Below are 136,373 nucleotides of genomic sequence, written 5' to 3'. Positions count from 1 at the left end.
CTCCCAGAATGCTAGAACTCCGGGGCTTAAACAATCCTTCCACCTCAGACTCCCAAAGTGGTGGGATTATAGGTATGAGCCACGGTGCCCAGCCCTGCAGGGGGTTCTGGCTGGTGGGTTAAAGCAAGCAGGGGCTAGGAGCAGTGACTCACGCTCTTGAGCCCACGAGTTCCGGACTAGCCTGGGCAACAGACTCCATCTCTAGATTAAAAAAATATATAAATAAAAGCAGACATGAGTTTCAGGAGACACACTGGGACAGAGAGGTGGGCACTGTGGCACACATGCAGCATCTGTGCAGAGGCAGGGGGTGGGCAGTGGGGAGAGGCAAACAGTTTGCGTCTGTCTCGTAGGCAGGTGGTTACCAGGAGGTAGTTATAGAAGGGAGATAGGCAGACAGCTATTGGATGGATCACCATGAGGCACGGGGAGGAGCTGGAGCGCTTGAAACTGGCAAGGGTGGCCGGGCGCAGTGGCTCACACCTGTGATCCCAGCACTTTGGGAAGCCTAGGTGGGCAGATCACGAGGTCAGGAGTTCAAGATCAAACTAGCCAGCATGGTGAAACCCTATCTCTATTAAAAAATACAAAAATTAGCTGGGCGTGGTGGCTCGTGCCTGTAATCCCAGCTACTTGGGAGGCTGTGGTACGAGAATTGCTTGAACTGGGACCCGGGAGGAAGAGGTTACGGTGAGCCCAGATCGCTCCACCACTCTCCAGCTCTCCAGCCTGGGCTACAGAGCGAGACTCCATCTCAAAAAAAAAAAAAAAAAAAAAAAGAAAAAAAGAAACTGGCAAGGGTAACTAGACCCCAGTCCGTAACAGACTGCTTCCATTATGAGAAAGCTCAAGTTGTATTCAAGATAGTTGCCGAGGAAACATAAAATTATAAGAACTCACTACACTGTGATCTCGAAGGCTGAAATCTTTTCATTCTGCAGTTCTGACATCGGCGACCACACTTCCCTGGCCACAGGCAGGGTCCCCATCCCTCCTCTCTGCTTGACCGTGTTGGGAAAGGCCCCGTTGTACTCACTGAACTGCAAAGAAGTGTTCCTTGATGCTTGTCCCTCAGAAGCTGTGAGCCCCTCCAGGGCAGAAAACATTTACTTCATTTCCATCTTCCTAGTGCCCTCAGCAAGAGCTTTTGATGGCATGAAGCTGAAGCTGTCTTTGCCTGTGTCCTTATTCTTTTACAAAATGAGGGACAGCAAGATTATCTTTCCCTTGGTTGCTTCCTTTACTGGGCCAGAGACACAAAACTCCCTCCATCACTGGGAACCCAACCTGTGAGCTGGCAGGGACAGCTCTTCTCACGCGGAGGGTGGGGGTGGGAGCCACCACTCGTTCCTTTAAAAAATGACTGGACTTGCTGGCACAGTGGCTCACATCTGTAATCGTAGCACTTTGGGAGGCTGAGGCAGGCGGATCACCTGAGTTCAGGAGTTCTAGACCAGCCTGGCCAACATCGTGAAACCCCATCTCTACTAAAAACACAAAAATTATCCAGGGGTGGTGGCGCATGCCTGTAATCTCAGCTGCTTGGGAGGCTGAGGCAGGAGAATTGATGGAACCCAGGAGGCAGGGGTTGCAGTGAGCTGAGATAGTGCCATTGCACTCCAGCCTGGGCGGCAAGAGTGAGACTCCATTTCAAAAAAAAAAAAAAAAAAAAAAAAAATAGGACTGGGCATGAACAAAATGGTGATAGAAAAGATATAAATCTCCCAAACTTGGTGCAATTGGGGCAAACTTGAGAAGCGCAGTGGATGCCGAAATCAGTGATTCTGGCTTCAGCAGGACATACCCTGGGAGCTTCGGTTGCCCTGTAGAGCATTCGACTGGGAAGGAAAAGAACAAAATGGAAGTCGGCATGTGGAAGGCCAGGAGCACATCATTACCTAAAATATGAGGAGTAATGAGGCTTTTGGTGATCTTCCCAGCTCCACGGCTTGCACCACTTCCTAGTGCACGAGGCTGTGCTGTTTCACCGGTGTGCTCCGGATGCCCAGAGAACACTTCCCGGGCATGCACCTTGCACTGCCGTTTCGTTCTCACAGCCACACGGGGGGTCATTAACAGCTATCACCTGCTTTACAGTAGCACAGAGAAGTAAAATAACGTGACCAAGGTACTAGACTGGATTCCAGCACAGCCTGGCTCCAGAGTCTGTGCTCTTTACCAGCACACCACACCGCCTCTGTCTTGACGCATTTGCAAAACACCTCATGCATGAGAGCAGATGACTGCCTGAACCTGTGTGCTTTAGGAAGGAAACCACATCTGCTCATATTTTTAGATGAATTCTTCCTGACACAAAGCAAGAATAGGTGCATCCTGGTGGAAGGACTTCACCGCCTTCTCACTTTGACAGCTGCGTACCCAGCATAGTTGTGCACTAGATATGGCTGATTCTAAACGCTTGGATAGATGGGGAATTCATCCCTTTGTTAAAATACAGATCATCGTGCCTATAATCCTAGCACTTTGAGAGGCCGAGGTGGGAGACTTGTCTGAGATCAGGAGTTCGAGACCAGCCTGGGCAACAAGGTGAAATCCTGTCTCTAGTAAAATATAAAAAATCAGCCAGGTGTGGTGGCACGTGCCTATAATCCCAGCTATCAGGAAGGCTGAGGCACAAGAATCACTTGAACCTGAGAGGCGGAGGATGCAGTGAGCTGAGATCGTGCCACTGTACTCCAGCCTGGGCAGCAGAGTAGGACTCTGTCTCAAAAAAATAAAAATTAAAATTAAAAAACACAGATCATAAGACTGATGGCATTAACTCTATGTGGCAATAAGACGCCAAATTATAAACCAGACTTACAGCCATGCCAGGAAGGATTAAGTCACACACTCCTAGGCTTTATGCAAACCTACCCCTTAAGTCCAGGGAACCTGAGATGCTGCAGAAAGAGACTGACAAACCTAGTTTCTTAGCAACATTTAATAGGAACTTATAAATTGTCTGTGCCTTGGGCAGCATCAAGACAAGACGGTGAATCCTGGCACCATTACCCTGCAAACTCAGGGCTTAGTGACTGTAGGGTAGGGGCGGTTTGGAAGGGATGTGCAGGGTAGCTAAAGTAGGACAACATGGTCATTTGACCCAAGGGCAGGATTTACAGCAAGTACCTGCTCTTACACAGGGAACGAAGGATAAACCTGAAATCTTATAGGCCTTCCTAAAACAGGTTGATCAAAAACTAACACGGCAGGCTGGGCCCAATGGCTCATGCCTGTAATCCCAGCACTTTGGGAGACTGAGTCAGGCGGATTACCTGAGGTCAGGAGTTCAAGACCAACCTGGCTAACATGGCGTAACTCTGTCTCTATTAAAAATACAAAAAATTATCTGGGCATGGTGGCAGGCACCTGTAATTCCAGCTACTTGGGAGGTTGGGGCAGAAGAATCTCTTGAACCTGGGAGGCAGAGGTTGCAGTGAGCCAAGACTGCATCACTGCACTCCAGCCTGGCCAAAAAGAATAAAACTCCATCTCAAAAAAAAAAAAAAAAAAAAAAAAGGACCAGCTTGGCTAACATGGTAAAACCCTGTCTACTAAAAATGTAAAACTTAGCCAGGTGTGGTGGTGTGTGCCTGGAAACCCAGCTACTCAGGAGGCTGAGGCAGGAGACTTGCTTGAACCTGGGAGATGGAGGTTGCAGCGAGCTGAGATCGAGACACTGCCCTCCAGCCTGGGTAGCAGACTGAGACTCTGTCTCAAAAAAAAAAAAAAAAAAACTAACATGGCAGATTAGCAACCAAGATGGAGTTGCTTTTGCATCCACACTCCACCCTGCAATCCAGCTCTTATAATCTCAGGGCCCTCCTCTTCCATGATGGTCCCTGAGCCTTTAGGAAGGACACATGATACAGTATCGCTTTAGCAGCAATGAGCTGGTGATGGAAAGCAGATTGAGCCCAGTGGAATTGAACCCAAATGAGGCAAATTCACAGGCTCTGTTGAATCATCTCTAGTCTCTGAAATACCACTCAAAAGTAAAACAACAAGAGATATACAACATTAATCATTTATAGCAGAAATAGAGTGCACACAAGAATTACAATCAAAAGAGAATTTTAATGCCAAAACAACACCTCCAAATAATAATTCGTCCTATTAGGGAGCCAGCTAAAAGCATCATGAAGAAAATTAAAGCCCAGATCTTCTTTAGAGACTTGTTACAGCCAGGAAATAATAATTCAGGATTCGTTCAAATTGTATTCAAATAATAAAAGCTCAAAAACAACGATCAGGACTAGAATCTAACTTTTTCTCTCTCCAGTTTCTCCATTTCTACCAAGTATAAGTAATAGCAGAACCAATTTGCTTGCAAGAAAAATCTTAGTCTTATTATATTTGGCCTGGTTAGCTACATAAATTGTGGCAAGAATAGATATCAGATATGTAAGATTTTTTTTTTTTTTTTTTTTGAGACGGAGTTTCGCTCTTGTTACCCAGGCTGGAGTGCAATGGCGCGATCTCGGCTCACCGCAACCTCCGCCTCCTGGGTTCAGGCAATTCTCCTGCCTCAGCCTCCTGCGTAGCTGGGATTACAGGCATGTGCCACCATGCCCAGCTAAATTTTTTTGTATTTTTAGTAGAGACGGGGTTTCACTATGTTGACTGGGATGGTCTCGATCTCTTTTTTTTTTTTTTTTTTTTTTTATTTGAGGAGGAGTTTCGCTCTTGTTACCCAGGCTGGAGTGCAATGGCGCGATCTCGGCTCACCGCAACCTCCGCCTCCTGGGCTCAGGCAATTCTCCTGCCTCAGCCTCCTAAGTAGCTGGGATTACAGGCACGTGCCACCATGCCCAGCTAATTTTTTGTATTTTTAGTAGAGACGGGGTTTCACCATGTTGACCAGGATGGTCTCGATCTTTCGACCTCGTGATCCACCCGCCTCGGCCTCCCAAAGTGCTGGGATTACAGGCTTGAGCCGCCGCGCCCGGCCTAGATATGTAAGATTTTTAAGTTGTTTTTGCTGAAACTTTTTTCTTTCCTTTTTTTTTTTTTTTTTTTGAGATGGAGTCTCAACTCTGTCGCCCAGACTGGAGTGCAGTGACGAGATCTCAGCTCACTGCAACCTCCACTTCCTGGGTTCCAGTGATTCTCCCATCTTAGCCTCCCAAGTAGCTGGAATTACAGCCAGGCGCCACCACACCCGGCTAATTTTTGGTATTTTTAGTAGAGACGGGGTTTCACCATGTTGGCCAGGCTGGTCTTGAACTTCTGACTTCGGGTGATCTGCCCACCTCAGCCTCCCAAAGTGTTGGGATTACAGGCATAAGCCTCTACACCTGACTTGCTGGAACTTTTATAAGGAATTTCAGATTTGGCTTTTTTTCTTTCTCTCTTATTTATTTTTTGAGACAGGGTCTTGCTCCATCACCCACGCCAGAATGTGGTGGTACAGTCTTGGCTCACTGCAACCTTGATGTCCTGGGCTCAAGCAATCCTCCAGCCTCAGCCTCCAAAGTAGATAGTACTGCAGGCATGTGCCAGCATGCCTGGCTGATTTCTTAAATTTTTATAGAGGTAGGGTCTTGCTATGTTGCCTAGTCTGTAACCTCAAGGCCAGAAGCACAGCCTTCAGACTATGCTTGCAATACCTGTACAGATTCCTCTCTTCTCAAGGTCCCAGAATATCTTGAGGTTTCTGGGCGTGTTAGAAAGTGACATTATTTATCACAGGTCAGGAACCTTGTAAGGGAACCATTTAGACAAGGTACCAGGCCAGTCATTCCACAGGGCTTTTGATCAGCTCTATAAAGTCAACTTCAGGCCAAGACCATCCTGACCAACATGGCGAAACCCCATCTCTACTATAAATACAATAATTAGCTGGGCATGGTGGCATGCACCTGTAATCCCAGCTACTCAGGAGGCTGAGGCAGGAAAATCACTTGAACCAAGGAGGTGGAGGTTGCAGTGAGCCGAGATTGTGCCACTGCGCTCCAGGCTGGGCGACAGAGCGAGACTCTGTCAAAAAAAAAAAAAAAAAAAAAAAAAAGTCAACTTCAATTCCTCAAAACAGTCTGATCATATCTGAAAATAAGTCATTCCAGTCAAAGCCTTGGAAAAATAATCAGTGTCTCCAACTGGGTCCTTTTGCAAAAAGAAACAGATTCTTACTGAACTTATGCAAATAGCCATATTGCCATAAAATAAGAATACTCATGAATAGTTTCCAAGTTTTGGAGAATTCAAGTAAAGAGAAAGGCAAATTTTGCTCACAAAAATATCCGTTACTCAATCATTGTAAGCTATAAATAGCTCAAAGGGAAAAAAATATTTTCTTGAATCTTCTTGAACCAGAGTAAAGCCTTCCAAACAGGTCTATTCACCTTGGAACTGCCGTCCACAACCAAGCAGCTGCTCGTCAGTCAGGTGAGAGCTGTTTATTGGGCACTGTAGAATCCAGCAGCTCCTCACACAGTTCCAGAGCCAGTTCTAGGGGAAGAAGAGGCTTGCACTCCCCAGGTAGCAGAATCCTATATAAACCATTTCAATGTTTTGGCTTTTTTTTTTTTTTTTTCCAAGATGGAGCCTCTCTCCGTCACCCAGGCTGGAGTGCAGTGGTGTGATCTTGGCTCACTGCAACCCCCACCTCCCAAGTTCAAGCTTCTCCTGCCTCAGCCTCCCGAGTAGCTGGGATTACAGGCACACACCACCACAACTAACTAATTTTTGTATTTTTAGTAGAGACAGGGTTTCACTATTTTGGCTAGGCTGGTCTCAAACTCTCGACCTCAGGTAATCCACCCACCTTGGCCTTCCAAAGTACTGGGATTACAGGCATGAGCCACCGCGCCTGGCCCCATTCAGTGTTATGATGGAACTCTTCTGGGCACTGCTACCCTGTTACCATAAGGGTGAATTCCATTCACTTCCCATAGCAAGGCAATAAATGCCTCTTCAATGGAATTCTCTATTCCAAAGTCCCAGTTGTCATTGTGGGGAGACGCTCACGTGCCTTTGCTGTAAACTGCAGTAAATCCTCCACAAACAGCTGCATAGAGAGGGTTCCTTCAACCTTTATTCCAGCTGCTACTCCACATCCTGTGGGCTTGGGCAGTCTTACTGGTTCTCATTTAGCAGTTCCCATCAATATGGCTTGAAGAGTGGATTTACATGCCTTCTGTTTTGCAGGAATAAGTAGGGGTAACATTCCCCAGTCAGATCCAATGTTCATTCCCATAAAACATTTAGGCAAAGGAGACACAACTACTTTATGTGAAGACTGTTTAAACATTTCAACTTTCTTAATCCCATCTACCTCTATATTTTAGTTTTAGGAATTTTATTTTCCACCCTCTGACCATTTTACTCTCTCATGAGAAAGACTTTGAGTTCCCAGCAGGGGCTGAGCCCAGGGACTACGGCCCTTTAATATATATATATATATATTTTTTTTTTTTTTTGAAACGAAGTCTTGCTCTGTTGCCCAGGCACATTAAACATACACAAAATTCTTCTTCCAGTCTTACGATGCATTTGACAAGATCTCTAGTATCTACTAAAGCTAACCCATGAAATAGTAGATGAGCACAATAAAGGCTGTCCAGATCTTTATCTGAAAGAGGCTGGAAAAAAAAGACCAGAGTATTTTGTGAAAATCTAAAGAGAGAATAAACATTTCACTCCCTAGCTACCACATACCAGGCCTATACCAGGGGATTGACCAAAATTGGTGGGTCTTATGATCTCCAATTTACAGAGGGAAAACTGAAGCTCAGCAGGTTACATGGTAGGGAAGGGCTGGAGCCAGGGGTTAAACCTATGTATCTGTTAGAAGATACACTTAAGACTAATTAAATTTAACAGAGTTTAATTGAGCAAAGAACAATGCACGAATCAGGCAGCTCCTTGAACCAGCATAGGCTCAGAGAAACCACGGGGCTGCCACATGGTTGGATAATAATCACAGACGGAAAAAGGCAAGTGACATATGGAAAATGGAAATGAGATAAAGAAATAGCCAGATTGGTTAAGGTGTGGCATTTGCCTTATTTGAACATGGTGTGAACAGTTGACCACTTGTGATTGGTGAAAATTCTGTGATTGGTGTAAGAGGAGGTTATAGTCTATTTACACATCCAGTTAGGTCACTAGATCAGGAGAAACCTATGTAAGGAGGCAGTTTTAGGCTAAACTCAATTTAACAATTATCATGGCTGGGTGAGGAGACTGATGCCTCTAATTTCAGTACTTTCAGAGGCCAAGGCACGGGGAGCACCTGAGGTCAGGAGTTTGAGACCAGCCTGGTCAACATGGTGAAACCTCGTCTCTGCTAAAAATACAAAAATTAGCCGGGCATGGTGGTGGTAGCCTGTAACCCCAGCTACTTACGAGGCTGAGGCCCAAGAACTGCTTGAGCCCAGGAGGCGGAGGTTACAGTGAGCTGAAATGGTGCCACTGCATTCCAGTTTGGGAGATAGAGCTAAACTCAGTCTCAAGAAAACAAAACAAAGAAAACCGATGATCTCCTTTTGGCCAACTCTCAATTTTGAGAGATTGAGCAAAACTTTAGGCATTGACATCACTCTGTCACCATCATGAATGGACTTTTTTGGTCTAAAATCCCACTGGGAAACAGAGCAGAGGGTTTTGTAAGGTGGGAGTAAGGAAACAGAACAGTAAGGAAAAACCTGGTTATTTCAGGTTCCTTTTTTGGGAAGGGTTGGAGCAGAAGGGAGTTTCTTGTTATGCTGAAATTTCTTGTTTTCAGGAGGAAAACACTGGTCTATTTTGAGGTCTCTCTGCTTTCTTTAAAGTTTCAGTTTGATTATGTAGCATGTAGCATGGGTGACTCCATTTTGGTTTGGTCTATTGGGGGTCTAGTTCAGGAGCTCAGGCCAGAAAAACAACCTCCCATAACTTTATTTAACATCTCTTTATTATTGAAAAAGGAAATAAGAAAAAAAAAAGAAATAAGAAAAAACCATCTTTTTGTAATACAGCATTCTGTCCACCAACGCTTGGTACATGACTATAGGTTTCTGACTTAAAAAATGATTAACAAGGTGCACTTACCTACCCTGAATCTGGGCCCCTGCAGCCTCTCTTGTACTACTGTGGCCACCTAAGCTGCCCTGAGGTGTCCCAGTGAGGTGGCTCACATCTGTAATCCCAGCACTTTGGGAAGCTGAAGTGGGAGGATCGCTTGAGCCAGGAGTTTAAGATCAGCTTGAGCAACATAGTGAAACCTCATCTCTACAAAAAATAAAAATACAAAAATTAGCTGGGGGTGGTCCCAGCTACTTGGGAGGCTGAGGTGGGAGGATCAATAGAGCCTGGGAGGTGGAGGCTACAATGAGCTGTAATAGTGCCACTGCACTCCAGCCTGGGCAATAGAGTCGGATTCTGTCTCACAAAAGAAAAAAAATAAATAAAAGTGAATAAGAAAGTAAAGAAAACCCAAATACAAATGCTGCAAGAAGAGAGATAGAGGCGTGGAAAGACAAAGGAGGAATAGTTAGTAGAAGTTTCGCTGTAGCCTGGACCCAAGGTGCTGGATTCACTGGACAGTCAACCATGGATATTTACTCTGTGCCAGGTGTGATGCCAGGCGCTGGGAATACAAAGATGACTCAGCCATGGGTCCTGTCTTCGAATGAGCTCTCGGTTTAGTGGGGGGAGGCTTGCATGTAAACAGATAAATTATAGTGCAGGGTAATTAGAACCATAATAAAGTAATGTAGGAAGCACACAGAAGCCAATGAAAGGAATGATAAATTGTATTTGAAGAGGAGGAGCTGGGAGGAAAGAGCTGAGGCCTTCCTGTGAGAAGGCTGGGTGGTGGTGCAGGGTGGTGGTGGTACCCTCTGAATAACCTGGCGGCTGCCAGGTGGGTAGAAGGAGGAGAGCATTTTAGGCAGCTGGACTCTGCATGAGCAGAGTTGAAGATCAGCCACTGCAGGGCTGGTGTGTGGGGCACAGAGGTAGCGGGCAGGGGAGTGCAGGACTCCCCTTGGCAACCTGGTGAAGTCACTTCTGCCCACTGCACTTCGGTTGATTCATTAGAGCAGCTAGGATTGAACAGAAAAGCAGTGCTCAAGTTCGTTTTTGCAGTCAGACCTTTCATCCAAATGAAAACATGTGTAACACGCACCAAGGCCAAAGTGTAACTAGGAAGTAGAGAAGGTTTTTTTCTCATCAGAAAACAGATCTCCCACTGTTTGGAAATATATTTTGAAACATTATTATTATTATTTTTTGAGATGCAGTTTCACTCTTGTCATCCAGGCTGGAGAGCCATGGTGCAATCTTGGCACATTACAACTTCTGCCTCCTGGATTCAAGTGATTCTCCTGCCTCAGACTCTTGAGTAGCTGGGATTACACCTGTGTGGAATGCACCACCACATCTGGCTAATTTTTGCATTTTTAGTAGAGACAGGATTTTACCATGTTGGCCAGGCTGGTCTTGAACTCTTAACCTCAGGTGATCTGCCTGCCTTGGCCTCCCAAAGTGCTGGGATTATAGGCATGAGCCACCACACCTGGCCTTTTTTATTATTTTATTTTTTAATACAGACAGGGACAGGGGTCTCACTATGCTGCCCAAGCTGGACTTGAACTGTTGTCCTCAAGCAATCCTCCTGTGAGCCACTGTGCCCAGGCTTGAAATATTTTCTCTCTCTCTCTTTTTTTTTTTTCTGTGAGACAGGGTCTTACCTGTCGCCCAGGCTGGAGTGCAGTGGCATGACTGTAACTCTCTGCAGCCTCAAATTCATGGGCTCAAACAATCTTTCCACCTCAGTCCTCCAGGTATCTGAGACTACGGGTGTGCACCACTATGCCCAGATAATTTTTTTTTTTTTTTTTGAGATGGAGTCTCGCTCTGTTGCCCAGGCTGGAGTGCAGTGGTGCAATCTCTGCTCACTGCAACCTCTGACTTCTGGGTTCAAGCGATTCTCCTGCCTCAGCCTCCCAAGTAGCTGCAGCAGATTACAGGTGTCCATCACCACGCCCAGCTAATTTTTGTATTTTTAGTAGACATGGGATTTCATCATGTTGGCCAGGCTGGTCACAAAATCCTGACCTCAATGATCTGCCTGCCTTGGACTCCCAAAGTGCTGGGATTACAGGCATGAACCATAGGTGGTCGAAACCTTCCGGATGAAGGTGAAGAGGCAGATCTTACCATAGGTCTGAAACTGCATCAAAACTTTGAAAAGAGGGCAAAGCGGTTTCACCAATGAGACAGGGAGGAGCATTCAGGGCAATCCTAGAAGGGAGGGCAGAGGGTCACACCACACCTACCATGGCCCCCCATCTCCACTCTTACCCTGCCCAAGTCCCTCCTCCACTTCATCAAAATCAGGAGAGAGCAATCCTTCTAAAATGCAAATATGAGCATGTACCCCTCTGTTTGAAACCCTTCCATGACTCCCCTCACTGTGAGGAAGGAAGCCAAACTCCTGACCACACTTCCCAGGCCCTGCGCCCTCTGCCCACTGGTTGTTGCCCAGGCTTCACGGGTCGGCTTCCCTCACTTCCCTCCAGCCACCTTCCTCTCTTCATCATTTCCAAATTCATCACACTCACACTTCCAACACAAGGCTTTGAAAGGTGTTGTTGCCTCTGCCTGGACCGCTCTTCATCCATAGCTCTCTCCATCACTTTAGTCTGGCCTCTTCCCAAACAATACCTGAGCAGACACCTTTCAGCTAAAAAAACAGCTTCCGCTGGGCATGGTGGCTCACACCTGTAATCCTAGCACTTTGGGAGTCAGAGGCGGGCTGATCACCTGAGGTCTGGAGTTCCAGACCATCCTGACCAACATGGAGAAACCCTGTCTCTACTAAAAATATAAAAATTAGCTGGGTGTGGTGGTGAATGCCTGTAATCTCAGCTACTAAGGAGTCTGAGGTAGGAGAATAGCTTGAACCCAGGAGGTGGAGGTTGTGGTGAGCCAAGATCGCGTCATTGCACTCCAGCCTGGGCAACGAGAGCGAAACTCTGCCTCAAAAGAAAGAAAAAGAAAAAAAGCTGCTTCCCCCTTTCTCTTAGAGCTCTCACTCTGTTCTACTTATTTTGTGCTGCTGACTGCTTGCTGACATACTGTGCAGTAACTTATTTATTCATTTGCCTGACTGCCCCCACTGAAGTGAAAGCTATGTTGGGGCTCAGAAAATGATACCTCAAAACACAGCACTTTGACATTTTGAGCTAAAGCAGCAGCCTCAAGGTCTCTCTGACCTTCCCTGCTCTGCTTCTGTCTCTTAACCCTCTGTCTCTCCCAAAGCACAGAGTGAGGCTTTCTCTGATATTCCCTCATGTACCTTAAGACTGGACCTGCCCAAGAGAACGTCATTGCCTTCTACTTCCCCCCGCCGCACGGAAACCTCGTTATCTATGGCAGAAAGTAAGACTGAAGAATGCGGCTGGGCGCAGTGGCTCACGCCTATAATCTCAGCACTTTGGGAGGCTGAGGCGGGTGGATCACCTGAGGTCAGCAGTTCAAGACCAGCCTGGCCAACATGGTGAAATCCTGTCTTAAAAAAACAAAACAAAACAAACAAACAAAAAAAAAAACGGAAGAATGCCACCAAACGTAAACAGACTTCTTCACAAGACTGTCTGTCTCTTGGGCTCATTCAAATTCCAAATAGAATAATTTACAAGTTAATTCCTGTATCTCGGGTTCATTCATTTCTTTTTTTTTTTTTTTTTTTTTTTTTTTTTTTTTTTTTTGAGACGGAGTTTCGCTCTTGTTACCCAGGCTGGAGTGCAATGGCGCGATCTCGGCTCACCGCAACCTCCGCCTCCTGGGTTCAGGCAATTCTCCTGCCTCAGCCTCCTGAGTAGCTGGGATTACAGGTACGCGCCACCACGCCCAGCTAATTTTTTGTATTTTTAGTAGAGACGGGGTTTCACCATGTTGACCACGATGGTCTCGATCTCTGGACCTCGTGATCCACCTGCCTTGGTCTCCCAAAGTGCTGGGATTACAGGCATGAGCCACCGCGCCCAGTCATTTCTTTTTTTTCTTTAATTTTTTTATTTTTTTGAGACAGAGGCTTGCCATGTCACCCAGGCTGGAGTGCAGTGGTGGGATCTCAGCTCACTGAAACCTCTACCTCCTGGGTTCAAGCAATTTTCCGGCCTCAGTCTTCCCAGTAGATGGGATTACAGGTGTGTACCACCATGCCCAGCTAATTTTGTATTTTGTATATTTTTTTGGAGACAGAGTCTATCTCTGCCGCCCAGGCTGAAGTACAGTGGCACAATCTTGGCTCACTTCAACCTCTGCCTCCCGGGTTCAAGCGATTCTCCTGCCTCAGCCTCCCCAGTAGCTGAGACTACAGGCACACATTGCCATGTCTGGCTAATTTTTGTATATTAATAGAGACGGGGTTTCACCATGTTGCCCAGGCTAGTCTTGAACTCCTGAGCTTAGACAATCCGCTCACCTCAGCTTCCCAAAGTGCTGGGATTACAGGCATGAGCCACACTACACCTGGCTAATTTTGTACTTTTTTAGTAGAAATGGGATTTCACATGTCGGTCAGGCTTGATCTCAAGTGATCCACCCGCCTCAGCCTCCCAAAGTGCTGGGATTACAGGTGTGAGCCACCACAGCCGGCCCCATTCATTTCCCCACAAAATCACATACCACCTCTCAACATCGCTACACTCCCATTTCCCCTCCCTGTGAAGGAGGAGGCTACGTAAGCGTCTGGACCGCATTGGGTTATTAGGTCATTGTTCTTCTGTGGTTCCCTCATGCTTGCACATGTGACATAAATTTTGTACACCTTTTTCTTCTATTAATTTGTCAACTGTCCGTTCCTTTTCGGGGAGCCCTTATAGGGCTAGAGAGCAGAGAAGAAGCTTTCCCTTGGCGCTACAGCTCCTTGAGGTCGGCTGCTGACTCTTCTCCTTGCTGTCTCTCCAGCATCTAGAATGGTGCCTCCAACGTAGAGATGTTTGATAAACGTGTTCAGCCAGGCGCAGTGGCTCACGCCTGTAACCCCAGCACTTTGGGAGGCTGAGGGTGGATCACGAGGTCAAGAGTTTCAGACCAGCCTAGCCAACATGGTGAAACCCCATCTCTACTAAAATACAAAAATTAGTCAGGCATGATGGTGAGCACCTATAATCCCAGTTACTTGGGAGGCTGAGGCAGGAGAATCTCCTGAACCCGAGAGGTGGAGGTTGCAGTGAGCTAGAAAGGGTAACAGAGCAAGACTCTGTCATCTTGAGAAAAAGAAAATTAAAAAGACAAAAACAGGCCTGGCGCGGTGGCTCAAGCCTGTAATCCCAGCACTTTGGGGGGCCAAGGCAGGTGGATCACGAGGTCAAGAGATCGAGACCATCCTGGTCAACATGGTGAAACCCCATCTCTACTAAAAATACAAAAAATTAGCTGGGCATGGTGGCGCGTGCCTGTAATCCCAGCTACTCGGGAGGCTGAGGCAGGAGAATTGCCTGAACCCAGGGGGTGGAGGTTGTGGTGAGCCAAGATCATGCCTTGCGCCATTGCACTCCAGCCGGGGTAACAAGAGCAAAACTCCGTCTCACCAAAAAAAAAAAAAAAAAAAAAAAGACAAAAACAAACAAACAAAAAACATGTGTTGGAAGGGCTTTGGACATTCATGCATGCAGGCCGGGGAATGGAATGAGGTTTAAGGCAACTTCATCTGGAGTTTAAGGGGCAGGTAGGCCCTCAGCTGGTACAGAGGATAAATGTAAAGTAGCTCAAACAGGGTCTGATGAGGCAGAAGCAGAGATGGGGCCTGGTGTCTCACTGCCTTCACGTTCGTCCTTCTGCTGCAGTCCCCACATCAGAGTGCACCCTAGAGATGCCGGCATTAGTGATAGGGTAACTTTCCTTGTTTCTGGGATGGGTAGAAATGGGCCTTGAGATTCCTCCCACCACAGGAAGGCGACTCTTGCACTCTGGAGACTGAGGACTTGCTGTAGTGGAACAAGGAGCAGTCTCTGGCAATGGAGACGCTGGATCTCCGTACAGGTAGGGTAGGTGCAATGGGATGGAGCTTTGGCAAGTGTGGGCCCTTCTGTCCTGAGGGTCCTAAATGTGTCATGTCTGGAAACATGAGGGCGTCCTTCCAAGGTGCTCACCTCGACCTCTCTGAGCTTCCATCTTTGACTTCTTGTGTTTGGTCACAGACTAGGGGTGGTCTGTCCCGAAACAGAAGACAGACAAGGATTACGGAGGAGAGAGGAAAGAGCAAGAGAGAGATCTTGGGGGAGATGTAAGGACAGGGAAAGAAGAGGCAGAAGGAAAATGGCATAGAGAGAAGGAATACAAAAAAAAACTCAGGCCAGGAACGGTGGCTCACACTGTAATTCCTGCACTTTGGGAGACCAAGGTAGATGGATCATCTGAGGTCAGGAGTTCAAGACCAGCCTGGCCAAAATGGTGAACCCCATCGCTACTAAAAATACAAAAATTAGCTGGTCATGGTGATGGGCAACTGTAATCCCAGTTACTCAGGAGGCTGAGGCAGGAGGATCGCTTGAACCCCGGAGGCAGAGGTTTCAATGAGCTGAGATTGCGCCACTGCACTCCAGCCTAGGCAACAGAGCGAGACTCCATTTAAAAAAAAAAGAAAAGGCTTGGCACAGCAGCTTACACCTGTTATTCTGGCAATTTGGGAAGCCACGGTGGGCAGATCATGAGGCCAGGAGATCGAGACCATCCTGGCCAACATCATGAAACCCCATGCTTGCTAAAATACAAAAAATTAGCCGGGTGTGGTGGCGTTCACCTGTAGTTCCAGCTACTCAGGAAGGTGAGGCAGGGGAATTGCTTAAACCCAGGAGGCAGAGGTTGCAGTGAGCCCAGATCATGCCACTGCATTCCAGCCTGATGACAGAGCAAGACTCTGTCCAAAAAAAAAAAAAAAAAAAAAAATCCTCAGAGCAGGGAAAGATCAAGACATAAAGGGAAGGAGAGTCATCGGGAAAGAGAGAGGGTGACAGACACAAAACAAAATGGCTGGAATGAGGTGAAAGTTATAACAGCAGGATGTGCTGACCTCAACCTTGGAGTGAAAGAGAGGGGAAGGGAGGAGTGAACATGACATCTTTGGCTGCTGTTCTGTTTCTCCCTAGAACTTACCACCCTGGGGCCCCGCCGTTTCCGGATACTCAGGGCAGGACTGCCTTTGCTATCTGGTATGGGTTCTCGGGCCCAGATGGTGAGCCTGTGAGGGGTGAGGTGCTCTGAAGGCCTGACTAGTCATTCATAACTGAGAGTACTTATTCCAGCCCCTTCTGGGCCTCCATCGTTCCCCTTCTTGGACCTGCTGATTCAGAGAGGTCAGAGGGCCAGTCCAAGAGGGGTCAGGAACTAGGTCCCAGGAGTCGGTCTTAGGGGTTTTAGGCTGAGAGGAATCAGCCTGGAATCCCTAGTGAAAATCCTGAAAGTGAAGGGCCTACAGAGAAAAACAGATCTATGACATCACCCCTGAGGAGGTTACAGACCTAAGAAAGCAGCAATGGCCCTGGTGGCCTACAGCCCCAGAAGATTCAGCCATGGCGCCAGGGAGACTGGAGTCCCCAAAGCCCAGAATTACCCCCAGAGGAGCACCTGTAGACCTCCAGTTCCTCAGCTTCCCATTTCCCATCGGACTGACGCTGTTTCTGGGAGGCGAATCAGTACGTCTTCACTGTGCACCTGCAGCTCAAGTCATCCTTCTCAGAAAGAAACGGTTTGGGAAGCGTCTGCCGTATTGAGGATAGATGGGTGGATGGAAAAAAAGCAATGACAGCAAAATATTAACCGTGGTAGAATGTACGTGGTAGTTATATGAGTGCTCACTATACAATTCTTTTTTTTATTATTTTGTTTTTGAGAGCTCCCACACTGTTGTGGGAGGGGAATCTGGAGGGGATACCCCTACAATTCTTTTTATTTTATTTTATTTTTTTTCATTTTTTGAGACATGATCTTTCCATCATGGCTCACTGCAACTTCGACCTCATGGGCTAAATTGATCCCCCTGACTCAGCCTCCTGAGTAGCTGGGGTTACAGGCACATTAGCCACCATGCCTGGCTATTTTTTTTTTTTTTTCATATTTTTAGTAGAGACAGAGTTTCACCATGTTGGCCAGGATGGTCTCGAACTCCTGACTTCAGGTGATCCACCCAACTCAGTATCCCAAAATGGATTACAGTCTTAAGTCACCATGCCTGGCCACTCTACAATTTTTTAAAAACTTTTATATGTGTTTGGACTTTTCATGATATTAGAAAATGTAAAGAAAAAAGTGTCTGGCGAATAGTCGGCACTCCTAAGTATAAGGCTTGGGGAGTATCTTCCTTTCTTGGAGAATTCACATTTTGAATGCCTGGGAAGGGCTCTGTTTGTCCTGACAGATGGCAGATTTCGGGTGAGAGCACCACCAAGTCCAGAGGTGATAAGCTACTTTGCCCACCTGGAGCTGCTGGCCCTTCGATTGGCAACCTCAAGTTTACTATGCTCCTGATAGATGGCACTTGGCCCAGAGTGGACTCCACCCTAATACCTGTCACCCAGGCTGGAGTGCAGTGGTGCAGTCTTGGCTCACTGCAGCCTCAACATCTTGGGCTCAGGCAATCCTTCTGCCTCTCCCTCCTGAGTAGTTGAAGCTACAGGTGCTTGCCACCATGCCCAGCTAATTTTTGTTTTTGTTTTTTGTTTTGATAGAGATGAGGTCTCGATATCTTGCCCAGGCTGAGCTAGAACTCCTGGCCTCAAGCGATCTGCCTCTGCCTCCCAAAGTATTGTAATGACAGGTGTGGGCCACCGTGCCCAGCCAGGATTTCAGAAGAATCTTACCCTACTATGTAGTGTCTATTGACTATGGGGGAGAGGCAGGATAAGGTGTTCCGGACCCTGCCTGACACCTGATCCGAAGAGGTTGCTCGTGTTTGCTCAGGAGGTGAGGTTCACACGATAAAGGGCAGGGGGAGGGCTTGGACCTGGTATAAAACATCTGGAAGTTTCCAGGGGGCTTTGCATCTGAGACTGCCAGGTAAGGGGTGACAGAGATGCCTGAATCTGAGTTGGGGGGGAATTCAAATCTGAGCTGGAGAAGAGGATGTGTGGACGGAGTAGCAGGGAAGACTTGAGTTAATTGGGCTCCTGGATGTGCACTAATCTTAGGTGCAAAGCTGTCTAGGTCTCTGCTGAAGGACTGGGGACACCTGGGATGTTCAGGGGAATGGAAACGGCTGTGTGTTAGTGGAGAAAAGAATGGTGACACATAGACCAGGCACCTGGGGTCTAATATTCTGAGCTGATCCCAACTCCTTCTGCAACTTCCCTGTCTGTCCCAGCTCCACCAGCACAGCTTGGATATCGGTGCTGGCACAGCCCCTTCTGTTACCAACTTTGCTCCCCAGGTGACACAGAGACACCTCTAAAATGCTTCTTTCCTTGCAACAGGTGGATGCTAGGGATTTAAACCATGCTCCAGGTGCCTCATAAGCCAGGCCAATCCACCACAGATGGTGAGGCTTTGCTCAGACTCTGGGCTCTGTAAACTCAGCCATCTCCGTGCTTGGGAGGCGTCCTCTGCTCTCTCCTTAGAAAACTCCTTTCCTGGCTATGGCCATACAAACCCAAATGTGCCTGAGCTGGGCTGATTTCAGAAAATGTTTCTGCTTTGTGCCAAGATGGAGTAAGATTTAATCCAGATAGTTAGGGTTCACCCTCAGGCTTGAGGGAATAGAGGAGGGCTTGGCTACAGCCAGACCAGGAAGAGCTGGAGGGGTCAGGGACATAGAAGGTAGAATCGGGGAGCAAAAGGACTACAGGCGATGGACAGACGTTTCTAAGCTCAAGACTGGGTCTGCTAGGTCTGAGTTGAAGGATGAAACCTTGGTCTGAGCTGCAGGTCAGGAGTGCCTGGGTCAATGAAGTCCACAAAGAAAAAGGTGAATGTTCACTGGCTCTTTCCTTTCCACTGCAGCCCCAAAATGTTGACGTTGACAGTTGCTCTCCTAGCTCTTCTCTGTGCCTCAGCCTCTGCCAATGCCAGTAAGTGAGATACCAGGAGCCTGGTAATGGGGACGTGGGAAGGCAGCCTTGAGCACTGCTGTTGGCCAAGGCTTTTGGAGGCTGGCTTGGGGTGGGGGAGCTGGGATGTGGGAGGAACAGGGGTGGTGCAGAGAAACTGAACTCCTGGAAGATTTCTCCCTCTAACTCCTGCTTGCCCCTCCAGTTCAGGCCAGGTCTTCCTCCTACAGCGGAGAGTATGGAGGGGGTGGTGGAGAGCGATTCTCTCATTCTGGCAACCAGTTGGACGGCCCCATCACCGCCTTTCGGGTCCGAGTCAGCAGATACTACATCATAGGGTAAGATTCTTTGAGATCCTGGCTCGGTGCAGTGGCTCACACCTGTCATTACAATGCTTTGGGAGGCAGAGGCAGATCGCTTGAGGCCAGGAGTTCTAGCTCAGCCTGGGCAAGATAGCGAGACCCCATCTCTACCAAAGAAAAACAAAAACAAAAACAAAAATTAGCCAGGCATGGTGGCAAGCACCTGTAGCCTCAACTATTCAGGAAGGAGAGGTGGGAGGATCACCTGAGCCCAGGATGCTGAGGCTGCAGTGAGCCAAGATTGCACCACTGCACTCCAGCCTGGGTGACAGAGTCTCTTAGTTGGCAAAATGAGTTGAAGTTCCCTGTAGGATCTTGCAGGGCTCACTCAGGCTTCACAGTCTGTAGGACGAGCAGATCTGTCATTCCTGTCATCACCATTCTCCTTCCCTCCTCCCTTCTCCCCCAGTCTCCAGGTGCGTTATGGGAAGGTGTGGAGCGACTATGTGGGTGGCTCCTCAGGAGATCTGGAGGAAATCTTTCTGCACCCTGGGGAATCTGTGATCCAGGTTTCTGGGAAGTATAAGCGCTACCTGAGGAAGCTGGTCTTTGTGACAGACAAGGGCCGCTATCTGCCTTTTGGGAAAGACACTGGCACAAGTTTCAATGCCGTCCCCTTGCATCCCAACACCGTGCTCCGATTCATCAGTGGCCGGTCTGGTAGCGTCATCGATGCCATTGGCCTGCACTGGGATGTCTACCCCAGTACCTGCAGCAGCTGCTGAGCCCCCTCCCCTTGGCAGGGGCACTGTGATAAGGAGTAAGAACTCACTTATCACTAACCCCCATCCAAATGGCTCAATAAAAAATATGGCTAAGGTTGGTGTGTGTGTGGGCGTCTGCAGCTAGGATCTGCCTCCTGACTCAGCCAGGGACGTGCAAATCTCACTTCTGGCTGGCTTTGGACATCAGTCTGGGAAGAGTGGGAAGATGAGGGAGAGGTGTGTAGGAATCCTGGGCTTTGTGCTATGATTTATCAAGAGGAGATGGGATTCTGGCTTGCATCAACACTCTTCAAGGACAGCTCCTCAGAATGTTAATCCAAACAGGAGTCCTGGATCTCCTGGGTTTTCTCCATGTTGGTCAGGCTGGTCTCAAACTCTCGACCTAGAGGAAGGCCTAGTTGTGGCTTATAAACCCCAGATGTCCCACCCTCCAGCTCTCTTCACCCCTGATCCTCCCCTTGAGAAAGTGCTGAACTCACATGCTATGTGTGGGTAGCCGGGACCATTCCCCTTTGTTCTTTCCCAAAACTCACCTAACTCCTGAAACTTAACTGATGTCTGTGCCCGCCAGGCCCAGTTCCTCCCCCCCGTCTACCCATGAGCCCTAGTGTCCTGCTAAGCCCTCTCAGATCTGGGATTCCTCCTTCCTCAGGAAGCCACCACCTTTTCCACAGTGGAAATCCTGCCCATATCACGCTCTTAGGTTTTAACCATCAGAAGGTTACAGTGGACTGGGGCAGGCTGACACCGGGCTGAACTCATTAAGGAGTGAATGGGAGTTGAGAAAACACAGGCAGCAAGAATCCAATCTTTCAAGAAGTTTGGTCTGGGCTGCCAGAAAATAGGCAAGTCAGTTATGGGGGGCAATGTAAGGCAAAAGGGTTTTGTGTCTTTTTAAAATCCCAGACAGGAGAGTCATGAGCATGTTCACACGATAAAGAGGAACAAAGAAAAAGAGGCTGAAGATTCTGGAAAGAGATCACTGATAAGGTCTCAAAAGAGATGGATGAGGATGATTTATGTAGTTGGGGCAAGAAATTTTAAGAAGGGAAGAAAATTAAAATAAGTGAAGGTATACGTTAGTTTTGTGAAAGTTATCAGCATCTGGCCGGGCGCAGTGGCTCATACCTGTAATCCCAGCACTTTGGGAGATCGAGGCAGGAGTTGGAGACCAGCCTCCCAAACCCCGCCTCTACTAAAAATACAAAAATTAGCCAGGTGTGGTGGCAGGCACCTGCAATCCCAGCTATTTTCAAGGCTGAGGTACAAGAATCGCTCGAACGCTGGAGGCAGAGATGAGTTGAGATAGCACCACTGCACTCCAGCCTGGATGACAGAGCAAGACTCCATCTCAAAAAATTAAGAATTTCTTAAAGAATGTTATCAGCATCATAATGGAGTCACATATGTCATCTTCGAACAAAATGGAACCAAACTGACACCTAAATTAAGTGTCACACCTGATAACACCTAGGAGGACTGGGTGGAGAATCAGCAGACAATGGCAGGGAGTAGCAGTTTGCTGACCAAGGTCAGGTAAAAGGATCACCCATCAGGCAGGTTCACACACTAGCTGAGGATGCTGGTCTTTGTGACAGACAAGAGCTGCTACCTGCCTCTTGGGAAACACAGGCACCAGTTTTATTGTTATTTTTATTTGAAACAGAGTCTTTCGCTGTCCCCGAGGCTGGAGTGCAATGGTGTGATTTCAGCTCACCTCAATCTCTGCCTCCTGGGTTCAAGTGATTCTCCTGCCTTAGCCTCCCGAACAGCTGGAATTACATGCATGCACCACCACGCCTGGCTAATTTTGTATTTTTAGTAGAGATTAGGCTTCTCCATGTTGGTCAGGCTGGTCTTGAACTCCTGACCTCAGGTGATCTGCCCGCCTTGGCCTCCCAAAGTGCTGGGATTACAGGCGTAAACCACCACGCCTGGCCGGCACGAGTTTTAGTGCCATTCTCTTGCACCCCAATACTGTGCTTTAACTCATCAGTTACAGTGCTGGATCCCTCACCACTGCCAGTACGGTGCTGGCAATACGTCTGCTCCAATGACTGCAGCAGCTGCAGCGCCCCAGCCTCCTCTCTGGCAGGGGCACTGTGGTGGGGAATGAAGACTTCTCTATCATTAACCTCCACGCAGTTGGCTCAAGAAAAGGATATGATGGCTGGGCAAGGGGGCTCACGCCTGTAATCCCAGCACTTTGGCGCTCAAGTTGGGAGGGTCACTTGAGCCTGGGAGTTCCAGGCCAGCCTGGGCAACACAGCAATGTTTCTAGACAAAATGAGGAGTTGAAGTTTCCTGTAAGATCTTCTAGGGCTCACCCAACCTTCATGTGCAGTGGGACCGGCAAGAAATCTGTTATTCCTGTCACCAGTTTGAAGGTCTCAGTGTGTCATTTCTGAAAAGTTTAGGTCTCACCTGAGAAGCTGGTTTTTCTGAGGGTCAAGGGCCACTGCCTCCTTTTGGGAAAGACACAGAGGCATGAATGTCAATGCTGGTGCCTCCCAACATGGCATCACGCTCTGATTCATCCGTGATTCCCTAATCAATGCCATTGGCTTGTGCTAGGACTATCTATCCCAGCCTATCCAGTGACTTCAGCAGCTGCAGAGCTCCAGCCTCTTCTTTGACAGGGGCACTGTGGTGAGGAGGAAGGATTTCCTTATCACAAATCTCCATCCAATTGGTTCAATAGACAGATATGGTGGCCCAGTGCTGTGGCTCACGCCTGTAATCCCAATACTTCCAGAGGCCAAGGCAGGAGGATCACTTGAACCTTGGAGTTTGAGGTTGCCATGAGCTATGATCGTACTCATACCCTCCAGCTGAGTGACACAGTGAAATTTTGCCTCTAATAAGAAAAAAAAATTGCCATTTTACAAGTGTACACTTTCATGGTAGTATATTCACTGTGTTGTACAACCATCACCACTACCTCATTCCAGAACATTTCCACCACTCCCAAAAGAAAGCAGTTATATCTGTTCTCTATAGTGCCAATTCCTCAGCCCCTCACCATCCCCTGGCAACCACTGCTCAGGTGTAGTTTCTGTGTCTGTGGGTTTGTTATTGTAACTTGAAAGTTCATTAATGTTACTTTAATTTTGTTTCATTTTGAATACAGTAAATATGGATAAAAATTCCATATATACAGAGAGCATCTTTAGAGGCCTCATTTTTATTTATTTTATTTTTTGAGATGGAGTCATACACTGTTGCCCATACTGGAGTGCAGTGGCTGTGATCTCGGCTCACTGCAACCCCCATCTCCCGGGTTCAAGCAATTCTCCTGCCTCAGCCTCCAGAGTAGCTGGGATTACAGGCGCCCATCATCGCGCCGGGCTAAAGTTTTTGTATTTTTAGTAGAGACGGGGTTTCACCATGCTGGCCAGGCTGGTCTCCAACGCCTGATCCACCCACCTTGGCCTCCTGAAGTGCTGGGATTACAGGCGTGAGCCACCGCACCGGCCGAGAGGCCTCATTTTTTAAGACTGTAACGGGATCCTCCCAAGACTAAACGTTTGAGAAACACTGATCTAAGATTTGTGTTTTGTTTTGTTGTTCAATCAGGTGGAACATAATAATGTCTAAACAGGGCCCTACCTACCTGGAACTCAAAGATGGAATGATCTTCCCTGGCCAAGCTTCCAGAAGGGACAGGGAGCTACTTAACAGACGGCAGGAGCGGTAAGGACTGAGAACCGGAACCGTGAGTGACGCAACTGCCCAGACGTGTCGGCCCCTTGGCTGGGGCTGCAGTCCCACGATCCACACAACGACCCTGGCTCCGCAGGCAAACCAAGCACCCAAGGAGGCAGAAACTGCTGAGTGAAGGGAAAGGGAGCCCAGTGCCGGGCGGCGCTCAGCAGCTCCCCCAGCGGCCATAGTCGCCGACGTCTCCGCGTTGGGTTCAGTCGCCAACGGCTGCGCGGTCCAGGCGCGCTCCTGCATCCTGATCGGGGTAACCTTTCCTTGGGGACCCGGAGCCCAGCGCTGGGGGGCGGGGATGGTTGCTAACGCAGCTCTCTGCAGGGCAGATCCACCAGCACCGGCACGCAAACTACGGGCTGCAGCAGTCTAACGGAAACTCAAAGTCGCTCCCAGGTTGCCATTCTCGGTAAGATTTCTGAATAAAACTAATTTTTTTTTTTTTCTTTTTTGAGACGGAGTTTTGCTCTTGTTACCCAGGCTGGAGTGCAATGGCGCGATCTCGGCTCGCCGCAACCTCCGCTTCCTGGGTTCAGGCAATTCTCCTGCCTCAGCCTCACGAGTAGCTGGGATTACAGGCACGCGCCACCATGCCCAGCTAATTTTTGTATTTTTAGTAGAGAAGGGGTTTCACCATGTTGACCAGGATGGTCTCGATCTCTTGACCTCGTGATCCACCCGCCTCGGCCTCCCAAAGTGCTGGGATTACAGGCGTGAGCCACCGCGCCTGGCCAAACCTAATTCTTTAAAAGCCTGAGTTAGCCAGGCGTGGTGGTTCACGCTTGTAATCCCAGCACTTTGGGAGGCTGAGGTGGGCGGATCACCTGAGGCAGCTCAAGACTAGCCTGATCAACGTGGTGAAACCCCATCTCTACTAGTAATACAAAAATTAGCGGAGCATGGTAGCACCCGCCTGTAATCCCAGCTACTCGGGAGGCTGAGGTAGGAGAATCGCTTGAACCTGGTAGGCGGAGGTTGTGGTGACCTGAAGGTTGTGGTGAGCCGAGATCATGCTACTGCACTCCAGCCTGGGACGGACGAGTGAAACTCCCGTCACACACACACACACACACACACACACACACACACACACAAAGCCTGAGTTTTTCTTTAGTTGACAGTTTTACTTTTTCGTCTTCCGCAGAGCCAGCCTCATCATTCCAGTGAAGACATCAATTAATGCAGGCACAGCAGCTACAAACGCTGAGCTCAGTTCCTGCAGGGAAGGACCTTCTACAGAGAGCTACCTGGGGAAGGTGAAGCTGGACCCCTGGCTGAGTCTGGTCCTCTATCATCCAGCCCCCATTCTCTTCTCCATCACTGCTGCTGTGTCCCAGATTTAATCTTCATATACTTGAAGGACAGAATCATCAGCCTCACCCACTAATTATTTTTTATGGCACACACTCTCTGTTCTGCTTTTGCCCAGGCAGGAGTACAGTAGTAGCGTGATCTCTGCTGACCACAACCTAGCCTCCTGGGCTCAAGTGATTCTCCCATCTCAACCTCCCAAGTAGCTGGGAGTACAGGCATGCACCACCACACTTGGCTAATTTTAAAATGTTTTGTAGAGAAGGGGTCTCACTAGGTTGCCCAGGCTGCTCTTGGACTCCTAGGCCCAAGCCATCCTCCCACCTTAGCCTTCCAAAGTGCTGGGATTACCCAAATGAGCCACCACATCCAGCTTCCTTCTTTTAAAGCATAGTTTGGAAGTTAATTTAAAAAAAAAAAAATCGTTCCTTTCTCTATCACCCAAGCTGGAGTGCACAGGCATGATCTTGGCGCACTGCAACCTCCACTTCCCAGGTTCAAGCAATTCTCCTGCCTTAGCCTCCCAAGCAGCTGGGACTATAGGCATGTGCCACCATGCCTGGATAATTTATTTTTTTTTTTTTTGAGATAGGGTCTCTCTCTGTCCCCCAGGCTGGAGTGCAGTGGTGCGATCTCAACTCACTGCAACCTCTGCCTCCTGGGTTCAAGCAATTCTCCTGCCTCAGCCTCCTGAATAGCACCCAGCTAATTTTTGTATTTTTAGTAGAGATAGGGCTTCACCACATTGGCCAGGCTGGTCTCGATCCCCTGACCTCAGGTGATCCATGCACCTTGGCCTCCCAAAGTGCTGCGATTACAGGTATGAACCACCTTGTCCAGCCCTTGGGCTGGAGTGCAGTGGTGCAATCTCAGCTCACTACAACCTCTGTCTCCCAGGTTCAAGACATTCTTCTGCCTCAGCCATCTGAGTAGCTGGGATTACAGGTGCCCACCACAGCACCTGGCTAGTTTTTTGTATTTTTATTAGACTCGGGGTTTCGCCATCTTGGTCAGGCTGGTCTCGAACTCTTGTGCTAAGGCTGTCCGCCGGTCTCAGCCTCCCAAAGTGCTGGGAATACAGGCGAGAGCCACCATGCCAGCAAACGCTGTCTCCTGTCTAGGAATCAATATAAATCATCTGGCACTTAATTATTTTTTATTTTCTTTTGAGACAGAGTCTCACTCAGTTGCCCAGGCTGGCATGCAGCAGTGCTATCTAGGCTCACTGCAACCTCCACCTCCCGGGTTCAAGCCATTCTCTTGCCTCAGCCTCTTGAGTAGCTGGGATTACAGGTGCACACCACCATGCCCAGCTAATTTCCATGTTTTTACTAGAGACAGGGTTTCAACATGTTGACCAGGTTGGTCTCAAACTCTGACCTTAGATGATGTACCCACCTCTGCCTCCCAAAGTACTGGGATTATAGACGTAAACCAGCACACCCAGCCCTAATTTTTGTATTTTTAGTGGAGATGGGTTTTCCCCAGGTTGGCCAGGCTGGTCTTGAACTCCTGACTTCAAGTGATCTGCCTGCCTCAGCCTCCCAAAGTGCTGGGATTACAGGCATGAGTCACCACGCTTGGCCAAACCACCCTAATTTCTACCAGCCAGATGCAGATCCTTAAAACAACCCTAGGAGGTATTTCAACCATTATTCCCTTTTAATATCTGAGGAAATGGAGGCACAAAGAGGTTAAATCTCTGTCCCTGGTGGCGTGGCACCAAGGCCCTGTACCTAAATGATTTATTCAAACATAGAAGCCCTATCTCTTTGATCTATGGTCTTTCCACTATTTCTGGCAGGTTTCTTATCAAATACTGGAGTTGGCAACAAATATGAAAACTTGAACAGCCTTTTTTGACAGGCAAGGAAGACCAAACTGCCAATTGTCAATGTCGGAGGTTCTCAAAGTATGGTCCAGGGACTTCTGGGAGTCCCTGATACACTTTTGGTGGGTCTGCAAGTTCAAAACTATTTTCATAATAAAACTTAGATACCTTTTGACTTCTCTTGCATTCTTTCTCAATTATAGTGGAGTTTTCAAAATACTATATTGTGACATCACAACAGCATGAATGCAGAAGAAGATATGAGAATCTAGTTTTTTGTTTGTTTGCCTTTGAGACAAAGTCTCCGTCACCCAGGCTGGAGTGCACTGGCACCATCACGGCTCACTGCAGCCTGTACCTCCTGGGCTTAAGCAGTCCTCCTTGCTCAGCCTCCCAAATAGCTGGGACTATGAGGTGTGTGCCACCATGCCTGGCTAATTCTTTTTTTTAAGAGATGGAGGTCTAGGCCGGGTGTGGTGGCTCACACCTAAAATCTCAGCACTTTGGGAGGCTGAGGCTGGCAGATCACCTGAGGTTGGGAGGTTGAGACCAGCCTGGCCAACATAGAGAAACCCCATCTCTACTAAAAATACAAAAATTAGCCCCGCGTGGTGGCATGTGCCTGTACCCAGGAGGTGGAGGTTGAGGTAAGCTGAGATCACACTATTGCACTCCGGTCTGGGCAACAAGAGTGAAACTCCATCTCAGAAAGAGAGAGAGAGAGAGAGAGAGAGAGAGAAAGAGAGAGAAAGATCTCACTGTGTTGCTCAGGTTGGTCTCAGATTCCTGGGCTCAAGCAATCCTCCCAGCTCAGCCTCCCAAAATATTGGGATTACAGGCGTGAGCCACTGCACCCAGCTGTTATATTTTCTCTTAAACTAGACATTAGATTTGTAAAAATGTAAAATTGTGCCACTTTTTTCACTAACTTTTTGTTTCGGAAAATAGTTTTAAATGTTACTTACATGAAATTGGTTTGTTACCGTAATTTTTGGCAGTTTTTAAATTGAGATATAATTTACATAACATAAAATGTACCATTTTAGGTGGGGCATGATGGTTGATGCATATAATCCCAGCACTTTGAAACGCTGGTGCAGGAAGATTACTTGAGGCCAGGCATGGTGGTGTGTGCCTGTAATCCCAGCTACTTGGGAGGCTAAGGCAGGAGAATCACTTGAACCCTGAAGGCAGAGGTTTCAGTGAACCGAGATGGTGCCATTGCACTCTAGGCTGGGAGACGGAAGTGAAACTGTCTCAAAAACAAACAAAAAAAGCAAAAACCCTCATATACACAAAACATCTTTGGAGAACTCATTTTTAAAGACTGCAGTGGGATCCCAAGTGAAACATTTCCGAAACAGAGTCCCACTCTGTCGCCAGGCTGGAGTGCAATCTTAGCTCACTGCAACCTTCACCTCCCAGGTTCAAGCGATTCTGCTGCCTCAGCCTCCGGAGTAGCTGGGATTACAGGTGCCTGGGATTACAGGACTGAGCCACTGCGCCCGGCCTGTGTTTCGCTTTGTTGTTCAGTAGAGTGGAACACAATGTCTAAACAAGGGCCCTACCTATTGGGGCTCAAAGGTGGAATGATCGTCCCCGGCCAACCTTCCAGAAGGGACAGGAGCTACTCAACGGACCGCTGTACCCTTAAGTACTGGGAACTGGAACCGTGGGTGAGGGGGATTGAGTCACAGACCAAGTGTTTTCCATACTTCCCCGACGCGCTGAGTGCCAAGTTATAAAGGCAGGATCCAAGCTGCTCTCCAGGGCTGACATATACGAGAGGGGACCTACAGTGGCCTGGGGCCCAGCAGGCAGCAAGCGCAACGTGACAGCCCACAACCCAGCCCCTGTGGCCCAGATCTACGGAACCGCCCAGACGTGACAGCCCCTTAGCTGGGGCTGCAGTCCCACGATCCACACAACGACCCTGGCTCTGCAGACAAGCCAAGCACCCACGGTGGCAAGAAACTGCAGAAAGTGAAGGGAAAGGGAGTCCAGTGCCGGGCGGCGCTCAGCAGCTCCCCCAACGGCCACCGTCGCCAACGTCTCCGCGTCGGGGTTTGTACCGCAACGCGCGTCCAGCAGTCAACGGCTGCGCGGCCCACGCGCGCGCATGCGTCCTGACCAGGGTAACCTTTCGTTGGGGACCTAGAGGCCGGCGCTGGGGGGGCGGGACAATGGCGAGCCACAGGCAGGAGCTTCCGGCGGTGCGTAGCCATGATTGGTGGAGCCTGGAGAGGGGGCGGGGCACCGGGAAATTCGAACGGGAGAAGCGGGCCCAAGAAGGGCGTGGAATGGCCACAGGGGTCTCGACGCTTCAGAGGCGACGCGAGATGGCGGCAACGACGGCGACCTCAGGTACTTGAGGCCGGCTTGGGCAAGGCGGGCACCGACGTCTGGACCTTAGTGGTAGTCATGCGTCGGAGTGTGGTCTAGGTTCCGCGGGTTGTCGCGGAGAGGCCGCCATGGCGTGGGGGCGGGGAGAGGGAGACGGTGGAGTGCGGGGTCTCGAGCCGGTCGGCCCACCCTGCTCCTGCCTTCTCCTTGTTTCCTGCTCTCTCCTCGGGTCAGTAGACGCGGGTCTCCAGCCCAAGCTCTTGGCTTGAACCCCACGGACTTTTCCTTTGTGAGCTTTGGTTTCTTAGTCTGAAATGGGGGTCATGGCCTCATCCCTGAAGATTACCTGAAGCAAGAGAAGAGTGGCGGACGCTCTAACCACGAGAACGAGAAGAAGGGGGCTGGACGCGTGTTTTGGGAAGGGTTCTGTATGGGACATGGTGTTTGGATGCAGGGAGTTCCCTGAGAGACGCCGGAGGGCGGGCTGAGGGTAGACCAACTGCAGCTGGGTTTGAGTTGACAGCGTAAGATGCTCTGCGATCACAGGAAAGGGAGGTAAGGGACTCAAGTTTCCTTTCACTCTAGCGTGGAAGTGAATGCTATTTAAAGGCTGTTAGGACACCCAAAATCTCGTAATGTGAGTATTTGTTTACATGCGCCTCTAACCCGGGAGACTGAGTCCTGGTCAGTGATGATGGTGGGCGCCATAGTAATTTATTGGAGCCCTTGTTAGCCTCGTGAGGAAACAGACATTTAGGAGAATGCCTTACACCTATTAAAGCCCGTGCTGTGTACGAGGCACAGCTGTAGGCATTTTATGGTGATGAACCATTTACTGTCCGCACAATACTATACAGTATAAGGTTGTTACTATTATTGTCTTTGTTTTACACATGAGGAAACTAATGTTAAATAGTTTGTTTAGAGTTAACACAACTAGTAATATTGGGGCCTGAATTCGCTCTCAAGGAGTCTAAGTCTAGAGCCTCTGCTCTTAACCATTATGCCCAAGTACATGCCATCCCTGCTGGCTGAGCACACTCTCCCCTTACCGTTTCAAGATTCATTGTGTCTGGTGCATGGTAGATAAGAAAATGCCTGAATGAATAAATGTCCCTTCCTAGAGGAACTTACAATCTATTTCAATAGAGTGTCACATAACCAGATATAATACGAAACAATGAGAGGTGTATAAACAATGTGAGGAATCTGAAGTAAACCCTTGGGTATTCTGAGAGGGCTTCATTAAGGGAGTGATACTTGAGATAGGTTTCAAAGGTTGGGTAGGAGTTTGCCAGGCCTTGACTAACAAGACAAGAACAGCAAGTGTTTTCTTATTTATGGTGTAAAAGAGACCAAAGATGCTCTCTGAGCTCAATTTCCTCATCAATAAAAGGGAGAAGAGTGAATGAATTTTAGGAATTGTGGGAGGGAAAATTAGAAATAAGTGCTAGCCTGGTCCAACAAGGTTGCTTTTCTCATGAAAGGGCTAGACTCTTGTGCCATAAACAGTTGTTTACCTGTGGCCCTCCTCTCTTTCCTCCTCCCCTGGACTGTGAGCTCTGGGGCAGAAAAGGCAGAGAACTATTTTCATGATGGAACTGAACAAGCCAGTGATTAGTAGTTTATTCAGCAAATCTTAATTTGTTCAGCAAATAAAGATTTGCTGAGGGCCTACTCTGGGCCAGTATTGGGGATAGAAAGGTGAGCGGGATAGATGATTGTTCTCAGTGTTGGCAGTCAAGTGGAGAAAGTGACAAACACACAATAGTGGGGTATGACAAGTGCTTATGGAGGAGCTAACAAGAGCTGTGGGTGCACCTGATAAAGCCTTAGTGTCTACCAGGGGAGAGTTTTGGTTTTGTTTTTTTAAGAGGAATGAAGATGTGTTTACCTCAGTCATTCCAGGGTGGGGTGGGGAGCAATGCAGATATTCTAGGGAGAGAGATAAATGTGGACAAAACCCAAAGGTGCCAGAGAACTTGGTGTTTTGTAGGAACTGAAGGAAATTCATCATGACTGGTAACTTAGACGGCAAGTAAGGAAATGGAGGGAGTCACTATTGGGCAGGGAGACACGTTGCTACCACCAGCAAGGACGGCTGTAAAGAATGACCTTGGGCAGAGGTAGTGCAGTGGGAATGAAGAGAATTAGACTTGTTGAAGAGAGATTTAAAGAGGCAGGCTTGACGGATGTTAATGATGAACCAATGTGGGAGGTAAGAGACTTTGGAGTTAAAGACTCCCCCTTGGGCCGGGCGCACTGGCTCACGCCTATAATCCCAGCACTTTGGGAGGCCGAGGCGGGTGGATCACGAGGTCAAGAGATCGAGACCATCCTGGTCAACAAGGTGAAGCCCCGTCTCTACTAAAAATACAAAAATTAGCTGGGCATGGTGGCACGCGCCTGTAGTCCTAGCTACTCGGGAGGCTGAGGTAAGAGAATTGCTTGAACTCAGGAGGCGGAGGCGGAGGTTGCGGTGAGCCGAGATCGTGCCATTGCACTCCAGCCTGGGTAACAAGAGCGAAACTATCTAAAAAAAAAAAAAAAAAAAAAGACCCCCTTTTGGGGTTGGTGCCATTCATTTATATCAGAGATAAAATGATGGGGAGGTTACAGAGAGATGGGGAAGTAGGGTTCAGTTTAGGACAAGCAGAGTTTAAGAGGAGCCGCTAGGCCAGTTGCTGCGAACGTAGGTCTATAGTTGAGAGCTCTTGTACAGAGCTTGAATAGGACTCATCAGCTGTAAGTTGATACTGAAGCCAAGAGGGGGGGTGACCTTCCCATGAAATGAGTCTGAGTGGTCTCAGCTGGGGACAACTTTGTCCCTCACAGGACATTTGGATGTGTCTGGAGACATTTTTTGTAGTTACAACTTGAGGGTGAGGGTGGAGAATGCCACTGGCGCGTGTGCTAACAGTCTAAATGCACAGGACAGCCCCCTAACAGGAATTAGCCAGCCCCAAATGTCAGTAGTGCTGAAGCTGAGAAACGTTGGTCTAGAGAAAGGATAGACAAAGCCTAGGAAAAGCCCTGAGGACTGGCAGAACTGAGGAGTGAACAGAGCTAGAACAGTAAGACAACCAGGAAAGTACGGGGCGTGGAAATGAAGGGAAAAGGGTGCTTCCCAAGAGCACCACATACTTCTGGGAGGTCCAACAGGATTGAGGCTGAGTGTGCCTACTGGATGTAGCAGTAGGGAGATCATGGGTGACCCTGCCAAATAGTGAAGGCAGAAGCAAGTTGCAGGATTGAGGAGTAGGGAGCAAGAGAAAGGGTATAATAACAACAACAGCTAAGGACTGAGCACTTGCTGCCAGGCACTGTGCTAAACATTGTGAATCCTCACATTCTTAATGGAGGTAGGCACTGTAATTAAAGAGAAATGGAGGCTTGCAGTGGTTAAATAAGCTTCCTAAAGTCACACAGGCTAGTCGGTAGAGTTTGGCTCTGACTCCAGGTCCCCTGGGGATGCAAAGATGAAGGGGCTAAGGAGGATTCTGAGGGCCTCTGGGGCACTTTGAAGTTAGATCTTCTTTTGAAGCTGTCACTCACTAGCTGATGACCCTAGGCAAGTCAGGTTTCCTCATCTGGAAAATGGGAGATGGACATTAAAAAGCACTTTCTACCCTGGGCATGGTGGCTCATGCCTGTAATCCCAGCACCTTAGGAGGCCGAGGCAGGCAGATATCTGAGGACAGGAGTTCAAGGCCAGCCTGGCTAACATGGTGAAACCCTGTTTCTACTAAAAATACAAAAAATTAGCTGCGCATGGTAGCGGGCACCTCTAATCCCAGCTGCTTGGGAGGCTGAGGCAGGAGAAAAACTTGAACCCGGGAGGTGGAGATTGCAGTGAGCCGAGATCACGCCGTTGCACTCCAGCCTGGGCAACAAGAACAGAAACTCCATCTCAAAAAAAAAGGTACTTACTGGCCTTTTACCAATGTTCTATGCACTTTTACATGAATCACCTTAATTACTCTCCTAACAACCTAACAAGGAGCTATTTTTATTTATTCCCATTTTGTAGGTAAGGAAATTGAGGCCCTGGGGTGGAAAATGATTTCCGTAGGTTACTTAGCTGTAAGTGGCAGAGCTGGGATTTGAACTCAGGCTAATTTACCTTGAATAATGAACCTACCTACTATGTGCTAGTCACTGTGCTGCCACTTATTTTAATTTTTTTTTTTTTTTTTTGAGACAAAGTCTTGCTCTGTCACCCAGGCTGGAGTGCAATGGCGCGATCTCAGCTCACTGCAACCTCCATCTCCCGCATTCAAACAATTCTCTTGCCTCAGCCTCCCAACTAGCTGGGATTGCGGGCACATGCCACCACACCTGACTTATTTTTGTATTTTTAGTAGAGGCGGGATTTCACCATGTTGGCCAGGCTGATCTTGAACTCCTGACCTCAGGTGATCTGCCCACCTTGGCCTCCCAAAGTGCTAGGGTTAGAGGCGTGAACCACTGTGCCCAGCCAAATTTTCAAAAAGACCCCTCTAAGGCCCACTCCCAACCTTATTTTACAGACAAGGAAACCAAGATCCAAGGTCACAAGCTAATAAATGTCAGAGCTGGAATTAAAGTCCAGTTCTGTCTCACCAGAATTTACACTGTAGCTCAGCACTGACTTCCTTCCCCTTAGACTGATCAACTGTGCTTCTGCATCAGCCATCTTTCTGTGTTCTCCCAGAACATTCTGTGAAAGCAGGCAGAGGAGGGTCCTGCACACATTTTTGACAAGTCAGTGCACCTCAATTTTCTGTCTGCACATGTGCATCTGCAAGTTTTTACCTGCTTGCTCCTTTCAGGAACAGGTGAGAAGTAGATGTGCAAGCGCTTGACAACCATAATGAGAGGAATGGTATTGGTAGCCCCATTTATCAGATGAAGGAATGGAGGTTCAATTTTTGAAACAGGCCATCTGCTTATGGGCATGCCTTACTTAGATGTAAGATTCTTTCTAGGGGTCATCTGTCTGCCTTTTGTCTTGCTGTTTCTGTGTTGGTTATGTATGCCAGCCAGTCTTTTGCCTTCTTTGAGGCCTATGGCTCTCAGCAACCAGCTGCTACCACCAGCAAGGAAGAGAGAGAGCTGCCAGGAGCTTTCCCAGTTGTTACATAATAGGGAAGCAATACGGCATCCTACTAAAAGCAGATTTTTAGAGGGGAAGAGATCTAGGTTTGAATTCCACTGTTAGCTACAGTATGTTATCCTCCAACGTAAAATAGAGTAATACTCTCCTTAGATTTTTTCAGCTCATTTAATCCTCACAAAAATAGAGGCCTTTTCTAAGTTTTATCTTCATTGTGTTTTCTGATGATAAAAATAATTCAGTTGCCAATTCTTAAAAAAAGACTTGATTTAAAAAAAAAATTTAATTTAATCATCTGAAGGAAATTCAGGGGTAAGTTTACATGAGAGAAGAACTGTATGTCAGTGGTTGTTTTTTTGGTTTTTTTTTTTTTGTATTTTTTTAAAGATGGGGTTTCACCATGATGGCCAGGCTGGTCATGAACTCCTGACCTCAGGTGATCCACCCACCTCGGCCTCCCTAAGTGCTAGGATTACAGGCATGAGCCACCACACCCGACTCTGTCAGTGGTTTTTACAGAACCCACATAATTCCCCATCAAGAGAAGGTCATCATTAACAGTTTGCGGGGCAGTGGCGGGGGGCAGTGTCTGTGGTTATACATACATCTCAGTACATATTAGAAACCCCAGTTAAGAAATAGAGGCACGGGCTGGCTGTGGTGTTTCATGCCTGTAATCCCAGGACTTTCGGAGGCAGAGGTGGGCAGATCACTTGAGGTCAGGAATTCGAGACCAGCCTGGCCAACATAGTGAAACCTGTTTCTACTAAAAATACAAAAACTAGCCAGGCATGGTGATGGGCGCCTATAATCCCAGCTCTACTTGGGAGTCAGAGGTGGGAGGATTGCTTGAACCCGGGAGGCGGAGGTTGCAGTGAGCTAAGATCACGCCACTGCACTCCAGCCTGGGGTGACAGAGCAAGACTCTGCTCCCACTCCCACCCCCCCAAAAAAAGGGCACAGAGAAATCTAGCAGTTCACTGTTTAGGTTTCGGTCAGATGTCAACCCTTTTAATCCTTAGAACAACCCTGTGAGGTGCTGGTCTACTTCAGCCTTGGCAATTCAAAACATGTCCTGGCCCAGGCATGGTGGCTTCTGCCTGTAATCTCCGCACTTTGGGAAGCTGACGGGGGAGGACTGCTGGAGCCCAGGAGTTGAAGACAAGCCTGGGACTCACTCTATTTTTTAATTTTTTAAAAAGTGCCCAGTATCACCTGGGAGCTTGTTAGAAATGCAAAACCTCGGGCATCACCCCAGGGAGACTGAGACCAAATTCGCATTTTCATAAGATCCTTCAGATTATTTGTATATACATTACAGTCTGAGAAGGCTGCTGTCCACCCCACTGGACCTGCTTGTAGAGCAGGGAAAGCACTGAGGCCAAGCTTAGGGGTGTCCATAACATGACCAGGGCAGAAAGAGCTTCTTTAACATGAGCTGTGGTCCCCAGCCCTCCCAGAAAAGTTGGTCCCTGCTGCTTCTGCTACCACTGTACTTCATGCCTAAAAGTGATCTTCTCTCCTCCAGGAGCTGGTCGCTGTCGGCTAAGCAAGATAGGAGCTAGTCGTCGCCCACCTCCAGCTCGCGTAAGGGTGGCTGTGCGACTGCGGCCATTTGTGGATAGAACAGCTGGAACAAGCGATCCCCCCTGTGTGCGGGGCATAGACAGCTGCTCTCTAGAGATTGCTAACTGGAGGAACCACCAGGAGACTCTCAAATACCAGTAAGGCCACTCCTCTTCCCTCATGCCATCACCTCCTTCTAGGCCTGCTCCCGTTATCACTTCCCCAGAGAGTTTCTCTGACCTGCCTCCCCAGGATCCTTGCTCCCTCCTTGGCACCGCTTTGTTCCCTGAGCCTTCACTGTTCACTTAGGAAATGTTCACAGGTACTCCCCGTGATGGGCCTCCTCTAGGATACTGTAGGGAAAGAGGAGAGGCTGAATCAGACATAGTTACTGTGCACAGAGAGGGTGGAGCAGCGAGGGTGAGCAGGTGAGCCCCAAGTAGAGGCTAGAGGACATATGGGGAGAGTTGGGGAAACACAGACCAGCCAGCCAACCTACCCAAGCTGCAGCTGGGTAGTGTCAGAGAAGATCGCCCAGATTTGGGGACAGAACTCAGAAGGGCAGTTACTTTATAATCCCACTGGGGATTTAAAATTCAAATTATTTGGCCTGTTTTTCTAGGCCAGTGGTGGCATACCATGGCCTGCAGGTCAAATCTGATCAGGAATAAGATTTTTTTTTATAGTACATAACGTTTTATCGTTTATTTACATATTGTCTCTAGCTGCTTTCTGACTACAGTGGCAGAGTTGAGTAGTTGTAAAAGGAACACATGGCCCACAAAGCCTAAAATACGTACAATCTGCCTTTTTACAGAAGTTTGCTAGTTCCCATACTAGGCCCTTCACAATCTGGCTTCAGTTTCTTTCCAGCTTCATTCCCTCAACATATACTACACTCCCTGCTGTGGCTTAAGCTGCAGCTTCTCCACCAGAATGCATGAATACAGGAGTGGTATATGGAGTCTAGTCCAGTTGTAAGCAGCATCCTTTATTTTCCTCATTATGGTGTAAAATACATGTGACCATGTGAAAAAGATTGGGAAGTCTTGCTTTTGTACTATTCCTGATTCTTAGAATTTCTTTCTTTCTCTTTGGTCGAAGTCTTCCTTCCTTGAGCGGAATCAGTTACTCCTTCGAGAGTGTGTTCTCATTTTCTTTTCCTAAATCACAGCAAAGTGTGTATATCTGTGTATCCTACCAGACTGTAAAACTCCAAGAACAGAAATATGGGCTCTATCTCTTTATTCCTAACACCAATAGAGAGATGAGGATGGAGCAGGTGTTAGGTGGATGCTTTTTAAGGTCTTTGTACATGGAAGGGGACAGAGATACTCTCTTAAATCCAAGGTCTGGATGACAGTAGAATTCCTTGCTCACCCCCATCCCACTCCACCCCTTACACACACACACACACACACGCTAATTTCTTTCTTTCTTTCTGCAGGTTTGATGCCTTCTATGGGGAGAGGAGTACTCAGCAGGACATCTATACAGGTTCAGTGCAGCCCATCCTAAGGCACTTGCTAGAAGGGCAGAATGCCAGTGTGCTTGCCTATGGACCCACAGGAGCTGGTGAGGGAGCCAGAGAAGGAATAACTACGGGTCAGAAAGGGTTGGGAAAACGGGGAGGAAAACCTCACAGCTTTCTCTTCTCTTTCCCCAGGAAAGACACACACAATGCTGGGCAGCCCAGAGCAACCTGGGGTGATCCCACGGGCTCTCATGGACCTCCTGCAGCTCACAAGGGAGGAGGGCACCGAGGGCCGGCCATGGGCCCTCTCTGTCACTATGTCCTACTTAGAGATCTACCAGGAGAAGGTGAGGCCCCACACTGGTTGGGAGAGGAGCAACAAAGGGTCAAAGAAAGACCCGGTTCTAGAATGCAAAGCTCTACTCTAGCAGGGAGGTAAGGTGGAGACCTAGACCTAGAAAGACAGAGGCTGGGGTAGCAGAAGGTACCACTCCGAGAATAGAGCAGAGAAAGGAAACTGATTCCTAGGAAGCAGCAGCCTCTGTATGGAGAATTGCTCTTCCCCCTCACTGCTTACACAGGTATTAGACCTCCTGGACCCTGCATCAGGAGACCTGGTGATACGAGAAGACTGCCGGGGGAACATCCTGATTCCGGGCCTCACGCAGAAGCCCATCACTAGCTTTGCTGATTTTGAGCGGCACTTCCTGCCAGCCAGTCGAAACCGGACTGTAGGTGCCACCCGGCTCAACCAGCGCTCCTCCCGCAGTCATGCTGTGCTCCTGGTCAAGGTAAAGCCGCAAACTGGGGTGAGGACCTGGGAAGGTCCAGGAGCCTGAGCTAATAAGCACGAGACTTTTGTTCTTACCCCCAGGTGGACCAGCGGGAACGTTTGGCCCCATTTCGCCAGCGAGAGGGAAAACTCTACCTGATTGACTTGGCTGGGTCAGAGGATAACCGTCGCACAGGCAACAGGGGCCTTCGGCTAAAAGAGAGCGGAGCCATCAACACCTCCCTGTTTGTCCTGGGCAAGGTGGTGGATGCGCTGAATCAGGGCCTTCCTCGTGTACCTTACCGAGATAGCAAGCTCACTCGCCTACTGCAGGTCAGGCCCACCTGTCTCGGGGAAGAAGGGACTGCAGAAGGAGGTTCTCAGGTCTGCTGGTGGGTGGGGAGTAGCAGTCAAGGCACAGGAAGGCTAGGTTTCTGACCAACCCACTGCCTGGTCCCACCCTCAGGACTCTCTGGGTGGCTCAGCTCACAGCATCCTTATTGCCAACATTGCCCCTGAGAGACGCTTCTACCTAGACACAGTCTCCGCGCTCAACTTCGCTGCCAGGTCTAAGGAGGTGATCAACCGGCCTTTTACCAATGAAAGCCTGCAGTCTCCCGGTGAGGACTAGGCGAGGCAGGAGTGGAAAGGCTGGGTCTGGAAATTAGGGAGTTTGTTGAAGCCACCAAGCATCAGCACAGAGGATGACCACCCCCATCCCTCTCTCCACCCCATCCTCCAATCATCTAGTCTTGGCACCTGTGAAGCTGTCTCAGAAAGAATTGCTTGGTCCACCAGAGGCAAAGAGAGCCCGAGGCCCTGAGGAAGAGGAGATTGGGAGCCCTGAGCCCATGGCAGCTCCAGCCTCTGCCTCACAGAAACTCAGGTGAGCAGTGGGGCCTTGGGTGAATTCTCTTCCTGATGTGTGGCTTAGCAGCAGAGCTGCAATGGGTTTAGCCTGTCAGATCCTTCAGTAGAGATAGCTGTGGTCTTGTTCCTCTCCCATTAAAATCACCCTAGGCCAAGCATGGTGGCTCATGCCTGTAATCCCAGCACTTTGGGAGGCCAAGGCAGGTGGATCACCTGAGGTCAGGAGTTTGAGAACAGCCTGGTCAACACGGCGAAACCCCATCTCTACCAAAAAAAAATACAAAAATACAAAAATTAGCCAGGTGTGGTGGCATGCACCTGTAATTCCAGCTACACAGGAGGCTGAGGCAGGAGAACCTTTTGAACCTGGGAAGCGGAGGTTGCAGTGAACTGAGATTGTGGCCACTGCACTCCAGCCTGGGTGACAAAGCAAGAGTCTGTCTCAAATAAATTCACCCCAAATTCTACTCCATTGAATCATTAAAGTGCTCCTCAGTGCTGCTGCCTTGGGGACCTAAGGAGGCCTCCTCCTGGGGATCCTTTCAATTTTCCAACCTCTTTAGCCCTCAGCAAAACTTCTCACTTTGGGACAGCTGTTTCAAGGATGAGCATTTTTGCTTCTGGTTCAAGGAGTGATCTGGATCAGATCTTTCAGGTCCAGAGGATGAAAGCAAAGCAAAGGAGACTTGGAAGAGCTGTCCCTCTGAGACCACCTGGTCTGTGTCAGGCACAGCTTGGGGAGCCAGCTGCTGTCCTAACTGCTTCTGCCCTCAATCCAGACAGAACCTCTTAACTAAGTCCTTTGTATATGTGGCCTCCTTCCCTAACTCCAATTGCCCCACCTCATGGCCCAGTGTATACTAATCCTCAGATCATCTCAGTTCAGGGGTGTTGCTTTCTGTGTCTGGCCACTTAGCCCCTGTGCTGTCCCTTCCACCACCCAGGAGCCAGTAGCAGTTTTAATTTGGCTCTGTGTTCCTACCCTTAGCCCAAATAAAGCCCGTGAACTACTGAACAGAGGTGACTTGAGGAGGCCAAGCGTTAGTGCCTACTCTGTCCCAGGGGTCTTCTGTAGTTAAGGAAGATGCCACACAGGAAGATGCTTGTGCACTCATGACCCCATCTCTCAGTCTTGTCCTTCCTAAACCATCTGTCAACAGTTCCCTCTCCTGTGTGCACAGACCCAGAAATGTACACAAGTAAGCTCTCTGTCAGATGGGCACTCTGAGAAAGCGGAAGCGCAGAGATGGGCACATCAAACCCAGCAGACCCAGAGCTTGGGGGGCTCACAGGAGAGGAAGTCAGAGGGGAACATCAGTATGTGAGGCCAGGTGGAAAATGCAGAATCGGGTCAGAGTAGCTGCTACTGCTGTGAGCCAAGAAAGAAGAGATGGCTTCTAGCGTTTGCCCACATACGTTCTGGTCCTGTTTTTCCATGGCACTGGTACGGAAAGCATGGGAGCATCCCTGTCCTCCAGGAGCCAGTTCACAGTGTAGGGAGGAAGATGCACTGTCAAGCTGGGTGTCATGGAAAGGTGGCATCAAACTGACCTGGAAAGCTCATTGATAGAGATGTGAGGAGGTGTGGGGCAAGATTCCAGGCAAAAGAAATGAGTGTTAGACATTGCTGCCTGGGCACGGTGGCTCACACCTGTAATCCCAGCACTTTGGGAGGCCAAGGCAGGTGGATCACTTGAGCCAGTTCAAGACCAGCCTGAGCAATACAGACCCCATCTCTACAGAAAAATTTAAAAATTAGCTGGGCATGGTGGCTTGCACCTTTGGACCCAGCTACTCAAGAGGCTGAGGCAGGGAGATTGCTTAAGCCACGGGAGATCGAGGCTATAGTGAGCTATGATCTCAACACTGCATTCCATCCTGGGTGACAGAGCAAGACCCTGTCTCAGAAAAAAAAAAAAAAATGCTAAGATTTACCATGCGGGCTGGGCGGTGGCTCATACCTGTAATCCCAGCACTTTGGGAGGCCAAGGCAGGCGGAAAAAAAAAAAAGACTATGCAGCCCGGCATGGTGACTCATGCCTGTAATCCCAGCACTTTAGGAAGCTGAGGCAGGTGGATCACCTGAGGTCAGGAGTTAGAGGCCAACCTAACCAACATGGCAAAACCCCGTCTCTACTAAAAATACAAAAATTAGCCGGGCATGGTGGCGGGTGCCTGTAATCCTAGCTACTTGGGAGGCTGAGACATGAGAATAGCTTGAACCCGGGAGGCAGAAGTTACAGTGAGCTGAGATCTCACCATTACACTCCAGCCTGGGTGACAGTGTGAGACTCCATCTCAAAAAAAAAAAAAAAAAAAAAAAAAAGACTCGCCGTGCTCAGAGTCTGACTGACTCTGAGGTCTTCAGTGGCTTTCAAAGCCCTGCTGAAGATGGCATTCTCTGTAATGTTTTCCCCAACTACTACAAATGGACAGGCACTGCCCTGTCACCTTATCATGGTCTCTTGATTTCCTCAGTAGACAAGTGCTTCCAGGGCAGGGTAGTGTCTTAGATCTCTACTACCTGGCACTCGAATGTGTGCCTGATTTCCTGAAATCCCTGAGAAGTCACTTCACCTGATGAAGACATTGCACCTAGAGAAACTGGATACCTAGCAAGTTAACATTAGGTTCTGGAACTACAGGATATACCAAGTTAAGGTGTGGTGAGGGGAGTCCTGCTGCTGTAGAAGGTGATGAGGGAGGAGGTAGGTGAAGAGCAACTTCTTTGTCTGCTCAGCCCCCTACAGAAGCTAAGCAGCATGGACCCGGCCATGCTGGAGCGCCTCCTGAGCTTGGACCGTCTGCTGGCCTCCCAAGGGAGCCTGGGGGCCCCTCTGTTGAGCACCCCAAAGCGAGAGCGGATGGTGCTTATGAAGACAGTGGAAGAGAGGGACTTGGAGATTGAGGTAGGTGTTGGAGGGAGGTGGGCGCTGGGATTCCTATTGGCCTTGAGAAGCAATCCTTGTATCTTCAGACAGGGAAGGACACTCAGGCTGGACTGGGAGAATCCAGCTTTCTCCCAACACTGGAATTTCTCCAGCTTCTGCTTGAATGTCCTTAAAGTGGCTGAACTTTAGACAAACAATTGAGATCAGATGTGAGGGGGTGAGAAGAAAAAGTTCAAAGTAAAAGCAACAAATGTTAAACATTACATTTCCTAAAACCCAGCTCAATTAATTGAGGACTCTCTGCTTGAAGAGCCATTCCCTTCAATATTTGCAAGAGGCTTGTTCCACCTCTGAGTAGCCCCCTGATCACAGAAAGCCCTTAATTATAGTAGGCTTCACCTGTTTCCTGGTAACTTCTCCCATTGGTCCTAGCTCTGCCCCCTGGGGCTTCAGGGCCTTGCATATACACCCTGGTAACCAACTGCCCTTCAGGCTGCCCTGGAGTTGGGTCTGGGTTATCACATCTCCCTGATCCTTTCCAACAGAGGCTTAAGATGAAGCAAAAAGAACTGGAGGCCAAGGTGTTGGCCCAAAAGGCTGAAGACTCAAAGGAAAAGGAGAACCATTATCCCACAATGCTCCGGCCCCTTTCGCATCGCACAGTCACTGTGGCAAAGCCCCTGAAAAGGGCTGTGGTGATGCCCCTACAGCTAAGTAAGTTTGACTCCAGGGGCTGGGGGTGCCAAGGCAGCTGAGATCCCATAAGGAAGGTGTTAGGAGCAGCTGTCTCCATGTCATTCATGTTCTCCCACCATATGCCAGTCCCAGGGAGGGCTGAGGAAGCTCTGAGGCAGCACTGGGGGTACTCTGCCCTCAGGTGTTTAGTATAGTGGGATGGACAGACAAGTATATCGGATTGATGACAATGCAAGACTGACTGAGATACTTCAAATACAGGTATAAAAAAGGTCATGTGGAGACATAGCAGGTTAACTCACAGTGGAGAATCAGAAGTGGAAGAACTGAGGGGCTACCAGGGAGGATGAAAGGTAGCCTCTGCCCTGACTCCAATTATCAATTCCTGCTTTCAGTTCAGGCGCAAGCAGCGTCCCCAAATGTCGAGATCCATATCCTGAAGAATAAAGGCCGGAAGAGAAAGGTGAAAGTAGCTGGGGGCTTAGGCTGCACCTAGACCCCAGAAGTAAGGGGGAGTGGGCTCTAGGGGTAAGAGCATTGACCTTGGGGTTAACCCACTGGGCGATGGCCAACAGCTATTTGCAGGCCTTAACTTGTTTACCCCTGGAATGTGGCGATGGATGGCTCCTTGCACGGCATTTAGGGTGAAAGGCAGTGATGTGGATGTACCTAGTGGGTGTTCCCTTCCTGATAGCTACTGTCACTAGGTCCACTGTGCAGCCTGACTTCTGCCGTCTACAAGCTTAAGAAGGAAAACTTAGGGAACTATGACCTAAACACTCAAGAATGAAACCACACACATGCATGCGCACTGGCATGCCCAGAATTGAACACTACAACTACTGAAAAACTGAGGTGGTTGAGGGAGGTATCACTTATTCATATTTCTCCCATGTACTTCTGAAATCAGCTTATTTCCTTTTTAGAAATGAGAGACCAGATTTAATGGCTTATTTTGTGCTTTACATTCATTAACTCACTTGATCATCACAATAACTCCATGAGAAAGGTGCTAGTATTACCGCTGGATACTAAGTAGTACCTCTCTTTCACTAGTAACATAATGAAAACCCAGAGTGACCTGAGGGCAGGATTTTGGACACACTTGAGAGGAAGAGGCTGGAGCGCGGGACGTAGCTGGTTCTGGGCTAGTCTTGGCAGAGGAGCCCAAAGCACTTGGCTGCCGTGCATGTCACTCACCTCCCTTTGCCTCCCAGCTGGAGTCCCTGGATGCCTCAGAGCCTGAGGAGAAGGCAGAGGACTGCTGGGAGTTACAGATCAGCCCGGAGCTTTTGGCTCATGGGCGCAAAAAAATACTGGATCTGCTGAATGAAGGCTCAGCACGGGACCTCCGCAGTCTTCAGCGCATTGGCCCGAAGAAGGCCCAGCTCATCGTGGGCTGGCGGGAGCTCCACGGCCCCTTCAGCCAGGTAGCAGGCCCCTGAGGACTGGGAGAGGGTGGGAGATGGGGGAGACCAGGCACCCCCGAGACACCATCTCCTACCGATCCTGTCCCGCCAGGTGGAGGACCTAGAACGCGTGGAGGGCATAACAGGGAAACTGATGGAGTCCTTCCTGAAGGTGAGGTCACAGCCCTGCCCCTGCTTTGCCTGTCCTGCACCCCGCGCCCTTCTAACATCGCTGTCCCCGCCCTCCCTCCTGTGTTGCAGGCGAACATCCTGGGTCTTGCCGCCTGCCAGCGCTGTGACCCGTCTTGACCGCCGTTTCCTCACTCCGCCTCTTTAAATCCTTGTATAACCCCGTGTTGTGTAAATACAGTTTTTGCTCCGGTGCTTCCGCCTGATTTTTGGGGGTGCGGGGGCGGGACCGGGGTGTGACCGCCCCGGGATGGGCCGCGAGTGCGGCCGACAGCTCCGCTGGGCGCCATTTTCGGGGAGCCACTCAGCGCAGGATTGTAAATAAACGTCTGAAGCGGGGCGAGGAGGACGGTGGCCGGCAGGATGCAAAAAGCGAAAGTCGAAGCTTGAGCGCAACCGTTAGGCGGGCGCGCGCTCAGGGATTAGCCCCGCCCCGTCCGTGCCCCCGACGCGCGCTCCCCCATTCTCCCGCTTAGCAACGACGACAGCCTTGTGCGCGTGCGCGCGAAATAACGGCCGCTGGCGGAGGGAGGGGGGTGGAATCGTTGGAGGGGGAAGAGGAGAGAAGCCGCCGGTCTCCCGCGCGCCCACCACCTGCGCCATCGTCAGCCAATCAGCAGCCGTCTCAGGGGTCTCGCGCTCGGGGCGACTCGGGCTGCTGGGTGGCTCCCCTGTCCCTCCTCCCGCCAGAGTCCTCTCGCGCCTCCCCCTCCCGCTGGCCCCGCGCGCGCTCGCGCTCGCGCTCGCGCCCGCTCCAGCCTCTTGTGTGTCCTCGCGCCCCCCGCCCGCCCTCCCCGCGCGCAGTGTGCTCCGCTCCCCCCACCCTCCTCCTCCCCCCGCCCGCCCCGCGCGCCTCCTCCCCGGGTTCCCCCTCCCCCACCGCCGCCTCCTCCTCCTCCCGCCCCAGGGTGAGCGCGAGCCACCTCCCTCCCTCCCTTCGCCATGGATCCCAGCAACTGGAGCAGCTTCATCTTCCAGGTAACAACCCCCTCCCCCCGCCCCCACCCCCCTGCCCACACCCCCTCCTGCCCGCCCTCCCTCCCGTCCCACCCCCCCTCCGCGCGCCCGGTGCGCGCGCAGCTGTCCCCCTCCCTCCCTCGCGCCCTCCCCCGCCCTCCCCGAGGCGCCGGCTGGGCGCGCGCGCGGCGGGGGCCGAGGCTGCTCCCTCGCTCCCCCCACCCCGCCCCGCCAGGCTCCAACCGCCGCCGCCGCCGCCGCCGCCGCCCGGGCCCCCGCCCCCGGCCCCGGCCCCGGCCCCGCGGGGCCTCCCGCCCCCACCCAGGGGGCGTCGCCGCCGCCGTCGCCGCGGCGCTCCGCGGCCCGCAAGGCGCCCTCCTTCCCTCCCGCCGGCCGGGGTGCGCGGGCGGCGGGGCGGCCCGCGGGCCATGCGTTCGGCGCGGCCCAGGCCGGCCGGCCGGGGGCGGCGCCCCGAGCCTGGGCCCCGCGCGGCCCGCGCCCCCGGCCCCCGCTGAGCCCCGGGGGCCCCGCTGCGGCCGAGGCCATGTTCCCGGTGTTCCCTTGCACGCTGCTGGCCCCCCCCTTCCCCGTGCTGGGCCTGGACTCCCGGGGGGTGGGCGGCCTCATGAACTCCTTCCCGCCACCTCAGGGTCACGCCCAGAACCCCCTGCAGGTCGGGGCTGAGCTCCAGTCCCGCTTCTTTGCCTCCCAGGGCTGCGCCCAGAGTCCATTCCAGGTGAGTAGGGCCCGCCGCGGCGGCCAGGGCCGGGGGGGCGCCCGCCCGCACCCGCGGCCCACTCGGCGCCTTGTTTCCGCAGGCCGCGCCGGCGCCCCCGCCCACGCCCCAGGCCCCGGCGGCCGAGCCCCTCCAGGTGGACTTGCTCCCCGTGCTCGCCGCTGCCCAGGAGTCCGCCGCGGCCGCTGCGGCCGCCGCCGCCGCTGCTGCCGCCGTCGCTGCCGCGCCCCCGGCTCCGGCCGCCGCCTCCACGGTGGACACAGCGGCCCTGAAGCAGCCCCCGGCGCCCCCTCCGCCACCCCCACCCGTGTCGGCGCCTGCGGCCGAGGCCGCGCCCCCCGCCTCCGCCGCCACCATCGCCGCGGCGGCAGCCACCGCCGTCGTAGCCCCAACCTCGACGGTCGCCGTGGCCCCAGTCGCGTCTGCCTTGGAGAAGAAGACAAAGAGCAAGGGGCCCTACATCTGCGCTCTGTGCGCCAAGGAGTTCAAGAACGGCTACAACCTCCGGAGGCACGAAGCCATCCACACGGGAGCCAAGGCCGGCCGGGTCCCCTCGGGTGCTATGAAGATGCCCACCATGGTGCCCCTGAGCCTCCTGAGCGTGCCCCAGCTGAGCGGAGCCGGCGGGGGAGGGGGAGAAGCGGGGGCCGGCGGCGGCGCGGCCGCAGTGGCCGCCGGTGGCGTGGTGACCACGACCGCCTCGGGGAAGCGCATCCGGAAGAACCACGCCTGCGAGATGTGCGGCAAGGCCTTCCGCGACGTCTACCACCTGAACCGACACAAGCTGTCGCACTCGGACGAGAAGCCCTACCAGTGCCCGGTGTGCCAACAGCGCTTCAAGCGCAAGGACCGCATGAGTTACCACGTGCGCTCACATGACGGCGCTGTACACAAGCCCTACAACTGCTCCCACTGTGGCAAGAGCTTCTCCCGGTGTGCACGGGGCCTTGGCCGCCCACTAGGCCGTGGGGCGGGAGGGACGCGACAGAGGTGGCCTGGCCGTGGCTGGCGGGGAGGGAGGTGGCTGCTGAGGCTGGGGAAGGGGAGCCCCTCCCAGGGCGGAGGGAGGAAGCCTCTCCGGGTTACCAGGGAGCAGGGGGTGGTCCTTTGCCAAGGAGGTGGGCCTTGGGGTTGACGGAAGCTTCTCGTGGGAGGAGGCGGTGGAGGCGGCGGAGGCGGCCTCGGCTGCCGGGCTGGAGGGGAGGGATTTCCTGCCGAAGTGGCGCTGTGACGGCCCGGGCTCCGGGAGGAGGCGCAGGGATCCTCGGAAAGGCCTGCGGTGCAGTTTGGCGGATTTGGAGCTCACCGCTTCTGCCCTAACCCCAACCCCAACGTGTCCCCAGGCCGGATCACCTCAACAGTCACGTCAGACAAGTGCACTCAACAGAACGGCCCTTCAAATGTGAGGTAGGACGCCCGCCGCCTCCAGTCCTGCTTTTCATGATTTTGACCCTCATGGTAGCTGTCTGAGTTCAGCCTCTCAGACCCCCTTTTTCTCTCTCTTCTTTTTGCCTTTTCACTCCATTTTCTCATTCCTCCTTCAAGGCCTCGTCATCTCACTCTCGTTTCCTACAGATCAAAGATCCCCAAGGCTCTGATTCCTTTAACCTCTTGCTCCCCCCTCCCCAGCCCCCGAAACTTTAACTCTCCTGTGACACCCCCCACGCCCCTCCCCCCTCCCCAGAAATGTGAGGCAGCTTTCGCCACGAAGGATCGGCTGCGGGCGCACACAGTACGACACGAGGAGAAGGTGCCATGTCACGTGTGTGGCAAGATGCTGAGCTCGGCTTATATTTCGGACCACATGAAGGTGCACAGCCAGGGCCCTCACCATGTCTGTGAGCTCTGCAACAAAGGTACATGCTGAGGGCTGCCGGGAGGGCCAGGGGCAGAGGGTGGGCGCCTGGCCAGACGCCCTGCCACTGATACAGATTAAGGGTGCTGTAGTCAAGAGCTCGTGGCGTCTAGAGTTCTCCAAGAGGTCAAGGGAGCAGCAGAGGGGGGGCACCTGAATGAGCGTCGTTAGGCTCTGAGAAGTCCTGGCTGGAGGAGATGATCTACCGGAGGGGTTGAACCTCCTGGGCGTGTGTAGGGAGAACGGGAGTGGAACTTGGCTGCTCTGGGTAAGGAGTAGTCAGGGAAGCCAGCTCCAGGGGTTACAAGGCAAGGTTTCTGCCAGGCAGCCACAAGGTCTTGTCTCCAGCTCCTGGGGCAGGTGGAATACACGGGCTTGGCTTTACCAGCACACATCCTGCCCGGGTAGCAGAGAAAGCTGTCTTCAGTCAGACTCACTGGCTACCTGGGGGAGGGGGGAAGGGGCACTGGAGGGAAAGGGACACAGCCGTCTCTGCTGAGGGTCAACCTTGTAAGTGGCTAGGAGTCAGTGTCCTGTCATCTTGGGAGAGGTCTCTCGGCCATAAAGAGTGAGCTCTGTAGGTAACCAGGCTGAGAAGCAGGCACCGAGCAAGCCAGGCCCCAGGCTCAGGGAGGGGCTGTACCCACCAGCCCTAGCAGAGCAGTTGGCCCCAGGCTACCAAGGATGCTGTGGGAGGAGGACAGGGCCATCTGAGGAGGGCGTCCCCCGCCTAGGAGATCAGCCCCGTCTCTGGGGTCTCCGTCTCTGGGCTGACCCCCGCCCCATCCCAATCCACCCCCTAATAGGCTTCACCACGGCAGCATACCTGCGCATCCACGCGGTGAAGGACCACGGGCTCCAGGCCCCGCGGGCTGACCGCATCCTGTGCAAGCTGTGCAGCGTGCACTGCAAGACCCCTGCCCAGCTGGCCGGCCACATGCAGACCCATCTGGGGGGGGCCGCCCCCCCTGTCCCAGGAGACGCCCCCCAGCCACAGCCCACCTGCTGAGGGGGACCCCGCACCCACCAGGCAAGGCGTGGGGCATGGCTAGGGGGCGGGATGGGGGGTGTGGGGGACAAGGGGGCTCAAAGGGCCCAATAGGGGATCTCAGGAAGGCAAGGGATGCCCATGTGCCACTCAGGCTAGGGAGACTTCCAGGCACAGGGAATACCCTTGAGAACTCTGGGTGAGGAGGCAGGCTGAGGCCTCTGGGGACCAGATAGGAAGTGAGCAACGGCTGTGTCCCAGGGGAAGCAGGCTGGGAACCCAGGTCTGGGGTGAGGGCAAGCCTCTTGCCATTCAGATTGCGCTGTGATCCGTGGTGTTTCTCCTGCAGGTACAGGTGAGGTTTGTCCAATGGCGGCGGCAGCGGCAGCAGCAGCGGCGGCAGCAGCTGCGGCAGCAGCAGTAGCAGCTCCTCCCACAGCTGTGGGCTCCCTCTCGGGGGCAGAGGGGGTGCCTGTGAGCTCTCAGCCACTTCCCTCCCAGCCCTGGTGAGCTCCAAGTTGGTTGCGGGGGAGAGGGGAGAATGGAGCAGAGTCCCTTGGTGCAGGCTCCTCTCCCCGCTCTTTTCCCACCAACTCCTCACTACTTCCCCACCAACCGAGGAGCCTCCGGAAGGAAAGGAGGAAGAAATGTTTTAGGAGAATTCGCTAGGTTTTAACGATTTGTTTCTCCTGCTCCTCTCTTCTATCAGACCTGACCCCACACAAACCTGTCCTCTCAGTTGTGTTGAAGTCCCCTGGACAGTGGGCAGGGGTGGCAGAGGACAGGAGCAGCCACTGCCCGTACCCCCTCTCCTCTCTGTAAGCCCGTGCCCTGTCCTCCCAGGGACTTGTGAGCCTCTTCCCTCAATGGTTCTCTTCCTCTCCTTCCAATCCTCTCCCCCTGCTGTCTGCTGCCCCGCCCTGGGGAGTTGGTGCTTTCTTTTCCTTTTTCTTTTTTTTCTTCCATGGGGAGGGAGGAGAGGAAGGAGGGAGATCAGAGCTTCTGTCCCAGAGAGGGAAAGCGGTGAGGTTTGAGGAGGGGCAGAAGCAGGGCCCGCAAAGGTTGTACCTTCATAAGGTGGTAGGGAGTTTGGGGTCAGGCCCTGAACATTGTCCTACTTGAGAATCTGTCAAAAAAAGTTCAGGGGAGCAGAAGGAGGAGCCAGGAGGGCCAGAGGCAGAGGAGAGATGGAGTTTTAGGGGCCAGGGTGAGCGAGGGGTCCAGGGCCTAGAGGTGCTTCCTGGGGGTGGGGGAATGCAGCCAGTGTCCCCCTCCCCTCTTCCACCCCAGCTCCAGCCCTGGTCTTGTCTTTTCATCCCTCTTCCCCACGACAGAAGAAGCTGTGGCCCTGGCCATGTCATCGTGTTCCTGTGTCCCCTGCATGTACCCCACCCTCCGCCCCCTTCTTTTGCGCGGACCCCATTACAATAAATTTTAAATAAAATCCTGTTTCTGGTTCTGGATTGATTGAATTGCCCTCACCAAGCAACTGCCCCCACCCCCAAGGGTTTCTCCCCGGTCTGGTGTCAGTCCAGCCTTGCTCTGTCCTGTGCGGCTGTGGGGTTCTGGGTCCGCCTTCCCCAGGGGGAGCCCTAGTGGCGGCAGCACACATTTAGGGTGGGGCCAAGGCTCCCAAGGCTGTGGATCGCAAGTTCCAGGTCTCTGGGGAATTCCCAATCGGGACAAACCCAGAATAGCCCCTGCAGGTTTGAAGAGGCCCCGTTAGAAACCCAAACAGCTGCAAGACTGGAATGCCGCCCTCTGTCCACACCCGTGGCCACTACTCAGCCCCCAGCCGCATCCCTCCTTGCTCCCGTCACAGCCCTGAGGCAACGGTGGGTGATGGGGCTGCGGAAAGGCTGAGGAGTCCCAAGCTCTGTGGCTGTTGCCAGGTTCAGAATGAATGCTGCACCTGTCCCTCATCCTGGGCGTGGGCCACCCCGTGTTTACACGGGCTCCTCTGCCCTGCCCCCTCCTCCAGGCCGGCCCTGCAGCCTCTGCCCTGCCCCTTGGAATTCCCTTTCCTGTCCCCGCTTCGTCCTTTCCAGGGCCCCTTTTTTGAGCCTTCCAGCGCCCGTTGCTGCTGCTGCTTTCTGCAGGCTCCGTTCTCTCGAAACCCCACCCTGCGCGGCTTCTGCAGCCTCCCCGCGTCTTGCCCCATCTTCCTTGTCCTCCTCGTAGGGGCACCTCCACCCGGTCCTGCCTGCCTCACTGGTCCCGTATCCTCGCAGAACCCTCTCCGTTTTCCCCCAAACCCCCGACTCTTCCAGGAATCCCGGTGACCGTTGACGGGAGGGGCCGGGGACTTAGGAAGGAGGCCGCCCCGCCTGGAGGCGCGCGTGGGAAGGGGCAGGGAGGGGGCGCGAGTGGTCCCCGGGCCGGTTGCCTGGGTAACGCGTGGCTCCTTTGGGCTGGCGGGAGGGGCCGGAGGCTCGCGAGGGGCGGGGGCGGCGCGCGGCGGCGGCGGCGGAGGAGCGCAGGGGAGGGGACCGGAGAGGAGGGGATGAGCACAAGGGAGGGGAGAGGAGGGAGACCCGCCGCCTCCCTCCCTCCCTCCCTCACTGACTTGCTCCCTCCCGGGCTGCGGCTGCTGTAAAAGCCAGCAGCGGCAGCGGGAGTTGTCCGGAGGCCGGCGTCGAGGTGAGACCCGGGCAGACTGAGGCTGCGGGTAGGAGTGGACCGACCGACGGCCGACGCCGGGCGGGCTGCACGGGAATGCGGGTGTCTAGAGGGCTGGTGGTGGTGCTGGGCGGGCTGAACCATCGGGAGAAGGCGCCAACCCACCGAAGGCGAGGGAAGCCCCGGGAGAGGGGCTGACAGGGGACCGGAGGAGATAACCAAGTCAGGCTCCCTCGGGGAGATCCTGGGAGGGGCGGGGGCGTCCTCGCCCTAAACGCGCAGCTAGAAAACCCGCACCGCCTGGGCGCCCCGGGAGGAGGGGAGGATGCAGAGGGAGTGGAATGCGAATGTCGAGTTCTCTGCCCAGTCTGCCTGTCGGAGTGTTGGGTGTTTGCACAGCTCGTTGATTTTGGGGTGCTGGGGCATCGGCTGGGATCTGAGAGTGTGGATCTTGTCGGATGGACCCAGGGAGAGACCATGGAGAAGGTCCTGTTTACAAAAGGGTTAATCTTCCCCAGGGCTCTCCAAGCGGAAGACTTAGAGTAGGAGCACTCCACCCCCAGGGATGTCCCACCCTAAGGCAAAGGAAACCCCAACTTTTCTTACTTTCCCTAGAGGCATTGCAAGCCTGGCCCTGAGACAGGAATGTGGCCCCATTGGGCTTGCAGTGCTGAGCGCCCTCCTCCCTCCTCACCCGAAGCCTGTCTTCTCCTCTTCCAGGGTTCTCGGCTGTCTCTGCTAGTCCATCCTCCCTGTAGGGGTTCTCTCCCCTCTCCCATTTCAAGATGGCAACCACTAGCTCTGAGGTCTCGGAAATGAAGGGGGTTGAGGAGAGTCCCCAGGTTCCAGGCGAAGGGCCTAGCCGTTCTGAAGCTGAAACTGGCCCTCCCCAGGTCCTAGCAGGGGTCTCAGACCAGCCAGAGGCCTCGAAGCCAGGCCCAGACACCACTGCAGCCCCTGTGGACTCAGGGCCCAAGGCTGGGCTGGCTCCAGAAACCACAGAGATCCCAGCTGGGGCCTCAGAAACAGCCCAGGGCGCAGACCTCAGCTTCAGCCCAGGAGGGGAATCAAAGGCCAACTGCAGCCCGAAAGAGCCATGTCAAGAAACAGTGTCCAAACCAGAAGTGAGCAAAGAGACCACTGAAGACCAGGGGTCCAGGCTTGAGTCTGCAGCCCCACCTGAGCCAGCCCCAGAGCCTGCTCCCCAGCCAGACCCCCAGCCAGATTCCCAGCCCACCCCCAAGCCAGACCTTCAACCGGAGCTCCCTACCGAGGAAGACCCCACCCCTGAGATTCTGTCTGAGAGTGTAGCGGAAAAGCAAGAGAATGGGGCAGTGGTGCCCCTGCAGGCTGGCGATGGGGAAGAGGGCCCAGCTCCTGAGCCTCACTCACCACCGTCCAAAAAATCCCCCCCAGCCAATGGGGCTCCCCCCCGAGTACTGCAGCAGCTGGTTGAGGAGGATCGACTGGGAAGAGCACATAGTGGGCATCCGGGATCTCCCCGAGGTAGCCTGAGCCGCCACCCCAGCTCCCAGCTGGCAGGTCCTGGGGTGGAGGGGGGTGAAGGCACCCAGAAACCTCGGGACTACATCATCCTTGCCATCCTGTCCTGCTTCTGCCCTATGTGGCCTGTCAACATTGTGGCCTTCGCTTATGCTGTCATGGTGAGCCCCATGGGACCCTGGCCCAAGCCTGCTGTGGCTCCCGGCTTCCCGCCAGTGCTGGGACAGAGGCCCAGGAGTAACCATGCCTTTCCTCCCTTCTCTTTGCATGGATCCCACCTCCCCAATTCCAGGGCCTTTGTTTGCCTCTCCCTAGGACCTAACCCTGTGAGCCACCACTGCCCTGCCCCTTTGGGTGGGAGGGATATGGAGACACACATGTCACACAGCCTTGCTGACCTGTGCCTTCCTTCCTCTGCCCCTCCTCTCCTCCTTCCTCCACCCGCCCCCCCACTCCCCCTTCCTCCCTTATCCTCCGTCCATGGGGCTGGCCTCTCTCTTCTGGATGACTTTTCCACCTGATCCCTTCTGGGCTGGCTTCTCCTGACCCTGGCCATGTGCCTCCACCCCTCACCCTAACCCCAGTCCCGGAACAGCCTGCAGCAGGGGGACGTGGATGGGGCCCAGCGTCTGGGCCGTGTGGCCAAGCTCTTAAGCATCGTGGCGCTGGTGGGGGGAATCCTCATCATCATCGCTTCCTGCGTCATCAACTTAGGCGGTGAGTGGGGGCTTGGGACAGGCAGGGGAGGAGTGGAAGGGTTGGCAAGGGCAGCTTTACTAACCCCTGCCCCTGCTCTCTCCTGTCTGTCCTCCTTACCTCTCCTTTGTCGCTCCTTGTCCCCCCCCACCAACCTATCCTTCCCTCTCCTCTCCCACAGTGTATAAGTGAGGGGCTCTGCCCCGAATCCCAAGACTTTTCTTCCTGTTGGGAGCTGCCTTGGGCCCATCCCTCCCCTGGGGGGAGCCCAACTGATGGCCCTGGCCCCCACCCCTAAGGACCAAGGGAGCCTGAGCGGCCTTGTTTACAGCTTCTGTCCTGCTCCTGCATCTTGCCAGGCTCTTCTGCCAACTGTAGGCCTCCCTCATCCCTGCACTGGTTCCAACCTCCCTGCACTGCTGCCTGCATCCCCTCCAGCCTCCTGGCCCCCTATCCCTGCACTTCTGGAAACCTCCCTGCACTCTGGAAACCTCCCTGAACACCTCCCCAACTCTTTGCTCTCAGCCTCCCTGCATCTCACCCGGCTGGCCTCCCTGCACTTCCAGCCTCTCCAGTTCTCTGGACCTCCACCCTGGCCTCCTCCTCCCAACTTTCATTGTCTTGGCATCCTCTCCACCCCCAAGTCCTCTCTTCCTTCCCTTCTTTATCATCTCCCCTTCCCTCTCCACTTCCCACCCCCTTCCTCTTCCTGCCTCCTCATCTCCCCTCAGGCATCCTCTTCTCCACCCTCCCCGCACCGTGTCCTCTGCAAAAATGACAGCACTTAGATCAGGCTGGGGGGTGGGGAGCAGTGCTGGGAGAGGGCTCCCCAACCCCGGGCTCCGACTGTTCTCCGCTGGGACCGCCCAGGCTCAGACACCCAAGGGTGCCTTGCAGGTCGCAGAGCTGGCAAGCCGGGCCTCGTGTGGGGACTTCGGCGAGGGTGGCGAGCACTGGTTCCGAACGCGCGCAGGGGAGAAGGGAGGGACAAGGCGCTGACCCTTCCCAGGTCAGCTGGAGTTGACTCGCCCACTTGGGCTTTTCAACCCCAGTCTGCGAGTTTTTCTTGAAGGTGTCGGGGTAGATTCCTTCACGTGTTTCATAACGAAAGGATCCAAAAAATAGGACCAAAGCTCCCACTGGCAGGAGCGAGGGCGGGGCGGGGAGCTCTATAATTATTTTCTAAGATGACGGGGGAGGTTTGTTGCACGCGACAGCCCGCTGAGGAGGCGGGGACCGAGCTACAGCATGGTTCAGATTTGGCGGGTTGGTTGGTTTGTTTTTCCTTAAAAAAAAAAAAGTATGGGGGAAAAAGAAACTAAAATTCTTTAAAAATATATATATATATATCAAATTGATTTATCCCTTTTTGTATGCCGGATGTTGCATGAGTCTGAAACACCAATAAACGGAGACTGCATGAGACTCGCCTCCAGTCTCGGTTGGTTTCTGTGTTTGTCCCGCCGGCGAGGCGGTGCTGCCTCTCTTCCCGCAGACCCTTTTTTTGTGTAATATGCGCATGCGCCGTCCCGGTGGCCATCTTTACTATGGGCTGAAGCCTGCGCGCCTACCCGCGCATGTGCAAGCCTTCCCTCGCTTTCCTCTTCAAGTATCCTTGAGTGGAGCGGTGCCTCCCGCGCCATTTCTGTGCGCCTGCGTACTGTGACCCTGCGCAGCCCGGGAGGCGGGTCTTAGCTCCAGGTGCGTACGGTCGCTGAATTGACGCGGCCAACAACTGCGAGGTCCGGAGAGAGGGCGCCGCGTCCAGGTGTGGAGAGGGGCGACGTGGAAGCGGGACGAGTGGCCCGCCCTTCTCTTCCCCTTCTCGGGCTCGGAAAGTGGTTTCTGCGGGGCCCCGGCCGGACCTCGATCCCTGGGGCGGGGTCCTTGGCGGGGACTGAGCGCCCCCTCCCGGGGACGGGCGGTGTGGCCGCGGAGTCCTCTGCGGGATCCTGATGAGCTGAAGACGGTCCCGAACTCTCCCGGGGAGCCCGATCCCTGAGGGATCCTGGCTTCGGACTCCAGCATCTGTCGTCGCGGGGTCCCTGCCCTAGGGCCCTATGTCCCTTGCCCGGGGCCATGAAGACACTGCGGCCACCACGGCGGCGCCTCTGTCTGAAGAAGGGGAAGTGACCTCCGGCCTCCAGGCTCTGGCCGTGGAGGATGCCGGAGGCCCCTCCGCCTCGGCCGCTAAGGCCGAGGACGAGGGAGAAGGAGGCCGAGAGGAGACCGAGCGTGCGGGGTCCGGGGGCGAGGAGGCGCAGGGAGAAGTCCCCAGTGCCAGTGGGGAAGAGCCCGCCGAGGGGGACTCCGAGGACTGGTGTGTGCCCTGCAGCGACGAGGAGGTGGAGCTGCCCGCGGATGGGCAGCCCTGGATGCCTCAGCCCTCCGAAATCCAGCGGCTCTATGAACTGCTGGCTGCCCACGGTACCCTGGAGCTGCAAGCCGAGATCCTGCCCCGCCGGCCGCCCACGCCTGAGGCCCAGAGCGAAGAGGAGAGATCCGATGAGGAGCCGGAGGCCAAAGAAGAGGAAGAGGAAAAGTAAAGGCACACCCGTACACCTTGTCCCGGGGCTGCTCCCCTGATGGCTGGAGGAAGTAGGGAGGGGAAAATGTGGGACCCAGGATCCCGGAAAGCGGAGGGAGGGAAGCCAGCGAGGGAGGAGGAGTGGGCAGGGGAGAAGCACACGTGTGGGTGGCCGGGAGGACCGCCCTCACCCTCCACTCTGTTCACCTGTCCCAGACCACACATGCCCACGGAATTTGATTTTGATGATGAGCCAGTGACACCGAAGGACTCCCTGATTGACCGGCGACGCACCCCAGGTACAAAGGAGAGGGGAAGGTTGGGGAGGTGAAGGGTGTCAGTTACGCCAGATCAGCTCCCCTAGAGGCCTTTGCTTGCTGCTTCAGGTGCCACATAACTTCAGCCACAGGAGAGAGCATTCACCAGTAGTACCCTCTTTATGACTTAGACTACTAACTTCGTTTTCCTTTTTTTGTTTTAAGACAGAGTCTTGCTCTTGTCGCCCAGGCTAGAGTGCAGTGGCACGATCTCAGTTCACTACAACCTCCACCTTCTGGGTTCAAGCAGTTCTCCTGCCTCGGCCTCCAAGTAGTTGGGATTACAGACTCGAGCCACCACGCCGGGTTTCACCATGCTGGCCAGGCTGGTCTCTTAACTCCTGACCTCGTGATCCACCCACCTCCGCCTCCCAAAGTGCTGGAATTACAGGCGTGAGCCACTGTGCCCAGCCCCTTGTCTTCCTTTAAGAGACTGTTATAATACAAAAAATTAGTTGGTTGTGGTAGCCAACGCCTGTAATCCCAGCTACTGGAGAGGCAGAATTGCTTGAGACTTGGAGGTGGAGGTTGCGGTGACCTGAGATCACGCCGCTGCACTCTAGCCTGGGCCACGGAGTGAGACTGTTTTAAAAAAAAAATTACAGATAATTTCTTAAAAACACACACACAAAAAAACTAGTCATTGATTCTGGAAAATTACAAATAATTATATTATGTTTCCCATTCCCAGAAGTCCAGGTCCTGGCCTTACAATATTATGTAACTCACATCCCTCTACTACCATGTACATCTTTAATCACACCAGTGACCCCATTTCCCACCCCACAGGCCTTTCTAGAATTTACCCGCAGAGTCATGTCTTTTTCTTTTCTTTTTTGGAGAGACAAGGTCTTGCTACGTTGCCCAGACTGGTTGGTCTCAAACTCTTGGGCTCAAATGATCATCTGCCTGGGTCTCCCAAAATGCTGAGATTACAGGCATGAGTCACCGCACCCAGCCTAGAGCCATTCTTGATTTCTGTCTCTTACCAGCACTTTCACACCAACAGCAAATCTTGCTTACTACAAAATGTACATTCCAAGTACCTCTGCTGCTCTCCACTTTCAACACCACATCCCCATTCAAGCCACCATCTTTGCCTGGATAGTTGCAGTGGCTCCTAACTGGGCTCTCCGCTTCCAGTTTCTGCAACTCAGATGATCATTTTAAAATATAAATCGTGTCACTTTTTTTTTTTTTTTTTTTTTTTTGAGACGAAGTCTCTCACCCAGACTCAGACTGGAGTGCAGTGGCACGATCTCGGCCCACTACAGCTTTCACCTCCTGGGTTCAATTGATTCTCCTGCGTCAGCCTGCTCAGCAGCTGGGATTACAGGCACATGCCACCACGCCTAGCTAATTTTTGTAATTTTTAGTAGAGATGGGGTCTTGCTATGTTTGCCAGGCTGGTCTTGAACTGCTGACCTCAAGTGATCTGCCCGCCTCAGCCTCCCCAAGTGCTGAAATTACAGCGTGAGCCCCTGCGCCTGACCATAAGTCATGTCACTTTTCTACTTAAAATTTTCCAAGGGATTCCGTCTTGCCAGGGAAGAGCAAGAATGCCAGCTCTCTGCACTCTTCTCTGAACAGAACTCTGTTCTTGTCCTGGGCCTTTACCCTTGCCATCCCCCCTCCCCCATATGGTCCTCCCTGCTTTTCACAATGCTCATGCCATCCTGTCATTCAAGACCTTCGCCACTCACCCTTTCTGAGGGCCAACCCTGAACCTCAGGTCATCCTAGACGGAGGCCTGGGGACCTGCATGTTTAACTAGCTCCCCAAGTGATGAGTGAAGTTCAGGCAGGTCTGGTGCGCACCGCCTCCATCCTTCCCATGTATCTTACCTTCCCCTTCTCCAGGAAGCTCAGCCCGGAGCCAGAAACGGGAGGCCCGCCTGGACAAGGTGCTCTCTGACATGAAGCGACACAAGAAGCTGGAGGAGCAGATCCTTCGTACTGGGAGGGACCTCTTCAGCCTGGACTCGGAGGACACCAGCCCCACCAGCCCCCCACTCCGATCTTCAGGGAGCAGTCTCTTCCCTCGGCAGCGAAAATACTGACTCCTGCTGCTCCTGCCTCTAGGGTGCAGCGTCTGTACCTGCTGGAGCCTGGGCCCTCCTTCCCCAGCCGAGACACTGAGAAACTTGGAAAGAAGAGAGAAACCCCAAGCTCCCAAACAGCACGTTGCAGGAAAGAGGAAGAGAGAGAAAAAAGAGAGTGTGTGTGTGCGTGTGAAAGGAAGTGTGTGTGTGTGTGTGTGTGTGTGTGTGTGTGCATGTTTTCTACTGAACACCTATTTGGAGACTGGGACTGAATTTTCTGAGTCTGAAATAAAAGATGCAGAGCTATCATCTCTTAAGAGGAGTGATTATAGCCGGAGCCTCAATAGTTTGGCCCCACTTGAAGGGAGAGGCAGAACTGTATTCACCCAGATTGGAAAATGAAAGCCAGATGGGCAGAGGCGCCCTCAGTTAGCACCTGCCTTGTCTCGGGCTCTCCAGCCCCTCCCAGCCATACCCCAGTGCCACCAGCTGGCTCCAAGCAGAAACTGATTAGCGGGCAGGGTTCGGTGTGCCTTCAGCTGCCGCAGAGACAGCCCAGAGGACAAAATGAGAACCAGCTGCAAGGGCCCTTTAACTCCCAAGCCCCACCCCTGGGCCAGGCCAGGCCTGGCTTGGCCTGCCGGGAAGTGATCCCCAGGGCTGGGTGAGAGTTCCCCATCTCAGGCGTGTGTTGCAGCTAGCCCCACTTCTAGATGTGAGTACGCGGTACTGGCCCCCCAAACCCCAAATCGGGCAGATCTTTGTATCCCTTGAGGCTCTCTAACCCTGTCCTGTTTACAAGGGCCTTGCTTCTGCTGGGGGGCAGGGAAAACCTGAATCAGAGTGGGAAAGGAGGATGGGTGGTGGCTTTGCTTTGGGAGATTTCACTTTCCAGTAATTGGAGTTTTCTGGGTTTTTAAGTAAAAGTCGATTAACTACTCACTGACACTGTCCCCCACTGCCCTGCAACTCTCGGGCCTCTGATTCAGGGTTTCACATGAGACGTCAGGTGGGCAACCTCACAGGGTCCATTCAGACCCCATCTCGGAGCTAGATTGGTGCTTGCTCTACTCACCTGCACTGTCCTGGGGACCTGGGCTCTGACCTGTCACCTTGAGCCCTAAGAATGTGACCTGTCCACATTCAGGACCCTTAACTCTGACAGAGGAAGCTTTCCTACTGCCCCATGCAGGGCTGGGCCAGATGTTGGCCTCAGCCGATCATTCCGGAAGTCATTAGAGTGATTTCCAGAAGGCACAGAATTTGGAAACCAAGGTTCTTGCCCTTTTTGGGAGGATGCTTAGTTGTACCCACCAGGCTGAGATTCTGGGGATCTTAGAGCAGTCCCTTGGGTAGGGGTGACAGGCTGATGGCCCCCATGTCCTCTGCTCCTTGCCTGGGTGACCCCTGTGTGATGGGGGAAAGGCTAGCTGTCACGTGGGGTGTCAGGTGGCTCTCCCAGAAACTCCCTTGGCACACAGAGCACTGGGTTGGCCCTGGGGTGTGGCTGTTTGGACAAGACAGCCCTCTGTAGCCTCGAGCAGGTAGGGAGGCCACCTTGAGTGGGTGGCCCAGAGACAGCCTGAGGGCTCCAAGGTAACAGGGTGCTCAGGTTACCTTGGGTGCTGCCCTCCCAGGTTCTGGGGGAACAGAGGCTGGGCACTGGCCCGGGTTATAGAAAACATTCACCTTTGAACTGCCGTTGGCACCATCTGGGAAAGTACCCAGCCCCACCCCAGTCCTCGAGTCCTTGTTCTCGGTTTAGAATCTTCCTGTTTCTGCCTGAGAAGCCACTCCCTCCTGGTTCGTAGTCTCTGCAGTCATGATGCCCAGAGCCGACTTTCAGCTTCATCCTTTGATAACTGCGTGCTCTTGGGCAAGTTTCTTAACTTTCAGGCTCTTGTGAGGATAACATGAGTTAATTGAGGCCTGACACAGATTAAGCTCACAGTAAGTGAGAGCTGTTACTTGGGAGGGGGGGGGCGTTTGCCTAGAACACAGGGTCCAGAGGCTGTCCCCCGGAAACCTAGACCCAGTGGGTCAGAAGTGAGGCCTGCAAAAAGCAGCTGGAGTGGGGTTAAGAATTCCAGCCCAGGGCTGGGAATGGTGACTCAGGCCTGTAATCCCAGCACTTTGGGAGGCCCAGGTGGGAGGATGGCTTGAGGCCAGGAGTTGCAGACCAGCCTGAGCAATATGGGGAGACCTCCGTCTCTGTTTAGTGGGGTGGGGGGGAAGGGGGGTTAGGTTTTTCTTTAAAAAAAAAAAAAAATTCCAGCTCACTCCTACGATTAGGCAAGTTTAGAAAATATTGCTGTAGATGAGGGGTTCTGAAGCTTGGTTCGTGGGTCGTATCTGATCCAGTTGGTTCTTGCCTCCAGTGACTGGTGTTAATTGGCAGGAATAGGGGGGAGGGAGAACAAGTGGAAAATCTGGGCTAGCTGAGCTGTTCTGTCTCCCCCTTACCTCCTGAAGGCCACCAGGCTGTTTCCTCTCCCGCAAGGTGGCCCAGTTGGGCTGGAGCTCAGATACGATTTCCTTGGGAAGAGAAGTTCCTAAAACTGTGTGGCTTTTTAAAAAGGCAATTTATGTGAGACAGATTCTCAATTTCCATTAATGATCCCCTAAAGCGGGTAAACCAGGAAGCCACTGGGTGGAAATAGGCTGTTGGTAATTCCTGAGTCATGTGACTCATTCTCTAACTAGACTAGAATATTTAACTTAAATCAGCGAGGAGAAACTCCATGAAGTTGTGTTCCTGTTTATACCAAACTTTACCTGCCTTTTCCTGAACCTGAAGCTGTGGGAGGTCTGGGGACAGGGCTGAGTCACCGACCCAACCTCCAACCTCTGGATCGCCGGAACCAAGAGCCCTGGGGCTGGGAACAAAGGAGGCTGCTTGGACCTGGGTAAGGGAATGGGCTGGAGGAGAAGTACAGTTCCCTGCCCTTGACGAGCAGCCTGCAATTGGAGCTGTGTGTTTTTGTTTTTGAGACAAGAGTCTCAGTCTGTTGCCCAGGCTGGAGTGCAGTGGGACAATCTCAGCTCACTGCGACCTCTGCCTCCTGGGTTCAAGCAATTCTCCTGCCTCAGCCTCCTGAGTAGCTGGGATTACAGGTGCCCACTACCACACCTAACCAACGTTTTGTATTTTTAGTAGGGACAGGGTTTTACCACGTTGGCCAGGCTGGTCTCGAACTCCTGACCTCAGGCAATCTGCCCACCTCAGCCTCCAAATGTGCTGGGATTACAGCTACCATGCCAAGCCTGGAACGGATCTTTATCCTCCTTCCAGGTCCTACTGTGCATCAGAGACCCTCTATCCTCTAATACCTCTGATTTCAGAAAGCAGTCACTTTTTTTTTCTTTTTCTTTGAGATGGTCTCAAAAAAAAAAAAAAAATTCATTGAGAGTGCATGCACTCTGTTGCCCAGGTTAGAGTGCACTTGTGAGCTCCATTTATGGCTCACTGCAGCCTTGACCTTCCAGGTACAGGCAATCCTCCCACCTCAGCCTCCAAAGCAGCAGGGACCACAGGTGTGTGCCACCACACCTAGCTAGTATTTTTCATGATTTTGGTAGCAATGGGGTCTCCCTGTGTTGCCCAGACTGGTCTTGAACTCCTAGCCTCAAGCGATCTTCCCACCTTGGCCTCCCAAAGTGCTGGGATTACAGGCGTGAGTCACCAAGCCTGGTCAACAGTCACTTTCATTCTCACTTCACTGGAGAGGAAGGCTCAGAGGCTAGTAAGTGGCCCAGGGGCATGCTGCCAGTGCTAAAAACTGCTGGAGTGACACTTTCCCACTGGCTCTCAATCCTGGCTATATATTAAGAGTCAGAGGGGAGAACTTTTTAAAATTGCAGTGCTTGAACCTCACCCAGTCCAATTAAACAGAATCACCAGAGATGGATGGCTTTAAAAAAGATCTCCAGGAATTGCCTGAACCCAGGAGGTGGAGGTTGCGGTGAGCCAAGATCGCGACATTGCACTCCAGCCTGGGTAACGAGAGTGAAACTGTCTCCAAAAAAAAAAAAAAAAAAAAAATATCTCCAGAAGGCCAGGCACTGCAGCTCATGCCTGTTATCCTAGCCCTCTGGGAGGTCGAGGTGGGTGGATCACTTGAGGTCAGGAGTACCAGACCAGCCTGACCCACATGGTGAAACCCTGTCTCTACTAAAAGAGAAATAGGAAATTAGCTGGGTGTGGTGGTGTATACCTGTAATCCCAGCTACTTGAGAGGCTGAGGCAGGAGAATTGTTCAAACCCAGGAGGCAGAGGTTGCAGTGAGCCAAGATGTTGCCATTGCCCTCCAGTCTGGGCAACGAGAGCGGAACTCTATCTAAAAAAAAAAAAAAAAAAAAAAAAAAAAAAAAAAAAAAAAAAAAAATCCAGATGACTAGTGTGCAGCCTGAGCCATGAGTCTCTGCTTTAGACCAGAGCTGCTCAGACTTTAACGTGTGTGCAAGTCGTTGGCAGTCAAGTTATGATGCCGAGGATTCAGTGGCTTTGGGGTGGGGCCCCAAGGCTGCATTGCTAACAAGCCTCCAGGTGGTACCACTCTGCTCACTGCAGACGCCATAGGCAGTGTAGTCACTTGGTCAATTGCTAGTTAAGACTCACTATGGGCCAGGTGTGGTAGCTCACGCCCGTCATCCTAACGTTTAGGGAGGCTGAGGCAGGCAGATTGCCTGAGCTCAGGAGTTTGAGACCACCCTGGGGGTGACATGGTCAAACCCCATCTCTACTAAAATACAAAAAATTAACCAGGCTTGGTGGCATATGCCTGTAATTCCAGCTACTGGGAGGCTGAAGCATGAGAATTGCTTGAATCCAGAAAACAAAACCAAACCAAATAGCAACAACAAAAGATTTGCTTGAATCCGGAAGGCAGGTGGACGTTGCAGTGAGCTGAGATTGTGCCAGTGCACACCAGCTTGGGTGACAGAGTGAAAGTCTGTCTTAAAAAAAAAAAAAGACTCACTGTATCAGCTACTCACAGTTGACCCTGAAGATCTCTGGGAAGTAGTGACTCATGACTCATTTATTTATTAAGTTTTGCTGTTGCCCAAGCTAGTCTTGAACTCCTAGCCTCAAGCCATCCTCCCACCTTCAGCCTCCCAAAGTGTTGTGATTACAGGTGTGAGCCACCCCTCTCAGCCAAGAGCCCCTCTTTTAACTAGATGACGAACCTGGTTTCTGCTTTGGACAGGCTATTTAGTTCTCTGCCCATTTAGCCTCATGGTGGGAGAGGCGCTGGTGGGATTTTGGGTGAAAGCTGGTTGTGGTTCTTATAGGAGCTTCACGACACCTGAGGGAGGTGTGATCAGGCAGGACTGGCGTCTACACTGAGACTCAACTAGGGCAGGCTTCAGAAGCAGGGACTGAGCAGGGTGGGTGAGTGGATTTGGGGAGTTGGGGCCAAGCCTGAGGGCTGGGCAGAACCTTTCAAAGGTCAACACAATCCATGCCATAGTCTTTAGAGGGCCCTGATCTATTGGAAGTAAAATGCCCTAACTGCGCATGTCATCTGGAAGGAAACTTACAAAAACCTAAATCTGAGACTTGTCAGGAACGTGCTGCTGAGTCAAAGGGTTTTCCTGGCTCACCTCCATGGATGGCGAGGGTAGAAGGCAAGACCTGTCCTGGCTGAACCTGGCAGGTGGTGTAGGCAGAAGGCCCAGGTTTGGGGTATGGCAGGCAGGCAGGCAGGCGGTCAGGGAGGTGGGGTCCCAGTGCTGATGCAGAGGCAGTTGGCAAGGGCTTGGCCTCAGAACAAGGCAGGAGTCCAGCCGTAAGGATGACTTGCTGAGTCACCGGGCTGAGCTGGGCGCGGCACTCAGCCCCCCTGACTGGGCCCAGCTGGGGCAGCAGATGGTGGAGAGGCCTCAGCTGTGGGGAGTATGGGGGGTCATCAGTCAATGAGCCAATGGAGGCTGTTCCCAGAGCCTGCTTCCAACCTTGCATGGCCTTCTAGAGTTCAGATCTTCCCTGGGGGGGCCTCAGAGCCCTGTCCGTATCTCCGCTCAGAGCCCCAGCCCTTCCTTTTCTCCCATCTGGTTTCCTGGCCAGGTTTCTGCCCTGCAGAGAACCCACCAAGGGAGCAGTGGAAAAAGCTTCGCTTGGCAGTGAAGCCCCTACTCACTGTTCCATCCCTGGAGCTGGGGTGAAACAAGACTTGCCGCTGACCAGTAAACAACCAAGGCTTAAACCAGCCCGGCAGGTCAAGTGGGGAGCCCCTGGCACTGGTTACATTCCCTAGATCCCACACTGGATAGGAAAGTTGGGCCTCAGGCACTCTTCCCTCCTCTGCAGTCAGTGTGGATGAAGAGTCAGGCTCTGTTCCAAGTGCTTTATGTGCTAACTCGGTTTCTTTTTTTTTTTTTTATTTTAAGATAGGGTTTCGGCTGGGCGCGGTGGCTCAAGCCTGTAATCCCAGCACTTTGGGAGGCCGAGGTGGGTGGATCACGAGGTCAAGAGATCGAGACCATCCTGGTCAACATGGTGAAACCCTGTCTCTACTAAAATACAAAAAAATTAGCTGGGCGTGGTAGCACGTGCCTGTAATCCCAGCTACTCAGGAGGCTGAGGCAGGAGAATTGCCTGAACCCAGGAGGCGGAGGTTGCGGTGAGCCGAGATCGTGCCATTGCACTCCAGCCACGGTAACAAGAGCAAAACTCGATCTCAAAAAAAAAAAAAAAAAAAAAAAAAAAAAAAAAATGGGGTTTCAACATGATGGCCAGGCTGGTGTTGAACTCCTGACATCGGGTGATCCACCCACCTCGGCCTCCCAAAGTGCTAGGATTACAGGCATGAGCTACTGCGCCCGGGCTGCTAACTCAGTTGATGATTTTGTAGATGAAGAAATAGGCACGGGGTGGTCAAGGGACTTGCCCAAGATCACCGATCCCATAATGGTGAGAGCCAAGATCCAGGCATCCTGGCTGGGTGCAGTGGCTCCACCTGTAATCCCAGTGCTTTTAGAAGCTAAGGCTGGATGATGACTTAAGGCTAGGATTTTGAGACCAACCTGGACAACAAAGACCTTACACCTACAAAAAAACTAAATATTAGCTAGGTGTGGTGGTATGTACCTCCAGTCCCAGTTACTCAGGAGGCTGAGATGTTCCCTTGAGTTGAGGAGTTCAAGGCTGCAGTGAGCCATGATTATACCACTGCACTCCAGCCTGGGCAACAAAGAGAATTTATACCCTCCTCCCCACCCCCCAAAAACAGGTCCAGATCCAGGCAGTCCCAGCCCTCTGGACTCTAGGAAGTTGCCTTTCCAGAACTGCGCCCAGTATTGTAGAGCAACCGGGGAATGAAATCAAAGCTGAGCAGGACGGGGCATTGGAAGGAAAGACAAGGTCCCCTTAAGAGTGGCGAGAGGAGGGCCAGGCGTGGTGACTCACGCCTGTAATCCCAGCACTTTGGGAGGCCGAGGCAGGTGGATCACAAGGTGGGGAGTTCGAGACCAACCCAACCAACACCATCTCCATTGAAAATACCAAAATTAGCCAGGCGTGGTGGTGTGTGCCTGTAGTCCCACCTACTCAGGGGTGCTGAGGCAGAAGAATCGCTTGAACCCAGGAGGTAGAGGTTGCAGTGAGCTGAGATCACGCCACCACACTCCAGCCCCGACAGGTGACAGAGGAAGACTTGTCTCAGTAAAAAAAAAATGGCAAGCTGGGCCCAGTGGCTCACACCTGTAATACCAGCACTCTGGGAGGCCGAGGCGGGTGGATCATGAGGTCAAGAGATCGAGACCATCCTGGTAAGCATGGTGAAACCCCATCTCTACTAAAAATACAAAACTTAGCTGGGCATGGTGGCACGTGCCTGTAATCCCAGCTACTCAGGAGGCTGAGGCAGGAGAATCGCTTGAACCCAGGAGGTGGAGGTTTTGGTGAGTCGAGATCTCGCCATTGCATTACAGCCTGGGTAACAAAAGCGAAACTCCGTCTCAAAAAAAAAAAAAAAAAAAAAAAGGCAACTCCGATGTTAGACAAGCCACCCTCCTACAAATGAAGGGAAAGTAACTTTGAACAAAAATGAGCAACAGAAAAGTATCAAGTTCAGATCTCATACAAAGTTGCAAGATGAAAGAAGGAGCAGCAGAATGACCTGTGATGTGGAGTGTGCCAGGAAAACATCCAAACTGTAACCTCTTTCAAAATGAGGCAAGGCAGTAAGGAAACAATATAAAAACATGAAAACAGCCCATCAGAATTGTAAGCCCCGGCAGTTTGGTTCACAATGGGTGCCCCAATGACGGGACCGTGATGCCTCTCTAGAAAGACAGGACCAGGCCTCCCACCAGGGTTCTAGTCCCAACAGTACCACTAACTTGCTGTGTGGCCTTGAAGGATTCATTGTCCCTATCTGGGGCTCAACTATTTAGAACTCCATTGTCCAATATGGGATCAACCAGACATGTTTGGCAATTTAAAGCAAAATCACCTGGCTGTAGTAGCTCACACCTCTAATCCCAGCACTTTAGGAAGCCGAGACAGGAGGATTGCTTTAGCCCAGCAGTTCGAGACCAGCCTAGGCAACATAGCAGGACCTCATCTCTGCAGGAAAAAGAAAAGAAAAAATTTGCTAGGCCTGGTGGCATGTACCTGTAATCCCAGCTAATTGGGAGGTTGAGGTCGGAGGATTGCTTGCGGCTGGAGGTTGAGGCTGCAGTGAGCCATGATTGTGCCACTGCACTCCTGCCTGGGCAACAGAACAAGACCTTGTCTCAAAAAATAATTTAAAAATTTAGTTCCTCAGACGCACCAGTCACATTTTAATTTATTTTTTCCAAGACGGAGTATTGCTTTGTCTCCCAGAGCTAGAGTGCAATGATTAGATCTCTGCTCACTGCAACCTCTGCCTCCAGGGTTCAAGCAATTCTCCTGCCTCAGCCTCCCGAGTAGCTGGGATTACAGGTGTATGCCACCATGCCCAGCTAATTTTCGTATTTTTGGTAGAGACAAGGTTTCACCATGTTGACCAGGCTGGTCTCAAACTCCCGACCTCAGATGATCCACCTGCCTCGGCCTCCCAAAATGCTGTGATTACAGGCGTGGGCCATAGTGCCCAGCTGCTAGCCACATTTTAAGGGTTCAGGAGCCACGTGTGGATGTGGTTAGTCCAAAGATAGCATAGATTTAGAATACTTCCATCATTGTAGAAGTTTCCATTGGAAACTGCTGAGTTAAAGGGTTTTTAAACAAGGGGGACAGTGCAATGGTGTGGCCGTAAGGCAGTATGGGGTGATGGGGACTGTGGTAGGTGGGGAAGCTTGTCTTCCATCTAAAGGGGCGGCTGAGGCTTGACTGTAGGCTGTATTGCTGGTCTTCTAATTCTTCAAGTGAAGCAGGAATTGGGATTTTGTGAAGATTCACAATTTCTAAACAAAAAGTTGAAATTTTACGGATTGTAGGACCCAAGTATAACTCTTCTCTTAGGCTGTCTCCAGACTTTCTTCTGTAATTCATGGCTCCTGCCTGTTTTTCCTTGGCCAGGCCACTCCCTTGTTCCCCTTGCATTTCTCACCTGGGGTGGGAGGCTGGGCAGATGGTGGAATTGATGAAAAGCCACTTTTTTGTGACAGTCTCGCTCTGCCTCCCATAATGCTGGGATTACAGGGATGAGGCACTGTACCTGGCCAGACATTTTTGAGGCCACAACCAGACAAAAGAGCCTCCTCATCAGCTGGGTGCAGTGGCTCACGCCTGTAATCCCAGTACTTTGGGAGGCAGAGGCGAGCAGGCCAAGAGTTCGAGATGAGCCTGGGCAACATAATGAGACCTCATCTTTACCAAAAAATAAAAAATAAAAAGACATGGTGGCGTGCACCTGTAGTCTTAGCTATTCAGGAGGCTGAGGCTAGAGGATTGCTTGAGGCCAAGAGTTTGTGGCTTTTGTGAGCTATAATTGTACTACTGCACTCTAGCCTGAGCAATAGAATGAGACCCTGTCTCAAAAAATAAAGAAGCCTGACGTGAGTCTCTTAAGGGTGAGGCTCTGGAGCACCTAGCAAATGGTTCCATCTGTGTGACTCAAAGGGTCACGTCCAAAGTGCAAGGGGTGCTGGGGCCAGGGATGGGGCTTAGGTAGGGCATGTGGCACTCCGCTCAGGATTCAGAAGCAGATGGATGGGATGGGTGGAGTGTGACAATTATCTCCCGTCTCCTTCCTCTCCACCCCACCCTTGCTCACAACTGCGGAAGCTGAGGGTGAGAGAACTGGGGGTGAAGGGGTGAGAGTGATTTGCAGTTACTAATGCAGCTGGTCCTGTGGAAGCCTCAGTTCCATCTGGGATCCCCTTCATGCGGTGGGCCAGGTCTTCACATTCACCCCAGGATTACTGAAAGTGTAGAACAGGGGCCGGGCTGTAGACACAGCTCATGCAGACGTTTCCTTGTGTGTGTTTGTTATGGAATCCTAGCCACTGCACTACCTGAGGCAGACAGATATTCTTTGGCTATGGGCTGATGTTTGAATACAGCTGGGGACTCAGGATTCTCAAAGCCTGCCCCTGCCCCCGGAGGAGCCAGACAGCTCCTCAGAGCCACTGCCATTTACGTGCTAGACAAGGCCACGTCACTGCCTCCGTGGCTCCCCACTCTCCCAGCTTGCTGTATTTCTCCACCTTAGGGACTGGGAGTGCCTTGATCTGAAGCCCTTTGCAGTGCTGGTAGCAGTGTAGGGGGAAGTAGTTGATGGGAGTGAGGGAATGGAATGAGCAAGGAAGCCTGGGCCTCTGTGGCTCACTGCATCAAGCAGTTCTTGGCAAAGGTGTGGTCAGGATAGGCTGTGTCATCTTGGGTGGGGTGAAGATGGGGAGGGGTGGGCATGCGGCTATGGACAGGTAAGGGTGCGGTGGCCTGGCTGGAGGAGGCAGGGCCGTATCCCACCGGGGGCCTGTCTCCAGACTCATGCCTGCCCCAGCCCAGGCTCCCCAGGCTCATCCTGTGTCCTCTCCGTTACCTGCCAGTCATCTTCTGGTGAGCTCTGGGCTTAGGAGTCACCATGGCAACTGAAGAGTTCATCATCCGCATCCCCCCATACCACTACATCCACGTGCTGGACCAGAACAGCAACGTGTCCCGTGTGGAGGTCGGGCCAAAGACCTACATCCGGCAGGACAATGAGAGGTGGGTGTTGGGGAGGCTCGGGGCTGTCGGGGAGACTCAGGGCTGTGGGGGCCCATGAGTCTGGCTGGCACGATCATCCTTTTCCTCCTCCCTGTTCCTAAGCAGGAGTGGCCCTCGCTTGGGTCTCTCTCATTTGGTGTCCCCTGTCCCAGGTCCTCACGCCTCACACCTCTTCTCATCTTCCTGCAGGGTACTGTTTGTCCCCAGGCGCATGGTGACCGTCCCCCCACGCCACTACTGCACAGTGGCCAACCCTGTGTCGCGGGATGCCCAGGGATCGGTGCTGTTTGATGTCACAGGGCAAGTTCGGCTTCGCCACGCTGACCTCGAGATCAGGCTGGCTCAGGACCCTTTCCCCCTGTACCCAGGGGAGGTGCTGGAAAAGGTACCTGGCTTCCTCACTCCCTCTGTCCCACCCTACCTATGCTCCACCTGCCCTGGGCTCTGGACTGCTTTTTTTTTTAAAACATTTTTTTCTAGATGCTGTTAATTTTTTTTTTTTTTTTTCCAGGCGGCGGTTCGCTCTTGTCACCCAGGCTGGAGTGCAATGGCATGATCTCAGCTCACTGCAACCTCCGTCTCCTGGGTTCAAGCGATTCTCCTGCCTCAGCCTCCCGAGTAACTGGGATTACAGGCACCTGCCACCACACTCGGCTAATTTCTGTAGTTTTGGTAGAGACAGGGTTTCACCATGTTGGCCAGGCTGGTCTCAAACTCCTGACCTCAGGTGATCTGCCGACCTTGGCCTCCCAAAGTGCTGGAATTACAGGCATGAGCCACTGCACCTGGCCTATACTAAAGGGAAAACAAACCAGGGCAACGGGAGGGGTGGGCAGAGACACTTGCCGGCTCTCACCAGGGCTGGAATTGACTCACTGTACCTCCACTCACCTCCAGCCACCCCCGTCCTGCACAAATGCCCCAAACACACCTGCTTCTTTTCTGAGAACTGCCAGCCCATCTCATCCGCTAATTTCCCATGCTCCAGCGCCTGCCAGAAGTGCCCAGCCAGTCTGGCATTAAATAACATGTGCCAAGGTTAAGCACTTCATTCACCCAGTGCCAGACACTGGTGGGCAGTGCCAAAGCAGCAGTGACAAGCCCAGGCCTGGGCTGTGCCTATTCTAGGAGAAGCCGTCACCGGCCTGAACCTGTAGCCAGCCTCTTATCTCCCTTGGCCTCAGGCCTGGGCCTGAGCAGGTGAGCGTCCCACCTTCATTCCCTTACCTGTTCTCCCATCTTTACCTTCTGACCATTCAATGCTTTTTCACTGACTTTACTAACCTGTGCCACTTGATCCTGAATGCATAATGGCAGGACCTGGGCAGCTTTTAGGGACATTCATGTCCACTTAGGTGCAGACAGTTTTGGGGAAGAAGCGTGTGTGTAGAGAGAAAATGAAGAATAAGATGATACCCCTTAAGGAATCCAAGTGAAGAGTATATAGGGATTTTTGTACTTTTTTTTTTTTTTTTTTTTTTTTGAGACTGGATCTCTCGTTGCCTAGACCAGAGTGCGGTGGAATGATCAGAGCTTACTCAGCCTCGACCTCCTGCACTCAAACGATCCTTCTACCTTGTTCTCCCAAAATTCTGGGATTAGAGATGTGAGTCACCATGCCCTGCCTAAGCTTTCATTTTAAAGAATACATTCGGCCGGGCACAGTGGCTTATGCCTGTAATCCCAGCACTTTGGGAGGCTGAGGTGGGCAGAATACTTGAGGTCAAGAATTCAAGACCAGCCTGGCCAAATGGCGAAACCCCATCGCTACTAAACATACAACAATTAGCCACGTGTGGTGGCGTGCACCTGTAATCTCAGCTACTCAGGAGGCTGAGGCATGAGAATCCCTTGAACCTGGAGGCAGAAGTTGCAGTGAGCTGATATCATGCTACTGCATTCCAGCCTGGGTGACAAAGCAAGACTCTGTCTCGAAAAAAAAAAAAAAAAAAAAAAAAAGTAGCTGGGAGTAGTAACACACACTTGTAATCCCAGCTACTCAGGAGGCTGAGGTGGGAGGATCACATGAGCCTGGAAGGTTGAGGCTGCTGTGAGCCATGGTTATACCACTGCAGTCCAGCCTGGATCTGGATAACACAGAGAGACTCTGTCCCCTGCCCCCCACCCCCCAAAAAAGCCAGCTTTTCCTTTGAGCCCCAGTTTCAATTCAAAGGGCCTTCTCTAACTTCTCCTTCATCTGAATACCTTGAAGAACCTCTCACCCTGAGAGTATCTGTAGTCTGCTGGGACAGAATGATTGGCATTTGTATGTTATCACCCTGCTGGAACTTACACTTCATGAAGAAGGGATATGTTCTCGCCACCACAACCAGGGTGCCCTGTAGGAAAGGGATGAGCAGGGAAAGGCCCTCAGAGCAGCAAGCCTCCACCCTGCTCTCTAGCTGGTGTGTGGCCAGTGAGTGGAGTGGAGTCACTCTGCCCGCTCCTCCAGCCTGGGACCAGCCTCGTCAGAGTCAGGCGCAGGGCAGACTTCACTCAATACCAGAGTTCAAGTCTTCTGTTTCTCACAAGCTGTGTGATCTTGGTCATGTCTTCTGATCTTTTATTTTTATTTTTTTGAGACAAGGTCTTGCTCTGTCTCAAAAGAGACAGGCTGGAGTGCGGTGGTACAGTCATAGCTCACTGAAGCTTTAACCTCCTGGTCTCAAGTGATCCTCCTGCCTCAGCCTCCCGAGTAGCTGGGACTATAGGTGTGGACCACCATGCCTGGCTAATTTTTTTTTTTTTTTAAGAGATGGGGTTTTGCTATGTTGTCCAGGCTGGTCTTTAATGTCTGAGCTCAAGTGGTCCTCCTACCTCAGCCTCCCAAAGTGCTGGGACGACAGGCGTGAGCCACCGCGCCTGGCCTCTACCTCAGTCCTATTTCAGGACATGCAGAGATGGATGCTGTGGACCTGCCTCCAGAGTATCAGGCATGGCCCTGGTGTCACAGCACTGACTGTTCTGTGTCCCCACCTTCCTTCCCACTAGGACATCACACCCCTGCAGGTGGTTCTGCCCAACACTGCCCTCCATCTGAAGGCGCTGCTCGATTTTGAGGATAAAGATGGAGACAAAGTGGTGGCCGGAGACGAGTGGCTCTTCGAGGGACCTGGTAAGTTCTGTCTCCACGGAGCCTAAGTCGGGGTCGGGGGTCCCTGCCTTCCTGCCATAGCCCCGATACCTTCTGACCGTCACCTTCCATGTCCTCTTCCCTCCCCAGGCACGTACATCCCCCGGAAGGAAGTGGAGGTTGTGGAGATCATTCAGGCCACCATCATCAGGCAGAACCAGGCTCTGCGGCTGAGGGCCCGCAAGGAGTGCTGGGACCGGGATGGCAAGGAAAGGGTGACAGGTGGGGCACTGAGGGGCAATGATGGCAGGTGGGCAGGAGGGACCCCCACTGCAGGGAAAACATAGAAAAGTTAAGGAAAGCCTCCTGTAGCCCGAGAGAGGTGCTTTTCTGGTATCTCTCTTTTTTTTTTTTTTTTTTTTTTTTTTTTTTTTTTTTTTTTGAGACGGAGTTTCGCTCTTATTACCCAGGCTGGAGTGCAATGGCGCGATCTCGGCTCACCGCAACCTCCGCCTCCTGGGTTCAGGCAATTCTCCTGCCTCAGCCTCCTGAGTAGCTGGGATTACAGGCATGCGCCACCACGCCCAGCTAATTTTTTGTATTTTTAGTAGAGACGGGGTTTCACCATGTTGACCACGATGGTCTCGATCTCTTGACCTCGTGATCCACCCGCCTCGGCCTCCCAAAGTGCTGGGATTACAGGCTTGAGCCACCGCGCCCGGCCTGGTATCTCTTGAAAGCTGTTGAGGGCCACCCACTGCCATTCTTTCCCCACCCCCGCTTCATGCTGTTTCCACTTGGGCTGGAAAATGTGACCATGATCATCGGGCCTGACATAGCTTTTCCTTCCCCGACCTTCACCATGAGCTGTGGGTGGTGGCGATGTCTTATATGATTCTGAATGAACAAAGCACATGGTTAAACACAGTTGACAAACGTGGGCCAGCAGGTATGGTGGCTCACACCTGTCATCTCAGCACTTCGCCTAGATGGTGGATTGCCTGAGCCCAGGAGCTCAAGACCAGCTTGAGCAACACAGTGAGACCCCGTCTCTACAAATAATTTTAAAATTAGCTGGACATTGTGGCACATGTCTGTAGTCCCAGCTACTTGGAAGGCTGAAGTGGGAGGATTGCTTGAGCCTAGGAGGTGGAGGTCGCAGTGCGCTGTGATCGCACCACTGCATTCCATCCTGGGCAACAGAGGTACTACCTCGAGCCACTGCCATTCCCATTTTCTGTATAACAAAACTGGGACACAGAACGCAGGTTGCTTGTCCTAGGTTGTGGCCAGGCAGGGAGAGGCTGGGACCTGCATCCAGGCACTCTGGCTTCTCCAATAAACCCAAGGACATCCACAGCTCTACCAGAGGCAGTTCTGCTGCCCGTTTTAGAAGGACAAAGGTTGGTCTTTGGAGCTTAGAGAAGGCAAAGCATGCTGTTGGCATAGCAGCAACTTGGGCCTCTTAGGAAGGCTTTTAGGCCAGGTGCAGTGGCTCACGCCTGGAATCCCAGCACCTTGGGAGGCCAAGGTGGGTGGGTCACTTGTGGCCGGGAGTTTGAGACCAGCTTGGGCAACATGGTGAAACCCCATCCGTACAAAAAATACAAATAATAGCCAGGCATTGTGGTACGTGCCTGTAATTCCAGCTACTCAAGAGGCTGAGGGCTTGAGAATCAGTTGAACTCAGGAGGCTGAGGTTGCAGTGAGCTGAGATCGCAGCCTGGGTGACAGAAGGAGACTCTGTCTCAAAAAAAAAAAAAAAAGGGCCGGGCGCGGTGGCTCAAGCCTGTAATCCCAGCACTTTGGGAGGCCGAGGCGGGTGGATCACGAGGTCGAGAGATCGAGACCATCCTGGTCAACATGGTGAAACCCCGTCTCTACTAAAAATACAAAAAACTAGCTAGGCATGGTGGCGCGTGCCTGTAATCCCAGCTGCTCAGGAGGCTGAGGCAGGAGAATTGCCTGAACCCAGGAGGCGGAGGTTGCGGTGAGCCGAGATCGCGCCATTGCACTCCAGCCTGGGTAACAAGAGCGAAACTCCGTCTCAAAAAAAAAAAAAAAAAAAAAAAAAAGGCTTTTAAAATTCAACTGGGGTGGGAGTTTGTTTTCCTCTGGCTTCAAAGAAGTGAATAAGAGAACCACAGTCAGGACCTTGAGCCTGGGCTGGTGACGTCTCTTTGCCAGTGAAATCTGCCAATCCCCTGAGCCTAGGCTGTGGGAGAGGCAGGTGGGGAGAAGGCTGGGGGACCCTTGTCGCTTACCCTCCACTCTCGGCCCAGGAGAAGAATGGCTGGTCACCACGGTGGGGGCGTACCTCCCAGCGGTGTTTGAGGAAGTCCTGGATTTGGTGGATGCCGTGATCCTTACAGAAAAGGTTGGTGCTATGGCGGCTGTCGTTTAAGGGACCTGGGGCTAGGGAACCTTCCGAGAGGCAGAGAATAGTGGTAGGATGGCATGAGAGTAAAAGAGAAGTAATAATTTTAGGGTCACTTAAAAAAAATTCAGAGATCAGATTACCTGAGGAGTATTCTGGATCATCTGAAGGGTGAAACAGTCCTTCCTGGGCCAGGCGAAGTGGCTCGTATCTGTAATCTCAGCAATTTGGGAGGCTGAGGTGGGAGAATTACTTGAGGCCAGAAGTCTGAGACTAGCCTGGGCAACATAGTGAGAATTCACCTCTACAGAAAATTTTAAAACTAGTTGGGTGTAGTGGAGCATGCCTATAGTCCCAGCTACTCCAGAGGCTGAGGTAGGAGAATCGCTTGAACCTGGGAGGCAGAGGTTGCAGTGAGCCATGGTCATGCCACTACACTCTAGCCTGGGAGACAGAGAGTCTTGCTCTGTCTCCCAGGATGGAGTGTAGTGGCATGACCATGGGGAGGCCAAGGTGGGTGGATCACCTGAAGTCAAGAGTTTGAGACCAGACTGGCCAACATGGCAAAACCCTATCTCTACTAAAAATACAAAAAGTAGCCAGATGTGGTGGTGCCTGTAATCCCAGCTACTCCGGAGGCTGAGGCAGGAGAATCGCTTGAACCCAGGAGGTGGAGGTTGCAGTGAGCCAAGATTGTACCATTGCACTCCTGCTTAGGCAACAAGAATGAAACTCCAACTCAAAACCAAAAAATTTTAAAACGGCCTGGATTGGTAGAAATTTCCTCTGAGACCTGGAAGCATTTGGTGGCTAATGGGCTCGCAGATACCCTCAAGTTGGAGGCAGGTCACTCAGATACCCAAACCTTGCTCTGCAGACAGCCCTGCACCTCCGGGCTCGGCAGAACTTCCAGGACTTCAGGGGAGTGTCCCGCCGCACTGGGGAGGAGTGGCTGGTGACAGTGCAGGACACGGAGGCCCACGTGCCAGATGTCCACGAGGAGGTGCTGGGGGTTGTGCCCATCACCACCCTGGGCCCCCGCAACTACTGTGTGATTCTCGACCCCGTCGGACAGGATGGCAAGAATCAGCTGGGGCAGAAGCGCGTGGTCAAGGTGAGGCCCCGGCACCCCCTACAGAGGATGACCCTGGGAGGTGAATGCCCTCGAGTGGCACGAGGCCCTCTGCCCTTTCTCCCTTCTTTCCTTCAGATGCACGTTCTAGGAACACCTTCTGTGCCTTTGCATGCTTAGTTGTCGCACGCCTGACACACTGGCCCATTTGAGTCCTGGCAGCCTTCAACTTACCCTTCAGACCTGAAGTTACTTCCCCTTCTGGGAAGGCCTTCTGGCTGCCCCCCAGCCCAAGACCCTGAAACTCTGACACAGTCATGTGTCACTTAACAATGGGGATGCATTCTGAGAAATGGTCGTTAGATAATTTTGTCTTTGTGCAAAAGAGTACATTTACGTAAACCTAGATGGCACAGCCTACTATACACCTAGGCTAGATGACGTAGCCTGCCCTGAGGCTGCCCACCTGCGCAGCATGTGATTGTCCTGAATACTGCAGGCAGCTGAACGCAATGGTAAGTACTTGCGTATATAACCATAGAAAAGGTACTGTAAAAACACAGTATAAGGCCAGCTGCAGTGGCTCATGCCTGACCCAGCAGCTGGGAGGCTGCTGGGTGGATCCCAGCACTTTGGGAGGCTGACATAGGTGGATCACTTGAGGTCAGCAGTTTCAAGACCAGCCTGGCCAACATTGGGAAATCCTGTCTCAATGCAAAAGTGTGCTGGGTGTGGTGGCACACACATGTAGTTCCAGTTACTTGGGAGGCTGAGGCACAAGAATCACTTGAACCCAGGAAGTCCAGCCTGCAGTGAGCCAAGATTGTGCCATTGGACTCCAGCCTGGGTGACAGAGGGAGACTGTCTCAAAAAAAAAAAAAAAAAAAAAAAAAAAAAAACCAAGAAAATCCCAAAGCTCCATTATAATCTTACAGGACCACTTTGTGCAGTCAGTAGTGGACTGAACTAGCACACGGTGACTATTTCACATCTTTTATGTTCTGGTGTTGGCTTCGCTTTGTCATCTTTTGTAAAACAGACCTCTTGGTGTACCTCTCCCACCCCGTACCTTATCCCCTCTCCGAACTATATGTGGGAATACCAGGAGGTGCCAAACTCGTTCTGTAAAGGGGGCTGGGTGGTAGATATTCCAGGCTCCGTGAGTCATTTCCGGCGAAAGTTCTTCAACTCTGCTGTTATGTCAGGAAATCAGCATGGGCAGTATGTAAACAAGTGAATACTGCTGCATTCCTGGAATATTTTATTTGCAAAAACAGGAGGCAGAAAAAGTAGAAATAAGCCAGGCGCGGTGGCTCACGCCTGTAATCCCAGCACCTTGGGAGGCCAAGGCGGGTGGATCATGAGGTCAAGAGATCGAGACCATCCTGGTGAACATGGTGAAACCCTGTCTCTACTAAAAATACAAAAAATTAGCTGGGTATGATGGCGCGTGCCTGTAATCCCAGCTACTCAGGAGGCTGAGGCAGGAGAATTGCCTGAACTCAGGAGGCAGAGGTTGTGATGAGCCAAGATCGCGCCATTGCACTCCAGCCTGGGTAACAAGAGCGAAACTCCGTCTCAAAAAAAAAAAAAAAAAGTAGAAATAGGCCGGGGGCAGTGGCTCACACCTGTAATCCCAGCACTTTGTGAGGCCAAGGTGGGCGGATCACCTGAGGTCAGGAGTTGGAAACCAGCCTGGCCAACATGGTGAAATCCCATCTCTACTAAAAATACAAAAAGATTATCTGGGCATGGTATCAGGCACCTGTAATCCCAGCTACTCTGGAGGCTGAAGCAGGAGAATCACTTGAACCTGGAAGGAGGAGGTTGCAGTGAGCCAAGATTGCACCGCTGCACTCCAGCCTGAGTGACAGAGTGAGACTCTGTCTCAGAGAAAAAAAAAAAAAAAAAAAGAGTAGAAATAACCCAATTGTACACCATTTAACGAATAGATAAAAAATTGTGGCATATGCATACAATGGAATATCATTCAGTCATAAGAAAGTAATGGCAGGCCAGGCACAGCAGCTCATGACTATAATCCCAGCTCTTTGGGAGGCTGAGGCAGAGGATTACTTGAAGCCAGGAGTTAGACAGTAGCCCTGGGTAACATAGCGAGACTCTATTTTTACTTTTTTTTGGAAACAATCTCGCTTTGTCACCCAGGCTGGAGTGCAGTGGCGTGATCCCGGCTCACTGCAACCTTTTCCTCCCGGATTCAAGCAATTCTCCTGCCTCAGTCCCTCAAGTAGCTGGGATTACAGGTGCCTGCCACCACACCCAGCTAATTTTTGTGTTTTTAGTAGAGATGGGGTTTCGCCATGTTGGCCAGGCTGGGCGAGACCCCACTTCTACAAAAATGTTTAAAAACTGGCCAGGCATGGGGGCACACTGGTAGTCTCAGCTACTTGGGAGGCTGAAGTGGGAAAATTACTTGATTCCAGGAAGTGGAGACTATCGTGCCACTGTACTCCAGCCTGAGGCAACAGACTGAGATCCTGTCTCTAGGAAAAAGAAAACAATGAAATGACATATATGCTACAACATGGATTAAAATTGATAAACATGATAAGTGAAAGAAGCTGGCTGGGCGTGGTGGCTCACACCTGTAATTCTAACACTTTGGGAGGCGGAGGCAGGCAGATCACCTGAGGTCAGGAGTTCAGACCAGCCGTGCCAACATGGTGAAACCCCATCTCTACTGAAATACAGTAATTAGCCAGGCATGATTGCAGGTGCCTGTAATCCTAGCTACTCAGGAGGTTGAGATAGGAGAATCGCTTAACTGGAGACGGTGGTTGCAGTGAGCCAAGATCGCGTCACTGCACCCCAGCCTAGGCAGCTGAGCAAGACTCTGTCTCAAACAAAACAAAACAAACAAAAAAAAAACACAACAGACATCAAAGACCACATATTGCATGATTCCATTTATATGAAATGTCCAGAATAGGTAAAGAAAATAGACGAGTGGTGGGTAGGGTGGGTGGGGAGTAGCAGTACCTTCTACTACTAGAAGGTACAGGATTTATTTTCAGGGTGATGATGGAAATATTCTCGACTTACGTAGTAGTGATGGGTGGACAAATTTGAGCATACTAAAACAACTGAATTGTATACTCTAGATGGGAAAATTTCATATGTGGATTATAGCTCAATAAAAATTTTAAAAAACAGGCGATGCTGGGCTTGGTGGCTCATGTCTATAATCTTAGCACTTTGGGAGGCCGAGGCGGGTGGATTGCTTGAGCCCAGGATTTTGAAACAAGCCTAGGCAACATGATGAAACCCCGTCTCTACCAAGCATACAAAAATTAGCTGGGTGCAGTGACACGCATCAGTAGTCCCAGCTCCTTCGGAGGCTGAGGTGGCAGGATTGCTTGAGCCTGGAAGGCTGAGGCTGCAGTGAGCTGAGATGGTGCCACTGCACTCCAGCCTGGACAACAGAACAAGATCCTATCACCACCCCCCCGCCACAAAAAGAAAAAAGCGGAATCCAGATTTGGCCTGAAAACCAGAACTCGTCAAGCCTTAGGTTACACCCTCTCTAGAAAACAAAGCCTGGGAGAAAGGAGAAAAAAAGAGGCTGATTTTTAATGGTTTCGTTTGTGCAGATCCAGGACCTGACAGTTGATGGAATCTTTCAAGGACCCATTTGACCAGATGAGATTTGGCAGGCATTGCGTAGAGCCTCCCCGTATTATGATGTGGGGGTGGGGGCGTGCTTCTGGGGCTCCTGTCCTCCACACAGGCCTGAGGCAGCACGGGGCTGGGGAGGTGCCATCTGAGGCATCTGCAAGCCTAAAGGCACTGGCGCTAACCTCTCGTCTCTCCATTAGGGAGAGAAGTCTTTTTTCCTCCAGCCAGGAGAGCAGCTGGAACAAGGCATCCAGGATGTGTACGTGCTGTCGGAGCAGGAGGGGCTGCTGCTGAGGGCCCTGCAGCCCCTGGAAGAGGAGGAGGATGTGGAGAAGGTCTCGCGCCAGGCTGGGGACCACTGGCTCATCCGCGGACCCCTGGAGTATGTGCCGTCTGCCAAGGTGGAGGTGGTGGAGGAGCGCCAGGCCATCCCTCTAGATGAGAACGAGGGCATCTATGTGCAGGATGTCAAGACCGGAAAGGTAATGGCTGGGGGTGGGCAGCAGTGCTGGCACGCGGCTGTGGCCTTGGCCTTGGTGGCGGCTTCCTCTGGATACCTGGGAGAGGTGGGTGGGGACTTCAGCAGATGGAGAGCCGCATCGGGTAGGCTGTCTGGTTGGGGGAGGGCACTCCATGGAGTATTTGCCATCCTGCCTTAAATATCTCGTTTGAAATGTTAGAACTGGCTGGGTGCGGTGGCTCACTCCTGTAATCCCAGCACTTTGGGAGGCCAAGGTGGGTGGATCACCTGAGGTCAGGAGTTCAAGACCAGCCTGGCCAACATGGTGAAACCCCATTTTTACTAAAAAGACAAAAATGAGCCAGGCAGGGTGGTGGTCCGAGTAGTCTCAGCTGCCCGGGAGGCTGATGCAGGAGAATTGCTTGAATCCAGGAGGCAGAGGTTACAGTGAGCCAAGATCACACCACTGCACTCTGGCCGGGACAACAGAGTGAGACTCCATCTTAAAAATAAAAAAAAGTTAGAAGCTCCCCTAAGAAGACAAGCAGGGGTTTAGGACAGGGACCCTGTCTCACAGCAGACCTGGTCCCCAGCATAAAGATCTAATGGAGTGGCCAGGGAAGGAAGGACCTCCTCCCCCATGCCCATATGCCAGTAGAATCTTGCATTTTTGCTACTTCACCTAAAACCTTGACCTTGATTTCACCTTGGGCCACATCTCCAGCCTTCCCTAAGAATCCAAGCTGGAAGTCCAGCTGGGAACCCGAGGGAGTGTCCGTGTACACGGCCTACTTCACAGTCCCTGGAGTGCCCTCCAAACTGCCCCTTGAAGGAAGATTCTTTTTTTTTTTTTTCTGAGATGGAGTCTCACTCTGTCGCCCAGGCTGGAGTGCAGTGGCACTATCTTGGCTCACTGCAACCTCTACCTCCTGGATTCAAATGACTCTCCTGCCTCAGCCTCTTGAGTAGCTGGGACTATAGGCATCTGCCACCACGTTCAGCTAATTTATTTTTAGAATAGACAGGGTTTCACTGTGTTGCCTAGGCTGGTCTCAAACTCCTGAGCTTAGGCAGTCCACCCACCTCGGCCTCCCAAAGCCGAGTAATCCTGTAATGTACTAGGATTACAGGCATGAGCCACCACGCCCAGCCAGAAAATTCTAGAAATAACATTGAGCACCTTCTCTGTGCAAGGGCTGTTTGAGGTAGATGTGGGAGATGTCATTCACCCTTTCACCCCTGGAAGTAGCCACTCTCAAGTCTACTTGACAGAGGAGGAAATTGAAGCCCTAGAGGTGAGGTAGTTAGCCCACAACTACGGGGCCAGCAGATGGCAGATGTGGGGTGGACCCTGCCCTCCCCACGGAGGCCATGTTTAACCTTGCACCGCACTTTCCCTGGACGGGCTGAGCTTCGGGACCGCTGGGCAAGTCTCCCTCCCTTCCACTGTCACCGGCCCCATCCGTCCCTGTCTTCACCCCAAGGTTCGAGCCGTGATAGGAAGCACCTACATGCTGACGGAGGACGAAGTCCTGTGGGAGAAGGAGCTGCCTCCCGGGGTGGAGGAGCTGCTCAACAAGGGGCAGGACCCTCTGGCGGACAGGGGTGACACTGGCACAGCTCAGAGCTTCCAGCCCTCCGTGCCCCGGAACAAGACCCGCGTGGTCAGCTACCGCGTGCCCCACAACGCTGCCGTGCAGGTGTATGACTACCGAGCGAAGCGAGCCCGGTGAGCACCGGTGGGGCCCGGCTGGGTGTGGGGACGGCTCTCCATGGGTCTGGCTCTGACCCCCAGCTCTCTCTGCAGTGTGGTCTTTGGGCCTGAGCTGGTGTCGCTGGGTCCTGAGGAGCAGTTCACGGTGCTGTCCCTCTCAGCCGGGCGGCCCAAGCGTCCCCACGCCCGCCGTGCGCTCTGCCTGCTGCTGGGGCCTGACTTCTTCACAGACGTCATCACCATTGAAACGGCGGATCATGCCAGGCTGCAACTGCAGCTGGCCTACAACTGGTAAAAACAGGGATCAGGCGCGGGGTGCACTACTGAAATTCCAGCACTCTGGGAGGCTGGTGGGGGAGGATCGCTTGAGCCCAGGAGGTCCAGGCTACAGTGAGCCATGATGCCCCCACTGTACTCCAGCCTAGGTGACAGAGCAAGACCCTGTCTCAAACCAAACCGAGTGGGGAGCAGTGGGTGAGGGCTCCTGCTGGATACAGCCCAGGAACCCCAAGAAAAAGAGGTGCCTGGTCAAGTGCTGGGCTCCTCATGACAGCAGGACACTTCCTTTAGTCCCGAGGTCAAGAGGGAACCCGGAAAGTCATGAAAATACAGGGAAGCCTGGGCTCACCTCCTGGGATCAGGACTCGGGGACCCAGTAGCAAGACACTACACAGTTAAGCTCCCTTCGTGCCTGCAGCCAAATGCTTAACGCCAGGCTGTTAAAAGATGCAAGGGACACACCCAGCGGAAGTGGGCGGTGCCAGCGGGCAGTGAGAACACATGCTCTGAAACTGACCACCCTGGCCTGTGCCCCTGCCCTGCTGTTTGCAGCCTGTGTACCTGGGCAAGGGACAGGGTGCTTTCCTCAGTTTCTCCATCAGTAACATGAAGAAGAGAGCATTACTTCCTTCACAAAGCTGTTGAAAGGATGCAACGAGCATTAGAACAGTGCCCCAAACATGGTCAGCGCTCAGTGGCAGCTATTAGGATTAGGTGAGATAAGTCATGTACAGAAACAGTGTTCATGACCAGGGACGGTGCCCTGTGAACCCAGCACTTTGGGAGGTTGAGGCAGGAGGACTGCTTGAGGCTAGAAGTTTGAGACCAGGCTGGGCAACATAGCAAGACCCTGTCTCTACAAAAAAAAAATTTAAACTAGCTCCGCATGGTAGCTGTCTGTAGACCCAACTACTTGGGAGGCCGAGGTGGAAGAATTTGAGGGTGCCCAGGAATTTGAGGGTGCAGTGAGCTATGATTGTGCCGCTACACTCTGGCCTGGACAACAGAGGGAGACTCTGTCTTGAAGGAAGGAAGGAAAAAAAAAAAAGAAAGAAAAGCAGCTAGGCGCGGTGGCTCATGCCTGTAATCCCAGCACTTTGGGAGACCGAGGCAGGCAGATCACTTGAGGTCAAGACCAGCCTGGCCAATGTGGTGAAACCCTGTCTCTACTAAAAATACAAAAATTAGCTAGATGCGGTAGTGGGCACCTGTAATCCTACTCAGGGGGCTGAGGCAGGTGAATCGCTTGAACCTGGGAGGTGGAGGTTGCAGTGAATCGAGATTATGCCACTGCACTCCAGCCTGGGAGACAGAGCGAGATTCTGTCTCCCAAAAAGAATCTTTAACACTTCCAAGCATGTCCCTCACCTCTTAGCGGGAAGCAGCCAGTGTCCGGATGGCGGCAGACAGCTGCTGACATATTCCCAGGCACTATAGCATCACAGCCGAGAGCACAGGCCCCTGGGGCAGCTGCCTGGTCCAGCTTTCTGGCTTGCCACATGTTATATGGCCTTGGATCAGTCACTTGACCTCTCTGGACCTCTACTTCCTCATCTGCAAAATGGGGGTGATGATCATTACCATCTCATAGGGTGGCTGAGTGGATTAAAGGAGAGCATGTGTTTTGTTAGGCCCGTGCCAGGCATACATTAGCATTCTCCATTGTGAGAGACCCTGCCCGGCCATAGAGGGTGGGTGTTGAAGTTCTTCTCCGAGAGTTGCTGGCCGGATGTGATCACACCTGTAATTCCAGCACTTTGGGAGGCTGAGACAGGAGTGTCACCTGAGCCCAGGAGTTCAAGACCAGCCTGGTGAACATGGCAAAACCTTATTTCTTAAAAAAAAAAAAAAAAAAAGATCCCTGGGTGAAAGCGGAAAGCGGTTTTCCCATTCTGGGCCTGTTTGTTCACAGGCACTTCGAGGTGAATGACCGGAAGGACCCCCAGGAGACAGCCAAGCTCTTTTCAGTGCCAGACTTTGTAGGCGACGCCTGCAAGGCCATCGCGTCCCGGGTGCGGGGGGCTGTGGCCTCTGTCACTTTCGATGACTTCCATAAGAACTCGGCCCGCATCATTCGCACTGCCGTCTTTGGCTTTGAGACCTCGGAAACCAAGGGCCCCGATGGCATAGCCCTGCCCAGGCCCCGGGATCGGGCTGTCTTCCCGCAAAATGGGCTGGTGGTCAGCAGCGTGGATGTGCAGTCAGTAGAGCCCGTGGACCAGAGAACTCGGGACGCCCTGCAGCGCAGCGTCCAGCTGGCCATTGAGATCACCACCAACTCCCAGGAAGCAGCAGCCAAGTGAGTGAGGCCGGGAACCTGGCTGCCCACCATGCCCATGGCAGGCCACTGCCGGGACCTGGATAATCTGGTGTTCCCTATGGACTGCCTGCTGCCATCCCCACCCCGAGGGATCTATTCCCTAGCTGACAGATCAGGTGACCCACTTAAAATGTGAAACAGGCTGGGCGCACTGGCTCATGCATGTAATCCCAGCGCCGTGGGAGGCCGAGGCGGGAAGATCACTTGAAGCCAGGAGTTTGAGGCTGCAGCGAGACATGATTGTGCCACTGTACTCCAGGCTGGGCAACAGGCCTGGGAGACAGACCCTGTCTCAGAAGAGAACAGGGGCAGGCGTTGGGGGTGGAGGCATGTATCAGATGCGGCTCCTGCAGCCTCCCATCTTGCATGTGATAAAACCCAAACTCCTTCCTGTAGGTCCAGCCAGCCTCCCCCGATTTGCCTTCTACCCTCCCGCTTCCATGTTCCTCATCCCTGGAACGTGTTCCAGCCCCACAGGCTCCCTTCCGCTCCTTCAGTGCACAGCTTGGACCCACCTGAAGGCCTTTTGCACTGGCTGTTCTGGCTGTGCAGGAAGCTCCTCCCTGCCCTCCACCACCAGCCCCCAGCTCCCTTCTAGGCAGGCTCCTCCTTCTGGCTTCAGCCCAAAGCTCCCGCCTTAGGAAGTCCTTTTCTTTCTCTCACGGCTGAATAGCACCCTCTTTGCCTGGTCTCTCCCACTTTGCTACCTTCAAAGTACTTGTCACTGTTTGAAATCCTCCTTGTGTGCTTGTTTCTTTCCCACTGGAAGGGAAGCGGCGTGAAAGCAGGGGCCGCGATGATGCCTGCAGTTGCCAGGCCTAGAACGACACCAGCCCACGGTGCACGCACCTTTCTGGGTTGATTTGCTTGTCGAGTGCCTTCTAGGGGCCGGAGTGTTGCTGGTCGCTGCCCTTGGTGCCCCTGTTTCTGCTCCAGCCCATGCCAGCTTGTCACACGTGCTCTGTCTCCTCCAGGCACGAGGCTCAGAGACTGGAGCAGGAAGCCCGTGGCCGGCTTGAGCGGCAGAAGATCCTGGACCAGTCAGAAGCTGAGAAAGCGCGCAAGGAACTCTTGGAGCTGGAGGCTCTGAGGTGGGTTGAGAACTAGAGGAGGAGACGGGCAGGGGCTGAGGATCTTGGGACAGCAGCTGGTGGGCAGCACGCCAGGGTGGGGCGTGGATAAGACGGCGTGCACCTGTGCGTGGCTACGGCCTAAGTCAAGGCTGTGGGAGGACTGGGCTGTCGCTGTCTCCCAGGTCTTACCTAACTCTGCTTCCTCCCCAGCATGGCCGTGGAGAGCACTGGGAACGCCAAGGCGGAGGCCGAGTCCCGTGCAGAGGCAGCCCGGATTGAGGGAGAAGGGTCCGTGCTGCAGGCCAAGCTGAAAGCAGAGGCCTTGGCCATTGAGACCGTGAGTCGGGGGGGATGCCTCAGAAAGGGGGTGGCCTTGAGGCCTGGAAAACCCCATTTCCTCCGGTCCCTGAGACCACGTAGGATACCAGGTACCCCAGCATAAAGCCCTATCCAAGTACTTTGTAGTTGACAAAGTCCTTTGCCTTGTAGGATTCGTTGACTCCATTCCTGGAAGGTAAGGATTAGAACACCCATTTTGCAGCTGAGCGCTCATCCACCTTGGCACAGGCGTCACGTGTGCTTCACACAAATGACCTTACTTAATGCCTGAAATCCCATTAAGAGGCTGGGCATGGTGGCTCACGCCTGTAATCCCAGCACTTTTGGGAGGCTGAGGCAGGCAGATCACTTGAGGTCAGGAGTTCGAGACCAGCTTGGCCAACATGGTGAAACCCCGTCTCTGCTAAAAATACAAAAATTGGCTGGGTGCGGTGGCTCACCCCTGTAATCCCAACACTTTGGGAGGCCAAGGTGGGCAGATCACCAGAGGTTGGGCGTTTGAAACCAGCCTGACCAACATGGAGAAACCCTGGCTCTACTAAAAATACAAAATGAGCTGGACGTGATGGCGCATGCCTATAATCCCAGCTACTCGGGAGGATGAGGCAGGAGAATCACTTGAACCCAGGAGGTAGAGGTTGCAGTGAGCCAAGATCACTCCACTGCATTCCAGCCTAGGCAAAAATAGTAAGACTCCATCTCAATTAAACAAAAATCCCATTAAGGTAGGTAGACGAGGGGCTGAGGCTTGGGCTCAGGAGCCCCACAGGTCACCAGTTAAACAGTGGAAGAGCCGGGACTCACACCTCACTGACTACATGTTTCTAGCTCCATCCCTCCACCTTAGTTCCCTCGGGCTGGCTGGTAAGGGTGACTTGCTGGATAGTTCTGAGGGACCATGTGATCTAAAGGATGCTAAACATTCGAATGTCTCATGTGACTGACATGCTTGATAAGTAATTCATTCAGTGGATGGAGGACTTTGGAGATGGTCGGATGATCTGGGTTCAGATTCTGCTTTGGCCAACCACAGTGGCTCATGAGCGTCTGCAATCCCAGCACTTTGGGAGGCTGAGGTAGGAGGATCACTTGAGCCTAGGAGGTTGAGGCTGCAGTGACCTGAGATTATGCCACTGTACCACTACACTCCAGCCTGGGCAACCAGAACAAAACTCCATCTCAAAAATAAGTAAATAAAAATAAATTTAAAAAGAGGCCTGGTGTGGTGGCTCATGCCTATAACCCCAGCACTTTGGAAGGCTTAAGTGGGAGAATCATCTGAGGTCAGTTTGAGAGCAGTTCAAGACCCGCCTGGGCAACACAGCAAGACCTCCTCTCTCAAAAAAAAAAAAAAAAAAAAAAATTAATTGGCTGGCTGTAGTGGCATGTGCCTATAGTCCAAGCTACCCAGGAGGCTGAGGCAAGAGACTCCTTTGAGCCCAGGAGTTCAGGGCTGCAGTGAGTCCTGATCTACATTCCAGCCTGGGTCAAAAAATAAAGAATGGTGGATTTTTTCCCCTTTCAGGAGGCTGAGCTCCAGCGGGTGCGGAAGGTCCGAGAGCTGGAACTGGTTTATGCCCGGGCCCAGCTGGAGCTGGAGGTGAGCAAGGCTCAGCAGCTGGCTGAGGTGGAGGTGAAGAAGTTCAAGCAGATGACAGAGGCCCTGGGCCCCAGCACCATCAGGGACCTTGCTGTGGCTGGGCCTGAGATGCAGGTGAGAGTTGGGGAAGGCAGGGAGGGGAAGGCATGTTGCTTTCAGGACCAGCCTTGGAACCAGGAAGGCAGAATCAAGGGGGAAAACACAACATCTGGAAAGATGGCGGGCGGGGGAAGGAGGGGTGGGAAACCTGTCCCTGCATCTCCGGTCGTTTATGCAGTGTCACGCTGCATCAATGTCAGGCACTATACTAGACCTAGCAGTGAGCCGAGGCTCCCGAGGAGACAGGAAATGGATGGGCCACCAGTCTGTGACAAGAGCTTCCAAGGCCATCGAACAGGGTGATCAGATGCAGGGGAGGTGACCCTTCAAACCAGCTGACTTAAGGAGAGTCACTCTGCAGCTTGGCTCCCTACAGAGGTAGCCCAGGAGCTGAGAGAAGTGGCCAGGGTTTGACGCCCATCTCAACTTCCTCCTGTTCTCACCCTCCAGGTCAAACTGCTGCAGTCCCTGGGCCTGAAATCAACCCTCATTACCGATGGTTCCACTCCCATCAACCTCTTCAACACGGCCTTTGGGCTGCTGGGGATGGGGCCCGAGGGTCAGCCCCTGGGCAGAAGGGTGGTCAGTGGGCCCAGCCCCGGGGAGGGGATATCCCTTCAGTCTGCTCAGATCCCCAAAGCTCCTGCGGACAACCACGTGGTGCCTGTACTGCACCCCTGACCAATAAAATGGACATTTTTGGGCATTTAAAATGTAAACGCTTTTCTCTTGGCTCACGTTAATTGGGGTCACAAGGGAGCTTAATGGTGGAGAGGGGAGGTGCCCCTGACATCTTTTCTTTTTCTTTTTTAGAGACTGAGTCTTGTTCTGTCACCTAGGCTGGAGCGTAATGGTGTGATCTCTGCTCACTGAAATCTCCGCCTCCCAGGTTCAAGTGATTCTCCTGCCTCAGCCTCCCGAGTAGCTGGGATTACAGGTGCGTGCCACTATGCCTGGCTAAATTTTTGTTTGTTTGTTTGTTTGTTTGTTTGTTTAGTAGAGATGGGGTTTCACCATGTTGGCCAAGCTGGTCTCGAACGCTCAACCTCAGTTGATCCACCTGCCTTCCCAAAGTGCTGGGATTACAGGCTTGAGTTGCCGTGCCTGGCTGACATATTTAGATAGTTACAGGAGCCTGTTCTCTATAAAGGGGAGAGGACCCCAAGGCAGGGGGAGGATGAACTGAAAGTCACCCAGGAGGAATGTGGCCCCAAAGCCTTGTGCACTGAGTAGCTGTCGGCTTCCTAGAGCCCTGGTAGAAGCGACGATGCCACAGGCAGGGGCATGGGGCCCACACTAGCAACATCTCACCACCAGGCCTCCAGGAGCCCAGCTCCCTGGGACTCTCAGCATCTAACCCTTCAGCTGCAGCAGATGCAGCCCAGCTTCCCATAGGGGAGGCTCCCTGCTGGTAGCGCCGGCAGCACCAGTGGGCATGCCAGGCTGGCACCCCGTGCTGTACGCTTGGACCTTCCCGGGAGGGGGCTGTCAGGTTGGGGAGGAGGACCTTGCCCAGGGCAGTAGGAATTGGGCATCTCCTTGGGCTTCTGGTCTGGGTTTTCTGGGAACACTGAGGGAGGGATGCCCTCATCCTACCCTCTGCCCCACAAGCAGTAAGGGGCCCTCGTTTGAGAGAAGGATCCAGGTGCAGTTAGCCTGGGTGCACCAGCCCTTTGCAGGCCAGGTAGAGTTGTAAGTGCCAGGCCCGCCCCATCTCTGCCAAGGAAGTAAAAACATCCTAGGGGCTGAGTGCAGGGACTTAGGCCTGTAAACCCTAGTGACTTGGGAGGCCAAAGCACAAGGATCACTTGAGACTAGGAGTTTGAGACCAGCCTGGCCAGCATAGCAAGACCCCCATCTCTTAAAAAATTTGCCAGGTGTGGTGGCATGCACCTGAGTTCCCAGCTACTCTGGAGGCTAAGGTAAGAGGACTGCCTGAGCTCTGAAGTTGGTGGCTGCAGTGAGCTATGATCACACCACTGCACTCCAGCCTGGGTAACAGAGGGAGACCCTGTTTCTATTAAAAACAACCCCCTAAAAGCCTCCCTAACTCCTTGATCTTCCCTTCCCTGTGATATTTATTCCAAAAAGCCCCATCCCTCCTTAAAAACCCCATCCCTTCTTAAACCACCTCCCTCCCTCTCTGCAGTGCCCCTGGCCAGCTGCACATTGCTGGAGGAGGAACACCCCTTGGAGCTGACTGATCTTATTTTAAACTCATGGCCACAAACTTTGGGGGAGGTACAGCTCCTGTGACTGCTGCTCTGTCTTGTGTGCGATCTGCTTTGAGACAACCCTTCACACCACCTCTCTTCTCAGCCTCCTACGCCCCTGCCCACTTTCTCTCACCTCTTTGAGAAAATAGAAGCAAATTGGGTAGGAAGGCCCTTCCCGGCAACAAACCTAACAAACTGCTGGCATCTGGACTCTGCCCTCCCTCCTGTTCCCGGCCAGGGTTCCCCCCCACCCCCACCCGTCAGCTCTAGGAGGGAGGGCTGTGTTCCTCCACTGATCGCCTTCCTCTTCTGTGCTATCATTCTTTTTCCCTTTTTTTTTTTGAGACAGTCTTGCTCTGTCACCTAGGTTGGAGTGCAGTGACGTGATCTCACCTCACTGCAACCTCCGCCTCCTGGGTTCAAGTGATTCTCCTCCTTCAGCCTCCCAAGTAGCTGGGACTGCAGTCATGCACCACTATGCCCTGCTAATTTTGTATTTTTAGTAATGGGGTTTTGCCATGTTGCCCAGACTGGTCATGAACGCCTGACCTCGAGTGATCCGCCTGCCTCTGCCTCCCAAAGGGCTGGGATTACGGGTATGAGCCTCTGTGCCCGGCTGATACGCCGTCAGTTTCTTCTCTGCAAACCATCGTCATCAGGATATTGACATGCCTACTCTGTCCATATAAAACAACTCTCGTAACTCTATGAGCCCCTCCAACTCCCACCTCTCCTTTTTCTGTCACAGCCAAATTTTTCCAGAGTTCTCTGTGATCTCACTTTCCATTCCTCATCTCTCATTATCTTTTCAAACCACTCCAGATAGGGCTGGGCACAGTGGCTCATGCCTGTAATCCCAGCACTTCGGGAGGCCGAGGTGGATGGATCACCTGAGGTCGGGAGTTCAAGACCAGCCTGGCCAACATGGTGAAACCCCTGTCTCTACTAAAAATACAAAAATTAGCCAGGCGTGGTGGTGGGCGCCTGTAATCCCAGCTACTTGGGAGGCTGAGGCAAGGTAATCGCTTGAACCCGGGAGGCGGAGGTTGCAGTGAGCTGAGGTTGTGCCATTGCACTCCAGCCTGAGCAACAAAAGCAAAACTCAGACTCAAAAAAAACCCACCCCAGGTATCTTCTGTCTCCGCCCCTTACTTTACGGAAGCTGCTCTATTCGGCGTCACCAGTCATGTCTCGTTGCTAAATGCAGTAGTTGATCAGCCACTCTATCACTTGGCACAGTTGGCCATTCCTCTCATGCTGGGCTTTCCTGATGTCACCTGTTCTAGTTTTCTTTCTTGCTTCTCTCAGACTCTGATTTGTGGGTTCCCTGAGGCCCCCTTCTCATGCCGACATCCTTGCCCAGTCTTATGACCTTAGGTGGTCTCTCTACCACTGACCTCAGAATCCATTACTCCAGCCCTCACCTTACCCAAGAGCTCTGGGCTTATTTCCAATCTGTGCCTTGAGGTCTCCACATGGACGTGTCGATTGGCGATCAGGCTTTGATGTGATTTGCTCTCATCAATGAAATGCAAGGGGAAATGACATCACATGCCTGCTCTTCCCTTTTCCATAAATGAATGTTAAGACATGGAAATGGGCTGGGCGCAGTGGCTCACACCTGTAATTCTAGCACTTTGAGAAGCCAAGGCAGAAAGGTCACTTGAGGCCAGGAGTTTGAGACCAGCCTGTGTAACACAGTGAGACCCCCCCATCCGTACAAAAAAAATTTTAATTTAATAGGGCATGGTGATGCATGCCTGTAGTCCCAGCTACTCAGTAGGCTGAGGCAGGAGGACTGCTTGAGCCTGAGAGGTCGAGGCTGCAGTGAGCTGTGATCATGTCACAGCTCTCCAGCCCAGGTGACAGAGACCCTATTTCCAAAATAAAATTTTAAAAAGTCCTCTGGGTTCCTAGGCCGCGCCGGCTGGCTCTTCCTTGCCTCTCCCCAGCTCTCTCAGTCCCCAACCCCCAGGACTTGGTGCTCCAGCCCACGAGATTTAGATCTGTTTTTTTGTCCTGCCTTGACTGGAGCAGGCCAGGTTGGCGACTGTGGGGGGTGCCTGACACGCTGGAAACACACCAATAGCTGCTGCCGCCTTTTATTTTTTTTGAGTTGGGAGTCTCACTCTGTCACTGGGTTGGAGTGCCGTGGCATGACCTCGGCTCACTGCAACTTCTGCCTCCTGGGTTCAAGCAATCCTCTCACCTCAGCCTCCACAGTAGCTGGGACTACAGACGTGCACCACTACATCCGGCTAATTTTTTTATTTTTAGTAGAGTTGGGATTTCGCCATGTTGGCCAGGCTAGTCGTCAACTCCTGACCTCAAATGATCCACCCCGTTGGCCTCCCAAAGTGCTGGATTACAGGTGGGAGCCACCGCGCCAGCCTCTGTTCCAATTTCTGATGTCACTGTAAATACAGGTTAGAACCAAGGAGCCCGGAAGCCAGTCAGGGACATGAGAGCCAGGAGGGCTGAGGGTTCCGTGCTCTGGGACTGGAGAGTGCTCAGAGGACGCACCGTGCTGGAGGAAGAGCTGATAGGAAGGAGAAAGAGCTGCAGAACCCAGGGTCCTCTGGCCGCCCTGCCTTCCCGTGCCGTTCTCTCAGCTAAGACGCAATCTCTGCACTAATGCTTTCCTCTCGCACCCCTACCAGCCTTCCACATGGGATACCCAGCCCTTTCACCAAACCCTAAGTCAGGTCTTGCGCGTCTTCTACTCCCATCCTCAACGAGCACTTTCCTGTGATATTGTAGGGAAAGCAGCCACCCAGTACCCAGTGACTCCCCTGGGCCTAGCACAGGAGTTGAGACCCACTACATGTCTGGTAAATTTCCGCTCTCCCAGACACGGGGCCTTCTTGGGCCACTTGGCTAAGCTATTATGCAGATAGAATGAATAACATCTGCAAAGAACCCCCAGCACAGTCTGGCCTACGGTACCGTAGTTTAAAAACCACAGATGGTAGGGGATAGATGCCCAGAACAATGCCTAGTATATTTGACAGGAGCCCACAGACAGGGAACAGTGTTTCTCAACATTACTGGAAGAATCCCCAGCACTGAAGTTGCAGGCTTCTGGGAGCTTTTTTTTTTTTTTTTTTTTGAGATGGAGTTTTGCTTTTGTTGCCCTGGCTGGAGTGCAGTGGCACCATCTCGTCTTACCACAACCTCTGCCTCCCAGGTTCAAGCGATTCTCCTGCCTCAGTCTCCCAAGTAGCTGGGATTACAAGCAAGTGCCACCACCCCTGGCTAATTTTTTATTTTTACTAGAGATGGGGTTTTTCCATGTTGCTCAGGCTGGTCTGGAACTCCCAACCTCAGGTGATCCACCTGCCTCGGCCTCCCAAAGTGCTGGGATTACAGGTGCAAGCCACCTCGTCCAGCTGTCCATGCCTAGAGCTTCCAACTCTGAAGGTCTGCTGCAGGATCTAAGAACTTGCATTTCACTTTTTAAGACAACTTGTTGTGTCACCCAGGCTGGAGTACAGTAGCACAATCATGGCTCACTGCAGCCTTGACCTCCCAGGCTCATTCAATTCTCACTTTGGCCTCCCCAGTAGCTGGGACTAAGGCACACACCACCACACCTGACTAATACATAAAAAATATATATATTTGGTACAGACAGGGTCCGGCAATACGGCCCAGGCTGGTCTCAAACTCCTGGGCTCAAATGATCCTCCCACCTCAGCCTCCCAAAGTGCTGGGATTACAGGCCAGTCATAAGCCTCCAATGGGCTGAAGTTGCTTTTTTTTGTTGACACTGACTGGCCCTGGCCCCCAGGCTGGAGTGGCACCATTACGTATCACTGCAACCTCTGCCTCCTGCTTCCCAGGCTCAAGCTCTCCTCCCACCTCAGCCTCCTGAGTAGCTGGGACCACAGGTACATGCCACCACACCTTGCTAATTTTTGTATTTTTTGTAGAGACAGGGTTTCGCCACGTTGCCCAGGCTGGTCTTCAACACCTGCGTTCAAGCAATCCACCCAACCTTGGCCTCCCAAAGTGCTGGGATTACAGATGTGAGCCACTGCACCCGGCTCGAAGTTGCATTTAAAGAAATATCCAGCCAGGCACGGTGGCTCATGCCTGCAATAATAGCACTTTGGGAGGCTAAGGCAGGAGGATGATTTGAAGGCCAGGAGTTTGGAGCTGCAGTGAAGGACTACACCACTGGCCTGGGTGACAGAGCAGGACTCTGTCTCTAAAAAAAAGAAAACAAACAAACAAAAAAAAGAGAAACAAATATTCTACAGGTGGTCTAAGGACCATATTCTGACAAACCAACTAATTGACAGATGAATATTTATTAAGCAGCTACTATATGCCAGGTTCAGGTTGGTCTTATTCTAGAGACAGAGAAGGGAATGAGAAAAGTCTGTGCCTTCATGGAGTTTACATTCTAGTGAGGGTAGAAAATATCAAGAATATAAATACATGTGGACAGTGACATGAAACAAGTGGGCGGTGGGGACACCACATGAGCGTGAGTGGCCTCTCTCTGAGGTCACTGTGGACAGATGGAGAAGCCAGCCAGCAAATTGGAGGAAAAGCACCCAGATGGACGTCCTTCCTGAAGCTCCCTCAACCCAGGCCCTGAGCCAAGAATGTCTGAAAGGAAAGCAAGTCAAATAGTGAAGTTCCTGCCTTTATAATCAAGGCTTCCAGGACCAGGGTAGGCAGGACAGAGGCGCCAACGAAGGGGAAGGCTGTGGACGGAATCTTCCCTCCTGAGCACGGTGCCCCAGGCTTGCTCTGGCTGGGGGCAGAGGTCTGATTCCCCTGCTTTTGGGAAACCCAGCCCCCACACCATCTCCCTCACTCAAGCGTCCCTAGCATCTCACACTCCAGGGCTAAGCCAGCAGGGTGTGACAGTACCTGGCCCTGGCACCCCAGGAGCACCGCCTATACGGATGGGGCCTCCTGCGTATCCTCCCTGATTTGAGGCCCGGCTCCCTGGGGATCCCAGGGGTGGGCCCGGTCCTCAGGATCCCAGAGTACATGACGTCACTAAAGAGAGGCTGACCCCCATCCCAGCAGGTAGGACAACACATGAGGAAGGCGTGAGACTGGGACCTCCCAGCCGGGGGTGGGGAGTCGTGTGGCACAGCGACGACTCCCAGGGCAGGTGGGCAGCCAGGACTGGGGGCTCCAGCGTCACTTCTTCTTGGCACGGTCTGCTGCGTCCAGGGCAGCCATGTTGCGGGCAGCTGTGACCAGGTGGATGACGCTGATGAGTGACTTCAGCAAGGCGATGGGGGCAGTGACCCAGAGGCCCATCCGGAACAGCCCCACGGAGCCAACTATAGGAAGGCAGCAGGGAAGTTTGGGGACCGAAGGAGGGGAACTTCGTCCCCCGGGGCAGGCCAGAGCCCCCTCCCATCCTTCTGTCCAGCCCCTCATCTCCTACCTAAAGGTCCCTCAGAGAAATGGAGCAGGTAGAGGAGGCAGTAGAAGAGCTCATTCCCAGCACACAAGGTGAACAGGACAGGCTGCACACACAGCAGACAGGCCAAGTTACCAAGAGGCAGGCGTGTGCCACCCCGTCCCCCAGCACTAAGGAGAGTGCAATCTCAGCACATTACTTCTTTTTTCTTTTTTAGAGACAGGGTCTCGCTCTGTCATCTAGGCTAGAATGCAGTGGTATGATCATAGCACTGCAGGCTCAAGACTCCTGGTTTCAGCTGGGCGTGGTGGCTCACACCTGTAATCCCAGCACTTTGGGAGGCTGAGGCAGGCAGATCACCTGAGGTCAGGACTTTGAGACCAGCCTGGCCATGTGGCAAAACCCATCTCTACTAAAAATACAAAAAATTAGCTGAGCGTGGTGGTGTGTGCCTATGGTCCCAGCCACTCGAGGGCTGAGGCACAAGAATTGCTTGAACCCGGCAGATGGAGGATGCAGTCAGCCAATAACGTGCCACTGAACTCCAGCCTGGGTGACACAGCAAGTCTCTCTCAAAAAAAAAAAAAAAAAAAAAAAAAAAACTCTTGGTTTCACTCGATCCTTCCACCTTAAGTAGAGACGAGAGGCGTGCACCACTGTGCCTGGCTAAGCTAATTCGATTTTTGTGTGTGTGTGGAAACAGTCTCACTTTGTGGCCCAGGCTGGTTTCAAACTCCTGGCCTCAAGCAATCCTCCCACCTCAGCCTCCCAAAGCACTGGGATTACAGGCATGAGCCACCACACCCAGCCATTACTTAGCTTTTTAAAAATCCTTTCAGAGGCTGCCTGTGTTCCTGGAATCAAGTCCACAGTCCAGCCCTGCAGACCTCTCTGGCTTTATCTCCCTCCCGCCTCGCACTCCCTCCTCTTCAGCAGGCCTCATACTTGCTCCCTGGAGTAATTCACACAGGCCCCCCCCACAACCAATCCTCCTCCTCCACGCCTAGGCTTACAGGCCCCCCCTCCTGGAGCGACTGGGCAGGCCCTGCTCTGTGCCTTCTCCTAGCCTAGGACCAGGGTTCAGCCCAGGACTTCCCACAGCCAAGAGCATGAGGGGCAAGGTACGCAGGAAACGCTCACCCTTGAGGTGTAGTAGATCCGAAGCACTGGATTCCCAGACAGGTCGATCATCTTGTGACTCTCACTGCCTCGGACCACAGAACTTGGGAAGAAAACAGGAGAACCCACGAGCTTTATGACCACTACCCTGCATCTGATCATGTTAGCCCCTATTGTATGGATGGAAAACTGGGCATGGCTAAGGACCAGTATCCTGCCCAAAGCCACAGTTACCTATCTGAGGGTAGAATCAGGCTTTAAATGCCACATTCAAAAGCCTCCATGCCCCTTCCTGCAAGCTGTCACCTATTTGGAATCCTAGAATATCCAGCTGGAAGAGTCCTAAGAATTGCTTAATGCAACTGTAAACATGACTGAAGCTGATTCTAAGACAGGCAGGTTTGCCTGGGGCCCTTCTACAAAGCAGAGCTAAAAAGGCGCCCTCCCAGGACACCTAATGCCATCCCAGACACCCTTCCACCTAGGCTCCCCTCACCCCACTGTAGTGTCTCCAACTGGCCAAGGCCCCCAGAATCTCCACACACCTGTGAAGGTGCAGCCAGTGACTGGCCACATCCAAACTCATGCTGAGCTGGAAGAACAGCGTGGCTCGAGGGTACAGCAGGGCCAGGTTGACCAACAGGCACATGGTGGAGCAGCGGTCCGTCAACATGTCCAGCATGGCCCCAAACCGGGTTCCTGGAAGATAGGGGCTATTAGGTGGGCAGGGGCTGTTAGGGTACAGTGGATGCAGGACAAGTGCCCATATTTGGTTTATCACTCTGATCCAGGGTGTAAGTGAAGACTCAAAGTGTCCACCAGCCTGGAGAGGAACGCAGGCTGGAAAACAGCCTGTGTGTGAGGTCAGTGGGAAAGGTCACCATGACATGGACTGAGAAGGCATGAGAGTGGAGGGAACAGGGTAGGAGAAAGGAAATCTGTGTCTGCAACTCATCAACCCCAGAACCAAGACTCCAGGGCTAGACCAAGAAACTTGATGCCTCAGGAGAAGCCTTAGAAGTGGCTCTGGAGAACAGATGAAAAAATTAGCCGGGTGTGGTGGCCCATGCCTGTAATCCCAGCACTTTGGGAGGCTGAAGTGGGGGGATCACACTGTCAGGAGTTCAAGCCTGGCCAGCATGGTGAAACCCCGTATCTACTAAAAATACAAAAAATTCGCTGGGCGCGGTGGTGTGTACCTGTAATCCCAGATACTCAGGAGGCTGAGTTAGAAGAATCACTTGAACCCAGGAGGTGGAGGTTGCAGTGTGCCAAGATTGCACCACAGCACTCCAGCCTGGGCAATAGAACGAGACTCTGTCTCAAAAAACAAAAGAACAAAAAGAAAAAATTTGTCAACCCTCTAGAAGCCATCACCCTTCCTTCTCCATCCTCCCTCTAAACATGCCTTCTGGAAACCAACTGCTTATGCAGGGCACACAGTAGGCCTCCAGTAAACACCTGTTGAATGGACTCCCCACCCCCCCACCCCCCCCACCCCCGAGGTGGAGTCTCCCTCTGTTGCCCTGGCTGGAGTGCAGTGGCGCAATCTCAGCTCACTGCAACCTCTGCCTCTTGGGTTCAAGAGATTCTCCTGCCTCAGCCTCTCGAGTAGCTGGAATTACAGGCCACCACACCTGGCAAATTTTTGTATTTTTAGTAGAGACAAAGTTTCACCACGTTGGCCAGGTGGTCTCGAACTCCTGACCGCGTGATCCACCTGCCTCGGCCTCCCAAAGTGCTGGGATTACAGGCGTGAGCCACTGTGACTGACTAAATGGACTTGTATTCAGAGAGATCTTCAGCAGCGCCACGGCCATGTCATGTCTTGCTGATCCACACCTCTCACAAGCAGAGAATTCTCAAGAGCTAGCTTAAATCGTTTTTGCTACAAAATCAGTCTATTCTTGCTGGGCGCAGCACTTTGGGAGCAAGGCAGGAGGATCGCTTGTGGCCAGGAGCTGGGGACCAGTCTGGGCAACACTGCAAGACCCAGTCTCTACACAAGTTTAAAAATTAGCCATGTGTGGCGGCAAGTGCCTGTTGTCTCAGCTATTCAGGAAGCTGAGGTGGAAGGATTACTTGAGCCCAGGAGATGGGGGCTGCAGAGAGCCATGATCGCGCCATTGCACTCCAGCCTAAGTGACAGAGCGAGACCCTGTCTCAAAAACAAAAAACAAAACAAAAACCTCAGAACATCCTGTTCTGCTTTTTTCAGAGATGGGAATGACAGCCCTCTGACCCTGAGGTCCCAAGGAGGCAGGGGAAGGGGGCAGGGGGTTGTTGGGCCCCAAGGCTGGCTGGGAGGGGTGTCTGTCACCTTGATTAAGAGCGCGAGCAGCGTGTCCATCGAAAGCGTCCAGCAGGCCGCTGAGCAGGTAGAAGGAAGAGGCCGTGAGGGGGCAGCAGGGCATGAAGTAGAAAGAAATGATGGCGAAGATAATCCGGGCATAACCTTGGAACGGGACGCGGGGAGACAGGGTGGGATCAGGGAGGCCGCCAAGGCCCCTGGCCCTCCCGTCCGATCCGGGGCACCGGGCAGCACTCACCGATGAGATTGGGCACGAACAAGAAGATATTTTCGTCTGACATCCCGGCGCCCCCCTTGCCGCCCCGGGCCCGCTCTGGAGATGCCAGCGCTGTCGCGGCCTCAGCCTCCGGCCCAGCGCATAAACCGAGTCACTTGCGCCCTGGACCCCGCCGCCCTCACCCGGCACCAGATGCTGAAGCCCGCAGCAGTCGGGAGCACGGGCCGGCCCCGAGGCGAGCCGGGCGCAGGGGGCGCGCGCAGCCCGCCCTTCTGACCCGCAGCCCCCTAGCCTCCGCCCGCCCCGCAGACGCTCCCGCCTCCAGCTGCGGTCACCGCTGCTCCAGATGCGCGGGGCTTCCGGGAACCTCGTCCTCCGGGCCAGTCGTTGCAAAATTGGAGAGAGGAAAAAAAGGCTAGAAAAAATAGTTGCGTCCCCTTTAAGACCTGTCTGCTTCCTCTTCCCTTTCCTCCCTCCGCCCCTCTCCCTTGGCTCGTACCAAAACGCAGAAGGGGAGAGGGAGGAAGGAATTATCGACGTCGAGCAAAGGTAGGGACGGAAAAGGAAGGAGCAAAAGAGAAGGAGGCCGGATAAAAATGTCTAATTTTCTTCTGAGGAGTATGTAGCTTCCTGAGACAAAGATAAGGCGATAGAATTCCTCCCTCCTGAGTTTTTGCACCCCCGAGAGTTCAGGAGTTTTGGTGCAGCCCGTACTTTTCTCCCCGCCCCCTAAGTCTGCAGCCGCCTTTGCTCTCTCAGGCTCCAGGTGGCTAGAGAGGCTCCAGATCGCCCGGCAGCCAGGTTGCTTCTCGCTTGCCCCTTGTGGTGGGAGGATTAGGTCGCAGGCTCCACCGCTACGTCATCCTCTCAAGCTTCTCAATCCTCTGGTGTTTGGGGTCACTGTCCCCAAGGAGGCACCTGGAGGGGTATGGAGGGGAGGCTGGAGGACCAAACGGGGCGCGCTAGGAAATGTCTCTGTCTTTAGTTCTAGAACCCCTGATCTCCTAGCAACGAGGCTGCGGAACCTCCGCAGATCCCGAGGGTTTATAGCGGCCGGTAGCATCACGGAGCCGGCTCCCCCTTTTCCAGCCTTCCTCCCCATCTCCCATTCCCTGTCCTCCGCGACCTATACCAGAGGTCCTTAGGCCTCCCCGAATCTCCTTCTGCCGAGTAGCCCAAGGTTGCCACCCATCTGCCAGGTCTGGGGCGGCAAGTTGGCTGCCTTGCCTTGGGAAAGGGCTTGGGAGGGAAGAAGGAAGGCGAGGCCCCACCGGGCGAAGAGGTGGGGGCTGTGGGAGGTTCCCCTCTCTCCTGAAGATATAAGGCAACATTATTATTATTATTATTATTATTGAGAGAGGGAATGCAGCGGGATGTTTCCTCGAAAGGCCTTGTTTAAACCTGGGCCCGGGGAATGGTGGTGGGCTGGGTTCTGGGGAAAGCGGGCGGGTTTCTCAGGCCAATACAGGTCTCCACTGTTCCCAGGGGGATGGCGTCCACTCCGATGGGGAATGAGGGGGAGAAGAAGGACAGCTGGCCGTCTCAAGCTGCACCCTCCTCGAGAGGAGGTTCGGTGAGCGCTGCAGGGTACCGCAGAGGTGGGAGTGTAAGGAAGCGAAGGCCTCCCAGGCAGAGGTGCCCGTCCCAGGTCTGAGCCGTTAGCCTTGAGGTTCTAATCTCAACGCTGAGCCCAGAAGCCCAGACCCATAGCCCTCAGCACTAGGCCCTGACTCTGCAACACCCCCCCCCAATCCACCTCCCCCAGATCCAGAGCCTTCTAGCTAAATCTCAGGGCCCAGTACTCCAAGACCAAGCTCCTTGGACCCAGAGGCCCCAGCCCAGGAGCTCCCACACCCAGCACTCCCATATGGGAGCTCCCGGGCTGAACCCCCCCCACCCCCCGCCTTTTCCTTTCCCAGGCTTCGTTATCAAGTTCTGAGGAATACCTGTCCCGGATCAGTGCAGAACTCACGGAGGAGGCTTTATTTATGGCTTGCTGCCATTTGAACCCTGTGTCCATCAAAAAAAAGCAGACACAAGACCAAGCGACTCAGATATCCACACAGGGTATAACCCCTGCCTCAGGATCACTGTCTACAGAACTGCCCCCTCCTCCCCCCATGCCTGGTTCCAGTCCCTGAGCCCTCCCACCCCTAGCTGAGGCCTCCAGGAATCTGTGCCCATCTCGCCCCTCTCACAGCCAGCTCTAGGACCTGCAAAGCGCCCCCTCACCCGCTAACCCAGTGCCCACTCCTCACTACTGACCGAGAATCCCCTTAGCCCCATCTGCCCTGTCCAAATTCTCTTCCTGGCCATGGGGATAGTCCTTTCTCTGACTGGGGCCTCTATTTCCAGCATTCTTCACCAAGACCCGAGGCACAGACACCCGGTGAGTGAGGCTTCAAGGGAGATGCTCTTTATCCAGGGAGAGAAATGAGGAGCCTGAAGGGGAGAGAGCAGGGGTTTCACAACATCCCAGCAGGGCAGGGAGATGTTTGAACTGTGTACTTCCATTCTCTTCTGCCCTGATCCTCAAATGCAGAATTCTCAGCCCTCTCCTTTCTCTTCCACCATCTCCAGCTCCGACAGAAACCGTACCCGCACCAAGTCACACCTCCTGCCAGCCCCTCGCGAAAAGGTACATGCAGGGTCCGTGGATGCCAAGGCTATTTGATATTAACCAAACCTTTTGAGTTTGCACTATATGCTAGGCCCTGTCTTAGGCGCTTGAGACACAAAAATGAATGATACAATCTCAGCCCCTGAAGAGGTCACACTCCAGTGTGGGGACAGACAAGGAAATAGCCAATTACAATACAGTATGGATAAGTTTCCATAATAGAAATGGAAGCAGTGAGATCGTACTCTTATCCCAGCCTCGATTTGGATAGGAGGGAAAGGAGCCATGGAGCTTCTTGAAGGAGGTAGCACCTAAAGAAATCATTTTCTGCCGGGTGCAGTTAAGTCACGCCTGCAGTCCCAGCACTTTGAGTTCCAGCACTTTGAGAGGCCGAGGTGGGTGGATCATGAGGTCAGGAGTTCAAGAGCAGCCTATCCAACTTGGTAAAACCCCGTCTCTACTAAAAATACAAAAGTTAGCTGGTGTGGTGGTGCGTACCTGTAATTCCAGCTACTCGAGAGGCTGAGGCAGGAGAATCGCTTGAACCCAGGAGGTGGAGGTTGCAGTGAGCCAAGATCACACCACTGCACTCCAGCCTGGGCCACAGAGCAAAACTCCATCTCAAAACTGATCAAAGCAAAAACAAAACCAAAAATTAGCCAGGTGTGGTGGCACACACCTGTAATCCTAGCTACTCAGGAAGCTGAGGCAGAGAATTGCTTGAACCTGGTAGGCAAAGCTTGCAGTGAGCCGAGATCATGCCACTGCATTACAGCTTGGGCCACAGAGTGAGACTCTGTCTCAAAAAAATAAAATAGACCGGGCGCGGTGGCTCAAGCCTGTAATCCCAGCACTTTGGGAGGCCGAGGCAGGTGGATCACAAGGTCAAGAGATCGAGACCATCCTGGTCAACATAGCGAAACCCCATCTCTACTAAAAATACAAAAAATTAGCTGGGCATGGTTGTGCGTGCCTGTAACCCCAGCTACTCAGGAGGCTGAGACAGGAGAATTGCCTGAACCCAGGAGGCGGAGGTTGCGGTGAGCCGAGATCGTGCCATTGCACTCCAGCCTGGGTAACAAGAGCAAAACTCCGGCTCAAAATAAATAAATAAATAAATAAAATAAAATAAAATAAAATAAAAATTAAGCACTTACTATGTGCCAGCACTGCTTGAGGGCTGGGTGTTGCAGTGAGCAAAACAAAGTTTCTGCTATCGAGGCTTAAAAAATTAGCCAGGCATCCAGCAATTCCATTACTGGGTATACATCCATAGCATTATAAATCGTATTATAAAGACACATGCACACGTATGTTCATTGCGGCACTGTTTACAATAGCAAAGACCTGGAACCAACCCAAATGCCCATCATTGATACACTGGACAAGGAAAATATGGCATATATACACCACAGAATATTATGCAGCCATAAAAAAATGATGAGTTCGTGTCCTTTGTAGGGACATGGATGAATCTGGAAACCATCATTCTCAGCAAACTGACACAAGAGCAGAAAATCAAACACCGCATGTTCTCACTCATAGGTGGGTGTTGAACAATGAGAACACGTGGACACAGGGAGGGGAGCATCACACACTGGGGTCTGTTGAGGGGGAGTAGGGGAGGGACAGCGGGAGGTAGAGAGGTTGGGGAGGGATAACATGGGGAAAAATGCCAGATACAGGTGGCAGGGGCATGGAGGCAGCAAATCGCATGGCCATGTATGTACCTATGCAACAATTCTGCATGATCTGCACATGTACCCCAGAACCTAAAGTGCAATAAAAAATGTGTATTTAAAAAAAAATTAGCCAGGCATAGTGGGGCACAGCTGTGGTCCCAGCTACTCCGGAGGCTGGGGTGGGAGGATCACTGGAGCCCAGGAGGTGGAGGCTGGGAAGATATGATTGTGCCACTACACTCTAGCCTAGTTGACAGAGGGAGACCCTGTCTCGAGAAAAATAAAAAAGATATGAGCCTTGGGTCTAAAGAGTGAAAAGGCTCTTGTCTCTTTCATGGAGCTCTTCCTAACTGCCTGTTTGGAAGATGAGCCCACCCCTCTCTGATGCTCCTGGCCTCTCATGCTTCCCCCTTTTATCCCTAGAACATGCCTCAAAACTCCTCTTTTGCCACTCGTTAACCACTTCTGTTTGCGGGGACCTCGTGGTCAGAAGCAGTGTCATCCTGGAGCCGTCAAAGTTTTCTGGATTCATCACCAGACTCTCCTGCCTCAGCCAGCAAGGACACCACCAGGAATGAAAGGCTTTAATAAAGAGACAGGGATCCTCCCCTCCCCCAGCTCATGTAGTGTTCCAGTGTGGTTTATCTGGGGTAGAGGTACAGGAGAGGGTCCTTTTATTCCCCCAGATGTGGATGCTGGATGCGGGCATATGATTGGAGTGCTGTTTTTTTGTTTTTTGTTTTTTGTTTTTTTTTTTGAGACGGGAGTTTTGCTCTTGTTACCCAGGCTGGAGTGCAATGGTGTGATCTTGGCTCACCACAACCTCAGCCTCCAGGGTTCAGGCAATTCTCCTGCCTCAGCCTCCTGAGTAGCTGGGATTACAGGCATGCGCCACCATGCCCAGCTAATTTTTTGTATTTTTAGTAGAGACGGGGTTTCACCATGTTGACCAAGGATGGTCTCGATCTCTTGACCTTGTGATCCACCCGCCTCGGCCTCCCAAATGCTGGGATTACAGGCGTGAGCCACCACACCTGGCCGCAGTTGTTTTTTTTAATTGGTGGCCAGGTGCAGTGGCTCACACCTGTAATCCCAGCAGTTTGGGAGGCTGAGACAGGTGGATCACAAGGTCAGGAATTTAAGACCATCTTGGCCAATATGGCGAAACCCCATCTTTACTAAAAATACAAAAAATGAGCCTAGTGTGGTGGTATGCACCTAAAATCCCAGGCACTCAAGAGGCTGAGGCAAGAGAATCACTTGAACTTGGGAGGCGGAGGCTGCAGTGAGCTGAAATTGCACCACTGCATTCCAGCCTGGGGCAATAAAGTGAGACTATCTCAAAAAAAAAAAAAAAAAATTGGGGACCTAGGCGGGCGGATCACAAGGTCAAAAGATCGAGACCATCCTGGCCAACATAGTGAAACCCTGTCGCCACTAAAATACAAAAATTAGCTGGGTGTGGTGGCATGTGCCGTAGTCCCAGCTACTCAGGAGGCTGAGGCAGAAGTGCTCGAACCTGGGAGGCAGAGGTTGCAGTGAGCCGAGATTGCACTGCTGCATTGATCCAGCCTGGCGCCTGGCGACAGAGTGAAACTCTGTCTAAAAAAAAAAAAAAAAAAAAAAAATTGTGGAGACACGGTCTCATTGTGTTGCCCAGACTGGTCTTGAACTCCTGGCCTCAAATGATCCTCCTGCCTCGGCTTTCCAAAGTGCTGGGATTACTGGTGTGAACCACCATGCCCAGCCTGCTGACACAGATGAGCTTATGGGTCCAAATCCAGCCTCCTGGCCACACTCCAGCACCTCAAGGTCTAAGCCTGTGGCATCTGGCAGGACTCCTCTTGCTTCTGAGGAGCCACCTCTGCCACCACCATTGGGGTTGGGGGCACTGAGCTATGGTCTCTCCTATCTGAGCTTTAGGCTTCATGCCTGTGAGAACATACCACACCCATTACTAGCCAGTAGGCTTTGTGCAGTTTGCATTTGGCAATGCAGATGCTTAATTCATTTTAGCATTTAGTATTTGCATTGCTAAATGCAAACTGCACCAAGTTTGGCCATTTATTGGAGCCTCCTGCGGAAGTCAATTCCCATCTCTGAGCCTTAGTTTCCTTATCTGAAAAATGGGATTAATAAATGATCCCTGTCCCATAGGGTCCTCTGAAGAGTTAAAGATACAATGCAGTCAGACATGGTGGCTCATGTCTGTCATCCCAGGGACACACTGGACAGTGAGGCAGGAGAATCACTTGAGGCCAGGAGTTCAAGACCAGCTTGGGTAACAGAGTGAGCCCCATCTCTAAAAAAGTAAACAAGTTAGCTAGGTGTGGTGGAGCACACCTGTAATCCCAGCTGCTCAGGAGGCTAAGACTGGAGGATCACTTGAGTCTAGGAGGTTGAGGCTGCAGTGAACTATGATGGTGCCACTGTACTCCAGCCTGCATAACAGAGACATGGTCTCTAAAGAAAAAAACAACATAGGCCAGGCGTGGTGGTTCACGTCTGAAATCCCAGCACTTTGGGAGGCCGAGGTGGGCAGATCACTTGAGGTCAGGAGTTCGAGACCAGCCTGGCCAACATAGTGAAGCTCCATCTCTACTAAAAATACAAAAATTAGCCAGGCATTGTGGCGGGCGCCTGTAATCCCAGCTACTTGAGAGGCTGAGGCAAGAAAATTGCTTGAACCTGAGAGGCAGAGGTTGCAATGAACCAAGATTGTACCATTGCACTTCTACCTGGGCGAAAGAGCAGAACTCCATCTTGGAAAAAAAAGAAAAAAACCAACATAATACATACTAAGCACTTGCTATTATTGAGAGCAGTTTGCCCCACGTTCTCCTAAAAGTCCACCCCTTTCTGGATATTTCAGCATCCTTTCAAGTGTCCTAAAAATGTTTAATTGCATTTAAATATAAAATTTTAATTAGGCCAGGCGCCATGGCTCACACCTGTAATCCCAGCACTTTAGGAGGCTAAGGTGGTCGGATCACCTGAGATCAGAAGTTCGAGACCAGCCTGGCCAACATGGCAAAATCCACTCTCTACTAAAAACATAAAAATTAGCTGGGCCTGGTGGTGGGTGCCTGCAGTTCCAGCTACTTGGGAAGCCAAGGCAGGAGAATCACTTGAACCCAGGAGGTGGAGGTTGCAGTGAGGCAAGGTCATGCCATTGCACTCCAGCCTGGGTGACAAGAGCAAAACTCCATCTCAAAAAATAATTTTTTAAAAATTACATAGGCTGGTTGTGGTGGCTCACACCTTTAATCCCAACACTTTGAGAGGCCAAGACAGGTGGATCACGTGAGGTCACAAGCTTGAGAACAGACAGGCTAATATGGGGAAACCCTGTCTCTACTAAAAATACAAAAATTAGCCAAGTGTGGTGGTGTATGCCTGTAATCCTAGCTACTTGGGAGGCTGAGGAAGGAGAATCACTTGAACCCAGGAAGCAGAAGTTGCAGTGAGCCGAGATGGAGCCACTGCATTCCTACCTGGGCGACAGAGCAAGACTCTTGTCTCAAAAAAAAAAAAAAATTTTTTTTAATTACATAAAATTTAGTTAATTTGGAGAAAAACTCTTTAGACAAACAGGCTATAAATTCCTGATAATGTTCAAAAATAGATATAGTGGGCTGGGTGCAGTGGTTTACTCCTGTAATCCCAGCATTTTGGGATGCCAGGGCAGGTGGATCACCTGAGGTTGGGAGTTCAAGACCAGCCTGACCAACATGGAGAAACCTCATCTACTAAAAATACAAAATTATCTGGGTATGGTGGCGCATGCCTGTCATCCCAGCTACTCGGGAGGCTGAGGCAGGAGAATCGCTTGAACCCAGGAGGCGGACGTTGCAGTGAGCCACAATCTCACCATTGCACTCCAGCCTGGGCAACAAGAGTGAAACTCCATCAAAAAAAAAAAAAAAAGGTGGAAAAGGACACCCCCAAGAATATAAAGCTCAAATTGATATATGGGTCACAGATACGCCTAAAATGCTGAAAAGATTGGGGTGGCAGGGAAGAAATGGTGTACTTGAATGGATACAAAAATTCTCCAAAGGGGGTTGAATTTTAAGCAAACTGGTCATAAAACAAATTAAAAAGCCAGGCTTGGTGGCTAATGCCTGTAATCCCAGAACTTTGGTAAGTCAAGGAAGGATTGCTTGAGGCTAGGGGGTTGAGAGCAGCCTGGGCAACATAGCAAGATCTCATTTCTTCAAAAATTTAAAAATTAGGCATTAGCTGGGCATGGTGGCACATGCCTGTAATCCCAGCTACTCAGGAGGCTGAGGCAGGAGAATTGCCTGAACCCAGGAGGCAGAGGTTGCGGTGAGCCGAGATCGCGCCATTGCACTCCAGCCCGGGTAACAAGAGCGAAACTCCGTCTCAAAAAAAAAAAAAAAAAAATTAGGCAGGCACAGTGGCTTGCACCTGTAGTCCCAGCTACTCAGGAAACTGAGGCGGGAGGATAAGCTTGAGGGTGCAGTGAGCTGTGACCCCCACCACTGAACTGCAGCCTGGCTGGCAGAGCTAGGCCCTGTTTCTGAAAAGAAAGAAATGGAAAGCTGTTTGCCTCCTGCCCAGCAGTAAGAGAAGAGGAGTGGCTCCTGTCAGTTCTCTCCCAGCTGGAAGAGGCTGACAAGGTCAAGGCCTGGTGGAGGGGCCACTGCAGCCCGGAGTGGGGCTGGTGGCAGGGAGGGCTTCACAGAGGCTGAGCCTACAGCCAGGCTTTTTGACCCCAGGCCAGGGCCCCACCCCCAGACACTGCCCTCTACCCACTTTTGCATTTCCCTCTTTTTTACAAATTGTTCCCCTTTCCCCAGCCCTCTCTCCAGAGAGGTGGTCACCTAGTGCTCGGGACCCACCTTCCCACACCCCACCGGCCCAATTACAAGTGGTGATTTTCTGTTTATTGCTCAAAAACAAGAATTCAGAAGCAAAGGTAGAGAGACTGTGGGGCGGGGAGATGGCAGGAAGGGAGCAGGGCCTTGTCCCGGCTCTCCCCTTCAGCCTTCTTCTGACCCTCCTAGCCGGAGTCAGGCCCAGGGACAGGGCATAGGGGAGTTGGGGGGCCTTCATGGCCAAAGGAACAGTTGAGCTATCGGGGGCAGTCACTGAGGGGTGCCCTGGGCAAGAGGGGCCGCAAGATTTGCAGGGGGGCAGAGTTCCCCTCCCAGGATCCAAAAGCCAGTAGGGTCGGGGGCAGGCCCCTCATTTGGCAACTGAGAAGAGGCGGCTTTGGGCGGCAGGATGCTGGTTTATTTACTGTAGGATCTCCAGGGCCATCAAAGCCCCCTCGTGGGACGGGGAGACTATTTACACAGCCAGGGAGGAGGGCAGCCAGGAGGCAGAGACCGGTCCCATACTTCTCCCTGCCCCGAATGAGGAGGGGAGGGGCGTCCTGGGTCCTGCAGCTGTAGTCTTGGGGTTCAGATGGAAACTTCATATTCCCGAGTATCCTGAAGACAGAGAGATTAGGTCAGTTGTTGGAGTCTGATGGGGGTAGAAGAGGCAGCCAAATGGGAGGAGGGGGAACAACCCTGAGTTTTTTTAATTTTTTTTATTTTTATTTTTAGAGTTGGGGTTTCACCATGTTGGTCAGGCTGGTATAGAACTCCTAACCTCGTGATCGACCCGCCTCGGCCTCCCAAAGTGCTGGGATTACAGGTGTGAGCCACCGCGCCTGGCCCAACCCTGAGTTTTAAAGTAACATTGACCACTGGGGGCTGTGGGGGCCACAGGGGCTGAATCTGGCCAGTGAATGTGTTTGGTTCACCCTACAGCGTCGTAAAATGACACAAGGATCTGGATTTCTGGCTTGTCTTGAACAACTGGAAGATCTGCCAATTAAGCCTCAGTTTCCACTATGGGGTAGAGCCGTATCCTTGAGATGGGGCACAAGCCCTCCACTTAGCCATGGTCCTACCACTCCCTGTTGTCCACATGTGGCTTGCTGTGTTCACTGATGCCCCTGTGGGCACCTGAGTTTTGAAATTCCCAAGACAGAGATTCCAGAGAACTTGCGAGGTTTTGGAGTCCTGGGAGAGCCTAGTGGTGGCTCTCCAGGGGCAGGGGAGGTGCTCACCCCGGCTTCATACAGCGGGTTGCTGAAGTCCGACTCCACGGTGATGGGGCTGTAGGAGTGGGAACCCGAGAAGCCGAAAAGGGACTTTCCCTGAAGCCTGAGAAAGGGAGAGGACAGAGGAGCTTATCAACAGGTGAGCCCCTGAGCTCCCCTGACCCGGGCTCCGGTGCCAGGCCAGCAAGACGTCTGCCCTGGCCGGCAGCACCCAAGCAGGCTACTTACTTGGTGTAGTAGATGTAAACGCCACTGCCGAGGACAATGACCAAGCCTAGGGGCAGCAGGATGGCCAGGGCCAGGTTCCCCCCCTCCAGCTGCCGAGACGGGTCCGTGGTCTGGGTCACTGTGGGAGGAGGAGAGGCCAGTGAGCTGCAGGTGGGCCCCGTCCTGGGCTCTCCCAGCCTCCTGCCCTGAGCCTCAAACCCTGGGCCTCACCCCTCCAAGGCCTGGCCTCCTGCCCCGGTCTCTGCTTTGCCCTCCCGTCCTGGCCAGCCTGGATCTCCACCTGTGCCCTCACTGACCTTCCAGTTTTCGGTTGTCCAGGAGCTCCTCATAGGCAACTGCAGGGAGAGGAGGGGGAGGGGATGGGGTCTGAGCCAGGGAGGGGAGGAGGCTGGAAGGGCCCGGAGCCCGGTGGGGCTGGGCTGGACAGCCTGGTTCTCTCTGCCCTCTTCTCAACCTCAACGTTCTCTTTCCCTTGGTGGGGCAGAGAGAGGAGTGACCAGCACAGGGCCTTTGTCCTCTTTCTCCAGACCCCTAAAAAGTCAGGGTTCCTGGACAGTCTGAATTTCTCAGAGATAGGGAAACTGAGGCCTATCCAGAGAGAGCAAGGAACTTCCAAGCCAAGGCCCCCTCTACGACACCCCTGAGCGAATCCCATGACCTCACACGACCCAGGGCTTCTGGACACACCCGTGAGGACACGAGGCCACAGGAGGAGAACTGGGAGCTCTGTGGGGTTGCCCATTGCTCTCGAATGTGCTACCTGACTCTCCCAGCCCTGTTACTCCCCGGACACTGGTGTGCCCCTCCTGCCCTGTCTGGCCAGGCACCTTTGCAGAGTGGGGGCTGGCTGGTCCACTGGGAGGGGTGGCCGGGCACACAGGTGATGGTGACCTCGCCGATAAGCTCAAAGCCCTCATAGCAGAAGAAGCGCAGAGACTCGCCCGCCTGGTAGTGGTGCTTGTACAGCGTCTGGTAGCCATTCTCGGGAACCCCTGGGTTCAGGCACGGCTCGTACTTCACTGCAAGGAGCATGCCAGTCACGTGCCAGCTGTACTACTGGGCACGGGGCAAACGGGCCCTCCCAGGGCTACCCAGCTACCCTCCCAGGGTGTGCCCTAGACTCACAGGCGCATTTGGGGACTCGGTCGCTCCACTTGGGTGTGCCCGTGTCCCGGCTGTAGCAGGTGAGCATGGCTGCCCCCTCGAGGCTGTACCCTGGCAGGCAGCGGTACTGTACATGGGAACCAACAGGGAAGCCTGCGTCCGAGGCGGTGCGGTGCCCGTTGGTGATCTCGCCAGGGTCGGCGCAAGTCATGACTGGTGGCAGAAGAAAAAGGGCAGGGGGAGCGAGGGCTTAAAAGACCAGTCTGGGCCACATAAGGAGACCCCCATCTCTACAAAAAATTTAAAAATTAGTCAGGAGTGGTGGTGCACTCCTGAGGTCCCAGCTACTCAGGAGGTGGAGGCGGGAGGATCGCTTAAGCCCAGCAGGTGGAGGTTGCAGTGAATGGTGACTGCCCTACCTCACTCCAGCCTGGGTGACAGAGTGAGACCCTGTCTAAGAAAAATAAAATAAAGTCTCCCAGAATCCTAGGGCTGGGAGAGGCCTGAGCCTTGGGCCATTTCCCCTGAACACTTCTGCACACACATGCTCTTCCAGGCACTTCCTCGGAAGGAAGAGAGCATGAATTAGAAAAACTTAAAATGCAGTGCAGTGCATTTATTTTCAGACCATAATGACAGACTTATTTAATTAAATATTTATTTATTTATTTAGAGATGGAGTCTCGCTCTGTCGCCTAGACTGGAATGCAGTGGCACGATCTCGGCTTACTGCAACCTCTGCCTCCTAGGTTCGAGCAATTCTTCTGCCTCAGCCTCCTGTGTAGCTGGGATTACAAGCATGCGTCACCACGCCCGGCTTACTTTGTACTTTTAGTAGAGACGGGGCTTCCCCATGTTGGCCAGGCTGGTCTCGAACTTCTGACCTCAAGTGATCTGCCTGCCTCAGCCTCCCAAAGTGTTGGGATTACAGGCGTGAGCCACTGGGCCCGGTCGACAGAGTTAATTGTTTAAAAATATTCTATGTATGTTATATTTCAGGCTTCTTTTAGAAAACAGGTTGCTTGGGGCAACCCCAAGCCCCTATCCTGGGGTGAAATTCAAAATATTTAACCACTGTACCAGAGCATGCCAGCCAAATCCCAGCAGTATGAGCCTGGCATGGCATATCATTTACACAACAGCAGCTGCCCTCTTTAGAAGGGGCCCAGATCTCCTATCTCCCACATTCTCATCATGCCCAGCCCAGTACACACATACATTACCTGCCTGCAGGCATTTGAGTTTACCACCCTGTTGTGAAGGAATCATAATCATAGCCATTTCTTGTATATAAATCTGAGCCAGGCATCCCGCTAAATGTTTTAAAAACAAATATAGTTCTTTTTTTTTTCTCTTTTTTTCTGAGACAGAGTCTTCCTCTGTTGCCCAGGCTGGAGTGCAGGGGCACGATCTCGGCTCACTGCAACCTCTGCCTCCTGGGTTCAAGCAATTCTCCTCAGCCTCCCAAGTAGCTGGGATTACAGCTGTTCGCTACCATGCCTGGCTAATTTTTGTAGTTTTAGTAGAGACAAAGTTTCGCCATGTTGGCCAGGCTGGACTCGAACTCTTGACCTCAGGTGATCCACCCACCTCAGCCTCCCAAAGTGCTGGGATTACAGGTGTAAACCCCCATGCCTGACCCCAAATATAATTCTTTGTTTTGGAGACAAGAACTTGCTGTCACTCAAGCTGGAGTGCGGTGTCAAGATCATGGCTCACTGCAGCCTCAAACTCCTGGTCTTAAGCGATTCTCCCACCTCAGCCTCCTAAGTGAGTGGCTCGGACTACAGGCACACACCACCATGCCGGGGTATATTTTTTATTTTTTGTAGAGAAGGATCTCATTATGCTGCCCAGGCTGATCTCAAACTCCTAGGCTCAAGTGATCCTCCCACCTCGGCCTTCTAAAGCACTGTGATTTCAGATGTGAGCCACCATGCCTGGCACAAACATAATATTTAATCCTGTTTATCCTGAGAGGCCAATGTCACTGTCATCTCCCTTGGAACCCAGGGCTCAGGGCAGTCAAAGAACTGAGGCCCATGGTCACTCAGCCAAGGAATGGCAGAGCTGGAATTTGCAGGGGTCACAGCCATGGAGCACTGGACAGGGACTCAGAGATGTGGGTCTTGGCACATCTTCAGGCTCAATCTGCTGCCTTGGACAGGTTCCCTCCTGAGCCCAAGGCAGCAGGGCCAGATGAACTCTTAGCCCCATCCAGGCCTGATAGCAGCCTGTGAATCCTTCCATGGGTGGGGAGTGTCTAGCCCAAATCTGGCTTCTTGAAGCTTCTCCCCTTGGTCCCACCATTGCTTCCAGATGCCACATAGAACTATAGCCCCATGTCCTTGCAGCTGGCTTCCCAAAATTTGGAGAAAGTGACCAGCTGTCATTCCTTTCTGCTCTTTTTTTAATTTTTTTTTTGAGGTACAGTCTCACTCCGGTCATGCAGGCTGGAGTGCGGTGGCTCAATCTCAGCTAACGGCAACCTCCACTTCCCGGGTTCAAGTGATTCTCCTTCCTCGGCCTCCCAAATAGCTGGGATTACAGGCATGTGCCACCATGACCAGCTAATCTTTGTGTTTTTTGTTTTTTTTTTTTTTTTTCTTTTTAATAGAGACAGGGTTTCTCCATGTTGGTCAGCCTGGTCTCAAATTTCCAACCTTGGGTGATCTGCCGCCTCAACCTCCTATTACAGGCATGAGCCACCGCCCCTGACCTAATTTTTGTATTTTTAGTAAAGACAGCATTTTGCCATTGCCCCTGGCCTAATTTTTGTATTTTTAGTAAAGACAGGGTTTTGCCATGTTGGCCAGGCTGGTCTCGAACTCCTGACCTCAGGTGATCTACCTGCCTCGGCCTCCTAGAGTTCTAGGATTACAGGAGTGAGTGCTAGGAAAACATGAAGTCAAACTCCTGACTTCAGGTGATCCACCACGCCCGGTCCCTTTCTGCTCTTCTAATATATGCACACTCCCAGCTCCTTTAAATGTTACCTCCTCTGTGAAATCTCCTGCCCCAGCCCTGAGAGAATGAGCCCACGGCTCTCCCAACGGCCTTTTTCCATGCCCAGGCAGCATGCGTCCTGTGAACCTTCCATCTGCGCTTCACAACCTGAGTCCTACTGCACCGATGGGGAAACCATGGCTCAGAAATGCTAACTGCCTCACCCGAAATCACCCACTGATCACCAATCTGCCTATTCCTCTCAGACTGCGAGCTCCATCAGGGCATGGAGGGGCTCGAACCCCCTTCTCCTAACCCCAACCCAGCACGGAGCTTCAGTGACGGCATTCAAATAAACCAAGGGTTCTGACAAGCCTTGGTCCTAGCAAAGTGGCTTCCCAGAATTTCAAGCGAGAGGACTGTGGAATTGGGGCGGGGCGTGGGGCAGGAAGGGTGGAGCCAAGCGTGGAGGGGACGGAGCCCAGTGGGAACCCCGGCAGAACCCTTTTCAGGGGCGAAACTCAGACGCCGCAGAGGCGGGGTCAGGAGGGGACGGGGAGTGGGGCATGAGAAGAGGAAACACAGACCGAGCCCAGGTCGGTGCAAGAAAGAGGAGGGATGCAGCCCGGAAAAGATGAGAGGGTGACCCAGAGAGGACACAGAAGGGACGGTTTCGGGGCACCGAGCGGAGAAGTTAGAGCTAAAGGACACGGGGGCGGGGCCTGAAGAAAATCCAGGCAGGACCCTGAGCGAAGGGATCGAACCCAGACGGCACGAGGACAGGGACAGGACAGGGTGGGGGCGGGCCCACAGAGCAGGGGCGGGGCCGAGGGGCCCGGGACCGGGCCGGCTCACTCTTTTGGCAGGCGGGCGGCGCGGAGCTCCAGGACAGGTCCCACTGGCAGGTGAGAATGTCGGAGCCCAGCAGCTCGTAGCCAGGCTCGCACTGGTAGGTGAGCACAGTGCCCCGGATCAGGTCCCCGTGGGACGCCGTCCTCCAGCCCCACTCCGGAGGTGGCAGCTCAGGGCACGTGTCGTTCCTCGGTACCTCTGCAGGGGAGGAAGGGCTAGTTTGGAGGCTGCCGTTTAACTCCGGACACCCTTTCAGCCTCGGAGGCTTTGCTCCGTGCCTCCTGCCGAGATCTGTCTCTCTAGAGATAGGGTGTTTCCTCTGTCGCTCTGGAGTGCAGTGACACAAGCATAGCTCACTGCAGTCTAAACTTCCTGGCCTCAAGCCATCCTCCCGCCTCGGCCTCCCAAGGCCCTGGGATTACAGGCGAGAGCCACCTCGAACGGCCACCTCCCGGGATCTCTGCCCGACCCCTGCCCATCCCGGACTCTATCCCTCAGTACCTTTGAAGTGCAATACGAAGCCCTGGCCCAGGCCTGGATTTGGGGGCCCGGGAGGTGCCTGAAACTGCAGTGTGAGGTCGGGCCCAGAGGAGAGGAGGCGGCGGCGCGGTTGAGGTCCCCGCAGCTGGGCCAAGACTCTGGCGCTGGGACCGTCCCCGTCGAACAGAGTCAGCATGTCCCCTTCCCGCACATTCAAGCTGCAGGGGGTGGGACCAGACAATGGGGCGGGACTGCGACTGGCCCCTCCCATCCAGCGCTGCCCAATCCCCAACTCTGCTCATCAGTAGCCCCTCCTACTCTCCAGCCCCGCCCATATCTTCCTAGCCAGGTCTGGGGCCGCCTCCGTTTTGACCAATCATGGTTTCTCCTATGCTAGTGCCTCAGGGTTCCCCCCATTCTATGGCTCCTCCCATATCCTACTATCCAATCCCTAACCTTGCTCATTATTAACTCCGCCCACTGTCCAGTGCTCCTCCATCACCATGGGAACCACAGACTAACCCAACTCCAGCTCTGGCCATCATAGTCCACATTTGCTACCACCCTGCACAACTCTAGGCCCTGCCGGAGTACAGGCTTTGAAGCCTCGCTCACCTCAGCTTCAGTGCCGTCTCAGTACCCTCTCTTACCAATTCAGCCACTGGATTCTCCCCAGACCTCCCCAACTTGCTGGTGATAATGCAGTTTGGGTCTGTGTCCCTGGAAATCGCTCCAGGGGCAGCCTCAGAAACCTCCAAAGAGTGAGAAGCACCAGGCCAGAGCTGCTTGTTCACAATAGCCCCTAAGGAAGGCTGCATTGTCCTATTTGTCTGAGGTTGCCCAGCTAATGCGTGATTTGAGCCCAGCTCCCCCACTTCTATCTGAACCCTTTGTGCACCAGCCTATCCACCGAATTCTGGGTAGATACAGAAGAGCCAGGCAGGCTCAGAATGCAGGCTAGTGCGTTGGGATACCACGCTTTGCTGATCCCACACCCGTCGCACCCTCTGCAGGACCCAAACATACATCTCAACTTGGAGCAAGATGCGCTTCTCTTCCTGGACGTGCAGGCCCCACACGCAGTCCTGGCCTGGGCTATAGCTCTGGGGCCAGTCGGGAGAGAGGACCACGCCAGCTGGCTCCGACAGCTCCCCTCCACACATGGCTAGGGAAAAAGGGGTGTGAGGCTTGGGACCCAGGTGAGCATGCCATCTCCATTTCACCATGGTCGTCACCACTCCTGATGCGTACTCCACATCACCTCGCTTGTTTTGTTTCCTACTGTCTATGACCCATCTTTTCTTTTCTTTCTTTTTTTTTTTTTTATAGATGGAGTCTCACTCTGTCATCAGGCTGAAGCCGCAGTGGCACGATCCCAGCTTACAGCAACCTCCGCCTTCCCAGGTTCAAGCGATTCTCATGCCTCAGCCTCTTGAGTAGCTGGGATTACAGGCACGTGACACTACGCCTGGCCAATTTTTGTATTTTTAGTAGAGACGGGGTTTCACTGTTGGCCAGGCTGGTCTCAAACTCCTGACCTCAGGTGATCCGCACACCTCAGCCTACCAGAGTGCTGGGATTACAGGGGTGAGCCACTGTGCCTGGCCTGATCCACCTGTTTCTTTCTTTCTTTCTTTCTTTCTTTCTTTTTTGAGACAGAGTTTTGCTTTTGTTGCCCAGCTAGAGTGCAATGGCACGATCTTGGCTCATCCAACCTCTGCCTCCCGGGTTCAGGTGATTCTCCTGTCTCAGCCTCCCAAGTAGCTGGGATTACAGGCATGCACCACCATGCCCAACTAATTTTGTATTTTTAGTAGATACGGGGTTTTTCCATGTTGGTCAGGCTGGTCTGGAACTCCCGACCTCAGGTGATCCGCCCACCTCAGCTTCCCAAAGTGCTGGGATTACAGGCGTGAGCCACCGCGCCTGGCCATGATCCACCTGTTTCTTGCCACATCTAGGTCCTGTTGTTCTCAATATCCAGTCCGACTCCTAACAAAGCAGGAGCTACCCACTCTCCCTACCCACTCTCCAGCCTTCCCAATCTGTGACTTAACCCAATAGCAGTTCTCGCTCCTGAAGACATGTGGGTTGTGACCCCTGCATTCAGTAACAAGCCCACCGGTTATTCTGCTAAGAAAACAGTCTCTGAAGGGACAGGGATTTACCCAAGGCTTGGGTCAATTAAGTCTGGATATGTAGCCCTCCTTCCTGAACGGCCTTGCTGGGATCCCCAGTTCAGGGGGCGTCATGGACTAAAGGATCTGCCTGCGACGAGGGCTCACCTTTGCAGGCTGGCTCTGTGTCGTTCCAGTGAGGTTCGGTGGGATCCACACATTCGATGGCATTGGGGGGCCCAGGGGGCTCTAGGGCATATCCTGGGAGGCACGAGAAGGTTGCCAGTGCCCCTGGACGAAACTCAGGATCTGTGGTAGTGACGTTTCCATGTGCCAGGAAGGGGGCGAAGCAGCGATCCTCCTCAAAGGCTGGGAAGGAGTCAGTCATAACAATTAAACATTAGGACAGGCCTCAAGGGATCTCAAACTGGGGATGTGGGCTGAATTGGGGTGTTGTTTGACCACTTACTGGGCTTTTTTTTTTTTTTTTTTTGAGACATAGTCTTGCTCTGTCACCCAAGATGGAGTGCAGTGGCATGATCTCAACTCACTGCAACCTCCGCCTGCTGGGTTCAAGCAATTCTCCTGCCTCAGCCTCCCAAGTAGCTGGGATTACAGGCATGGGCCACCATGCTTGGGTAATTTTTTGTATTTTTAGTAGAGACAGCATTTCTCCATGTTGGTCAGGCTGGTCTCGAGCTCCTTAGGTGATCTGCCTGCCTCAGCTTCCCAAAGTGCTGGGATTACAGCCGTGATACATTGCACCTGGCCAATTTTTGTATTTTTAGTAGAGACGGGGATTTCACCATGTTGGCTAAGTGAGTCTCGAACTCCTGGCTTCAAGTAATCTGCCTTCCTCAACTTCCCAAAGTGCTGGGATTACAGACATGAGTCACTGTGCCCGACCTGGGTTTTTTTATTTTTTATTTTTTTAGAGACAAGGTCTCACACTGTTGCTGAGGCTGGAGTTCTCCCAGGCTCATGCGATCCTCCCGCCTCAGCCTTTCCAGTAGCTAAGACTACAATCATGCACACCCCACCAAGCAGCTCATTTCTGATTTTTTTTTTTTTTTTTTTTTTTTGGTAGAGATGGGGTTTTACCATGTTTCTCAGGCTGGTCTCAAACTCCTGACCTCAGGTCATCCTTATGCCTCAGCCTCCCAAAGTGCTGGGATTACAGGAGTGAGCCACTGCCCTGGCCTCGATGGGCTTTTAAAAACTGAATGCCATTGGATTGAGCACTCTCTCTCCAGACTGTCAAAAAAATTCTAACACTCCTCTTTCGAATATTTGCTTTGCCTCCGTGGCCTCTGGAGGGATCCCCCTGAGCTAGCCAAATCCCAGCCACAACTCTATAGAGAGGAGGTCCACAGACCAAAAAGCCACTTGTTCAAGGTCACCCAGAAGACAATGGCAGAAGCAGGTTTGCCCAGATGGCTTGATTCCCAGTCACAGACACTTGGCTCTGAAAACAGCAGAGATGGGCGGGTAAGGGGAGGGGTGCCTTTGGAGAACTGGCTGGTGTAGGTGTATTCTCACCTCAGAAATAACAGTTGGATTCTGATCATTCCTTGCTGTTGCTAGAACCCAAAATTGCAGCTAATGCAAAAGTTACTCAGTTTTTACTTCAGTCTAAGTCAGCAAAAGTGAACATTTGTAGAGCATTTGAGTTTCTGCCCACTTGATTATATCTTAGCTGCAAAACTCCCTGTGAGGTAAGATTTAGGTGCCTATGATACCAATGAGGAATCCTGTATTTTTTTATTTTTTGAGACCAAGTCTCGCTCTGTCACCCAGGCTCGAGTGCAGTGGCATGATCTCACTTCACTGCAACCTTGACCTCCCAGGTTCAAGCGATTCTCGTGCCTCAGCCTCCTGAGTAGCTGGGATTACAGGCACGTGCCACCATGACTCGCTAATTTTTGTGTTTTTAGTAGAAATGGGATTTTGCCATGTTTCCCAGTCTGGTTTCAAACTCCTGGGTTCAAGTGATCCGCCTGCCTCAGCCTCCCAAACTGCAGGGATTACAGGCATAAGCCACTGCATCCAGACTATTTTATTTATTTTTTAAAATAAGGTCAGGCGTGGTTGCTTATGCCCGTAATCTCAGCACTTTGGGAGGCCAAGGTAGGTGGATCACCTGAGGTCAGGAATTCGAGACCATCTCTACTAAAAATGCAAAATTAGCCAGGCGTGATGGTGCAAGCCTGTAATCCCAGCTACTCAGGAGGCTGAGGCAGGAGAATCGCTTGAACTTAGGAGGTGAAGTTTGCAGTGAGCTGAGATCGTGCTATTATACTCCCGCCTGGATGACAAGAGCAAGATTCCATCTCAAAAATACTTTTAAAAAATGAGGCAGGGGGCCGGGCGCGGTGGCTCAAGCCTGTAATCCCAGCACTTTGGGAGGCCGAAGCGGGTGGATCACAAGGTCAAGAGATCGAGACCATTCTGGTCAACATGGTGAAACCCCATCTCTACTAAAAATACAAAAAAATTAGCTGGGCATGGTGGTGCGTGCCTGTAATCCCAGCTACTCAGGAGGCTGAGGCAGGAGAATTGCCTGAACCCAGGAGGCGGAGGTTGCAGTGAGCCGAGATCGTGCCATTGCACTCCAGCCTGGGTAACAAGAGCGAAACTCCGCCTCAAAAAAAAAAAAAAAAAAAAAAAAAAAAAAAAATGAGGCAGGGCCTTGCTCTGTTGCCTAAGCTGGATTGCAATGGTGCGATCACAGCTCACAACAGCCTTGACCTCCCAGGCTCAAGTGATCCTCCTCCCTCAGCCTCCAGAGCAGCTGGGACCACAAGCGTGCACCACATCTGTCTAATTTTTTTTTTCGTAGAGACAAAGGTCTTGATATGTTACCCAGGCTGGTCTGAAACTCCGAAGTTCAAGTGATCCTCCCATCTTAGCCTCCCAAAGTGCTGGGATTATAGGCATGAGCCACTGTGCCTGGCCACAGTGAAGAACCTTAAGCTCATAGAACAGCAGTGGCCTACAACTATGGAACCAGGTCTCAAAACTTGCCATTTTCACTGAAAGACGTGCGCTGTTTGCACTTTAACACTCCCAGAATCTATTCCACAATTGGTTTTTGCAGATCCACTGTTCTATTTCACTGTTACTTAACATGCAAGGTATCATGTCCAAATCCTACCCATCCATCAGGGCCCAGTGCCATTTCCATTTCTCCCGTGATTCATATCAAACACTAGACCCTCTCATCTCTGAGCATTTCACCTTTTTGGTCTCTCTCTAGCAACTATTTATACAACTCCTCTGTTTCAGCCACAATGAAATTCCATTTCCCAAACATACCAGGCATTTCTCTACTTCCTCACCTTTGCTCACACCCTCCCTTTTGCCTGAGATACTCTTCCGCAAAGTTACCCTCTTTCCTTTTCTTCTTTTATTTTCTTTTTTTGAGACAGGGTCATGCTCTGTTGCCCACGCTAGAGTGCAGTAGTGCAATCATAGCTCACTGCAACCTGTTGGGTTCAAGTGATCCTCCCACCTCAACCTTCTGTGAATAGAGGTGTGTGCCACCATACCTGGCTAAATTTTTAATTTATAGACACAGGATCTTACTATGTTGCTCAGACTGGTTCTGAAACTCCTGGCCTCAAAAAATCATCCCACCTTGGCCTCCCAAAATATTGGAATTAGAGACATGAGTCACACAACTGGCCTCAATCTTCCTCTTTTAAAATATCCTCTGTTGGCCAGGCAGGGTGACTCATACCCATAATTCTAGCACTTTGGGAGGCTGAGGCAGGAGGATCACTTCAGCCGGCAGTTGGAGACCAGCCTGAGCAACATAGTGAGATGCTGTCTCTACAAAAATAAAAATAAAAATTAGCTACGCATGGTGGTGCATGCTTGTGGTCCCAGCTACTGGGCAGGCTGAGGCAGGAAGATCACTTGAGCCCAGGAGGTTGAGGTTGCAGCGAGCCATGATCGGGCTACTGCACTACAGCCTGAGCGACAAAGCAAGACCTGTTTCAATAATAATAATAATATTAAAATACCCTCTGTCCTTTAAGGCCAAGCTCAAATGCCTCTTCCTCCATAATCACTGACTTCCTTGTTTCTACCTATCCTCATTCATGTCCCCTTCTTCCGGTAACAGCACCCCGACTTCAATTTTGGGACACATGCCTTCCCCACTCGCGGTCCACGAGGTTGAGTTGGAGCCTGCCAGGGAAGGCCACGTGAGGCAGATCAGCCAATCCCAATACTGCCTTCTCCTAGCTCGGTGATTGGCTCAGGCTAAAAGGCCAACCAGGACCTTAGCCAGGTCAGTAAGCACATATCCTGGCGTTTCTGTTGAGCTCTCGGGAAATACCTGAGTGTTCTCTCAGATGAAGTTATTAAGTTGGTGGTATGGGCTGGGCGAGGTGGCTCATTCTTGTAATCCTGGCACTTTGGGAGGCCCAGGGGGCGGATCACTTGAGCCCAGGAGTTCAAGACCAGACTGGGCAACATGGTGAAACCCTGTCTCTACTAAAAACCCAAAAATTAGCTGGGCATGGTGGCGCGTGCCTGCAGTCCCAGCTACTCAGGTGGCCAAGGCATGAGAATCACTTGAACCTGGAGGAAGGGGCTGCAGTGAGCCAAGATCGCACCACTACACTCCAGCCCGGGCAGCAGAGGAGGACTCTATCTCAAAAAAAAAATTAAAATAAATAACAAATAAGTTGGTGGTATGTAAGTTAGCAACCATGTCCATCACACAGGGAAAGCCTGCCTGAGAATGAAGCCAACACAGAGGAAAGAACCGAGATACTGAGGTAACTAGCCTTTGGTTGTGTTCCTGGATGCAGGCATACATGAAGCTTAAACAGAGAAGGCTGCCTCGGGGAAGGAGAAGGGGTCCCTAGAAGAGATCCATGCAGTTTGGGGGCAGGGAAGCGAGTCAGGTTTCAGGAATACAAGCACGGAGGTGAACAGGCATGGAGTTTGTGCTTCCAACTACGCCTGGTGTCAGGAAGAGGGGAAGGTTTGAGGGCTGGAGTCCGGTGGGGGCCTGGGTCACTTACCTTCAAATCGGAGGCTTAACAGCAGAGGATTGGCAGGTGTCTCTGATAGCAGCTCCACATAGAGGGACTGGGCATCACTGATGAGACCCCGCTCGGGGACATCGTCCATGTCTGAATCATAGATCACGGGGGATAGGGGGCTGCCCCCTGAGCGCACCATCAGCCTGGGATGGAAAGAAGAGTGACCAGGAGCTCAGCCTGCCTCACAAGCTGCCTCACCCCTTCCCTGCTCTCCTAACTTATTTTTATAGCTGTTATCATCACACATTAAGTATATGCCACGCACTCTCCCAAGCCCTTACACGTTCTGTCTCATTTAATTTTCACAAGAACTCTTGAGTCAGATACTATTATTATCCCTTATTTTATAGATGAGGACACTGGGACACAGGAAGATCAAATAACATCCCCAAGGTCACAGAGCAAGTAGTGGCAGTGCTGGGATACCAGGTTGCTAGGTAAAAGATGATAATGATGATGAAGATAGCAGATGCTCAGCCAGGTGCAGTGGCTCGCTCATACCTGTAATCCCAGCACTTTGGGAGGCCAAGATGGGTGGATCACCTGAGGTAAAGAGTTCAAGACCAGCCTGGCCAACATGGTAAAAACCCTGTCTCTACTAAAAATACAAAAATTAGCCAGGGATGGTGGTTCGTGCCTATAGTCCCAGCTACTCAGGAGGCTGAGGCACAAGAATCGCTTGAATCTGGGAGGTGGAAGTTGCAGTGAACTGAATTCATGCCACTGCACTCCAGCCTGGGTGACAGAGCGAGACTCCATCTCCAAAAAAACAAAAGTAGCTAGCAGATACATTTATAGTGCTTATTGTCCTAGGCACCATTCTAAGGAATTTTTTTTTTTTTTTTTTTTTTTTTTTTTTTAGTGGAGTCTCACACTGTCACCAGGCTGCAGTGCAATGGTGGGATCTTGGCTCACTGCAACCTCTGCCGCCTGGGTACAAACCATTCTCCTTCCTCAGCCTCCTGAGTAGCTGGGATTACAGGCACCTGCCACTGTGCCCTGCTAATTTTTGTACTTTTTAGGAGAGACAGGGTTTCACCATGCTGGCCAGGCTGGTCTTGAACTCCTGATCTCGTGATCCACAGGCCTCGGTCTCCCAAAGTGCTGGGATTATAGGCATGAGCCACCACATCCGGCCTTACTTTACATAACTTCATGCATTTATCCTCACAGAAACCTGAAGAAGGAGGTACTGTTATCTCCATTTTACAGACGAGAAAACTGAGGCACAGAGAAGTTAAATGATTTGTCTAAGGTTGCACAGCTACGCTTCCCAAGAAAGGCTTAGGACTAAACTGTGATGCATATCTCAACCACACCCCTGCTGTGTCAGAGTCCCCACTTAGCCTTCCTACTTCCCCGAGGTGGGGACTTCTGACCCAAGCCCCAGACCCTCACCGGTCATTGTCCTCATCCAGCGAGACCCTCTCAAAGTGCAGGTGCAGCCGGCGCCCCTCAGCTGCTTCAATGACCCAACGGCAGGTAAGGTTGGGCCCTGCAGCTCCCCCAGGCTCTGGGGACACGATTCGGCCCAGTGTGGCATTGTGGATGGTGCCACCACAGGATGCTGTGGGCAGAAGGAGGGGCAGGTTAAGGCCAGCCTGAGGTGACTTGTCCGTCTCCTCGATGCCTCTGCCCATTTTCATAGCTGTTGTGTCCCACCCTTGGCTGGGACCTGGCCCAGGGCTGGCCTCTGTCCCATGAAGTCACCCCAGAGGACAGGACCTTCTCCAGGCCATGAGCCAGGAGAGAAACCAGCCCTGAAACAGGAGAACCCCAGGATTGACACCTCCTACGATGGAGACACCACTAAAATGAGGACTCCCCAGCTGTGGATACCCTAGGATGGGGAGTTACAGGGATCCCTAAAATTGAAAGCCTCAGCTGGGAAATCTTCAAGCTGGGACTTTCAGAATGAAGATGCCATGGGATGGGAATCCCAGGATGAGGCTCTCCAGGATAGAAGCCCTCTGAACGTGAACCCTAAGAATGGCTTCCTCTAGGATGAGGTCGCTCCCCCAGAGGGGACCTCCAGGATGGTGGCTCCCAAAATAAAATCTCCAGTGGGAACCCTGAGATGGAGACCACACAAAGATGGAGACACCCCAAGGAGAGAGACCCTCCGTGTAAAGAGTTCTGGCTGGAGACCCCAGGACGGGGACTCCACAGGGTAGATGGACCCCTTTCAGGATGGGTTTTCCCCAAAGATGGACACTCCAGAGATTGGATCCTCCCAATGGGGTTCCCAGGACAGATGCCCCCACCTACTGTGGCAGGAGACTCACCCATGCAGCTGGGGGTTTCACCATTCCAGGATGGGCGGGTGCCATTGAGGCAGATGAGGGTCTCCTCTCCCTGCAGCTGGTAGCCCGAATCACAGTGAAAGGTGGCAGTGCCCCCAGGGTGCAGGTCCGTCACACTCACATCCCCATGGGCCGGCCGGGGAGGGAAGCCACAGCTCAGGAGGTAGGCTGCACCAGACAGAGCAGAGGGGAGCAGGACTCACTTTCCCATGCCACCCTCTCGTACCAATCCCCCAGCACTTCCCCACTCCTTCCAGGCCAACCCGCCAGGGGCACACGCTGGCTCCATACCGGCCCACATACTGAGGAACAAGAGCTCCTCACACCGGCACCTTGCCTCACAAAGAGGAGATTCCAACATCCCGTATCTCCCCTACTCTTTGTAATTTACCCTTTTTGGCCCCCATTTTATAGATGAGGTATCTGAGGTTCAAACAAGTTATTCTGGACCCCGCTACTTATTTACTGTGTGACCTCAGGCAAATAAATGCACTATGAACTACTCGCAACTTCAGCAGCTCTAACAATAACAGATGGTATTTGCAGAGCTTTTGAGGTACACAGAGAAAGATGATATGACCTGGCTGAGTGCAGTGCCTGTAATCCCAGCACTTTGGGAGGCTGAGGTGGGTGGATCATGAAGTCATGAGTTTGAGACCCGCCTGGCCAACATGGTGAAACCCCATTTCTCTAAAAACACAAAAATTAGCTGGGCATGGTGGCAGGCACCTGTAATCCCAGGTACTCAGGAGCTGAGGCAAGAGAATCGCTTGAACCCAGGAGGCAGAGTTTGCAGTGAGCTGAGATTGTACCATTGCACTCCAGCCTCAGCGACAAGAGCAAAACTCTGTCTCAAAAAAAAAAAAAAAAAAAAAAAAATATGTTTGCCTGTTTTGCAGATGTGGACACTGAGGCTCCAAGTTATTAAACATCTCTTTGCATTTTTCCCCCCTCCACACACACAGCCTTTCTTCCACTGAGGTACCCTTGGTATACCCTCAGCTTCCATGCAGAAGAACCATCTGAATTTTTTTTTTTTTTGAGACAGGGTCTCACTCTGTTGCCCAGGCTGAAGTGCAGTGGCATGATCATAGCTCACTGGAACCTTGAACTCCTGGCCTCATGCAATCCTCCTGACCCAGCCTCCCAAGTAGCTGGAATTACAGGTTTGTACCACCATGGCCCACTAATTTTTTTTTTTTTTTTAATTTGAGATGGAGTGTCACTCTGTCACCAGGCTGGAGTGCAGTGGTGCGATTCTGGCTCACTGCAACCTCCACCTCCCGGGTTCAAGCTATTCTTCCTCAGCCTCTGGAATAGCTGGGACTACAGGCACGTGCTACCACGCCCAGATACTTTTTGTATTTTTAGTAGACGGGGTTTCACCATATTGGTCAGGCTGGTCTTGAACTCCTGACCTCATGATCCGCCCACTTCTGCCTCCCAAAGTACTGGGATTACAGGCATGAGCCACTGTGCCCAGACAGCCCCACTAATTTTTAATTTTTTTGTAGAGACGATGTCTCAGTATGTTGCCTAGGCTGGTCTTGAAGTCCTGGCCTCAAGCAAACATGAAACTTCTTGAGGAAATTTGACTATTTTGTCTTCATTTGTTTATTTATTTATTTTTTTTATTGAGGAGGCATCTCTATCTGTCATCCAGGCTAGAGTGCAATGACACACGATCTTGGCTCACTGCAACCTCTGCCTCCTGAGTTCAAGCAATTCTCTGCCTCAGCCTCCTGAGTAGCTGGGACTACAGGCATGCACCACCACTCCCAGCTAATTTTTGTATTTTTAGTAAAGACAGGGTTTATCATGTTGGGCAGGCTGATTGAACTTCTGACCTCATGTGATCTACCTGCCTCTGCCTCCCAAAGTGCTGGGATTACAGGGGTGAGCCACTGAGCCTGGCAGCTATTTTGTCTTTAAAGATCTTAATACTCAGTGGCCTCTAAATGAATCCCCCAGTGAAAGTAAAGTGCAAGGGAAAGCTTTGCTTTTCTTGAGGAACTTATTTACCGTCTCCTTTCTTTCTGTGAGAACTATAGGATTTCCCTTTTTGCACTTGTTGCCAGGAAGCTTGGAACCAGATGAATGTTTGCCCCTAGCAAAAATGGTCAAGCTTTTTTTCAACTCTGATAAACATTAGAGTTGGTGCCATTTTTTCTTACTTATTCTATATAATTGCATTGCTTGCCTATTTTTTGAAAGCCTCCTGAAATTCTTGTAGAAACAGATGGGAAATGCTGGGTGCGGTGGCTCACACCTGTAATCCCAGCACTTTGGGAGGCCGAAGTAGGCGGATCACCTGAGGTCAAGAATTCAAAAACCACCCTGGCCAACATGGTGAAACCCCATCTCTAGAAACAAACAAACAAACAAACAAAACAAAACAAAAAAAAACATGGGAAACAAGCAAAGAAATAAATAAAAAGTCACTTGTTAGTAAATGATTTTTTTTTTTTTTTTTTTTTTTTTTTTGAGAAAGAGTCTCCCTCTGTCTCCAGGCTGGAGCGGTGTGACAACAGCTCACAGCAGCCTCAACCTCATGGGCTCAAGCGATGCTCCCACCTCAGCCTCCTGAGTAGCTAGGACTATAGGCATGTGCCACTACGCCTGAATACTCAAAAAAAAAAAAAAAAAAAAAAATTAGGCCAGGTGCAGTGACTCACACCTGTAATCCTACCACTTTGGGAGGCTGAGGCAGGTGATCACCTGAGGTCAGGAGTTCGAGACTAGCCTGGTCAACATGGCAAAACCCCATCTCTACTAAAAATACAAAAATTAGCTGGGTGTGGTGGCGGGCCCCTGTAGTCCCAGCTACTCGGGAGGCTGAGGCAGGAGAATCATTTGAACCCAGGAGGCAGAAGTTGTAATGAGTCAAGATCATGCCACTTCCCTCCAGCCTGGGTGAAAGAGTGAAACTCCGTCTTAAAAAATAATAATAAAATAATGATTTCACCATGTTGCCCAGTCTGGTCTCGAACTCCTGGACTCAAGCAATCCTCCTGCCTTGGCCTCCCAAAATGCCGGGATTACAGGTGTGAGCCACTGTGCCTAACTAAGCTGTGTCTTGTAGGAGGGGCAGGCTCTGGTTAGCAGAGGGCTCTGGAGACACCGGCTTGGCTGGGCCTTCACTTTTTCTGTCTCTCTGGCCCTCAGTGATTCTGTAAGAGACCTGGTTTCTCCCTATGTCAAAATTCAACAAATATTTCCTTGGTTGGGTCCTGAGGACAAAGAGGTGAAAAAGACCCAGGCCTTGTCCTCAGGAGTCCATCGTCTACTGAGATAGACATAAGAACAACCTTCTCGGCCGGGCGCGGTGGCTCACGCCTGTAATCCCAGCACTTTGGGAGGCCGAGGCGGGTGGATCACGAGGTCAAGAGATCGAGACCATCCTGGTCAACATGGTGAAACCCCGTCTCTACTAAAAATACAAAAAATCAGCTGGGCATGGTGGCGCGTGCCTGTAATCCCAGCTACTCAGGAGGCTGAGGCAGGAGAATTGCCTGAACCCAGGAGGCGGAGGTTGCGGTGAGCCGAGATCGCGCCATTGCACTCCAGCCTGGGTAACAAGAACGAAACTCCATCTCAAAAAAAATAAAGAACAACCTTCTAGAACACAGTGGTTTCAATACATGGTAGCCTCTGTAATGGCTGCCCGTGGTCAACAGAATCAAGTCTGAATGCTTTAGTTTGACATTCAAGTCCCTTCCACAGTTAAATGCAGCCCAGCACATTCTACTTCTTTTCTTTTTTATAACTTTTTTTTTTTTTTTAAAGACGGGGTTTCACCATGTTGGTCTGGCTGATCTTGAACTCCCAGCCTCAGGTGATCCACCCACCTCGGCCTCCCAAAGTGCTCGGATTACAGGCATGAGCCACTGTGCCTGGCATAACCACGATCTTTTACCACTGGCCCAAGCCTTATTTATTTTGTGTCATAAAAGGCTAGTCTATGAGGTCAGGAGTTTGAGACCAGCCTGGCCAATATGATGAAACTCCGTCTCTACTAAAAATACAAAAAATCAGACGGGTGTGGTGGGACACACCTGTAATCCCAGCTACTCAGGAGGCTGAGACAGGAGAATCACCTGAACCCAGAAGGCAGAGGTTGCAGGGAGCCGAGATTATGTCATTGCACTCCTGCCTGGGCAACAGAACAAGATTCTGTCTTTAAAAAAAAAAAAAAAAAAAAATGGCTAGCTTGGCTGATCAATGGGTGCAGCAGAGAGGCAGCATGGAATGGTGCAAAGACCACTGGATTTGTTTTCAGGTAGGCCCGGGTTCCAGTTCCAGTTCCAGAACTTACTAACTACATGACTTTGAGCAGGTGACTTCATCTCTAGGGGCTTCTCACCTATTAACAGCAATAATAATTCCTATCAGCGAGGATTGGCCTGAAAATTAAATAAAAGAAACACGCAAAGCACCTGGCACATAGAAGCTGCTGAGAAAATGTTAATCACCCACCCCTCAGCCTCAATTAATGAATGACTGGGAGCCAGGGACTCAGGGATCTGGTGTCTGGCTGCAATAAACGTGCAGGTGGCTGAGCAATCTACATAACCTTTGAGTCGTTTTCTTCCTTTGAGAGAAGGAACCGACAATGGCCACTCTCGGGGTTGCTGTGAGAAGCAAATGAAACAACCGCTGGTGAAAGGGCTTTGGAATGGGAAAGTTTGCTGCACTTGGGGTGAGGGGTGAGGGAACCTTTGGCTTTTCAGAGAAGCTAATGAGGCCACTCTGGACCAGAGGCCCCAGCTAGTGCAGATTGGAAAGGGCTGAAACAGGGCCTTGGTCCCAAAGGTGCCCGGCGCAGCTGCAAAGCAGGAAAGACCGAGCAATGAAGGCCAATTTATGCAATAGCCCTGCTTCCCCAAATGCTCCACTTAGCCTAAGGAGTCCTATTTTCAATGCCCTGGGGAAGTGGCTGCTTAAAGGAGCCAGTGGGGAGCCCTATCTTCAGATATGGCAATAGCTGAAGTCCAGCACTCGCCCTGGCCCTCCAGGCAAGCTCTTGCTCCGAAATAAACAGGTCCCTACTGCCAAATACACGCCCCAGCTCACTGCCCTCTCCCACCTGTCACGAATAGGCACCTTTGCTACGCACACACACACATGAGCCCCTGGGGCAGGTCCTGAGCAGAGGCCTCAGGAGAGGCTGGAGAGGACGTGAGAACAGGATTCAGGGTGTATCCTGGATAAGGCAAACAAGGCATCTGCAGTCAGCAGAGCTTGCAAGGAGGGCAGAGTGCATGACAGCAGCCAAGGCCATGCAGTGATGTCAAGGGGACACTGACTGGACACATTGTTCTCGCTCTGTCTCCATGAAGCATAGGAAGATAGCAGTCTCATGCACACATGTATGCTAGAACATACCCAAGTTGCAAATCTGAGGTTCTCACTTTCCTGCTTAAAACATTTCAAATTAGGCCTGGCGCAATGGCTCACACCTGTAATCCCAGCACTTTGGGAGGGTGATGCAGGTGGATCACTTGAGGTCATGAGTTCGAGACCAGCTGGCCCATATGGTGAAACCCTCTCTACTAAAAATATAAAAATTAGCCAGGTGTGGTGGCAGGTGCCTGTAATTCCAGCTACTTGAGAGGTTGAGGCAAGATAATCACTTTAACCCGGGAGGCAGAGGTTGCAGTGAGCCAAGATCATCACCACTGCACTTTAGCCTGGGTGACAGAGTAAGACTGTCTCAAAAAAAAACAAAAACAAAAACAAATGTCTCCCTGTCACAACTGCAGGTTGAAGTAATTTGAACTCCTTACTGAAGCAGATAAGGCTCTTTATGGTTTGAAGCTGACCTGCCTCCCATCCTGGTCTCTGGCCTGTTTCTCTTTCATCTCTTTCTGTGCTTTGATGGTAATAGCAGTGACTGACAGTTTTGAAGTCTCTCTGTGTACCACATACTGTTTTGTTTTGTTTTTGAGATGGAGTTTCGCCTAAGCTAGAGTGCAATGACACAATCTCAGCTCACTGCAACCTCCACCTCCTGGGTTCAAACGATTCTCCTGCCTCAGCCTCCCAAGTAACTGGCATTACAGGTGCCTGCCACTATGCCCGGCTAATTTTCGTATATTTAGTAGAGATGGGGTTTTGCCATGTTGGCCAGGCTGGTCTTGAACTCCTGACCTCAGGTGATCCATCCGCCTCAGCCTCCCAAAGTGCTGAGATTACAGGCATGAGCCACCACACCAGGCCCCACACTGTTTCAAACACTTGACATGTATTAATTCATTTGATCTTCCCCAAAATGCCAAGTATTGTGATCCCTATTTTTCAGATGAGATCATGAGGCACAGAAAGGTTAAGTAACTTGTCCCAGATCACACAGCTAGGACAGTTCTATCTTTCATGCTGAATTCCTTCACCTCATCTGTGGGTCACAACTTCTCTTGCTGGGTCTTGGAGTGTGCTTTTTCATCCACCTAGCCATCTGCCTCCCTCCTTCTCTCCCTCCCTCACACCCTTTCCCTGGCGAATTTATCCTTTGGGTCTCAGCTTAGTCATCATCTCCTCCAAGAAGATGTCCCCATATTCCTTGGGAGAAATTTAGGTCCCTTAGCTGTATGCTGCCCCCGCTGGTGTGTCCTCCATCATATTCCTTATCTCCTTGAATTATAACCATCCTGCTGACTCTTCTGTCTTCCTACCGAGATTCTGAGCTCGTTGAAGCCAGATTTATACCTGGTTTTGTTCATTCCTCCTCCAAGGCTAACACAGGGGCTGGTATGAAGCCAGCAGTTGATAAACATTTGTTGGGTTCAATGGATGAATTGCCCCTTGGATGTGTGCACAGATCTGTGAGTGTGTGAGATAAATGTGCCTGGGTCTCCTCTGAGGGCCCTGCCCCCCAGGGTTGCAGAAAGGAGGAAAAGCTCCCCTCAGCACCCTGTGCCTCTTTGGTCCGTGAAAATGTCCCCTGTGTGCAGTATGGTCCCTGCCCTTCCAGCAGCACCCTCAAACTCCTCACCCTGATAGTGGATCCTGAAGCCACCGCCCCTTGGGACCCGTGGGCTCTGGAAATGCAGAAGCAGCCGGTTGGTTGGGCTCCGAAGAACTTGCCCTTCTCCAAGCATGGACGAGTTGGCCAGGAGTCGGGGGGCCAGGCCTGGGGATCCCCCACCAGCTAGCACCAGGAGCTCCTCCTCCTGCGACAGGTTCAGTGTCTGCACCTATGAAAGCCAGACACAGACCCGCCAGGGCAAGTCAGCCAGGGGTTTGATCTTCGATGCCCCTCTCCTGTGCCTTTGCCCTGTGTGTAGCAGCCAGATGGCACCGTGCTGCTGCCCAAGTTGTAGAAAGCTAGAAGAGTTTCTGAGGTCACCTGAATCATCAAACAGGTTCTTTGGCTCCCGGGCCAAACCTGTGCATACCCACAGGCCCAGAGGAAAAGGCTTGGAAGCCGCACGGTCACATGCTTTGGTCCAGTTACCTGGATCTCAATGCCGTAGCCAGGATAGACATGGATGCTGTAAGTGCAGTCGAGGAGTCCCAGGGTGCGGCTGGCAGGGCTCCCCAGATCTGGAGACTCCACATACCCTTCGCCCTCGGAGATGTTGTTATTACACAGAACTGAGGAGACACAAATGGCCTGGATGGAAGGCAGCTCTTGCCCTCCCAGCCAAGCACCTCTGAAGGCCTTCATCTGCCTTCCCCTCAGCATCTCTCACCATTTTTTGTTGTATTTTGAGGCAGGGTCTTGTTCTGTCACCCAGACTAGAGTGCAGTGGGGCAATCATGGCTCATTGCAGTCTCAAACTCCTGGGCTCAACTAATCCTCCTGCCTCAGCCTCCAGAGTAGCTGGTACCACAAGTGCGCATCACCACGCTGAGCCAATTTTTAAAATTTTTTGTAGAGATGGGGTCTTGCCATGTTTCCCAGGCTGGACTCACACCTGCCTCAAGCGATCCTCCTGCCTCGGCGTCCCAAAGCACTGGGATTACAGGTGTGTGCTGCTGCACTCCCTCACCATCTTTAAGCAATGCTCCCTCTCCCACCTGAGCCAGAACTCCCTTCCCCAACTGTAATATAGCTGAAACACATGGAATGCTGCCTGCTACGTAGTAAGGGTACAGAAATGCTTCCTTTGTTATTATTAATCAGAAGTCCTCCCATCTGTACCCAGGACTCCTTCCACAGTTCCCAGCAGCCTCTCTCCCATCCTTCCCTAGCATGTACCTCAGTGGTGCTCCCACCCCCATCCCCTTGCTGTTGCCTCACCTGGGCTGGTCACTGTAGTGGTAACAGTTGTCGTGGTGATGATGGTGGTCGTGGTCTCCTCCTCTCCTCCCACAGGCCCAAGGGGAGGTCCTGGGGAGGCAGGGCTGGGTGGGGGCGGGGCTGTGGTTCCTGGGGGTGGGGTCAGCAGCTCTGGTGCGGTGGGGCCGGCCCCCCTGACTCCCTTAGGGGTGACTGCTGTTGTCAGAGGCCCTGTCCCTGGCTCAGTGGCCCGTGGCAGGGAGGGCACCGCGAGAGTCTGGCCAGCCGGAGGGGTGGCTAGTGTGGGGTCCAGTTCAGATCCTGGGACAGTAGAGGGAACGTCAGGGCACAGGAGGAGCACATGGAGGACCCTGGGTGGGGAGCAGGGCTAAGGGAAACTAGGGGTTCCCCTGCTGTACCCCCAAAGCCTCCCCTACAAGGTACAGCACCCCACTTTTCCCTTCCCCACCCCAACCCCTCACATCCTCCGAAGGCTTCCACAGCCTGAGTTCCCCCAATTCTATTTCTATCCCTTCTCTCCACCCAGCCCCTTCCACCCTGATGCTTCTCTCCGAGAGCCTCTCTCTGCCTCCTGGTCAGATCGTTCAGATCGGGCTCTCTTTGGTTATCTCCTCTCTCCTCTGTCTCGCTCTCTCTGGAACTATTTCCTTGTTTCCCTGTTTAGTATTCTGATTGCAGTCTGATTTCATGATTCAAGATCCACTAGTTTTTGTGTTTCATTCTCTCTCCCTCTGTCTTCCGCATTTCTCTGACTCTGGTTCTCATTTTCCATCTCTCTTTCTATGTGTCTGTTTTTCTGTCTAACAATCTCAGAATCATTCTGTCTCTATTTCTCTGGTTCTGTCTGTGCCCAGGTTTGACTTTCTCTGACGGTCTCATTCTGTGTCCCCTGAATCTCATCCGCCTTCCTGCAGGCTCTTGCCTCCTCTGCAGTCTCTCTCTGCCTGTTCTTCTCCAGCCTGGCTCCCCATCTCCCTGAGCCCATGTCCCTCCCTCCACCTCTAGGCCACTCCTGCCACTCTGGGGCCCTCACCCGGCAGGTAGCCCATCTCTGGTCCCCTCCTCAGCAGGGCCCCATGGAGCAGTTCAGCCAGGGCCTCGGAGGCCACCGTGGGGGTCTCACTTCCAGGCTCTGGCAATATCTCCTCCTCCTTCAGGGGCAGACCTAGGAGGAGAAGTTGTGTGAGCTTCTCCACTCCCCCACATCCCTTCCTTCTCCAGAGAGATCTTTTCTAGAACTCTCCCTCCCTCCTCCATCAACTGGGCCTGCAGGGGCTCAGAGGGTCCCAGGCTCAGCTGAGAGCCAAGATCGGAGGAGGGGCTCCCAGCTGCCCTCACACTCACACTCCCACACCTCTTCTCTCCCCTCCCCTCTCCCGGGGCTGGGTGGGCCTTTAGTGAACACCTTAGCGCTTATGAACCCTGGACAGCGCCAGCAAGGCAGAAGGGGTGCTGGTACTGCCTTTCCTTTCACCTCAGTGGTGATCTCCCCTAAGTCCTGGGGCTCTGCAGAGGGTCTGGCCGCACCTCCCAGCCCTTGCTTCCGCAGTGCCCGGCTTTCTCTCTGGGCTTCTGTCTCTGCAGCGTGGCTATCTTTTCTCTCTCCCACCCCACCCCCTCACTCTGTCTCTCTCTGGTCCTCTGCAGTCTCTGCCTCCTTCCCTGGAGTCTCGCTGTGGTTCAGAGTGGAGGACTGAATATCTGGTCTCTGAGCCCTGCCTCTGCTCATCCGTCTTTGTCCGTACATCCAAGAACATTTGTGTGTGGAGTCTGGCATCTCTCTCAGCACCTCCATCTCCCACCCAGGTCCCTCCGTGCTTCTGCCGCCTCCGCAGACATCCCCCCAACTTTCCCAGCCCTCCTTCAAGGATCTAGCCCCTGAGACACTGCTAAAAGCTTATCTCATTAATTTCTCTGGCTTCTCACTATTGAGGGTTAAGGGGCTTCGGGTTCAAGCCAGAAATCTCTGGCTTGCCCCTTTCCCAGCAGCTGTGCCTCTCCCCTCCCCCATGAGCTCAGAAGACCCAGGATGTTAAGAGAAAGGAGGGTGGAGGACCCCGCTGGGTGCCTTCCTGGGGCCCACCCCCACACTCTCATATCCTTACCCTGGATCCAGGGACAGCTCAGCAGAATTAGGAACAGCAGCTGGGGAGGCGGCGGGTGCTGGACCCTGGGAGTCCCCATGACGACTCACCCCGATCTCTCTCCTCTGTGCCTCTCTAAGTAATCTGGCTGCCACCTTTCCTCCGTCTCCTTTTATCTTTCCCTTTAAATCTTCCCCCCCACCCCTCGGTAGGAGTCAGCAAAGAAAGACAATTTCTCTGCCCCTTGGGATGGAGGGGCCGAATTGGGCAGGGGTCGCCTGGAGCCCACCCTCCTTTGCTCAGTCTCCTCTGTCCTCGGCTCCAGGCTCTGTGGTAGAGGGGGCGCGGCTCCGGCTGCAGGGGGTGGGGCCGAGAGGGCCGAAGGGGCCGGGTGGCCTGGGTTACCCTCCTGCTCAGGCGCCTGGGTCCACCGGGCTGCCTGGACCCCAGGCAGGGGGACTGAGGAGGAGGAAGTCAGCTTCTGGGGGCCTAGGGTGGGGTCGAAGATTGGGGGGGGTCCCCACTGGGCTCTAGCGGGGCTTGTCGGGGAAGGGAAAGGGTGGGTTGGGGAACTGGGAGAGCCGAAGCTCGGGCACTGGAGCTGAGGGAGGGAGAAGCTGAGAAAGGTATCGAGCCCACGTCAGATCCTGGGGACGGGCGAAGGGAGGGGCCTGGGATTTATTTGACGGGGAGGGAGGAGGAGGAAGTGCAGATGGAGGAGGGAGGGATCATACGAGCCAGGGCTGTAATCCTCACTCCCGCGGCCCCTAGGGGAGGCAAAGGAAACTCTCAGGTCCCAGCAGTAATTAGCCCCCTCCCCCTGCCATTCCAGCACATCTGGAATCTGAATCTCTTCTTCCCAGGGCTCCGAGGGGCTGCAAAGCTTGGTTCGCGCCTGCTCGGCTCCCCATTATGCCCCCTGTTCACATCCAGACTCCCCACGGGGCTTCCCTTCGCCTTTTATAGCAGCTCGGGTGGAATGGGCTCTTCCTCCCCCAGGAGAATGGCCAGCTTCCACGATTGTGAGAAGTCTCGTGGGTGACTGTCCGGGGTTTGGGAAGGAGAGACAGACCCCTCCTCTTCGATACAGTGACCCAGGCCAGCTAACAGGCGGCCTCGGCTCTGATTTTCCCTCCCGAGCGTTCTTTTCAGCACCAGCGGCGCGCGGACAGCTCCCCTCGCCCAGCCGGGGCGGGTCAGGCCCGGCGCCGCCCACGATTGGCTGAGGCCGCTTTCGGTGTCCGCCTGGCTCGCGGGCTCCCGGACTGGCCCAGGGCCAGCGGGAGTCACAGGCCGACCGATCGAGGGACCGGCCGCCCAACGGACTGGCCTTGGCGTCCTTGCCCGCAGTGCCGGGTGCTTGCCCGGCTGTCAGCCCGAGCTCGCCCCGCCCCCACGGGCCCCGCCCCCTCAGGCCCCGCCCCTTCTTTCGCACTGCGGGGCGGCTGGAGGCTGGCACCTTGGCCCCTGCGCCCCACGTGGCGCCCTTTCCGGGCTGGGGGGGCGGGAGACACAACCTGAGACGACTCTCCGCCCCCCCCCCGGCCCCCGGTTGACTCGCAGCGCCACTGGGAGGGGTCGGGGGTGGCTGAGCTGAGAGGGCTCCGGGAAGGAGTGACGTCAGGGTGAGTGGGAGCCAAGGAAGGAGCGAGTAGGAGAGAGGGAGCGAGAG

At 52.4% G+C, this 136,373-nt stretch overlaps 8 protein-coding genes and 1 long non-coding RNA gene across 21 annotated transcripts; 6 read left to right on the top strand and 3 right to left on the bottom strand.

The window, feature by feature from the left end:
* The first annotated feature begins 17,934 nt into the window (after window positions 1-17,934).
* Window positions 17,935-20,164, top strand: ZG16 (zymogen granule protein 16). 2 transcript variants are annotated; one of them, XM_010340691.2, is made up of 4 exons: window positions 17,935-17,994; window positions 18,934-19,001; window positions 19,186-19,318; window positions 19,752-20,164. In XM_010340691.2, the coding sequence occupies exons 2-4, from the start codon at window positions 18,941-18,943 to the stop codon at window positions 20,065-20,067; spliced, it is 510 nt and encodes a 169-aa protein (XP_010338993.1). In that variant the 5' UTR covers window positions 17,935-17,994; window positions 18,934-18,940; the 3' UTR covers window positions 20,068-20,164. The 2 variants fall into 2 exon arrangements, with proteins under 2 accessions (XP_010338993.1, XP_074238119.1); XM_074382018.1 differs by lacking the exon at window positions 17,935-17,994 and adding an exon at window positions 18,402-18,472.
* An 8,995-nt stretch (window positions 20,165-29,159) lies between these two features.
* Window positions 29,160-44,423, top strand: KIF22 (kinesin family member 22). The gene is made up of 14 exons (XM_003930088.3): window positions 29,160-29,287; window positions 35,890-36,085; window positions 37,375-37,502; window positions 37,594-37,748; window positions 37,983-38,192; window positions 38,276-38,506; window positions 38,640-38,793; window positions 38,924-39,059; window positions 41,784-41,952; window positions 42,480-42,648; window positions 43,026-43,093; window positions 43,848-44,060; window positions 44,152-44,211; window positions 44,301-44,423. Exons 1-14 carry the CDS (start codon window positions 29,224-29,226, stop codon window positions 44,346-44,348), a joined length of 2,001 nt encoding a protein of 666 aa, XP_003930137.1. The 5' UTR covers window positions 29,160-29,223; the 3' UTR covers window positions 44,349-44,423.
* A 678-nt stretch (window positions 44,424-45,101) lies between these two features.
* Window positions 45,102-50,213, top strand: MAZ (MYC associated zinc finger protein). 5 transcript variants are annotated; one of them, XM_074382015.1, is made up of 7 exons: window positions 45,102-45,206; window positions 45,835-45,921; window positions 46,004-46,854; window positions 47,265-47,328; window positions 47,606-47,777; window positions 48,583-48,806; window positions 49,114-49,201. In XM_074382015.1, the coding sequence occupies exons 1-6, from the start codon at window positions 45,171-45,173 to the stop codon at window positions 48,783-48,785; spliced, it is 1,413 nt and encodes a 470-aa protein (XP_074238116.1). In that variant the 5' UTR covers window positions 45,102-45,170; the 3' UTR covers window positions 48,786-48,806; window positions 49,114-49,201. The 5 variants fall into 5 exon arrangements, with proteins under 5 accessions (XP_074238116.1, XP_039334005.1, XP_039334003.1 ...); XM_039478071.2 differs by lacking the exon at window positions 48,583-48,806 and having other exon boundaries at window positions 45,103-45,206; window positions 49,114-50,213; XM_039478069.2 differs by lacking the exon at window positions 45,102-45,206 and having other exon boundaries at window positions 45,508-45,921; window positions 49,114-50,213.
* Window positions 47,676-48,567, bottom strand: LOC101031066 (uncharacterized). The gene is made up of 2 exons (XR_745151.3): window positions 48,284-48,567; window positions 47,676-48,172 (listed from the first exon to the last, which is right to left on the bottom strand). It is a non-coding gene; the product is annotated as an uncharacterized LOC101031066 (long non-coding RNA).
* A 998-nt stretch (window positions 50,214-51,211) lies between the features above and the next one.
* On the top strand, window positions 51,212-55,012 carry PRRT2 (proline rich transmembrane protein 2). 4 transcript variants are annotated; one of them, XM_003930091.4, is made up of 4 exons: window positions 51,216-51,404; window positions 52,104-53,047; window positions 53,471-53,603; window positions 53,764-55,012. In XM_003930091.4, exons 2-4 carry the CDS (start codon window positions 52,169-52,171, stop codon window positions 53,772-53,774), a joined length of 1,023 nt encoding a protein of 340 aa, XP_003930140.1. In that variant the 5' UTR covers window positions 51,216-51,404; window positions 52,104-52,168; the 3' UTR covers window positions 53,775-55,012. The 4 variants fall into 4 exon arrangements, with proteins under 4 accessions (XP_010338994.1, XP_010338995.1, XP_003930140.1 ...); XM_074382017.1 differs by having other exon boundaries at window positions 51,216-51,432; XM_010340692.3 differs by having other exon boundaries at window positions 51,212-51,404; window positions 53,471-55,012.
* Window positions 55,013-55,109: 97 nt separating this feature from the next.
* Window positions 55,110-58,776, top strand: PAGR1 (PAXIP1 associated glutamate rich protein 1). Its single transcript, XM_003930093.4, has 3 exons — window positions 55,110-56,124; window positions 56,326-56,408; window positions 58,286-58,776. Exons 1-3 carry the CDS (start codon window positions 55,643-55,645, stop codon window positions 58,483-58,485), a joined length of 765 nt encoding a protein of 254 aa, XP_003930142.1. The 5' UTR covers window positions 55,110-55,642; the 3' UTR covers window positions 58,486-58,776.
* A 229-nt stretch (window positions 58,777-59,005) lies between these two features.
* MVP (major vault protein) lies at window positions 59,006-88,371 on the top strand. The gene is made up of 15 exons (XM_003930086.4): window positions 59,006-59,182; window positions 69,451-69,610; window positions 69,800-69,995; window positions 72,602-72,725; window positions 72,834-72,965; window positions 74,966-75,060; window positions 75,938-76,174; window positions 79,969-80,250; window positions 81,713-81,957; window positions 82,036-82,233; window positions 84,134-84,520; window positions 85,516-85,632; window positions 85,825-85,951; window positions 87,479-87,667; window positions 88,103-88,371. The coding sequence occupies exons 2-15, from the start codon at window positions 69,486-69,488 to the stop codon at window positions 88,331-88,333; spliced, it is 2,685 nt and encodes an 894-aa protein (XP_003930135.3). The 5' UTR covers window positions 59,006-59,182; window positions 69,451-69,485; the 3' UTR covers window positions 88,334-88,371.
* A 5,791-nt stretch (window positions 88,372-94,162) lies between these two features.
* Window positions 94,163-99,366, bottom strand: CDIPT (CDP-diacylglycerol--inositol 3-phosphatidyltransferase). Its single transcript, XM_003930094.4, has 6 exons — window positions 98,929-99,366; window positions 98,700-98,834; window positions 96,925-97,078; window positions 96,401-96,482; window positions 95,285-95,366; window positions 94,163-95,177 (listed from the first exon to the last, which is right to left on the bottom strand). The coding sequence occupies exons 1-6, from the start codon at window positions 98,969-98,971 to the stop codon at window positions 95,032-95,034; spliced, it is 642 nt and encodes a 213-aa protein (XP_003930143.1). The 5' UTR covers window positions 98,972-99,366; the 3' UTR covers window positions 94,163-95,031.
* Window positions 99,367-108,097: 8,731 nt separating this feature from the next.
* Window positions 108,098-135,353, bottom strand: SEZ6L2 (seizure related 6 homolog like 2). Of its 5 annotated transcripts, XM_003930099.3 has the most exons (18): window positions 134,723-135,351; window positions 133,651-133,782; window positions 132,618-132,917; window positions 131,829-131,968; window positions 131,367-131,568; window positions 124,358-124,543; window positions 123,471-123,639; window positions 122,052-122,215; window positions 117,184-117,384; window positions 115,925-116,063; window positions 114,920-115,116; window positions 114,422-114,616; window positions 110,642-110,833; window positions 110,344-110,535; window positions 109,813-109,851; window positions 109,517-109,634; window positions 109,295-109,391; window positions 108,098-108,668 (listed from the first exon to the last, which is right to left on the bottom strand). In XM_003930099.3, exons 1-18 carry the CDS (start codon window positions 134,799-134,801, stop codon window positions 108,639-108,641), a joined length of 2,772 nt encoding a protein of 923 aa, XP_003930148.1. In that variant the 5' UTR covers window positions 134,802-135,351; the 3' UTR covers window positions 108,098-108,638. The 5 variants fall into 5 exon arrangements, with proteins under 5 accessions (XP_003930148.1, XP_003930151.1, XP_074238113.1 ...); XM_003930102.2 differs by lacking the exon at window positions 109,813-109,851 and having other exon boundaries at window positions 134,723-135,350; XM_074382012.1 differs by lacking the exons at window positions 131,367-131,568; window positions 131,829-131,968.
* Window positions 135,354-136,373: the final 1,020 nt, after the last annotated feature.

The sequence above is a fragment of the Saimiri boliviensis genome, chromosome 12 (genome assembly GCF_048565385.1).
Source record: "Saimiri boliviensis isolate mSaiBol1 chromosome 12, mSaiBol1.pri, whole genome shotgun sequence".
NCBI classification, from domain to species: Eukaryota; Metazoa; Chordata; class Mammalia; order Primates; family Cebidae; genus Saimiri; species Saimiri boliviensis.
The sequence above is the reverse complement of the archived record's forward strand: the minus strand, read 5'-3'. Positions and strand labels throughout refer to the sequence as shown.

Excerpts from the sequence above, each read along its gene's own strand:
- PRRT2 (XM_010340692.3), top strand. The coding sequence starts at position 52,169 with ATGGCAACCACTAGCTCTGAGGTCTCGGAAATGAAGGGGGTTGAGGAG. Across the intron at positions 53,048-53,470 it reads CCTTCGCTTATGCTGTCATG|TCCCGGAACAGCCTGCAGCA; the intron begins GTGAGCCCCATG and ends CCCTAACCCCAG.
- KIF22 (XM_003930088.3), top strand. The coding sequence starts at position 29,224 with ATGGCCACAGGGGTCTCGACGCTTCAGAGGCGACGCGAGATGGCGGCA. Across the intron at positions 37,503-37,593 it reads CTATGGACCCACAGGAGCTG|GAAAGACACACACAATGCTG; the intron begins GTGAGGGAGCCA and ends CTCTTTCCCCAG. Across the intron at positions 44,212-44,300 it reads TGATGGAGTCCTTCCTGAAG|GCGAACATCCTGGGTCTTGC; the intron begins GTGAGGTCACAG and ends CCTGTGTTGCAG.
- PAGR1 (XM_003930093.4), top strand. The coding sequence starts at position 55,643 with ATGTCCCTTGCCCGGGGCCATGAAGACACTGCGGCCACCACGGCGGCG. Across the intron at positions 56,125-56,325 it reads AAAGAAGAGGAAGAGGAAAA|ACCACACATGCCCACGGAAT; the intron begins GTAAAGGCACAC and ends CACCTGTCCCAG. Across the intron at positions 56,409-58,285 it reads TGACCGGCGACGCACCCCAG|GAAGCTCAGCCCGGAGCCAG; the intron begins GTACAAAGGAGA and ends CCCCTTCTCCAG.
- MAZ (XM_039478069.2), top strand. The coding sequence starts at position 45,730 with ATGTTCCCGGTGTTCCCTTGCACGCTGCTGGCCCCCCCCTTCCCCGTG. Across the intron at positions 45,922-46,003 it reads GCGCCCAGAGTCCATTCCAG|GCCGCGCCGGCGCCCCCGCC; the intron begins GTGAGTAGGGCC and ends TTGTTTCCGCAG. Across the intron at positions 47,778-48,582 it reads CTGTGAGCTCTGCAACAAAG|GCTTCACCACGGCAGCATAC; the intron begins GTACATGCTGAG and ends ACCCCCTAATAG.
- ZG16 (XM_010340691.2), top strand. The coding sequence starts at position 18,941 with ATGTTGACGTTGACAGTTGCTCTCCTAGCTCTTCTCTGTGCCTCAGCC. Across the intron at positions 19,002-19,185 it reads CTCAGCCTCTGCCAATGCCA|TTCAGGCCAGGTCTTCCTCC; the intron begins GTAAGTGAGATA and ends TTGCCCCTCCAG. Across the intron at positions 19,319-19,751 it reads AGCAGATACTACATCATAGG|TCTCCAGGTGCGTTATGGGA; the intron begins GTAAGATTCTTT and ends CTTCTCCCCCAG.
- CDIPT (XM_003930094.4), bottom strand. The coding sequence starts at position 98,971 with ATGTCAGACGAAAATATCTTCTTGTTCGTGCCCAATCTCATCG. Across the intron at positions 98,835-98,928 it reads GTTCGTGCCCAATCTCATCG|GTTATGCCCGGATTATCTTC; the intron begins GTGAGTGCTGCC and ends TCCCGTTCCAAG. Across the intron at positions 95,367-96,400 it reads GGATCTACTACACCTCAAGG|CCTGTCCTGTTCACCTTGTG; the intron begins GTGAGCGTTTCC and ends CTGTGTGTGCAG.
- MVP (XM_003930086.4), top strand. The coding sequence starts at position 69,486 with ATGGCAACTGAAGAGTTCATCATCCGCATCCCCCCATACCACTACATC. Across the intron at positions 76,175-79,968 it reads GGCAGAAGCGCGTGGTCAAG|GGAGAGAAGTCTTTTTTCCT; the intron begins GTGAGGCCCCGG and ends TCTCTCCATTAG. Across the intron at positions 80,251-81,712 it reads AGGATGTCAAGACCGGAAAG|GTTCGAGCCGTGATAGGAAG; the intron begins GTAATGGCTGGG and ends CTTCACCCCAAG.
- SEZ6L2 (XM_003930099.3), bottom strand. The coding sequence starts at position 134,801 with ATGGGGACTCCCAGGGTCCAGCACCCGCCGCCTCCCCAGCTGCTGTTC. Across the intron at positions 124,544-131,366 it reads CTTCAGGATCCACTATCAGG|CCTACCTCCTGAGCTGTGGC; the intron begins GTGAGGAGTTTG and ends TGTCTGGTGCAG. Across the intron at positions 115,117-115,924 it reads ATCTTGCTCCAAGTTGAGAT|CTTGAATGTGCGGGAAGGGG; the intron begins GTATGTTTGGGT and ends CACCCCCTGCAG.